This window comes from Oryctolagus cuniculus, chromosome 3, assembly GCF_964237555.1.
Source record: "Oryctolagus cuniculus chromosome 3, mOryCun1.1, whole genome shotgun sequence".
Classification (NCBI taxonomy): Eukaryota; Metazoa; Chordata; class Mammalia; order Lagomorpha; family Leporidae; genus Oryctolagus; species Oryctolagus cuniculus.
In genome coordinates, this window is record NC_091434.1 from 130,920,308 (window position 1) to 131,064,486 (window position 144,179).

General features: G+C 41.8%; 1 long non-coding RNA gene and 2 pseudogenes across 1 annotated transcript; 2 read left to right on the forward strand and 1 right to left on the reverse strand.

Moving 5' to 3' along the window:
- Positions 1 to 13,879: 13,879 nt before the first annotated feature.
- Positions 13,880 to 85,384, reverse strand: LOC127491641 (low molecular weight phosphotyrosine protein phosphatase pseudogene; annotated as a pseudogene).
- A 108-nt stretch (positions 85,385 to 85,492) lies between these two features.
- On the forward strand, positions 85,493 to 105,330 carry LOC138849025 (uncharacterized). Its single transcript, XR_011387348.1, has 2 exons — positions 85,493 to 85,608; positions 104,276 to 105,330. It is a non-coding gene; the product is annotated as an uncharacterized lncRNA (long non-coding RNA).
- Positions 85,603 to 88,015, forward strand: LOC127491642 (low molecular weight phosphotyrosine protein phosphatase pseudogene; annotated as a pseudogene).
- Positions 105,331 to 144,179: the final 38,849 nt, after the last annotated feature.

Here is a 144,179-nt window from a genome sequence, read left to right on the forward strand (position 1 = left end):
GTTTCAATTTCTGTCTCAGTTATGGGTCTGTTTAGGTTTTTGATGCCTTCCTTGTTCAATTTAGGTAGGTTGCATGTATCTAGGAATCTATCCATTTCTGATAGGTTTCCCTGTTTGCTAGCATACAAGTCCTTGTAGTAATTTCTAATGATTCTTTTTATTTCTGTGGTGTCTGTTGTTAATTTCCTTTTTCATCTCTGATTTTATTGATTTGGGTCTTTTCTCTTCTTTTTTTAGTTAGTTGGGCCAATGGGGTGTCAATTTTGTTTATTTTTTCAAAAAACCAGCTCCTCGTTTGGCTGATTTTTTTGTAATGTTTTTCTTGATTCAATCCTGTTGATTTCTTCTCTGGTTTTAATTATTTCTCTTCTGCTACTAGATTTGGGTCTGGTTTGCTGTAGGTTTTCTAGATCCTTGAGGTGAATTGAAAGCTCATCTATTTGGTGCCTTTCCAATTTCTTGATGTAGGCACCTATTGATATAAACTTTCCTCTTAACACTGCTTTTGCTGCATCCCATAAGTTTTGGTATGTTGTGCTGTTATCCTCATTTACTTCCAGAAAGTTTTTGATTTCTCTTTTGATTTCTTTTATGACCCATTGTTCTTTCAGGAGCATGTTGTTCAATCTCCATGTGTTTGCGTATGCTCTAGGGATTCCTGAGTTGCTAATTTCCAACTTCATTCCTTTATGGTCTGAGAAGCTGCATGGTATGATTCTAATTCTTTTGAATTTGCTGAGACTTGCTTTATGGCCTAGTATGTGGTCAATCCTAGAGAAGGTTCCATGTACTGCTGAGAAGAATGTAAAATCTTTAGCTGTAGGATTGAAAGTTCTGTAGATATCTGTTAGATCCATTTGGGCTATAGTGTCGTTTAAATCTACTGTATCCTTGTTAATCTTCTGTCCTATTGATCTGTCTATTTCTGAGAGTGGAGTATTGAAGTTCCCCAGTACTATTGTATTGGGGTCTAAGTCTCCCTTTAAGTGCGTTAACAAATCTTTTAGATAAACTGGTGCCCTGTAGTTAGGTGCATATACATTGATAATTGTTATATCTTCTTGTTGTATTGATCCCTTAATCATTATATAGTGCCCCTCTTTGTCTCTCTTAACAGTTTTTGTGGTAAAGTTTATGTTGCCGATATTAAGATGGCTACGCTTGCTCTTTTTTCATTTCTGTTGGCATGGTATATCTTTTTCCAGCCTTTCACTTTCAGTCTGTGTGGATCTTTGTTGGAAAGATATGTTTCTTGTAAGCAGCAAATAGATGGGTTTTGTTCCTTAACCCAATCAGCCAATCTGTGTCTTTTAACTGGAGAGTTCAGGCCATTCACGTTCAATGTGACTAATGATAAGTGGTAACTTTGCCCTGCCATTTGCCAAAGATAAGTTCTAATATATGCTTTGAATTTCCTGTGATCTTTTGCTGTGAGGTTTCCTTCCTTGGTTTCCTTCCTTTACCTTCTTTCATATTGATGACCGTGTTTCTGTGTTTCTGTGTGTAACACATCTTTAAGCATCTTTTGCAGGGCTGGACGAGTGGCAACAAATTCTTTCAATTTCTGTTTGTTATGAAAAGTCTTTATTTCACCTTCATTCACAAATGATAGCTTTGCAGGATATAATATTCTGGGCTGGCAGTTTTTCTCTCTTAGTACCTGGGCTATATCTCGCCATTCCCTCCTAGCCTGTAGAGTTTCTGATGAGAAGTCAGCTGTGAGTCTGATTGGAGATCCTCTGAGAGTAATATGACGTTTCTCTCTTGCACATTTTAGGATCTTTTCTTTATGTTTCACTGTGGAGAGTTTAATTACAACGTGTCGTGGTGAGGATCTCTTTTGGTCATGTTTATTAGGGGTTCTGTGAGCTTCCTGTACTAGGATTTCTCTGTCCTTCTCCAAACCTGGGAAATTTTCTGCTAATATCTCACTAAAAAGGCCTTCTAATCCTTTCTCCCTCTCCATGCCTTCAGGAACTCCTAGAACCCGAATGTTGGGTTTTTTAATAGTATCCTGAAGATTCCCGACAATATGTTTTAGATTTCTAATTTCCTCTTCTTTTCTTTGGTCTGACTGTATCCTTTCCTGTTCTCTATCTTCTAAGTCCGATATTCTCTCTTCTGCTTCACCCATTCTGTTTGTAAGGCTCTCTATTGTGTTTTTCATTTGATCTATTGAATTCTTCACTTCAGTCACTATCCCAGTTTCCTGTTGTACTAGTTGTTTCATTTCATTTTGATTCCTCCTTAATATTTCATTTTCACGAGAGAGATTTTCTATCTTGTCCATTAAGGATTTCTGTAGTTCAAGAATTTGTTTTTGAGAACTTCTTAATGTTCTTATCAATTTTTTTGAGATCTGCTTCTTGCATTTCTTCTATGTCATTATCTTCATAATCTTGAATTGGGGTGTCTTTTCCATTTGAGGGCGTCATGGTGACTTCCTTGTTTTTATTACCTCGGTTTTTGCGTTTGTTATTTGGCATATTGGAGATATTTGGTTTCTTCACTGTGGTGCTTTTTCTTGTTATACTATGACTCTAGATTAAGTGGACTATCTGTTTTTGATGGAGCCTTAGGGCTTGAGATGGGTGTGGCCTGAGAGCTCTGTTTGGTGTGCCAAAGGTGACACTCCCAGGTTAGACATGGTAAATCTCTCTCTCTCTCTCTCTCTCTCTTTCTTTTTTTGATTCTAAAGGGAAGTAATTCCACACAGCTGAATGCAGTTGGAGGTAGTTAGCAGGCAAATGATATACCCACAGGAGCCAGAGATCGGAAGCTCTTTCCCAAGGACCACACAGGGAATCTGTTCGGCCCTCAGAGTGGGCTCATATTCTCCTTCAGTCTCCCACTGGGTTGCCAAAGTTACGGAATTGTAGCGTCTCTGGAGAGTGCTCACGTGAATTCCGTGACTTCTCTCCCCCACCGTCTCTTTTTTCACAGTCTCAGTTCAGTAGCATCACAAATTTACTAGGTCCTAATCTCCTGTTAATTCGCCCCGCCCAGAGTCAGGTTTTTCTGCTAGGCTCAGGGCCGGTGCAGACCTGAGGTCGCTCTGCTTATGACGTATGTCCAAGATGGCGCCTGCTCTTTGTCTTGCTCGTCCATGAGAGTGAGCGGAGAGAGAGAAACCCGTGTCCGTACCAGTCACCTTTTTTTTCTCTCTCTCTCTCTCTTCCAGTTAGCCTGGTGAACTTCCCCCCCTGGGGGTCATTCCCTCTAGTCTCCTCTCTCCGCTTGCCTGCCAGTGTCTCGGGCTATTGAGGTTCGGCTCACCTCGTGTTCCAGCGCTGGTGTGTTGAGTCTGCCGCTGGTGTCCCGAACTGTGGGCTCCCATGCTCTCCATGCAGGTCCGCTGTGAATCACGCATTCCGGAAGAGTTTCTTCTGCTGTTTCCTCCCCTACTCTTCCTTGAACCTGCAGTATCTCCACTTTTATTAAACTATCTCTCCCTGGACTATCAGTGTGCTCCCTTCCTATTCCGCCATCTTGCCTCCGACCATTAGTATCTGTTTTTGTGACTTTCTTATGCATTAAAAGGTATTTAGTATTGTATGAACAAATTTCCAACAAAATTTTATTTATTTAGAAAAAATTAAATAAAATTTTGATTTTTCTGGATCAATAGAAAGAAACTGTCTTATCACACACACACAAACAGATGGCCAGCGCAGATCTCCAAGATCCATCTAGTTTTATAGTTGTATGATTCTATGGAAAGTAAATCATCTGCTAACAAAAGATATTTTTTCAGTTGTATTTTTCTAACTCCCAAGTTTATTTTGAAAATGATTTTTTTGAAGATGGTGGAATAGTGAGGGCGCACACCGATAGTCCGGGAAAATTTAGTTTAATAAAAGTGGAGTTATGGTAGCCTCAGAAAAAGGATTAGGAAAGAATTGCAGAGTAAACTTTTCCGGATCTAGTGGCTGTGACTTGGAGTACCTACTGGGAGAGCAAGGTCGCCCACTGCACGGAAGCCGAGCCGCGGAGCCTCAGGGTCTGTGTGCCAGTGTGGGAAGGGGAGTGGATGTGACACAGACACCAGTAGGGAGAGCAGGGACACCCAGGGCTCCGAGTGCACACATCAGTGCTGGAAGGGGAGGTGAGCTCAGTAACCAGAAACATTCGCGGGGAAACAGTGGACAGACTCTAGAGGGAAGTGGGCTTTGAGGTGGGAAACTTCACCAGACTGACTACAGGAGAGAAGAAAAAAAAAGGGTGGGGGGTACTGGTACAGACAAGTTTCTCTCTCCACCAACCTTGCAAAGGCGAGCAAGAGACAAAGAGGAGACCCCCACTCGGGATATACATAACAAAAGGGGAGAACTAAGGCAATAATTCAGTAGCCTAGGCAACCCAGTGGGAGTCTGCAGCAGTAAATGAGCCCGCACAGACTTTTGGGTAGAAGCCAGAGATCAGAAGCTAAATACCATCAATTCTGCTCAGCCATGCGGTGCAGTATTACTTACCTCCTGAATAATAAATAAATAAATAAATAAATAGAGATTTACCAAGCATAACCTGAGGGTGTTACCTTTGCACAACTGTAACCCGGAAGAACCAAGCAGAGCTCTCAGGCCACACCCATCTCAAGACTCCAAGGCTCCTCCAAGAGCAGGCAGTCCACTTAACACAGACATAGTATTAAAAAAAAACTCACAGTGAGGGAAGAAGAATTAAAAATGCTGCCAAGCAACAAACACAAAAATTGAGGGAACAAGATCAACGATGACACTATGATGCCTCCAAATAAACAAAACACCCCAAGCCAAGATTATGAAGATGATGAGATAGAAGAAATGCAAGATATGGATTTCAAAAAATTTATGATAAGAACATTTAGAAGTTTTCAAAAGCAAATCCTTGAACTACAGAAATCCTTAATGGACAAGATTGAAAATCTCTCTCGTGAAAATGAAATTTGAAGGAAGAATCAAAATGAAACGCAGAAACTAGTAGAACAGGAAAGTGTGATAGTGAAGAGAAATAAAAATGAAATGAAGAGCTCAATAGATCAAATGACAAACACATTAGAAAGTCTAAGAAGCAGAGTCAGTGAAACCGAAGAGAGAATATCAGACTTAGAAGACAGAGCACAGGAAAACATACAGTCAAACCAAAGAAAAGAAGAGGAAATTAGAATTCTAAAAAATATTGTTGGGAATCTACAGGATACTATTAAAAAAAACATTCGAGTTCTAGGAGTTCCTGAAGGCATGGAGAGAGAGAAAGGATTAGAAGGTCATTTTAGTGAGATACTTGCAGAGAACTTTCCAGGTTTGGAGAAGGACAGAGACATCCTGGTACAGGAAGCTCATAGAACCCCCAATAAACATGACCAAAAGAGATCCTCACCACGACACGTTGTAATTAAACTCACCACAGTGAAACATAAAGAAAAGATCCTAAAATGTGCAAGAGAGAAACGTCAGATTACTCTCAGAGGATCTCCAATTAGACTCACTGCTGACTTCTCATCAGAAACACTACAGGCTAGGAGGGAATGGCGAGACATAGCACAGGTGCTAAGAGAGAACAACTGCCAGCCCAGAATATTATATCCTGCTAAGCTCTCAATTTTGAATGAAGGTGAAATAAAGACCTTTCATAGCAAACAGAAATTGAAAGATTTTGCCGCCACTCGTCCGGCCCTGCAAAATATACTTAAAGATGTGCTACACTCAGAAACACAGAAACACGGCCATCAATATGAAAGAAGGTAAAGGAAGGAAACCTACCAGTAAAAGAGCATGGGAAGCTCAAAGCATATACTAGAAAATATCTCTGGGAAAATGGCAGGGCAAAGTCACTATGTATCAATAGTCACATTAAACATTAATGGACTTAACTCTTCAGTTAAAAGACACTGATTGGCTGATTGGCTCAAGGAACAAACCCAACTATTTGTTGCTTACAAGAAACACATCTCTCTAACAAAGATGCATGCAGACTGAAAGTGAAAGGTTGGAAAAAGATATTCCATGCCAACAGAAACCAAAAAAAAGCAGGTGTAGCATTTAATATCAGACAAAATAAACTTTAATACAAAATCTGTTAAGAGAGACAAAGAGAGGCACTATATAATGATTAAGGGTTCAATTCAACAGGAAGATGTAACTATTATAAATGTATATGCACCTAATTACAGAGCGCTGGTCTATTTAAAAGATGTGTTAAGGGACTTAAAGGAAGGTTTAGATTCCAATACAATAGTACTGGGGGACTTCAATACTCCACTCTCAGAAATAGATCAAAAGAACAGAAGAACAAGAAGGAGGCAGTAAATTTAAATGACACTATAGCCCAAATGGATCTAACAGATATCTACAGAATGTTCAATCCTACAGCTACAGACTTCACATTCTTCTCAGCAGTGCATGGAACCTTCTCTAGGACTGATCACATACTAGGACATAAAGCAAGTCTCAGCAAATTCAAAAGAATTAGAATCATACCATGCAGCTTCTCAGACAATAAAGGAATAAAGTTGGAAATTAGCAACTCAGGAATCCCTAGAGCATACGCAAACACATGGAGATTGAACAACATGCTCCTGAATGAACAATGGGTCATTCAAGAAATCAAAAGAGAAATCAAAAACTTTCTGGAAGTAAATGAGGATAACAGCACAACATACCAAAACTTATGGGATACAGCAAAAGCAGTATTGAGAGGCAAATTTATAGCAATAGGTGCCTATATCAAGAAATTGGAAAGGTGCCAAATAAATGAGGTTTCAGCGCATCTCAAGGACCTAGAAAAACTGCAGCAAACCAGACCCAAATCTAGTAGGAGAAGAGAAATAATTAAAACCAGAGAAGAAATTAACAGGATTGAATCCAAAAAAAATTACAAAAATCAGTCAAACGAGGAGCTGGTTTTTTGAAAAAATAAACAAAATTGACACCCCATTGGCCCAACTAACTAAAAAGGAAGAGAAAAGACCCAAATCAATAAAATCAGAGATGAAAAAGGAAACATAACAACAGACACCACAGAAATAAAGAATCATCAGAAATTACTACAAGGACTTGTATGCCAGCAAACAGGACAATCTATCAGAAATGGATAGATTCCTGGACACATGCAATCTACCAAAATTGAACCATGAAGACATAGAAAACCTAAATAGACCCATAACTGAGACAGAAATTGAAAGAGTAATAAAGGCCCTCCCAACAAAGAAAAGCCCAGGACCAGATGGATTCACTGCTGAATTCTTTTTTTTAACTTTTATTTAATGAATATAAATTTCCAAAGTACGGCTTATGGATTACAATAGCTTCCCCCCCATAACGTCCCTGCCACCCAACCCTCCCCTTTCCCACTCGCTCTCCCCTTCCATTCACATCAAGATTCATTTTCAATTATCTTTATATGCAGATCACTTTAGCATACATTAAGTAAAGATTTCAACAGTTTGCTCCCACACAGAAACATAAAGTGAAAAATAATAGATGATTTTTTTAAATGATGATGAAATCAGATCAGACCTATTCTCATGGTTAATCCCAGTGAGAGTCAAGTTGGGAATTGATAATTTCTTCTTCTTTTTTTTTTAACAGAAGATCAGTTTGTATACATTAAGTAAAGATTTCAACAGTTTGCACCCCCATAGAAACACAAAGTGAAATATACTGCTTGAGTACTCATTATAGCATTAAGTCTCAATGTATAGCACATTAGGACAGAGATGCTACATGAGGAGTAAGTGCACAGTGACTCCTGTTGTTGACTTTACAAATTGACACTCCTGTTTATGGCATCAGTAATCTCCCCATGCTCCAGTCATGAGTTTCCAAGGCTATGGAAGCCCCTTGTGTTCTCTGACTCTTATCTTGTTTAGACAAGGTCATAGTCAAATTGGAAGTTCTTTCCTCCCTTCAGAGAAAGGTACCTCCTTCTTTGAAGACCTGTTCTTTCCATTGGGATCTCACTCACAGAGATCTTTCATTTAGGGTTTTTTTTTTTTTTTGCCAGAGTGTCTTGGCTTTCCATGCCTGAAATAATCTCATGGGTTTTTTCAGCCAGATTGGAATGCCTTTAGGGCTGATTCTGAGGCCAGAGTGCTGTTTAGGACATCCACCATTCTATGAGTCTGCTGAGTATCTCGCTTCCCATGTTGGATCACTCTCCCCTTTATTTATTCTATCGGTTAGTATTAGCAGGTACTAGACTTGTTTATGTGCTCCCTTTGATTCTTAGTCCTTTCATTATGATCAATTGTGAACTGAAATTGATCACTTGGACTAGCGAGATGGCATTGGTACATGCTACCTTGATGGGATTGAATTGGAGTCTCCTGGTATGTTTCTAACTCTACCATTTGGGGCAAGTCAGCTTGAGCATGTCCCAAATTGTACATCTCTTCCCTCTCTTATTCCCACACTTATGTTTAACAGGGATCACATTTCAGTTAAATTTCAACACTTAAGGATAACTGTGTATTAATTACAGAATTAAACCAGTCATATTAAGTAGAACAGACAAAAAAACTACTAAGAGGGATAATGTATTAAGTTGTTCATTAACAGGGCTATGCTGATCAAGTCACCATTTCACATAGTGTCCATTTCACTTCAACAGGTTTCCTTTTTTGGTGTTCAGTCAGTTGTCACATCAGGGAGAACATATGATATTTGTCCCTTTGGGACTGGCTTATTTCACTCAGCATGATGTGTTCCAGATTCCTCCATTTTGTTGCAAATGACTGGATTTCGTTGTTTCTTACTGCGGTATAGTATTCTAAAGAGTACATATCCCATAATTTCTTTATCCAGTCTACCATTGATGGGCATTTAGGTTGGTTCCAGGTCTTGGCTATTGTGAATTGTGCTGCGATAAACATTAGGGTGCAGACCGCTTTTTTGTTTGCCAATTTAAATTCCTTTGGGTAAATTCCAAGGAGTGGGATGGCTGGGTCGAACGGTAGGGTTATCTTCAGGTTTCTGAGGAATCTCCAGACTGATTTCCATAGTGGCTTGACCAGTTTGCATTCCCACCAACAGTGGGTTAGTGTCCCTTTTTCCCCACATCCTCGCCAGCATCTGTTGTTGGTAGATTTCTGCATGTGAGCCATTCTAACCGGGGTGAGGTGAAACCTCATTGTGGTTTTGATTTGCATTTCCCTGATTGCTAATGACCTTGAACATTTTTTCATGTGCCTGTTGGCCATTTGGATTTCCTCTTTTGAAAAATGTCTATTGAGGTCCTTGGCCCATCTCTTAAGTGGGTTGTTGGTTTTGTTTTTGTGGAGTTTCTTGATCTCTTTGTAGATTCTGGTTATTAACCCTTTATCTGTTGCATAGTTTGCAAATATTTTTTCCCATTCTGTCGGTTGTCTCTTCACTCTCCTGACTGTTTCTTTTGCAGTACAGAAACTTCTCAATTTGATGCAATCCCAATAGTTGATTTTGGCTTTGACTGCCTGTGCCTCCCGAGTTTTTCAAGAAATTCTTTGCCTGTGCTGTAGATGTTTGGGTTGATTTCTGGTGTTTCAATTCTGTTCCATTGGTCTATCCATCTGTTTCTGTACCAGTACCATGCTGTTTTGATTACAGCTGCCCTGTAGTATGTCCTGAAATCTGGTATTGTGATGCCTCCCACTTTATTTTTGTTGTACAACATTGCTTTAGCTATTCGAGGTCTCTTGTGCCTCCATATAAATTTCAGCACCATTTTTTCCAGATCTATGAAGAAGGTCTTTGGTATCTTGATTGGTATTGCATTGATTCTATAAATTGCTTTTGGGAGAATGGACATTTTGATGATATGGATTCTTCCAATCCATGAGCATGGAAGATTTTTCCATTTCTTGGTATCCTCTTCTATTTCTTTTTTTAAGGTTTTGTAATTTTCATTGTAGAGATCTTTAACGTCCTTCATTAAGTTTAATCCAAGGTATTTGATTTTTTTTGGTAGCTATTGTGAATGGGATTGATCTTAGCAGTTCTTTCTCATTCGTGGCATTGCTTGTGTATACAAAGGCTGTTGATTTTTGTGCATTGATTTTATATCCTGCTACTTTGCCAAAATCTTCTATGAGATCCAATAGTCTTAGTAGAGTTCTTTGGGTCCCCTAAATATGAATCATATCATCTGCAAAGAGGGATAGTTTGAGTTCTCCCTTCCCAATTCATATCCAGACATTTAAAGAATTCTACCAGACATTTAAAGAAGAACTAATTCCATTTCTTCTTAAACTATTCAGAACAATTGAAAAAGAGGGAATCCTCCCAAAATCTTTCTATGAAGCCAGCATCACCTTAATCCCTAAGCCAGAGAAAGATGCAACATTGGAAGAAAATTATAGACCAATATCCCTGATGAACATAGACACAAAAATCCTCAATAAAATTCTCGCCAATAGAATACAACAACATATCAGAAAAATGATCAACCCAGACCAAGGGGGATTTATCCCTGGTATGAAGGGATGGTTCAACATTCGCAAATCAATCAATGTTATTCTCCACATTAACAGACTGCAGAAGAAAAACCATATGATTATCTCAATAGATGCAGAGAAAACATTCGATAAAATTCAACACCCTTTCATGATGAAAACTCTAAGAAAATTGGGTATAGAAGGAACATTCCTCAATATAATCAAAGCAATTTGTAAAAAACCCAATGGCAGCATCCTATTGAATGGGGAAAATTTGGAAGCATTTCCACTGAGATCTGGCACCAGACAGGGATGCCCACTCTCACCACTGCTATTTAACATAGTTCTGGAAGTTTTAGCCAGAGCCATCAGACAAGAAAAAGAAATCAAAGGAATACAAATCGAGAAGGAAGAAGTGAAACTATCCCTCTTTGCAGACGATATGATTCTTTACTTAGAGGATCCAAAGAACTCTAGTAAGAGACTATTGGAACTCATAGAAGAGTTTGGCAAAGTGGCAGGATATAAAATCAATGCACAAAAATCAACAGCCTTTGTATACACAAGCAATGCCACAAATGAGAAAGAACTGCTAAGATCAATCCCATTCACAATAGCTACAAAAACAATCAAATACCTTGGAATAAACTTAACGAAGGATGTTAAAGATCTCTACGATGAAAATTACAAAACCTTAAAGAAAGAAATAGAAGAGGATACCAAAAAATGAAAAACTCTTCCATGCTCATGGATTGGAAGAATCAACATCATCAAAATGTGCATTCTCCCAAAAGCAATTTATAGATTCAATGCAATTGCAATCAAGGCATCAAAGACATTCTTCTCAGATCTAGAAAAATTGATGCTGAAATTTATATGGAGCCACAAGAGACCTCGAATAGCTAAAGCAATCTTGTACAACAAAAACAAAGCCGGAGGCATCACAATACCAGATTTCAGGACATACTACAGGGCAGTTGTAATCAAAACAGCATGGTACTGGTACAGAAACAGATGGATAGAACAATGGAACAGAATTGAAACACCAGAAATCAACCCAAACATCTACAGCCATCTTATATTTGACCAAGGATCTAAAACCAATTCCTGGAGCAAGGACAGTCTATTCAATAAATGGTGCTGGGAAAACTGGATTTCCACGTGCAGAAGCATGAAGCAAGACCCCTACCTTACACCTTACACAAAAATCCACTCAACGTGGATTAAAGACCTAAATCTACGACCTGACACCATCAAGATACTAGAGAACATTGGAGAAACCCTTCAAGATAATGGCACAGGCAAAGAATTTCTGGAAAAGACCCGGGAGGCACAGGCAGTCAAAGCCAAAATCAACTATTGGGATTGCATCAAATTGAGAAGTTTCTGTACTGCAAAAGAAACAGTCAGGAGAGTGAAGAGACAACCGACAGAATGGGAAAAAATATTTGCAAACTATGCAACAGATAAAGGGTTAATAACCAGAATCTACAAAGAGATCAAGAAACTCCACAAAAACAAAACCAACAACCCAATTAAGAGATGGGCCAAGGACCTCAATAGACATTTTTCAAAAGAGGAAATCCAAATGGCCAACAGGCACATGAAAAAATGTTCAAGGTCATTAGCAATCAGGGAAATGCAAATCAAAACCACAATGAGGTTTCACCTCACCCCGGTTAGAATGGCTCACATGCAGAAATCTACCAACAACAGATGCTGGCGAGGATGTGGGGAAAAAGGGACACTAACCCACTGTTGGTGGGAATGCAAACTGGTCAAGCCACTATGGAAGTCAGTCTGGAGATTCCTCAGAAACCTGAAGATAACCCTACCGTTCGACCCAGCCATCCCACTCCTTGGAATTTACCCAAAGGAATTTAAATTGGCAAACAAAAAAGCGGTCTGCACCCTAATGTTTATCACAGCACAATTCACAATAGCCAAGACCTGGAACCAACCTAAATGCCCATCAACGGTAGACTGGATAAAGAAATTATGGGATATGTACTCTTTAGAATACTATAAGAAACAACGAAATCCAGTCATTTGCAACAAAATGGAGGAATCTGGAACACATCATGCTGAGTGAAATAAGCCAGTCCCAAAGGGACAAATATCATATGTTCTCCCTGATGTGACAACTGACTGAACACCAAAAAGGAAACCTGTTGAAGTGAAATGGACACTATGTGAAATGGTGACTTGATCAGCATATCCCTGACTGTTAATGAACAATTTAATACATTATCCCTCTTAGTAGTTTTTTTGTCTGTTCTACTTAATATGACTGGTTTAATTCTGTAATTAATACACAGTTATCCTTAAGTGTTGAAATTTAACTGAAATGTGATCCCTGTTAAACATAAGAGTAAGTAAGTAAGTAAGTGAGGGAAGAGATGTACAATTTGGGACATGCTCAAGCTGACTTGCCCAAATGGTAGAGTTAGAAACATACCAGGGGACTCCAATTCAATCCCATCAAGGTGGCATGTACCAATGCATCTCACTAGTCCAAGTGATCATAGAATGGTGGATGTCCTAAACAGCACTCTGGCCTCAGAATCAGCCCTAAAGGCATTCGGATCCAGCTGAAAAGCCCATGAGAGTATTTCAGGCATGGAAAGCCAAGACACTCTGGCAAAAAAAATGACTTAAATGAAAGATCTCTGTGAGTGAGATCCCAGTGGAAAGTACAGGTCTTCAAAGAAGGAGGTCCTTTTCTCTGAAGGGAGGAGAGAACCTCCACTTTGACTATTACCTTGTCTAAACAAGGTAAGATTCGGAGAACTGAAAAGGCTTCCATAGCCTTGGAAACTCATGAATGGTGCATAGGGAGATTACTGATGCCATAAACAGGAGTGTCAATTTGTAAAGTCAACAGCAGAAGTCACTGTGCACTTACTCCTCATGTAGGATTTCTGTCCTTAATGTGCTATACATTGAGACTTAATGCTATAATGAGTACTCAAACAGTATTTTTCACTTTGTGTTTCTATGGGGGTGCAAACTGTTGAAATCTTTACTTAATGTATACTAAACTGATCTTCCGTATATATAGAAAATGGAAAATGAATCTTGAATGAATGGAATGGGAGAGAGAGCGGGAAAGGGGAGGGTTGCAGGTGGGAGGGAAGTCATCGGGGGGGGGAAGCCAATGTAGTCCATAAGCTAATTTGGAAATCTATATTCATTAAATAAAAGTTAAAAAAAGATTAAATGAGCAAATAGAATAGAAATGGGAGATAAATATAAAATATTATGAGATAAACCTTGTGCTTAATAAGAAAAAAAAAACGCATTTTTTTCTGGCATACAACCATGTAAGTTTACAATTAGTTATATGAAGAACAGAAATGATCTATATTTGTTATAAACTTACTAAAAGCTAACAAAGAAATACTAACATGCCAAGACTGAATCTCAGCAACATAATTGAACTGTTTTTTCATTTTTTGAAAACTTTTATTTAATGAATATAAAGTCCAAAGTACAGCTTATGGATTACAATGGCTTCCCAACCCATAACTTCCCTCCCACCGGCAACCATCCTCTTTCCCGATCCCTCTGCCTTCCATTCTCATCAAGATTCATTTTCAATCTCTTTATATACAGAAGATCAGGTTAGCATATATTAAATAAAGATTTCAACAGTTTGCACCCACATAGAAACACAAAGTAAAAAATACTGTTTGAGTACTAGGTATAGCATTAAATCTCAATGTACAGCACATTAAGGACAGAGATCCTAAATGAGAAGCAAGTGCACAGTGACTCCTGTTGTTGGCTTAACAAATTGACACTCTTGTTTATAGCATCAGTAATCACCCTAGGCTCTTGTCATGAGCTGCCAAGGCTATGGAAGCGTTTTGAGTTCACTGACTCTGATCATATTTAGATAAGGTTGTAGTCAGAGTGGAAGTTCTCTCCTCCCTTCAGAAAAAGGTACCTCCTTTTTGATGACCTGTTCTTTCCACTGGGATCTCACTCGCAGAGATCTTTCATTTAGGTCATTTTTTTCCAGAGTGTCTTGGGTTTCCATGCCTGAAATAATTTCATGGGCTTTTCAGCCAGATCTGCATGCCTTAAGAGCTGATTCTGAACCAGAGTGCTGTTTAGGACATCTGCCATTTTATGAGTCTGCTGTGTATCTTGCTTCCCATGTTGGATCGCATAATTGAACTTTTTAGATCATTTTCCCACCTAAACCAATTTGCGTTTGGCATTTGGGTGACATGGGTATAAGCACAGACATATTCAACAAAGGGAGACAGCATTCAAGCATCCTTCTTCTGTATATAATTACATCTCAGAAATAAAGTGGCTCAAGTGGGAGGAAATAAGCTGAGGGCCTCAAGAAATAAACAAAAATCAGCAAGTGTGAAAGGTGCTGATTCCATAAACTTTTGTCTTTCGTGTCTCCCACTATACAAGAGTGCACTCTGGGTATGTGAAGTAAAACTTCTCATAGGGCAGCTCCACCAAGGGGTGTGGGATGAGAGCAGTGCAGCAGGAGGATAGAGTGCACCTCCTGCACACCGTGCCTCAGAGGCCACTGCCTCCATGAAACACTGCCTTGGATGCTGACTCCAGGCTCCGAGTCCGATTTTGCTGCTGCATTTGTTCTGCCCTGTTCTGTGGTGTTTGTCCCCCTGTTTTTGTAATTGGGGCAAAGTGGAAGGCTCAACTAGTCTAAGAAGGCTTAAGATCTTTATTTATTATACTGCATGTACAACTGATTTCTATCAACAATTATTTTTTTAAGATAAGCAGTCAATGGAAGACATGTGAGGCCTGGGGTACATCCTGGCATCTGAGCACACGGCTGCTGGTGGGGACCCCTCAGGCCTAGTGGGCTTTTTCCAGGAGGGCCCTGTAGCACCATACACACTGGTGCTATACATCCTCAAAGTCCACCTCATTCCCATAATAGGGATCTTCAATAATGAGTTGTTTTCATGGATCATAGCTCCCAAATAGTTCAATTTTAGCTTTGCAGTTTTTAACTTGATTACTTTTTCTATTGAAATCTCTCAGGTTACTTTCATCCATACACAGTATGCAGTCCGAGGTGGAAAAGTCTTCCTTGGTGACCTGCAGGGCCACATGGCTCATGGGTACACCCTGCCTCCACTTGAACTCTTGCCCACAGTATTCTGGGAGGTTCCCTATCTCACAGGTGGACGTGGCTGTGCTATCTTCCAATTGTCTGAAACATTCTGATCAGTCATGAGTTTTCTGAAAACCGCTTCTGCAATGGGTGACTGGCAAATGTTACCCAGACACACAAACAGCACCAACTTGAATGCCATCTGGGCCATCTTCCGGCACATGCAGACAAAAAGATTTTTGAAATAGCTTTCATTCTAATAGTGTGTAGGATGCATGCAAAGAAGTGAACCTAGAAAATGGTTTTTGTTGTTTTTAGCTTTATTCCAAGACTATGGTCTCTGTGATCAGAACAATAAATTAAGTCTGGTTCCACCAATAAATAGATATGTGCCCTAGAACAAGTCACTTAACCTCTCTGAGTTTATCCCATCACTTATACATAGGATTAATAATATTTTAAACAATAAGTTAATTCAAGTAGAAATGAATAAATGTATACACTAATATCACATGACTTCTTCCTGCTTTGATTACTAATGAATGACCAAGCTTGTTGCTGTAAATAAATGGTCACTAGGATGTTTTTCAAACATATGTGTGGCTCAAGGTTAGACTGCTTCCACTTTGTGGTCTCACCTGTCAACCACAGCAATTATTTTTGACCATAGGCTTTTCAGTGACATGTAACTCTGCACAAAAGAGTCATCATCCTTACTGAGATGTAGAGACATATGACATACTTGACACAATAATGTGCTTCTCTTTTTTTGGTTGTTTTCTTTTCCTAATCTCTTTAGCATGCATCTCTGCTTTGGCAGATGACTTGGGCCACCCTCCACTGCTTTCCCAGATGCATTAGCAGGGAGCTGGATTGGAAGTGGAGCAGCTGGGACTCTAAACAGCACTCATATGGGATGCCTGCATTTCAGGCCAGGGCTTTAACCTGCTGTGCCACAGTGCTGGCTCAATAGGTGACCTTTTATTCTCAATAATCTCCTCTTGGTATTAGCAGCAGTTTGTAATTTTTTGTTTGTCTTCTTCTGTAATCTATACTTTTAAAAAATTAAAAAAAGTTCCAGCACCCTGAGAACCCTTACCACTAGGGCATACAATCAGATGTTTGTCCAGCAAATGGTGGTGTAGATGCAACATGGAAAATGCAAGGTGAGTTGATCCATCTTTCTCAGGCTGTGGTTTCCCTGGGCACCTTTTACAACCCACTGACTTATCTGTTCCTCTTCCACAGAGTGGAAAACATGTTGGGCTATCCTATTTAGCCAAAAGCCAGCAGCAGCACTTAAATATATCATCAGCCCAGGGCCAGCACTGTGGCACAGAGGGGTAAGTTGGCAACTGCAACAGCAGCATACCTTATGGGCACTGCTTTGAGACCCACCTGCTTCACTTCTCATCCAACTCCTTGCTTGCAATAGCAGCAAAGATTGCCCAAGTGTTTGGATTCCTGCACCCACATGGGAGACCCAGACAGAGTTCCAAACTCCTGGCCTTGCCCTGGCTCAGCTTCAGCTATTGTGGCCATCTTGAAGTGAACCAGCAGATGAAAGATAGAGATTCTCTCTTCTCTGCCTTTTACCTAAACATACATTAAATAAATAAATGAAAAGGCATCAATATGGCAACTTTTTGAGGAAAAGCCTTCTGACAGTCGCAGGTATTGTCTCAATGCTTAAAAATATTCAGACACAGACTGGCGCCATGGCTCAATAGGCTAATCCTCCGCCTTGTGGCACAAGCACACCGGGTTCTAGTCCCAGTCGGGGCACCGGATTCTGTCCCGGTTGCCCCTCTTCCAGGCCAGCTCTCTGCTTTGGCCCAGGAGTGCAGTGGAGGATGGCCCAAGTCCTTGGGCCCTGCACCCGCATGGGAGACCAGGAGAAGCACCTGGCTCCTGGCTTTGGATTAGCATGATGCGCCGGCCACAGCGCGCCGGCCGTGGTGGCCATTGGAGGGTGAACCAGTGGCAAAGGAAGATCTTTCTCTCTGTCTGTCTCTCTCTCTCACTGTCCACTCTGCCTGTCAAAAAAAATGAAAATATTCAGACACAAAAATTATAAACTGACATATTTATATTTCTCAACCAGATATTTTTCAGAAAAAACTGTCTGCCACTCATCATCAGTTATCAGTCTGAAAGCATTCATGAAAGAAATCAAATAATTTTACTAAACACAAAATCCTCTAGTATTGCCCACATTTAAACCAGTTGCTTCCATGGATATACACAGATTGACTTTTGTTAATTTACGGGGATCATTGCACTTCCATGGCATGGAGCTGTCTGAAGAGTTTAAACGCTGATGGGTGTGGCATTATTTCCCATATTTGCTTATTTTGCAGAGTGCATTTATTAAATATCTATCTTGAACTTCATATTCCATACATCTGTTTCAAGTATGTTGATATTTAATGGTACTTACACACTTATAAACTGAGCTAATCCTCTTAACTTCTCTCTGGAATAGCTATGCCTTTGACATTGCCTTTTTCACGCATGTGTAAATGCATAATAAGCTTCTGTATGGTACTTCAGAATTTATAAAAGGCTTTTCACATAAGATTTACATAATATCATGTGAAAGTGGCCAAATGTCACGGTCTCCTCATTACAGAGGGGAGAGGTTTTAGTGACTCTCCCAACAGTTACTCAGATTCTAATGGTCAGGTTAAGAATCCAAGTAGGTCTCAGATACACATCTAGATTTTTCTCCCTACTGTCTCATTGTCAGAATTCGCAGCCTATGAGTGAACTTCAGTCTGAGTGAATGCTAATATTCAAGGTTCTAAGTGAAAAAATTACCGAGGTTTGTATTGGTGAGTAAAGCATGTGTCTAAATGTTACTTGTATTTAATAATAAGTATTGAATCCCATGAAACTGAATATAAGATTATACAAATTTTTAAGATGAAGAGCATATATCTAAAAACACATTCTTACATTTTTCAAACATGCTGAAACACCTTACTGGAGGATGTGTTTCGCATAGTGGTAAAGCCTTCCACATCCCAATCAGAATGCCCGCGGCTCAAGTCGTAGCCCTGCTTCTGCTTCTAGCTTCCTGCTAACAGAACCCTGGGAGGCAGCAGCTGATGGTTCAAGTACTGGAGTCCCTGCCAGTTATGTGGGAGACCCACATTGAATTTCTGGCTTCAGCCTGACCCAGCCCTGGTTATTGAAGAGATTTGAGGAATGAGCAGTAAATGGAAGGGCTCTCTCTGCCTTTCAAATAAACAAAAATAAATATACAGACCTTTTCTTAAGGTTTCTTGCTCACATCTAAATGATTTTCCTTCTCACAGTAAAATACCTAACTGTTCTCTTTAGTAACAATGCAGGTTTTGCTCTTCACATACACTCTTGAGCTCCAAGTACTGGCAGCTCACCCTAGCATGCTGACTGGTTCCAATGTTCAAGCACACATCTCCCATTCTCTTTTGGTGGGTCTACTGGAAAGAAAGGAGAGTATCTAGAGTGTTTAATCTTATTGCTGCTCTTGCTGTCCATCTGCAGGCCTGAAGGAAGAGCACTTGAATACACACTGTGGAGTTCTGGATGTAGTTTCCAAAATTCAGTCACTTCACAGCTCAGGGACTCTGTCCTCATCAATCACCTTAAAACCTGCAGGAGTAGGGAGAAGCTGTGTTTGAAGAATTCACAAATAATGTGCATTGAAGCCAACCACTACCACATCCACCACACCCCTAATTCAGGGTTCTGGCAAATCCCAAGCAGACCAGGATTGACTCAGGAGGTGACCTCGACTCCTTGCTCTGAAAGGCTCCAAAGAGCCTGGTGCTTACTGCGGGGAGCTCAGGGGCACCAGGAGGCCAGTGGCAGCTCAGCAGGTCCAGGCACACACAGACGCACATCCAGAACTGACCCAAAAAGCAGGCCCAGCTAGGGTACTGCCTCCCGACAAAGTCTCCTACTCTCTCCCAGAAGACTGCAGGCCAGCACCTGGAATTGCAGAGTTTGGGGTTCGCCTGCCCTCCCGCGAAGGAAGTCGCCCCTGTGGGAACCCCACTCCACTTGCGGGCAGGGCTGGGGAAGAAGGACCAAGCCAGCCTCTGCCCCAGGACTGCAGCCTGGGAAAGTCCATGGCTGGGCGTGGCATCTCTCTGAGTGCGCTCTGAGCCAGGCCTCAGCCATCAGCAGCTCCTTTGCTTCCAGAATCTGCTGCAGGCCAGCTCAGGCTCAGCCTGGCCAGAGGCCTCGGTCCAATCCTGGCTGCCCTGGGGCAGGACTGGTGCTGCCAGACCCGCCTCACAATGGACTGGCTATAAAGGCAGTGGTCATTGGCGGGAGCTGGTAGTTGCAATGTGTCTGGGTGATGTGGGTGGTGTTAGGTTCTTGGCCCTTGAGCTCGATTTCAGACCTTGGGACAAGAACACAGGTAGTGGCCCCTAGAGCCAGGAGGGGCGTGAGAAGACAAGACACACCCAGTGAGTGTGACCACCTGCCTCTTCCACCAGCCCTGCTGGCTGAGGCTTGCAGCACATGTGGCACTTGGGGAAGCAATGAAGGCTGAGTCTCAGTAGGAAAACCAAGTGCATGGTGCTGATTTGCTCACTGATGCTGCATCTGTGTGGTCTGCAAGGGCAGACGCCCAGGAAGGGCTTGGTAGGAGGGCACTGGAGGCACACAGGGTCCTCATGCAGCCATCTGCTGTAGGCATCCAGGGCAGAGGAGTCCTATGGGGTCCCTGGAGATCCTGACTGTGCTGCGCCTTGGGTCATCCACCCTTCTGCACTGCTGCTGGGGGCAGTGCTTCTGCGGTTGGATATCTCCTTTGAGTCCATGGCCATTTTCTGATGATGGGCTGATCTCACACAGTGACAACCATGGAACAAATCACTGTTTTGTGGCATCTGCCTCCCAGGAGCATTGTGGGTGGATGGGGGGAATGGGTGACCGGTGGCACCTCCTGTGCATGGTCTCTGGCCCTTCCAGGACCGAAGGTGAAAGGGAAGCAGAGAAGCTGGCTCAAGGCAGTCCCACTGTGGGTGCCATCAGGTGTGAAATATCTCCTGATTGTGGTTAACCTTGCAGAGAAACTGTCCCCTTTTGTGGGCCAGAGACAGCATCTGCTTTATTAGCTGTGCAGTGTATTGAAAATTAAAATTTGGGCAGTCTTATCTTTAGTTCTCGCAGCAGTAGTTACATTCTGAGGAACTGATTAAACTGCTCAGTAGTTCAGGGCTCAGTTTAAATATTAGGTGGGTAAGCCTGTTATTGGCTTTTGGTTTATCTCATTTGGTTTGTTTGTAGCTACTGGGCAACTTTATTTGGTAAAAATGCATTCAGGCTCAGTAGTGTATTCAAGGATGGTCATTTAGTGAAATGTCTTTTTTTTAAGATTGAAGACAGGATTAAGCTACTCATTGCAAAATTCCACCACTCCTGGGAATGCCAAAATCAGCAAGAAAAGCAGATAGCACATTTTCATCAAGTAAGTTGAGATTCCTGTGTTTGTAATCTGAACAGCTCACAGCTAAGCTGGTGAGGGACCTGCTCTGTGCACCAGTAATTGTGGAACTGCTCTTGCAGACCTTCCCTGATGGAAGCACTACTGTGGTCAGAAGCATTCCAGAAGCTGCTGTCCAGCAAATGTGAATTAGTCTTTAATTTAATTCACCAGAGTGTAGAAAGGCTGTGTCCTCAAATGAGCAGCTCACCAAGGACAATTCTACTTGACCTAGAAGGTCTGCTTATCTCCCTTTATTTCTCAGCATATTCACCCCAGGTGGGGAAGATAAATCACCCTTCAGCACTGCAATGGCAGTGCTCTTGGTTGAGGCTGAGGATGCTTTTCATTGCATGCAATGTTTGCAAGAGACTTAGTTCCCTGAGGATTTGTGCCTCTCCTAAAAATACATTTTTGGCATTAAAAACTGAAGTATTTATGTTTTAGTAGTATGGCACCAACTTAAGTATTTTACCTACTGGCATCTTTGTCTTTAAAGAGCTAAATCCTCAGGATTACAGGTTTGAGTAAAAACTAGAAAATAACTAATCCTAGTACTAGAAAAGCACAAGGGATTATTTGATCATTCAGTTCCTCATATTTCACCTGCTTCTTATTTTTCTACCTTTTCTTCCCTCCCTACAGATGGTCTGGCTGTATTTAAGTCTTTTTTAAAAACTGAATTCTGTAAAGAAAATATAGGCTTCTGGTTGGCTTGTGAAAACTTCCAGAAAATCCACCCACCCCAGAAGCTATCCTTAAAACCAAGGTAAATATATACAGTCTTAGAAAAAGCCCCAAAATATGTATTCTTTAGAGTACTATACCGCAGTAAGAAACAACGAAATCCAGTCATTTGCAACAAAATGGAGGAATCTGGAACACATCATGCTGAGTGAAGTAAGCCAGTCCCAAAGGGACAAATACCATATGTTCTCCCTGATCGGTGACAACTGACTCAACACCAAAAAGGAAACCTCCTGAAGTGAAATGGACACTATGAGAAATGGTGACTTGATCAGCATAGCTCTGACTGCTAATGGACAACTTAATACATTATCCCTCATAGTATTTTTTTTTGTCTGTTCTACTTAATATGACTGGTTTAATTCTGTAATTATCACACAGTTATTCTTAAGGGTTGAAAATTAACTAAATTTGTGATCCCTGTTAAACATAAGAGTGGGAATAAGAGAGGGAAGAGATGTATAATTTGGGACATGCTCGGGCTGACTTGCCCCAATTGGTAGAGTTGGAAACATACCAGGGGATTCCAATTCAATCCCATCAAGGTGGCATGTGCCAATGCCATCTCACTACTCCAAGTGATCAATTTCAGTTCACAATTGATCATAATGAAAGGACTAAGAGTCAAAGGGAGCACATAAACAAGTCTAGTATCTGCTAACACCAACCGATAGAATAAATAAAGGGGAGAGTGATCCAACATGGGAAGTGAGATACTCAGCAGACTCATAGAATGGCGGATGTCCTAAATAGCACTCTGGCCTCAGAATCAGCCCTAAAGGCACTCAGATCTGGCTGAAAAGCCCATGAGAGTATTTCAGGCATGGAAAGCCAAGACACTCTGGCAAAAAGATCTCTGTGAGTGAGATCCCAGTGGAAAGAACAGGTCTTCAAAGAGGGAGGTGCCTTTCTCTGAAGGGAGGAGAGAACCTCCACTTTGACTATGACCGTGTCTAAACAAGATAAGAGTCGGAGAACTCAAGGGGCTTCCATAGCCTTGGAAACTCATAACTGGTGCATAGGGAGATTACTGATGCCATAAACAGGAGTGTCAATTGGTAAAGTCAACAACAGGAGTCACTGTGCACTTACTCCTCATGTAGGATCTCGGTCCTTAACGTGCTGTACACTGAGGCTTAATGCTATAACGAGTACTCAAACAGTATATTTCACTTTGTGTTTCTATGGGGGTGCAAACGACTGAAATCTTTACTTAATGTACACTAAACTGATCTTCTGTAAAAAAAAAAAAAAAAAAAAAGAAAGAAAGAAAAAAAAAATCATCTATTATTTTTCACTTTATGTTTCTGTGTGGGAGCAAACTGTTGAAATCTTTACTTAATGTATGCTAAACTGATCTTCTGTATATAAAGAGAATCGAAAATGAATCCTCATGTGAATGGAAGGGGAAAGGGAATGGGAAAGGGGAGGGTTGCGGGTGGGAAGGACGTTATGGGGGGGAAGCCATTGTAATCCATAAGCCGTACTTTGGAAATTTATATTCATTAAATAAAAGTTAAAAAAAAAAAAAAAAAAAGAAAAAGCCCCAAAGACAAAGTTCCTCATTTCAGCATAAAGTGTACACCCTTGGCACCGAGAAGCAATAAAAGAAGTAAAAATGTAAGATTAAAGCAAGGGCCAGGGAATCTGAAAAGCTTTCCTGGTGTCCTAGCTTTCAACTAAGTATCCCCAGACCTGGCAGGTGGAGCTCATCACATGTTACAGCTTCTGATTTTCACTTTCAAAGAGCAGAGCTCCCTTCTCTAACAAAGGATAACGAATGATCTTCTTTGTTTCAGATGAACATGCTTTCAAACCAAAACTCTTGTTATCCAAAATATACAAGAAGCTACAACTCCTTGCTGTACAACTGCCTGAAAATGGTGTACAGCATGATGTTTTACTTATTTGAAAGGCAGAGTTACAGAGAAAAAGAGGGAGAGACAGAGAGAGGTCTTCATCTGCTAGTTCACTCCCTAAATGGCCACAATAGCCAGGGCTGGGCCAGACTGAAGCCAGGAGCTTCCTCCAGGTCTCTCATGTAGGGACAGTGGACCAAGCGCTTTACCCATCAAGGAGCTGGGTAAGAAGTGGAGCAGCTGGGACTCAAACCAGCATCCATATGGGATGCTAGTGCTGCAGGCAGCAGTGTAACTTGCTATGCCACAGCACCAGCCCCAGGAAGAACTCTAATCCCTGTTTTTTGGAGTCAGAGTTCTAGTACAACTTGTGTGAAAAACCACAGACCACCACAAAGCCCCATGGTTGGTTGATGAGAAAAAGGGAGCCCCAGAGTAGAGGACATATTCTGTTTCCTAAAACAGAAGTCTGTGACTGTCAAAGAGACTGACATTCAATTCAGTTCCCTCAGAACTATTGATTCCAAGCTAGGTAGTGAATCAGGAAGCTGGTCACTGTCCAAGAGAAGCTTGTATCAGAACAGCTTCCACCACTGTACAGACTCAGGCAGTAAATACATAGTCTGAGTGGGCTGGGTCTCACTGGAAAAGCAGGACTGTGAGACGGAAGATAATGCAGTGGAATGCTGTTGATCTAAACTCATGTAAAATCAATAGGTCTGGGATTATGTGGCCTTAGCTACCTAGCTGTACATCTGTCCTTAAATCAGTTCATGTTACCATATAGTGGTTTTAGTTTTAGGTTTTGAGTCCCAACTAACATAACATGTTTACTGTGTAGAAGAGTACTAAAATTCTGGTGACTCCATTTCATCCATGCTATTCTTGTGTATTGCTGAACCTGATGTTTGAATTGTTAAATGGTATATAAAATAGTGAGTGCTCATGTGTATAAAACCACAGTGTCTATTATAAGTGCCAAAAGCTCTTGAAGGCCATTAAGTTTTGAAGTGGTCTTTAAATATTTTAATACATTTATTTCAATAAATAATGTCATTGAACACTTAGAGTCCAGGTGTGAGTTGATTTGATTTTTGTAACTGGAATTTTGACCAAAATAAAGGGAAGATCTTTGTAGTAGAGAAGAAGTGTGCATTACTGTGTCTGTGCAGGGAGAACTGACAGCCCCAGAGCTGAGATGAGGGTGGCAAAGAAGATGCTCTTTTCTAAACCTAAGTCATAGCACATCATTAGAATCACTTGGGGTTAAAATTACTAACAGAATCTTTTATTAAACATCAGGGTCATTGATGAGAATAGAACATTGACCTAAATCCCTTCTTTAGGATTAAGAACCAGTTACATAGAAGTGAACTGTATGGAGACAAACACCAATGTTACATTACTCAATTCTCCACTGCTCCAATGAAGGGAGAAGACAAATGGGGAATATGGGCCTCCCTTTTTCGTCATCTTTTCTTTGGTTCCAACTCACATGGGCTTCCAGAAGACATACATGGAAACTGTTCTCTTCTGTGGTCAACACATGATCTCAGAATTTCCCTTATTCATTTGCCTTCACTTGCTTAACAAATTTTGATTATGTTACTCTAGGTAATGAGGAAGGCAACAGAAGTGCACTTTCCCCCCTCATTTTAAAAACTGATTTATTTGAAAGGCAGAATTACAGAGAGGGGGTAGAGACAGACCTTTCATCTACTGGTTCACTCCCCAAATGATCACAATGGCCTGAGCTGAGCCACTCCAAAGTCAGGAGCCAGGAGCTTCTTCCAGGTCTCCCACAGCAATGCAGGGGCTCAAGCACTTGGGCAGTCTTCTGATGCTTTCCCAGACACATTAGCAGGGGGCTCGATTGGAAGTGGATCAGCCGGGACTTGAACCAGCACCCATATGGGATGCTGGCACAGAAGGCAGTGGCTTTACCCACTGTGCTACATTGCAGGGCCCATATATGTATATACTTCAAAGATTTATTTATTTGAATGGCAGAGTTAGAGAAGGAGAGACAGAAGAAGAGAGATCTTTCAACCTCTGGTTCAGTCCCCAAATGTCCACAACAGCAGAGGCTGGGCCAGGCCAAAGCCAGGAGGCTGAACAGTGGATAATCTCTTTAGTTGTTAATTTAAAATGAAAAGGCTAGAGCTGGTGCCATGGCATATCAGGTAAAGTCGCCACCTGCAGTGCTGGCATCCCATATGGGCACTGGTTCATGTTCTAGCTGCTCTGCTTCTAATCTAGTTCCCTGCTAATGTGCCTTGGAAAGCAGCAGATGGCCCAAATTCTTGGGACCCTGAATCCATGTGGGAGACCTGGAAGAAGCTCCTGGCTTTGGATCAGCCCAGCTCTAGCTTTATGCAGCCACTTGGGGAGTAAACCAGCAAATGGAACATCTCTCTATGTGTCTCTCTCTGTAACTCCTTCAAATAAATAAACCTTTAAAAAAATAAGGTTTATTGACATGTGCTATGAGCCAATCCAGGAAAAGTAAGAGAAGCAATAACTATTGCTACCTGTATTTTTATCTAATCTAAGTATCGTGTAAACTAAAATATACAAAACTAGGAGTATACTATCAGTAATTACACTACTGGTGCGGTGGCACACTGTTTAATCCTCCGCCTGCAGCACTGACATCCCATATGGATGCTGGTTCTAGTCCTGGTTGCTCCTCTTCCAGTCCAGCTCTCTGCTATGGCCTGGGAAGGCAGTGGATATTGACCCAAGTGCTTGGGCCCCTGTACCCACATGGGAGACTGTGAAGAAGCACCTGGCTTCTGGCTTTAGATCAGTGTAGCTCTGGCTGTTCTGGCTATTTGGGGAGTGAACCAACAGAAGGAAGACCTTTCTCTCTGTTTCTAACTCTATCTGCCTAATAAATAAATAAAATCTTTTTTTTTGCTCATCAGAGAACACTGAGAATTTATTAGTCTTTTGAGAAAATTCTAAGACATATTTAATAATCTTTTTTTGTTTCTTTTTTTTTTGCTTTCAAACTTTTATTTAATGAATATAAATTTCCAAAGTACAGCTTATGGATTACAATGGCTTCCCCCCCATAACGTCCCTCCAACCCGCAACCCTCCCCTTTCCCACACCCTCTCCCCTTCCATTCACATCAAGATTCATTTTCAATTCTCTTTATATACAGAAGATCGGTTTAGCATACATTAAGTAAAGATTTCAACAGTTTGCTCCCACACAGAAACATAAAGTGAAAAATACTGTTTGAGTACTAGTTATAGCATTAAATCTCAATGCACAGCACACCAAGGACAAAGATCCTACATGAGGAGTAAGTGCACAGTGACTCCTGTTGTTGACTTAACAAATTGACACTCTTGTTTATGGCCTCAGTAATCACCCTAGGCTCTTGTCATGAGCTGCCAAGGCTATGGAAGCCCCCTGAGTTCACTGACTCTGATCATATTTAGACAAGGCCATGGCCAAAGTAGAAGTTCTCTCCTCCCTTCAGAGAAAGGTACCTCCTTCTTTGATGACCCATTCTTTCCACTGGGATCTCACTCGCAGAGATCTTTCATTTAGGAATTTGGAAAACATTATGCTGAGTGAAATAAGCCAATCCCAAAGGGACAAATACCACTTGTTCTCCTTGATAGGTGACAACTAACTGAGCACCAAAAAGGAAACCTGTTAAAGTGAAATGAACACTATGAGAAACAGTGACTTGATCAGCCTTCACCCTGACTGTTGATGAGCAACTTGATATGTTATCCCTAGTGGTTTTTTTTGTTTGTTCTACTTAATACTTTTGGTTGAATACTGTAATCAATACACAATTCTTCTTAAGTGCTGAAACTTAACAGAAAAATGATTGCTGTTAAATGTAAGAGTGGGTATAAGAGAGGGAAGAGATGTGCAATTCGGGACATGCTCAAGCTGACTTACCTCGAACGGTATAGTTAGAAACATACCAGGGATTCCAATTCAATCCCATCAAGGTTGCATGTTCCAATGCCATCTCACTAGTCCCAGTGATCAATTTCTGTTCACAATTGATCATAATGATAGGACTAAGAACCAAAGGAATCACATAAACAAAAATAGTGTCTGCAAATACTAGTTAATAGAATAAAAAAAGGAGAGAATGATCCAACATGGGAAGTGAGATACACAGCAGACCCATAGAATGGCAGATGTCCTAAATAGCACTCTGGCCTCAGAATCAGCCCTTAAGGCATGCAGATCCAGCTGAAAAGCCCATGAGAGTATTTCAGGCATGGAAAGCCAAGACACTCTGGGGAATAAAATCTTTAAAAAAAGTAATTACATTACCAATACTCAGTGATTATAATTAAGATTCTAGTAACTATACTGATTATGAACAATAATTAAGTGTTTCTGTTTAACTTTAAAAATTCCCATGAACTCAAATGTTTTTGCGTAGGTCCTAATAGAACTACAAGCCCTAGCAGTTCTTTTCTTTTCTTTTCTTTTCTTTTCTTTTCTTTTCTTTTCTTATTTATTTGTAAGTCTGAGTTACAGAGAGAGGAGAGGCAGAGAGAGAGAGAGGTTTGCCATCTGGTGGTTCACTTGACAATTGGCCTCAAGGGCCAGAGCTGTGCTGATGTGAAGCCAGGTGTTTTTTCCGGGTCACCCATGTGGGTGCAGGAGCCCAAGGACTTTGACCATCTTCTAATGCTTTCCGAGGCCATAGCAGAGAGCTGGATCAGAAGTGGAGCAGCCAGGTCTTGAACTGGCACCCATATGGGATGCTGGTGCTTCAGGCCAGGGCGTTAACCCACTGTGCCACAGCACGGGCCCAAGTCCTAGCAGTTCTATGTTTAGAATTTTGTCTTCAGTTCCAACTGCTAATAATACAGTAGAATTATAGAAGACCTGACAGTCACGCAAACCTTACCATAAGATAGCCCTGTGTAGAATAAATCCTTTAAATATAAAGACAATCTTCTTATTTCACAAGGGAGGAAGAACCAGAGGGGTAAAATAACTTGCAAATGTCACTTAGCTCTTTTGGCTTAGAAACAAGGAAGGCTCTCAGCTTTATGCCACTTGCCTCAACTAGATGAGCCTATAATTTTAAAGACTCAATTTGGGCTCCATGAGTTTAAATGAATTTTTCACAGTTATAAGACAAAGAAGCACCAAAGCCAGAAGTAAAAATTATTGATCTTATCTTTCTCTTATCTTTCTCTTCCTTATCCACTATGGAAATCTGATTTACAGTTATGCATTATTCAAATATCATTTACAACCAAGAAGCATTCTTTTTTGCTAACTTTAACAATGAAACTACTTTTAGCCATTGAGGAAGTTATTTTAATGGAAGATATAGACATACTTTTTTTGTTTTGTTTTTTAATTTGAGATGCAAAGAGACAAACAAGTAGACAAAGAAGTGGAATTCACCCTCTAGTTCACTGCTGAAATGTCCACAGTGGCCAGGGCTGGCCCAGGAGCAGGGAATCCAATCATCTGAGTCATCACTTGCTAGCTCCCAGGGTCTGCATTATCAGGAAGTTGGAGTCAAGGCTGGAACTGGGAATCAAACCCAGAAACTCCAATGTGGGACAGAGGCATCTGAATCACAAGGCTATACCCTGGCTTCCAGACTGTTTTTTTTTACCAGTCATCTGAAAATTAAAGTTAGTTCTGCCTGAAATTCAAGACTCTAGAGTCCTGAGGTGTCTGTGTGTCTATGCATGAGAGTTAGTTGGGTTGTCCAAACAGAGTCTGCAGTTTAGAGAGAACAGAAGAGTGAAACATACGTCAGAAGATGTCAGCATTAGAGAGGTGGCTGTGCTGTAGTCAGAAGCTGAGGAGGAGAAGTCAACAGAGAGCAGCAGCACAAGGGAGGATCGTGTACTAGAAGGTAGGTAGAAAAAATATTGAAAAATAAATATTTTTAAAATATTTATTTATTTGGAAGACAGAGTTATAAAGAAGGAGAGACAGGGAGGGGGGAGGGAGAGATCTCCCATCTGCAGGTCCACCCACCAAATGGTCACAATGGCTGGGACTGGGTCAGGTCGAAGCCAGGATCTGGAACTCCATCCAAGTCTCCCTCATGGTGGCAGGGACTCAAGAACTTGGGTTGTCTGCTGCTTCTCAGATGCACTGGCAGAGAGCTAGATGGAAAGTAGAGCAGCTGAGATGCAAACCAGTGCCCACATGGGATGCCAGCATCACTGGCAACAGATTATTCTAATGCATCACACACTGGCTCCAACAAATGAATTTAGGTAAAACAATTCAAAATGCCATGGAAATGTCGAATAAAATGTCAGGGATGAGCATTGTGGTGCAGCAGGTTAAACCACTACTTAGGAGGCATACCTCATTTGTAAGTATGAGGATGTCTTTTTTGCTTTTTGTTTAACCACTTTGGTACAAGAGAGTAACAAGATAAACTGTTCTCCAAGGAGTCTGATCTGATCACCTCACACAGGATAGACTGAGATGAGAAGAAAGTGCAGGCCAGCACCACAGCTCAATAGGTTAATCCTCCACCTTGGGGCACCGGCACACCAGGTTCTAGTCCCAGTTGGGGTGCTAGATTCTGTCCCCATAGCCCCTCTTCCAGGCCAGCCCTCTGCTGTGACCCGAGAGTGCAATGGAGGATGGTCCAAGTCCTTGGGCCCTGCACCCACATGGGAGACCAGGAGAAGCACCTGGCTCCTGGCTTCAGATCAGTACAATGCACCGGCTGCAGCACGCCGGCCACAGTGTCCATTGGAGGGTGAACCAACTGCAAAATGAAGACCTTTCTCTCTCACTGTCCACTCTGCCTGTCAAAAAAAAAGTGCAAGACAGATTACACGTGCAGAAAAGAAGAAACTACAACTGGAATGACAGCATGAGGAAGGAAACGCAATGTTTTGCAAGAACTAAAAGCAAATATATGTGCTGTTTGCAGAAAAATAGCATTAAAAGCGCTTATGAGGCCAGGCCAGCACCGTGGCTCACTAGGCTAATCCTCCACCTGCAGCACGGCACCCTGGGTTCTAGTCCCAGTTGGGGTGCCGGTTCTGTCTTGGTTGCTCCTTTTCCAGTCCACCTCTCTGCTGTGGTCCGGGAAGGCAGTAAAGGATGGACCAAATGCTTGGACCCTGCACCCACACGGGAGACCCGAAGGAAGCACCTGGCTCCTGGTTTCAGATCGGCACAGCATGCCAGCTGTAGCAGCCATTTGGGGGGGGGTGAACTAATGGAAAAGGAAGACATTTCTGTCTCTCTCTCTCTCTAACTCTGTCAAAAACAAAAAAACCAAAAAGCACATACGAGATTTTCAAAAAGTTTGTGGAAACTGGAATTAAAAGATAAGCTTATTTTGTGCAACAAATTTTGAAATCTATGCATGTGAACAGTTTTCAAAAAGTTCATGGAAAATGCCCATTATACAAAAATGGTGCATGGATTTCAAAATAATTTTTTAAAGAAAATTAGTTATTTATTCTGTTTTTTTTTTTTTTGATAGAGTGGACAGTGAGAGAGAGAGAAAGACAGAGAGAAAGGTCTTCCTTTTCCATTGGTTCACCCCCCCCAATGGTCACTGCAGCTGGCGTGCTGTGGCTGGTGCACCACACTGATCCAAAGCCAGGAGCCAGGTGCTTCTCCTGGTCTCCCATGTGGGTGCAGGGCCCAAGCACTTGAGACATCCCCCACTGCACTGCCGGGCCACAGCAGAGAGCTGGGCTGGAAGAGGAGTGACCAGGACAGAATCCAGCACATCAACCGGGACTAGAACCCAGTGTGCTGGCACAGCAGGCTGAGTATTAGCCTATTGAGTGTGGTGCTGGCCTATTTATTTATTTATTTATTTATATGAAAGGCAGTTAAGGGGAGTGGGAAGGGGAGATACAGACTTCCATTTTCTGGCTCACTCCCAAAATGATCATAAGAGCCAGTTTGGGCCCAGGCTGAAGATGGAAATCAGAAGTCCATCCGAGTCTCCCACAGGGGTGTTAGGGGCTCTAGTAGTTGACCAACTCCTTCTGCCAGGTGTATTAGCAGGAAGCAGAACAGCATGTGGCAGCTTAACTTGCTGTGTCACAAAGATGGTCATTGAAAATAAACTCTTGGGCCGGCGCCGCGGCTCACTAGGCTAATCCTCCGCCTAGCGGCGCCGGCACACCGGGTTCTAGTCCCGGTCGGGGCGCCGGATTCTGTCCCGGTTGCCCCTCTTCCAGGCCAGCCCTCTGCTGTGGCCAGGGAGTGCAGTGGAGGATGGCCCAGGTGCTTGGGCCCTGCACCCCATGGGAGACCAGGAAAAGCACCTGGCTCCTGGCTCCTGCCATCGGATCAGCGCGGCGCGCCGGCCGCGGCGCGCCGGCCGCAGCGCGCCGGCCACGGCGGCCATTGGAGGGAGAACCAACGGAAAAGGAAGACCTTTCTCTCTGTCTCTCTCTCACTGTCCACTCTGCCTGTCAAAAAAAAAAAGAAAAAAAAAGAAAAAAAGAAAATAAACTCTTAGAGCCAGCACTGTGGCACAGTGGGTTAAGCTACTATTTGCAGTGCCAGCATCCTATAGGGGAACAGTTTGAGTCCTGGCTCCACTTCTGTTCCAGCTCCCTGTTAATATGCCTGGGAAAGCAGTGGAAGATGGCCCAGGTGCTTGGGCCCCTATACCATGTGGGAAACTCAGAAGAAGCTCCTGGCTTCAACCTGGTCATTTCGGTACTGAATCAGCAAATAGAAATTTCTCTGTAACTATCACTTTCAAATTAATAAATCTTTAAAAAATTCTATGCACTTAAAAGAACTGTTGCAATCCAAGTGTACAGTTACTTGCTCAGCAGAAATGCTAATTCAGAAGCAAGAAGTGCTGGTATCAGGGATGCCTTGGTAAAGAAGTAGTGGTTTGTAGAGGGCATGTAAGGGGCTTTTATGCAGAAGCCAGACAGCAGTGTTTTAGAGTTTAAGAGATAGTGTTGGTTTACAAACTGCATATTGTGACTGGTGTTGTGACATAGAGGGTAGGTAAGGCCACTGCCTGCAGGTCCAGCATCCCATGTGGGTGCTGGTTCGAGTCCTGGCTGCTCTACTTCTGATCCAGATCACTGCTGAGGCCTGGGAAGGCAGTAGAAGATGGTCTAAGACTATGGGCCCCTGTACGCAAGAGGGAGACCTGGAAAAAGTTTCTAGCTCCTAGCTTTAGATCAGCTCAGCTCCAAACATTGCAGCCATTTAGGGAATAAGCTAGTGGATAAAAGACCATTCCTTCCATGTCTTGAACTCCATATTCCAGCCTCAAAATCAAAGCTCACACCAGAAAATTCATTACAAACCATGATAAATAAGACAAATATGAAAAAGGCAAGGAAATGCAAGAGTTCTTTGTGTTATTGGGCTTGATTTCGTCACAAGGAAACTGGTTGTTTCTGGATTCATCCACCCCTACCAGCTGACTGGCTTTGGAAAACTAATTGAATTCACCTGAAAATCGCCGTCAAACTTCATTTGGGGGGAATTAATTATCAGTCCCCCCTGCAAAAGGGTTCCATTTCTTATTCCAAAACACAACATCTCATCTTGGTGGTGCTGCCTGTAGATTTCTAAGCATGACACGCCAATTGGTTGTGTTTTTTATTTCATAATGGATCCTCTGTCTAAACTCTTGTTTGTTTTGCATCAGAATACAAAATTTGGGAAGGTGGAAGACAAAACCAACTCAGACCCAGAAATCATTTACGAAATTACCGCTCAAGAAACCAAGTCGGCTGAGGCACCCAAAACAATGACAGAAAGCCAGAGTAGGAGCAAGCCAACAGCTGTGCCCTGATTTAAAAAGATCATTCCTTCCATGTCTTGAACTCCATATTCCAGCCTCAAAGTCAAAGCTCACATCAGAAAATTCATTACAAACCATGATAAATAAGAAAAATGAGAAAAAAGACAAAGAAAGCAAGAGTCCTTTGTGATGTTCGTCTTGATTTAGTCACAAGGAATCCGGCAGTTTCCACATTCATCCACCCCTCCCAGCTGACTGGCTTTGGAAAACTAATTGAATTCACCTGAAAATCTCTGTCAAACTTGATTTGGGGGGAATGAATTATCGGTCCCTTCTGCAAAAGGGTTCCATTTCCTTTTCCAAAACACAAAAACTCATCTTGGTCATGCTGCCTGGAGATTTCTAACCATGACACACCAATTGGTTGTGTTTTTTATTTCATAATTGACCCTTTGTCTAAACTCTTGTTTGTTTTACGACAGAATACAAAATTTGGGAGGGAAGAAGGCAAAACCAACTCAGACCCAGAAACCATTTACGAAATTGCCACTCAAGAAACCAAAAGTCGGCTGAGGCACCCAAAACAATGACAGAAAGCCAGAAGTGGAGCAAGCCAACAGCTGTGCCCTGATTGAAAAAGACCATTCCTTCCGTGTCTTGAACTCCATATTCCAGCCTCAAAGTCAAAGCTCACATCAGAAAATTCATTACAAAGCATGATCAATAAGAAAAATGTGAAAAAAGCCAAAGAAATGCAAGAGTCCTTTGTGATCTTGGGCTTGATTTAGTCACAAGGAATCCAGCTGTTTCCAGATTCATCCACCCCTCCCAGCTGACTGGCTTTGGAAACTACTTGAATTCACCTGAAAATCTCCATCAAACTTGATTTTGGGGGACTTAATTATTGGTCCCCTCTGCAAAAGGGTTCCATTTCTTTTTCCAAAACACAAAAACTCATCTTGGTCGTGCTGCCTGTAGATTTCTGAGCATGACATGCAAACTGGTTGTGTTTTTTATTTCATAATGAATCCTCTGTCTAAACTCTTGTTTGTTTTTACGACAGAATACAAAATTTGGGAAGGATGAAGGCAAAACCAACTCAGACCCAGGAATCATTTAGGAAATGCCGCTCAAGAAACCAAAAGTTGGCTGAGGACACCAGAACAATGACAGAAAGCCAGAATTGGAGCAAGCCAACAGCTGTGTCCTGATTGAAAAAGACCATTCCTTCCGTGTCTTGAACTCCATATTCCAGCCTCAAAGTCAAAGCTCACATCAGAAAATTCATTGCAAAGCATGATCAATAAGAAAAATGTGAAAAAAGCCAAAGAAATGCAAGAATCCTTTGTGATATTTGGCTTCATTTACTCACAAGGAATCTGGCTGTTTCCAGATTCATCCACCCCTCCCAGCTGACTGCCTTTGGAAAACTAATGGAATTCTCCTGAAAATTGTCCTCAAATTCATTTCGGGGGAATTAATTATCGGTCCCCTCTGCAAAAGTGTTCCATTTCTTTTTCCAAAACACAAAAACTCATCTTGGTCATGCTGCCTGGAGATTTCTAACCATGACACGCCAATTGGCTGTATGTTTTATTTCATAATGGATCCTCTGTCTAAATTCTTGCTTGTATTGCCTCAAAATACAAAATTTGGGAAGGACGAAGGCAATACCAACTCAGACCAGAAGTCATTTAGGAAATTGCTGCTAAAGAAACCAAAAGTCGGCTGAGGCTCCCAGAACAATGATAGAAAGCCAGAATTGGAGTAAGCCAACAGCTGAATCCTGATTGAAAAAGACCAATCCTTCCATGTCTTGAACTCCATATTCCAGCCTCAAAGTCAAAGCTCACATCAGAAAATTCATTACAAACCATGATAAATAAGAAAAATGTGAAAAAAGACAAAGAAATGCAAGAGTCCTTTGTAATATTGGGCTTGATTTAGTCACAAGGAAACCGGCTGTTTCCAGATTCATCCACTCTTCCCAGCTGACTGGCTTTGGAAAACTAATTGAATTCACCTGAATATCTATGTCCAACTTCATTTGAGGGGAATTAATTATCGGTCCCCTCTGCAAAAGGGTTCCATTGCTTTTTCCAAAACACAAAAACTCATCTTGGTCGTGGTGCCTGGAGTTTTCTAAGCATGACACGCCAATTGGTTGTGTTTTTTATTTCGTAAGGGATCCTCTGTCTAAACTGTTGTTTGTTTTGTATCAGAATACAAAATTTGGGAGGGAAGAAGGCAAAACCAACTCAGACCCAGGAACCATTTAGGAAATTGCCGCTCAAGAAACCAACAGTCGGCTGAAGCACCCAAAACAATGACAGAAAGCCAGAATTGGAGCAAGCCAACAGCTGTGCCCTGATTGAAAAAGACCATTCCTTCCGTGTCTTGAACTCCATATTCCAGCCTCAAAATCAAAGCTCACAACAGAAAATTCATTACAAACCATGACAGGTAAGAAAAATGTGAAAAAAGCCAAAGAAATGCAAGAGTCCTTTGTGATCTTGGGCTTGATTTAGTCACAAGTAATCCAGCTGTTTCCAGATTCGTCCACCCATCCCAGTTGACTGGCTGTGGATTTCTGATTGAATTCCCCTGAAAATCTCCATCAAACTTGATTGGGGGGAATGAATTATCATTCCACTCTGGAAAAGGGTTCCATTAATTTTTGCAAAACACAAAAACTCTTCTCGGTCATGCTGCATGTAGAATTCTAAGCATGACACGCCAAATGGTTGAGTTTTTATTTCATAATGGATTGTCTGTCTAAACTCTTGTTTGTATTGCGTCAGAATACAAAATTTCGGAGAGAAGGAAAAACCAACTCAGATCGAGAAATCATTGAGGAAATTACCACTCAAGAAACCAAAAGTTGGCTGAGGCACCCAAAACCATGACAGAAAGCCAGAATGGGAGCAAGCTACAGCTGTGCCTTGATCGAAAAAGACCATTCCTTCCGTGTCTTGAACTCCATATTCCAGCCTCAAAATCTGATTGAATTCCCTTGAAAATCTCCGTCAAACTTGATTGGGGTGGAATTAATTATCGGTCCCCTCTGCAAAAGGGTTCCATTTCTTTTTCCAAAACACAAAAACTCATCTTGGTCGTGCTGCCTGTAGATTTCTGAGCATGACATGCAAACTGGTTGTGTTTTTTATTTCATAATGAATCCTCTGTCTAAACTCTTGTTTGTTTTTACGACAGAATACAAAATTTGGGAAGGATGAAGGCAAAACCAACTCAGACCCAGGAATCATTTAGGAAATGCCGCTCAAGAAACCAAAAGTTGGCTGAGGACACCAGAACAATGACAGAAAGCCAGAATTGGAGCAAGCCAACAGCTGTGTCCTGATTGAAAAAGACCATTCCTTCCGTGTCTTGAACTCCATATTCCAGCCTCAAAGTCAAAGCTCACATCAGAAAATTCATTGCAAAGCATGATCAATAAGAAAAATGTGAAAAAAGCCAAAGAAATGCAAGAATCCTTTGTGATATTTGGCTTCATTTACTCACAAGGAATCTGGCTGTTTCCAGATTCATCCACCCCTCCCAGCTGACTGCCTTTGGAAAACTAATGGAATTCTCCTGAAAATTGTCCTCAAATTCATTTCGGGGGAATTAATTATCGGTCCCCTCTGCAAAAGTGTTCCATTTCTTTTTCCAAAACACAAAAACTCATCTTGGTCATGCTGCCTGGAGATTTCTAACCATGACACGCCAATTGGCTGTATGTTTTATTTCATAATGGATCCTCTGTCTAAATTCTTGCTTGTATTGCCTCAAAATACAAAATTTGGGAAGGACGAAGGCAATACCAACTCAGACCAGAAGTCATTTAGGAAATTGCTGCTAAAGAAACCAAAAGTCGGCTGAGGCTCCCAGAACAATGATAGAAAGCCAGAATTGGAGTAAGCCAACAGCTGAATCCTGATTGAAAAAGACCAATCCTTCCATGTCTTGAACTCCATATTCCAGCCTCAAAGTCAAAGCTCACATCAGAAAATTCATTACAAACCATGATAAATAAGAAAAATGTGAAAAAAGACAAAGAAATGCAAGAGTCCTTTGTAATATTGGGCTTGATTTAGTCACAAGGAAACCGGCTGTTTCCAGATTCATCCACTCTTCCCAGCTGACTGGCTTTGGAAAACTAATTGAATTCACCTGAATATCTATGTCCAACTTCATTTGAGGGGAATTAATTATCGGTCCCCTCTGCAAAAGGGTTCCATTGCTTTTTCCAAAACACAAAAACTCATCTTGGTCGTGGTGCCTGGAGTTTTCTAAGCATGACACGCCAATTGGTTGTGTTTTTTATTTCGTAAGGGATCCTCTGTCTAAACTGTTGTTTGTTTTGTATCAGAATACAAAATTTGGGAGGGAAGAAGGCAAAACCAACTCAGACCCAGGAACCATTTAGGAAATTGCCGCTCAAGAAACCAACAGTCGGCTGAAGCACCCAAAACAATGACAGAAAGCCAGAATTGGAGCAAGCCAACAGCTGTGCCCTGATTGAAAAAGACCATTCCTTCCGTGTCTTGAACTCCATATTCCAGCCTCAAAATCAAAGCTCACAACAGAAAATTCATTACAAACCATGACAGGTAAGAAAAATGTGAAAAAAGCCAAAGAAATGCAAGAGTCCTTTGTGATCTTGGGCTTGATTTAGTCACAAGTAATCCAGCTGTTTCCAGATTCGTCCACCCATCCCAGTTGACTGGCTGTGGATTTCTGATTGAATTCCCCTGAAAATCTCCATCAAACTTGATTGGGGGGAATGAATTATCATTCCACTCTGGAAAAGGGTTCCATTAATTTTTGCAAAACACAAAAACTCTTCTCGGTCATGCTGCATGTAGAATTCTAAGCATGACACGCCAAATGGTTGAGTTTTTATTTCATAATGGATTGTCTGTCTAAACTCTTGTTTGTATTGCGTCAGAATACAAAATTTCGGAGAGAAGGAAAAACCAACTCAGATCGAGAAATCATTGAGGAAATTACCACTCAAGAAACCAAAAGTTGGCTGAGGCACCCAAAACCATGACAGAAAGCCAGAATGGGAGCAAGCTACAGCTGTGCCTTGATCGAAAAAGACCATTCCTTCCGTGTCTTGAACTCCATATTCCAGCCTCAAAATCTGATTGAATTCCCTTGAAAATCTCCGTCAAACTTGATTGGGGTGGAATTAATTATCGGTCCCCTCTGCAAAAGGGTTCCATTTCTTTTTCCAAAACACAAAAACTCATCTTGGTCGAGCTGCCTGGAGATTTCTAAGCATGACAAGCCAATTGGTTCTGTGTTTTATTTCATAATGGATCCTCGGTCTAAACTCTTGTTTGTTATGCGTCAGAATACAAAATTTGGGAAGGTGGAAGACAAAACCAACTCAGACCCAGAAATCATTTAGGAAATTGCCGCTCAAGAAACCAAAAGTCGGCTGAAGCACCCAAAACAATGATAGAAAGCCAGATTTGGAGCAAGCCAACAGCTGAATCCTGATTGAAAAAGATCATTCCTTCCGAGTATTGAACTCCATATTCCAGCCTCAAAGTCAAAGCTCACATCAGAAAATTCATTAAAAACATGATAAATAACAAAAATGTGAAAAAAGCCAAAGAAATGCAAGAGTCCTTTGTGCTACTGGGCTTGATTTAGTCACAAGGAAACTGGCTGTTTCCGGATTCATCCACCACTCCCACCTGACTGGCTTTGGAAATGAATTGAATTTACCTGAAAATCTCCGTCGAACTTGATTGGAGGGGAATTCATTATCGGTCCTCTGTGCAAAAGGGTTCCATTTCTTTTTCCAAAACACAAAACTCATCTTGGTCGTGCTGCCTGGAGATTGCTAAGCATGACATGCCAATTGGTTGTGTTTTTTATTTCATAATGGATCCTCTGAACTCTTGTTTGTATTCCGTCAGTATACAAAATTTGGGAGGGAAGAAGGCAAAACCAACTCAGACCCAGGAACCATTAGCAAATTGCCGCTCAAGAAACCAAAAGTCGGCTGAAGCACCCAAAACAATGACAGAAATCCAGAATGGGAACAAGCCAACAGCTGTGCCCTGATGGAAAAGGACCATTCCTTCCGTGTCTTGAACTCCATATTCCAGCCTCAAAGTCAAAGCTCACATCAGAAAATTCATTACAAACCATGATAAATCAGAAACATGTGAAAAAAGCCAAAGAAATGCAAGAGTCCTTTGTGATATTGGGCTTGAGTAAGGGACTAGGAAACCGGCGGTTTCTGAATTCGTCCACCCTTCCCAGCTTACTGCCTTTGGAAAGTAATTGAATTCACCTGGAAATCCCCGTCAAACTTCTTCGGAGGGGAATTATTTATCGGGCCCCTCAAAAAAGGGTTCCATTTCCTTTTCCAAAACACAAAAACTCATCTGGGTCGTGCTGCCTGGAGATTTCTAAGAATGACACGCCAAGTGGTTGTGTGATTTATTTCATAATGGATCCTCTGTCTAAACTCTTGTTTGTATTGCGTCAGAATACAAAATTTGGGAAGGAAGAAGGCAAAACAACTCAGACCCAGAAACCATTTAGGAAATTGCCGCTCAAGAAACCAAAAGTCGCCTGAAGCACCCAAAGCAATGACGGAAAGCCAGAATGGGAGCAAGCCAACAGCTGTGCCCTGATTGAAAAGGACCATTCCTTCTGTGTCTTGAACTCCATATTCCAGCCTCAAAGTCAAAGCTCACATCAGAAAATTCATTACAAACCATGATAAATAAGAAAAATGTGAACAAAAAAAAAAGAAATGCAAGAGTCCTTTGTGATATTGGGCTTGATTTAGTCACAAGGAAACCGGCTGTTTCTGGATTCATCCACCCCTCCCAGCTGACTGGCTTTGGAAACTACTTGAATTCACCTGGAAATCCCCGTCAAACTTCTTTGGAGGGGAATTCATTATCGGTCCCCTCTGCAAAAGGGTTCCATTTCTTTTTCCAAAACACAAAAGCACATCTTGGTCGTGCTGCCTGGAGAATTCTAAGCATGACACGCTAATTGGTTGTGTTTTTTGTTTCATAATGGATCCTCTGTCTAAACTCTTGTTTGTATTGCGTCAGAATAAAAAATTTGGGAGGGAAGAAGGCAAAACCAACTCAGAACCAGAAACGGTTTAGCAAATTGCCACTCAAGAAACCAAACATCGGCTGAAGCACCCAAAACAATGACAGAAAGCCAGAATTGGAGCAAGCCAACAGCTGTGCCCTGATTGAAAAGGACCATTCCTTCCGTGTCTTGAACTCCATATTCCAGCCTCAAAGTCAAAGCTCACATCAGAAAATTCATTACAAACCATGATAAATAAGACAAATGGGAAAAAAGCCAAAGACATGCAAGAGTCCTTTGTGATATTGGGCTTGATTTAGTCACAAGGAAACCGGCTGTTTCCAGATTCATCCACCCCTCCCTGCTGACTGGCTTTGGAAACGAATGTAATTCACCTGAAAATCTCCGTCAAACTTGATTGGAGGGGAATGAATTATCGGTCCCCTCTGCAAAAGGGTTCCATTTCTTTTTCCAACACACAAAAGCTCATCTTGGCCGTGCTGCCTGGAGATTTCTAAGCATGACACACCAATTGGTTGTGTTTTTTATTTCATAATGGATCCTCTGTCTAAACTCTTGTTTGTATTGCCTCAGAATACAAAATTTGGGAGGGAAGAAGGCAAAACCAACTCAGACCCAGAAACCATTTAGGAAATTACCGCTCAAGAAACCAAAAGTCGCCTGAAGCCCCCAAAACAATGACAGAAAGCCAGAATGAGAGCAAGCCAACAGCTGAGCCCTGTTGGAAAAGGACAATTCCTTCCGAGTCTTGAACTCCATATTCCAGCTTCAAAGTCAAAGCTCACATCAGAAAATTCATTACAAACCATGATAATTCAGAAATTGTGAAAAAAGCCAAAGAAATGCAAGAGTCCTTTGTGATCTTGGGCTTGATTTAGTCACAAGGAAACCGGCTATTTCCGGATTCATCCACCACTCCCAGCTGACTGGCTTTGGAAACGAATTGAATTCACCTAAAATCTCCGTCAAACTTGATTGGAGGGGAATGAATTATCATTCCACTCTGCAAAAGGGTTCCATTTCCTTTTCCAAAACACAAAAGCTCATCTTGGTCGTGCTGCCTGGAGATTTCTAAGCATGACATGCCAATTGGTTGTTCTTTTTATTTCATAATGGATCCTCTGTCTAGACTCTTGTTTGTATTCTGTCAGAATACAAAATTTGGGAGGGAAGAAGGCAAAACCAACTCAGACCCAGGAACCATTTAGGAATTGCCGCTCAAGAAACCAAAAGTCACCTGAAGCACCCAAAGCAATGACAGAAAGCCAGAATGGGAGCAAGCCAACAGCTCTGCCCTGTTGGAAAAGGACCATTCCTTCCGTGTCTTGAACTCCATATTCCAGCCTCAAAGTCAAAGCTCACATCAGAAAATTCATTACAAACCATGATAAATAAGAAAAATGTGAACAAAAAAAAGAAATCCAAGAGCCCTTTGTGATATTGGGCTTGATTTAGTCACAAGGAAACTGGCTGTTTCCAGATTCATCCACCCCTCCCAGCTGACTGGCTTTGGAAACTAATGGAATTTACCTGAAAATTCGGTCCAACTTCATTTGATGCAATTAATTATCGGTCCCCTCTACAAAGGGTTTCCATTTCTTTTTCCAAAACACAAAAGCTCATCTTGGTCGTGCTGCATGGAGATTTCTCAGCACGACATGCCAATTGGTTGTGTTTTCTTTTCATAATGGATCCTCTGTCTAAACTCTTGTTTGTATTGCATCAGAATACAAAATGTGGGAAGGAAGAAGGCAAAACCAACTCAGACCCAGAAACCATTAAAGAAATTGTGCTCAAGAAACCAAACATCGGCTGAAGCACCCAAAACAATGACAGAAAGCCAGAATTGGAGCAAGCCAACAGCTGTGGCCTGATGGAAAAGGACCATTCCTTCCGTGTCTTGAACTCCATATTCCAGCCTCAAAATCAAAGATCACATCAGAAAATTCATTACAAACCATGATCAATAAGAAAAATGGGAAAAAAGCCAAAGAAATGCAAGAGTCCTTTGTGATATTGGGCTTGATTTAGTCACAAGGAAACCGGCTGTTTCCAGATTCATCCACCCCTCCCAGCTGACTGCCTTTGGAAACGAATTGATTTCACCTGAAAATCTCCGTCCAACTTCATTTGAGGGGAATTAATTATCGGTCCCCTCTGCAAAAGGGTTCCATTTTTGTTTCAAAACACAAAAACTCATTTGGTCGTGCGGCCTGGAGATTTCTAAGCATGACACGCCAATTGGTTGTGTTTTTTATTTCATAAAGGATCCTCTGTCTAAACTCTTGTTTGTACTGCGTCAGAATACAAAATTTGGGAGGGAAGAAGGCAAAACCAACTCTGACCCAGGAACCATTTAGGAAATTGCCGCTCAAGAAACCAAAAGTCGGCTGAAGCACCCAAAACAATGATAGAAAGCCAGAATTGGAGCATGCAAACAGCTGTGTCCTCGTGGAAAAGGACCATTCCTTCCGTGTCTTGAACTCCATATTCCAGCCTCAAAGTCAAAGCTCACATCCGAAAATTCATCACAAACCATGATAAATAAGACAAATGGGAAAAAGCCAAAGAAATGCAAGAGTCCTTGGTGATATTGGGCTTGATTTAGTCACAAGGAAACCGGCTGTTTCTAGATTCATCCACCCCTCCCAGCTCACTGGCTTTGCAAACTAAATGAGTTCACCTGAAATCTCCATCAAACTTGATTGGAGGGGAAATAACTATTGGTCCCCTCTGCAAAGGTTTTCATTTTCTTGTTCCAAAACACAAATGCTTATCTTGGCCGTGCTGCCTGGAGATTTCTAAGCTTGACACAACAATTGGTTGTGTTTTTTATTTCATAATGGATCCTCTGTCTAAACTCTTGTTTGTATTGCGTCAGAATACAAAATTTGGGAGGGAAGAAGGCAAAACCAACTCAGACCCAGGAACCATTTAGGATATTGCCGCTCAAGAAACTAAAAGTTGGCTGAAGCGCCCATAACAATGACAGAAAGCCAGAAGTGGAGCAAGCCAACAGCTGTGCCCTGTTTGAAAAGGACCATTCCTTCCGTTTCTTGAACTCCATATTCCAGCCTCAAAGTCAAAGCTCACATCCGAAAATTCATTACAAACCATGAGAAATAAGAAAAATGGGAAAAAGCCAAAGAAATGCAAGAGTCCTTTGTGATATTGGGCTTGATTTCGTCACAAGGAAACCGGCTGTTTCTGGATTCATCCACCACTCCCAGCTGACTGGAATTCACCTGAAAATCTCTGTCAAACTTTGTTGAGGGGAATTAATTCTCGGTCCCCTCTCCAAAAGGTTCCATTTCTTTTTCCAAAACACAAAAGCTCATCTTGGCCATGCTGCCTGGAGATTTCTAAGCATGACACGCCAATTGGTTGTGTGTTTTATTTCATAATGGATCCTCTGTCTAAACTCTTGTTTGTATTGCGTCAGAATACAATATTTGGGAGGGAAGAAGGCAAAACCAACTCAGACCCAGAAACCATTTAGGAAATTGCCGCTCAAGAAACCAAAAGTCGGCTGAAGCACCCAAAACAATGACGGAAAGCCAGAATTGGAGCAAGCCAACAGCTGTGCCCTGATGGAAAAGGACAATTCCTTCCGTGTCTTGAACTCCATATTCCAGCCTCAAAATCAAAGCTCACATCAGAAAATTCATTACAAACCATGATAAATAAGTAAAATCTGAAAAAAGCCAAGAAATGCACGAGTCCTTTGTGATATTGGGCTTGATTTAGTCACAAGGAAACCGGCTGTTTCCGGATTCATCCACCCCTCCCAGCTGACTGGCTTTGGAAACTAATGGAATTCACCTGAAAATCTCCATCAAACTTGATTGGAGGGGAAATTACTATCGGTCCTCTCTGCAAAAGGGTTCCATTTCTTTTTCCAAAACACAAAAACTCATCTTGTTCATGCTGCATGGAGATTTCTAAGCATGACACGCCAATTGGTTGTGTGTTTTATTTCATAATGGATTCTCAGTCTAAACTCTTGTTTGTATTGTGTCAGAATACAAAATTTGGGAGGGAAGAAGGCAAAACCAACTCTGACCCAGGAACCATTTAGGAAATTGCCGCTCTAGAAACCAAAAGTCGGCTGAAGCAAGCAAAACAATGATAGAAAGCCAGAATTGGAGCAAGCCAACAGCTGTGGCCTGATGGAAAAGGACAATTCCTTCCGTGTCTTGAACTCCATATTCCAGCCTCAAAGTCAAAGCTCACATCAGAAAATTCAATAAAAACCATGATAAATAAGAAGAATGTGAAAAAAGCCAAAGAAATGCAAGAGTCCTTTGTGATATTGGACTAGATTTAGTCACAAGGAAACTGGCTGTTTCCGGATTCATCCACCCCTCCAAGCTGACTGGCTTTGGAAACGAATTGAATTCACCTGAAAATCTCCATCAAATTTGATTGAGGGGAATGAATTATCAGTCCCCTCTCCAAAAGGGTTCCATTTTTTTTTCCAAAACACAAAAGCTCATCTTGGTCCTGCGGCCTGGAGATTTCTAAGCATGACACGCCAAGTGGTTGTGTGTTTTATTTCATAATGGATCCTCTGTGTAAACGCTTGTTTGTATTGCGTCAGAATACAAAATTTGGGAGGGAAGAAGGCAAAACCAACTCAGACCCAGAAACCACTTAGGAAATTGCCGCTCAAGAAACCAAAAGTCGGCTGAAGCACCCAAAACAATGACGGAAAGCCAGAATTGGAGCAAGCCAACAGCTGTGTCCTGATGGAAAAGGACCATTCCTTCCGTGTCTTGAACTCCATATTCCAACCTCAGAGTCAAAGCTTACATCCGAAAAATCATAACAAACAATGATAAATAAGAAAAATATGAAAAAAGCCAAAGAAATGCAAGAGTCCTTTGTGATATTGGGCTTGATTTAGTCACAAGGAAACCGGCTGTTTCCGGATTCATCCACCCCTCCCAGCTGACTGGCTTTGGAAACTAATGGAATTCACCTGAAAATCTCCATCAAACTTGATTGGAGGGGAAATTACTATCGGTCCTCTCTGCAAAAGGGTTCCATTTCTTTTTCCAAAACACAAAAACTCATCTTGTTCATGCTGCATGGAGATTTCTAAGCATGACACGCCAATTGGTTGTGTGTTTTATTTCATAATGGATTCTCTGTCTAAACTCTTGTTTGTATTGTGTCAGAATACAAAATTTGGGAGGGAAGAAGGCAAAACCAACTCTGACCCAGGAACCATTTAGGAAATTGCCGCTCAAGAAACCAAAAGTCGGCTGAAGCACCCAAAACAATGATAGAAAGCCAGAATTGGAGCAAGCCAACAGCTGTGGCCTGATGGAAAAGGACAATTCCTTCCGTGTCTTGAACTCCATATTCCAGCCTCAAAGTCAAAGCTCACATCAGAAAATTCATTACAAACCATGATAAATCAGAAAAATGTGAAAAAAGCCAAAGAAATGCAAGAGTCCTTTATGATATTGGGCTTGATTTAGTCACAAGGAAACCGGCTGTTTCCGGATTCATCCACCCCTCCCAGCTGACAGGCTTTGGAAACTCATTGAATTCACCTGAAAATCTCCGTCAAACTTTATTGAGGGGAATGAATTATCGTTCCCCTCTCCAAAAGGGTTCCATTTCTTTTTCCAAAACACAAAAGCTCATCTTGGCCATGCTGCCTGGATATTTCTAAGCATGACACGCCAATTGGTTGTGTGTTTTATTTCATAATGGATCCTCTGTCTAAACTCTTGCTTGTATTGCGTCAGAATACAAAATTTGGTGTTGGCTCACTGGTCTCACAGCTGCTGGGGGCCTCGCTTGGGGAAGCACAGAAAATACTAATCAAAATCAACATGATTTAGGGAGGAGGCAAGATGGCGGAATAGGAAGGGAGCACACTGATAGTCCGGGGAGAGATAGTTAATAAAAGTGGAGATACTGCAGGTTCAAGGAAGAGTAGGGGAGGAAACAGCAGAAGAAACTCTTCTGGAACGCGTGATTCAAAGGGGACCTGCGTGGAGAGCGTGGGAGCCCACAGTTCGGGACACCAGTGGCAGACTCAACACACCAGCGCTGGAAGGCGAGGTGAGCCAAACCTTAATAACCCGAGATACCGGCAGGCAAGCGGAGAGAGGAGACTAGAGGGAATGAACCCCGGAGGGGGAGAAAGTTCACCAGGCTAACTGGAAGACAGAGAGAGAGAAAAAAAAAAGGTGACTGGTACGGACACGGGTTTCTCTCTCTCCGCTCACCTCTCAAGGGCGAGCAAGACAAAGAGCAGGCGCCATCTTGGACATACGTCATAAGCAGAGCGACCTCAGGTCTGCACCAGCCCTGAGCCTAGCAGAAAAACCTGACTCTGGGTGGGGCGAATTAACAGGAGATTAGGACCTAGTAAATTTGTGGTGCTACTGAACTGAGACTGTGAAAAAAGAGACGGTGGGGGAGAGAAGTCACGGAATTCACGTGAGCACTTTCCAGAGACGCTACAATTCTGTAACTTTGGCAACCCAGTGGGAGACTGAAGGAGAATTTGAGCCCACTCTGAGGGCCAAACAGATTCCCTGTGTGGTCTTTGGGAAAGAGCTTCCAATCTCTGGCTCCTGTGGGTATATCATTTGCCTGCTAACTACCTCCAACTTCGTTCAGCTGTGCAGAATAACTTCGCTTTTGAATCAAAAAGAGAGAGAGAGAGAGGTTTACCACGCCTAAACTGGGAGTGTCACCTTTGGCACACCAAACAGAGCTCCCAGGCCACACCCATCTCAAGCCCTAAGGCTCCATCAAAAACAGATAGTCCACTTAATCTAGAGTCATAGTATAACAAGAAAAAGCACCACAGTGAAGAAACCAAATATCTCCAATATGCCAAATAACAAACGCAAAAACCGAGGTAATAAAAACAAAGAAGTCACCATGAAGCCCTCAAATGAAAAAGACACCCCAGTTCAAGATTATGAAGATAATGACATAGAAGAAATGCAAGAAGCAGATCTCAAAAAATTTGATAAGAACATTAAGAAGTTCTCAAAAACAAATTCTTGAACTACAGAAATCCTTAATGGACAAGATAGAAAATCTCTCTCGTAAAAATGAAATATTCAGGAGGGATCAAAATGAAATGAAACAACTGGTACAACAGGAAACTGGGATAGTGACTGAAGTGAAGAATTCAATAGATCAAATGAAAAACACAATAGAGAGCCTTACAAACAGAATGGGTGAAGCGGAAGAGAGAATATCGGACTTAGAAGACAGAGAACAGGAAAGGATACAGTCAGACCAAAGAAAAGAAGAGGAAATTAGAAATCTAAAACATATTGTCGGGAATCTTCAGGATACTATTAAAAAACCCAACATTCGGGTTCTAGGAGTTCCTGAAGGCATGGAGAGGGAGAAAGGATTAGAAGGCCTTTTTAGTGAGATATTAGCAGAAAATTTCCCAGGTTTGGAGAAGGACAGAGACATCCTAGTACAGGAAGCTCACAGAACCCCTAATAAACACGACCAAAAGAGATCCTCACCACGACACGTTGTAATTAAACTCTCCACAGTGAAACATAAAGAAAAGATCCTAAAATGTGCAAGAGAGAAACGTCAGATTACTCTCAGAGGATCTCCAATCAGACTCACAGCTGACTTCTCATCAGAAACTCTACAAGCTAGGAGGGAATGGCGAGATATAGCCCAGGTACTAAGAGAGAACAACTGCCAGCCCAGAATATTATATCCTGCAAAGTTATCATTTGTGAATGAAGGTGAAATAAAGACTTTTCATAACAAACAGAAATTGAAAGAATTTGTTGCCACTCGTCCAGCCCTGCAAAAGATGCTTACAGATGTGTTACACACAGAAACAAAGAAACACGGTCATCAATATGAAAGAAGGTAAAGGAAGGAAACCAAGGAAGGAAACCTCACAGCAAAAGATCACAGGGAATTCAAAGCATATATTAGAACTTATCTTTGGCAAATGGCAGGGAACATGAATGGCCTGAACTGTCCAGTTAAAAGACACCGATTGGCTGATTGGGTTAAGGAACAAAACCCATCTATTTGCTGCTTACAAGAAACACATCTTTCCAACAAAGATCCATACAGACTGAAAGTGAAAGGCTGGAAAAAGATATACCATGCCAACAGAAATGAAAAAAGAGCGGGCGTAGCCATCTTAATTTCAGACACCATAAACTTTACCACAAAAACCGTTAAGAGAGACAAAGAGAGACACTACATAATGATTAAGGGATCAATTCAACAGGAAGATATAACAATTATCAATGTATATGCAGCTAACTACAGGGCACCGGTTTATCTAAAAGATTTGTTAACGGACTTAAAGGGAGACTTAGACCCCAATACAATAGTACTGGGGGACTTCAATACTCCACTCTCAGAAATAGACAGATCAATAGGACAGAAGATCAACAAGGATACAGTAGATTTAAACGACACTATAGCCCAAATGGATCTAACAGATATCTACAGAATGTTCAATCCTACAGCTAAAGATTTTACACTCTTCTCAGCAGTACATGGAACCTTCTCTAGGATTGACCACATACTAGGCCATAAAGCAAGTCTCAGCAAATTCAAAAGAATTAGAATCATACCATGCAGCTTCTCAGACCATAAAGGAATGAAGTTGGAAATTAGCAACTCAGGAATCCCTAGAGCATACGCAAACACATGGAGATTGAACAACATGCTCCTGAAAGAACAATGGGTCATAAAAGAAATCAAAAGAGAAATCAAAAACTTTCTGGAAGTAAATGAGGATAACAGCACAACATACCAAAACTTATGGGATGCAGCAAAAGCAGTGTTAAGAGGAAAGTTTATATCAATAGGTGCCTACATCAAGAAATTGGAAAGGCACCAAATAGATGGGCTTTCAATTCACCTCAAGGATCTAGAAAACCTACAGCAAACCAGACCCAAATCTAGTAGGAGAAGAGAAATAATTAAAACCAGAGAAGAAATCAACAGGATTGAATCAAGAAAAACATTACAAAAAAATCAGCCAAACGAGGAGCTGGTTTTTTGAAAAAATAAACAAAATTGACACCCCATTGGCCCAACTAACTAAAAAAAGAAGAGAAAAGACCCAAATCAATAAAATCAGAGATGAAAAAGGAAATTAACAACAGACACCACAGAAATAAAAAGAATCATTAGAAATTACTACAAGGACTTGTATGCTAGCAAACAGGGAAACCTATCAGAAATGGATAGATTCCTAGATACATGCAACCTACCTAAATTGAACAAGGAAGGCATCAAAAACCTAAACAGACCCATAACTGAGACAGAAATTGAAACAGTAATAAAGGCCCTCCCAACAAAGAAAAGCCCAGGACCAGATGGATTCACTGCTGAATTCTACCAGACATTTAAAGAAGAACGAACTCCAATTCTTCTCAAACTATTCAGAACAATCGAAGAAGAGGGAATCCTCCCAAATTCTTTCTATGAAGCCAGCATCACCTTAATTCCTAAGTCGGAAAAAGATGCAGCACTGAAAGAGAATTACAGACCAATATCCCTGATGAACATAGATGCAAAAATCCTCAATAAAATTCTCGCCAATAGAATGCAACAACACATCAGAAAGATCATCCACCCAGACCAAGTGGGATTTATCCCTGGTATGCAGGAATGGTTTAATGTGCGCAAGACAATCAATGTGATACACCACAGTAACAGACTGCAGAAGAAATCCATATGATTATCTCAATAGAGGCCGAGAAAGCATTTGATAAAATACAACACCCATTCATGATGAAAACTCTAAGCAAACTGGGTTTGGAAGGAACATTCCTCAATACAATCAAAGCAATCTATGAAAAACCCACAGCCAACATCCTATTGAATGGGGAAAAGTTGGAAGCATTTCCACTGAGGTCTGGTACCAGACAGGGATGTCCACTCTCACCACTGCTATTCAATATAGTTCTGGAGGTTCTAGCCAGAGCTATTAGGCAAGAAAAAGAAATTAAAGGGATACAAATTGGGAAGGAAGAACTCAAACTATCCCTCTTTGCAGATGACATGATTCTTTATTTAGGGGACAAAAGAACTCTACTAAGAGACTATTGGAACTCATAGAAGAGTTTGGCAAAGTAGCAGGGTATAAAATCAATGCACAAAAATCAACAGCCTTTGTATACACAGACAATGCCATGGCTGAGGAAGAACTTCTAAGATCAATCCCATTCACAATAGCTACAAAAACAATCAAATACCTTGGAATAAACTTAACCAAGGACGTTAAAGATCTCTACGATGAAAATTACAAAACCTTAAAAAAAGAAATCGAAGAGGATACCAAGAAATGGAAAAATCTCCCATGCTCATGGAGTGGAAGAATCAATATCATCAAAATGTCCATTCTCCCAAAAGCAATTTATAGATTCAATGCAATACCAATCAAGATACCGAAGACCTTCTTCTCGGACCTGGAAAAAATGGTACTGAAATTCATATGGAGGCACAGGAGACCTCAAATAGCTAAAGCAATCTTGTACAACAAAAACAAAGCCGAAGGCATCACAATACCAGATTTCAGGACATACTACAGGGCAGTTGTAATCAAAACAGCATGGTACTGGTACAGAAACAGATGGATAGACCAATGGAACAGAATTGAAATACCAGAAATCAACCCAAACATCTACAGCCAACTTATATTTGATCAAGGATCTAAAACTAATTCCTGGAGCAAGGACAGTCTATTCAATAAATGGTGCTGGGAAAATTGGATTTCCACGTGCAGAAGCATGAAGCAAGACCCCTACCTTACACCTTACACCAAAATCCACTCAACATGGATTAAAGACGTAAATCTATGACCTGACACCATCAAGTTACTAGAGAACATTGGAGAAACCCTTCAAGATATTGGCACAGGCAAAGAATTTCTGGAAAAGGCCCGGGAAGCACAGGCAGTCAAAGCCAAAATCAACTATTGGGATTGCATCAAATTGAGAAGTTTCTGTACTGCAAAAGAAACAGTCAGGAGAGTGAAGAGACAACCGACAGAATGGGAAAAAATATTTGCAAACTATGCAACAGATAAAGGGTTAATAACCAGAATCTACAAAGAGATCAAGAAACTCCACAAAAACAAAACCAACAACCCACTTAAGAGATGGGCCAAGGACCTCAATAGACATTGTTCAAAAGAGGAAATCCAAATGGCCAACAGGCACATGAAAAAATGTTCAAGGTCATTAGCAATCAGGGAAATGCAAATCAAAACCACAATGAGGTTTCACCTCACCCCGGTTAGAATGGCTCACATGCAGAAATCTACCAACAACGGATGCTGGCGAGGATGTGGGGAAAAAGGGACACTAACCCACTGTTGGTGGGAATGCAAACTGGTCAAGCCACTATGGAAGTCAGTCTGGAGATTCCTCAGAAACCTGAAGATAACCCTACCGTTCGACCCAGCCATCCCACTCCTTGGAATTTACCCAAAGGAATTTAAATTGGCAAACAAAAAAGCGGTCTGCACCCTAATGTTTATTGCAGCTCAATTCACAATAGCTAAGACCTGGAACCAACCCACATGCCCATCAACGGTAGACTGGATAAAGAAATTATGGGATATGTACTCTTTAGAATACTATACCGCAGTAAGAAACAACGAAATCCAGTCATTTGCAACAAAATGGAGGAATCTGGAACACATCATGCTGAGTGAAAGAAGCCAGTCCCAAAGGGACAAATACCATATGTTCTCCCTGATCGGTGACAACTGACTGAACACCAAAAAGGAAACCTCCTGAAGTGAAATGGACACTATGGGAAACGGTGACTTGATCAGCATAGCCCTGACTGTTAATGAACAACTTAATACATTATCTCTCTTAGTAGTTTTTTTGTCTGTTCTACTTAATATGACTGGTTTAATTCTGTAATTAATACACAGTTATACTTAAGTGTTGAAAATGAACTGAAATGTGATCCCTGTTAAACATAAGAGTGGGAATAAGAGAGGGAAGAGATGTATAATTTGGGACATGCTCAAGCTGACTTGCCCCAAATGGTAGAGTTAGAAACATACCAGGGGACTCCAATTCAATCCCATCAAGGTGGCATATACCAATGCCATCTCACTAGTCCAAGTGATCAATTTCAGTTCACAATTGATCATAATGAAAGGACTAAGAGTCAAAGGGAGCACATAAACAAGTCTAGTACCTGCTAACACTAACCGATAGAATAAATAAAGGGGAGAGTGATCCAACATGGAAGTGAGATACTCAGCAGACTCATAGAATGGCAGATGTCCTAAATAGCACTCTGGCCTCAGAATCAGCCCTAAAGGCATTCCGATCTGGCTGAAAAGCCCATGAGAGTATTTCAGGCATGGAAAGCCAAGACACTCTGGCAAAAAGATCTCTGTGAGTGAGATCCCAGTGGAAAGAACAGGTCTTCAAAGAAGGAGGTACCTTTCTCTGAAGGGAGGAGAGAACCTCCACTTTGACTATGACCGTGTCTAAACAAGTTAAGAATCGGAGAACTCAAGGGGCTTCCATAGCCTTGGATACTCATGACTGGAGCATAGGGAGATTGCTGATGCCATAGACAGGAGTGTCAATTGGTAAAGTCAATAACAGGAGTCACTGTGCACTTACTCCTCATGTAGGATCTCCGTCCTTAATGTGCTGTGCATTGAGATTTAATGCTATAATGAGTACTCAAACAATATATTTCACTTTTTGTTTCTATGGGGGTGCAAACTGTTGAAATCTTTACTTAATGTATACTAAACTGATCCTCTGTAAAAAAAAAAAAAAGAAATTATCAACTCCCAACTTGACTCTCACTGGGATTAAAAATGACAATAGGTCTGATCTGATTTCATCATCATTTGAAAAACATCATCTATTATTTTTCACTTTATGTTTCTGTGTGGGAGCAAACTGTTGAAATCCTTACTTAATGTATACTAAGCTGATCTTCTGTATATTAAGATAATCGAAAATAAATCTTGAAGTGAATGGAAGGGGAGAGGGAGTGGGTTAGGGGAGGGTTGTGGGTGGGAGGAAAGGTATGGGGGGAAGCCATTGTAATCCATAAATCGTACTTTGGAAATCTATATTCATAAAACAAAAGTTAAAAAAAGGAAATTCCCACTCAAGAAACCAAAAGTCGAAAGAAGCACCCAAAACAATGACAAAAAGGCAGAAGTGGAGCAACCCAACAGCTGTGCCCTGATTGGATAGGACCATTCCTTCCGTGTCTTGAACTCCATATTCCAGCCTCAAAGTCAAAGCTCACATCAGAAAATTCATTACAAACCATGATCAATCAGAAAAATGTGAACAAAGCCAAAGAAATGCAAGAGTCCTTTGTGATCTTGGGCTTGATTTAGTCACAAGGAAACTGGCTGTTTCCGGATTCATCCACCCCTCCCAGCTGACTGGCTTTGGAAACGAATTGAATTCACCTGAAAATCTCCATCAAACTTGATTGGAGGAGAATTAATTATCGGTCCCTCTGCAAAAGTGTTCCATTTCTTTTTCCAAAACAAAAAAGCTCATTTTGGTCATGCTGCCTGGAGAATTGTAAGCATGACAAACCAATTTGTTGTGTTTTTATTTCACAATGGATCCTCTGTCTAAACTCTTGCTTGTATTGCATCAGAATACAAAATTTGGGAGGGAAGAAGGCAAAACCAACTCAGACCCAGAAACCATTTAGGAAATTGCCGCTCAAGTAACCAAAATTTGGCTGAAGCACCCAAAACAATGACGGAAAGCCAGAATTGGAGCAAGCCAACAGCTGTGGCCTGATGGAAAAGAACCATTCCTTCCGTGTCTTGAACTCCATATCCCAGCCTCAAAGTCAAAGCTCACATCAGAAAGTTCATTACAAACCATGATAAATAAGAAAAATGTGAACAAAGCCAAAGAAATGCAAGAGTCCTTTGTGATATTGGGCTTGATTTAGTCACAAGGAAACCGGCTGTTTCCAGATTCATCCACCCCTCCAGCTGACTGGCTTTGGAAACTAACTGAATTCCCCTGAATATCTACGTCAATCTTCATTGGAGGAGAATTAATTATCGGTCCCCTCTGCAAAAGGGTTCCATTTCTTTTTCCAAAACACAAAAACTCATCTTGTTCATGCTGCCTGGAGATTTCTAAGCATGACACACAAATTGCTTGTGTATTTTATTTCATAATGGATCCTCTGTCTAAACTCTTGTTTGTATTGCGTCAGAATACAAAATGTGGGAGGGAAGAAGGCAAAACCAACTCAGACCCAGGAACCATTTAGGATATTGCCGCTCAAGAAACCAAAGTCGGCTAAAGAACCGAAAAAAGTGACAGAAAGCCAGAATTGGAGCAAACCAACAGCTGTGCCCTGTTGGAAAAGGACCATTCCTTCCATGTCTTTTACTCCATATTCCAGCCTCAAAGTCAAAGCTCACATCAGAAAATTCATTACAAACCATGATAAATAAGAAAAATGTGAACAAAAAAAAAGAAATGCAATAGTCCTTTGTGATATTGGGCTTGATTTAGTCACAAGGAAACTGGCTGTTTCTGGATTCATCCACCCCTCCCAGCTGACTGGCTTTGGAAATGAATGGAATTTACCTGAAAATCTCCGTCCAACTTCATTTGATGGAATTAATTATCGGTCCCCTCTACAAAGGGTTCCATTTCTTTTTCCAAAACACAAAAGCTCATCTTGGTCGTGCTGCCTGGAGATTTCTAAGCATGACACGCCAATTGGTTGTGTTTTTTATTTCATAATGGATCCTCTGTCTAAACTCTTGTTTGTATTGTGTCAGAATACAAAATGTGGGAAGGAAGAAGGCAAAACCAACTCTGCCCAGAAACCATTAAAGAAATTGCCACTCAAGAAACCAAAAGTCGGCTGAAGCACCCAAAGCAATGACAGAAAGCCAGAATTGGAGCAAGCCAACAGCTGTGTCCTGATGGAAAAGAACCATTCCTTCTGTGTCTTGAACTCCATATTCCAGCCTCAAAGTCAAAGCTCACATCAGAAAATTCATTACAAACCATGATCAATAAGAAAAATGGGAAAAAAGCCAAAGAAATGCAAGAGTCCTTTGTGATATTGGGCTTGATTTAGTCTCAAGGAAACCCGCTGTTTCCAGATTCGTCTACACCTCCCAGCTGACTGGCTTTGGAAACGAATTGATTTCACCTGAAAATCTCCGTCCAACTTCATTTGAGGGGAATTAATTATCGGTCCCCTCTGCAAAAGGGTTCCATTTCTTTTTCCAAAACACAAAAACTCATCTTGGTCGCGCGGCCTGCAGATTTCTCAGCATGACACGCCAATTGGTTGTGTTTTTTAATTCATAATGGATCCTCTGTCTAAACTCTTGTTTGTATTGCGTCAGAATACAAACTTTGGGAGAGAAGAAGGCAAAACCAACTCAGACCCAGAAACCATTAAAGAAATTGCCGCTCAAGAAACCAAAAGTCAGCTGAAGCACCCAAAACAATGACAGAAAGCCAGAATGGGAGCAAGCCAACAGCTGTGCCCTGTTGGAAAAGGACCATTCCTTCCGTTTCTTGAACTCCAAATTCCAGCCACAAAGTCAAAGCTCACATCAGAAAATTCATTACAAACCATGATAAATAAGAAAAATGTGAACAAAAAAAAAGAAATGCAATAGTCCTTTGTGATATTGGGCTTGATTTAGTCACAAGGAAACTGGCTGTTTCTGGATTCATCCAGCCCTCCCAGCTGACTGGCTTTGGAAATGAATGGAATTCACCTGAAAATCTCCTTAACTTCATTTGAGGGGAATTAATTATCGGTCCCCTCTGCAAAAGGGTTCCATTTCTTTTTCCAAAACACAAAAGCTCATCTTGGTCGTGCTGCCTGGAGATTTCTAAGCATGACACGCCAATTGGTTGTGTTTTTTATTTCATAATGGATCCTCTGTCTAAACTCTTGTTTGTATTGTGTCAGAATACGAAATTTGGGAGGGAAGAAGGCAAAACCAACTCTGCCCAGAAACCATTAAAGAAATTGCCACTCAAGAAACCAAAAGTCGGCTGAAGCACCCAAAACAATGACAGAAAGCCAGAAGTGGAGCAAGCCAACAGCTGTGCCCTGATTGAAAAGGACCATTCCTTCCGTGTCTTGAACTCCATATTCCAGCCTCAAAGTCAAAGCTCACATCAGAAAATTCATTACAAACCATGATAAATAAGAAAAATGGGAAAAAAGCCACAGAAATGCAAGAGTCCTTTGTGATATTGGGCTTGATTTAGTCACAAGGAAACCGGCTGTTTCCAGATTCATCTACCCCTCCCAGCTGACTGTATTTGGAAATGAATTGAATTCACCTGAAAATCTCCGTCAAACTTGATTGGAGGGGAATTCATTATCGGTCCCCTCTCCAAAAGGGTTCCATTTCTTTTTCCAAAACACAAAAGCTCATCTTGGTCGTGCTGCCTGGAGATTTCTCAGCATGACACACCAATTGGTTGTGTTTTTTATTTCATAATGGATCCTCTGTCTAAACTCTTGTTTGTATTGCGTCAGAATACAAAATTTGGGAGGGAAGAAGGCAAAACCAACTCAGACCCAGGAACCATTTAGGATATTGCCGCTCAAGAAACTAAAAGTTGGCTGAAGCGCCCATAACAATGACAGAAAGCCAGAAGTGGAGCAAGCCAACAGCTGTGCCCTGTTTGAAAAGGACCATTCCTTCCGTCTCATGAACCCCATATTCCAGCCTCAAAGTCAAAGCTCACATCAGAAAATTCATTACAAACCATGATAAATAAGAAAAATGTGAACAAAAAAAAGAAAATCCAAGAGTCCTTTGTGATATTGGGCTTGATTTAGTCACAAGGAAACTGGCTGTTTCCGGATTCAACCACCCCTCCCAGCTGACTGGCTTTGGAAACGAATTGAATTTACCTAAAAATCTCCGTCAAACTTTATTGAGGGGAATTAATTATCGGTCCCCTCTGCAAAAGGGTTCCATTTCTTTTTCCAAAACACAAAACTCATCTTGGTCGTGCTGCCTGGAGATTTCTAAGCATGACATGCCCATTGGTTGTGTTCTTTATTTCATAATAGATCCTCTGTCTAAACTCTTGTTTGTATTGCGTCAGAATACAAAATTTGGGAGGGAAGAAGGCAAAACCAACTCAGACCCAGAAACCATTTAGGAAATTGCCGCTCAAGAAACCAAAAGTCGGCTGAAGCACCCAAAACAATGACAGAAAGCCAGAATTCGAGCAAGCCAACAGTTGTGGCCTGATTGAAAAGGACAATTCCTTCCGAGTCTTGAACTCCATATTCCAGCCTCAAAATCAAAGCTCATATCAGAAAATTCATTACAAACCATGATCAATAAGAAAAATGGGAAAAAAGCCAAAGAAATGCACGAGTCCTTTGTGATATTGGGTTTCATTTAGTCACAAGGAAACCGGCTGTTTCCTGATTCATCCACCCCTCCCAGCTGACTGGCTTTGGAAATGAATGAATTCACCTGAAAATCTCCGTACAACTTCATTTGATGGAAATAATAATCGGTCCCCTCTACAAAGGGTTTCCATTACTTTTTCCAAAACACAAAAGCTCATCTTGGTCGTGCTGCCTGGAGATTTCTCAGCACGACATGCCAATTGGTTGTGTTTTCTTTTCATAATGGATCCGCTGTCTAAACTCTTGTTTGTATTGCATCAGAATACAAAATGTGGGAAGGAAGAAGGCAAAACCAACTCAGACCCAGAAACCATTTAGGAAATTGCCGCTCAAGAAACCAAAAGTCGGCTGAAGCACCCAAAACAATCACAGAAAGCCAGAAGTGGAGCAAGCCAACAGCTGTGCCCTGATTGAAAAGGACCATTCCTTCTGTGTCTTGAACTCCATATTCCAGCCTCAAAGTCAAAGCTCACATCAGAAAATTCATTACCAACCATGATAAATAAGAAAAATGTGAACAAAAAAAAAAAGAAATCCAAGAGTCCTTTGTGATATTGGGCTTGATTTAGTCACAAGGAAACTGGCTGTTTCCTGATTCATCCACCCCTCCAAGCTGACTGGCTTTGGAAACTAATGGAATTTACCTGAAAATCTCCTTAACTTCATTTGATGGAATTAATTATCAGTCCCCTCTACAAAGGGTTTCCATTTCTTTTTCCAAAACACAAAAGCTCATCTTGGTCGTGCTGCCTGGAGATTTCTCAACATGACATGCCAATTGGTTGTGTTTTTTATTTCATAATGGATCCTCTGTCTAAACTCTTGTTTGTATGGCGTCAGAATACAAAATTTGGGAGGGAAGAAGGCAAAACCAACTCAGAACCAGAAACCATTTAGGAAATTGCCGCTCAAGAAAGCAAAAGTCGGCTGAAGCACCCAAAGCAATCACAGAAAGCCAAAAGTGGAGCAAGCCAACAGCTGCGTCCTGATGGAAAAGAACCATTCCTTCTGTGTCTTGAACTCTATATTCCAGCCTCAAAGTCAAAGCTCACATCAGAAAATTCATTACAAACCATGATCAATAAGAAAAATGTGAACAAAAAAAAAAAAGAAATCCAAGAGTCCCTTGTGATATTGGGCTTGATTTAGTCAAAAGGAAACTGGCTGTTTCCGGATTCATCCACCCCTCCCAGCTGACTGGCTTTGGAAACGAATTGAATTTACCTAAAAATCTCCGTCAAACTTTATTGAGGGGAATTAATTATCGGTCCCCTCTGCAAAAGGGTTCCATTTCTTTTTCCAAAACACAAAACTCATCTTGGTCGTGCTGCCTGGAGATTTCTAAGCATGACATGCCCATTGGTTGTGTTCTTTATTTCATAATAGATCCTCTGTCTAAACTCTTGTTTGTATTGCGTCAGAATACAAAATTTGGGAGGGAAGAAGGCAAAACCAACTCAGACCCAGAAACCATTTAGGAAATTGCCGCTCAAGAAACCAAAAGTCGGCTGAAGCACCCAAAACAATGACAGAAAGCCAGAATTCGAGCAAGCCAACAGTTGTGGCCTGATTGAAAAGGACAATTCCTTCCGAGTCTTGAACTCCATATTCCAGCCTCAAAATCAAAGCTCATATCAGAAAATTCATTACAAACCATGATCAATAAGAAAAATGGGAAAAAAGCCAAAGAAATGCACGAGTCCTTTGTGATATTGGGCTTGATTTAGTCACAAGGAAACCCGCTGTTTCCAGATTCGTCTACACCTCCCAGCTGACGGGCTTTGGAAACGAATTGATTTCACCTGAAAATCTCCGTCCAACTTCATTTGAGGGGAATTAATTATCGGTCCCCTCTGCAAAAGGGTTCCATTTCTTTTTCCAAAACACAAAAACTCATCTTGGTCGTGCGGTCTGGAGATTTCTAAGCATGACACGCCAATTGGTTGTGTTTTTTATTTCATAATGGATCCTCTGTCTAAACTCTTGTTTGTATTGTGTCAGAATACAAAATTTGGGAGGGAAGAAGGCAAAACCAACTCAGACCCAGGAACCATTAAAGAAATTGCCGTTCAAGAAACCAAAAGTCGGCTGAAGCACCCAAAACAATCACAGAAAGCCAGAAGTGGAGCAAGCCAACAGCTGTGCCCTGTTTGAAAAGGACCATTCCTTCTGTGTCTTGAACTCCATATTCCAGCCTCAAAGTCAAAGCTCACATCAGAAAATTCATTACAAACCATGATCAATAAGAAAAATATGAACAAAAAAAAAGAAAATCCAAGAGTCCTTTGTGATATTGGGCTTGATTTAGTCACAAGGAAACTGGCTGTTTCCTGATTCATCCACCCCTCCCAGCTGACTGGCTTTGGAAACTAATGGAATTCACCTGAAAATCTCCGTCAAACTTCATTTGATGGAATTAATTATCGGTCCCCTCTACAAAGGGTTTCCATTTCTTTTTCCAAAACACAAAAGCTCATCTTGGTCGTGCTGCCTGGAGATTTCTCAGCATGACATGCCAATTGTTTGTGTTTTCTTTTCATAAAGTATCCTCTGTCTAAAATCTTGTTTGTATTGCATCAGAATACAAAATTTGGAAGGGAAGAAGGCAAAACCAACTCAGACACAGAAACCATTTAGGAATTGCCGCTCAAGAAACCAAAAGTCGGCTGAAGCACCCAAAACAATGACAGAAAGCCAGAATTGGAGCAAGCCAACAGCTGTGCCCTGTTTGAAAAGGACCATTCCTTCCGTGTCTTGAACTCCATATTCCAGCCTCAAAGTCAAAGTTCACATCAGAAAATTCATTACAAACCATGATAAATAAGAAAAATGTGAACAAAAAAAAAAGAAATCCAAGAGTCCTTTGTGATATTGGGCTTGATTTAGTCACAAGGAAACTGGCTGTTTCCGGATTCATCCACCCCTCCCAGCTGACTGGCTTTGGAAACGAATTGATTTCACCTGAAAATCTCCGTCCAACTTCATTTGAGGGGAATTAATTATCGGTCCCCTCTACAAAAGGGTTCCATTTTTGTTCCAAAACACAAAAACTCATCTGGGTCGTGCGGCCTGGAGATTTCTCAGCATGACACACCAATTGGTTGTGTTTTTTATTTCATAATGGATCCTCTGTCTAAACTCTTGTTTGTACTGCGTCAGAATACAAAATTTGGGAGGGAAGAAGGCAAAACCAACTCAGACCCAGAAACCATTAAAAAAATTGCCGCTCAAGAATCCAAAAGTCGGCAGAAGCACCCAAAACAATGACAGAAAGCCAGAAGTGGAGCAAGCCAACAGCTGTGCCCTGTTGGAAAAGGACCATTACTTCCGTGTCTTGAACTCCATATTCCAGCCTCAAAGTCAAAGCTCACATCAGAAAGTTCATTACAAACCATGATGGACAAGAAAAATGTGAACAAAAAAAAAAGAAATCCAAGAGTCCCTTGTGATATTGGGCTTGATTTAGTCACAAGGAAACCGGCTGTTTCCGGATTCATCCACCCCTCCCAGCTGACTGGCTTTGGAAACTAATGGAATTCACCTGAAAATCTCCGTCAAACTTGATTGGAGGGGAATGAATTATCGGTCCCCTCTGCAAAAGGGTTCCATTTCTTTTTACAAAACACAAAAGCTCATCTTGGTCGTGCTGCCTGGAGATTTCTCAGCATGACATGCCAATTGGTTGTGTTTTTTATTTCATAATGGATCCTCTGTCTAAACTCTTGTTTGTATTGCGTCAGAATACAAAATTTGGGAGGGAAGAAGGCAAAACCAACTCAGACCCAGGAACCATTTAGCAAATTGCCGCTCAAGAAACCAAAAGTCGGCTGAAGCACCCAAAACAATGACGGAAAGCCAGAATTGGAGCAAGCCAACAGCTGTGTCCTGATGGAAAAGGACCATTCCTTCCGTGTCTTGAACTCCATATTCCAGCCTCAAAGTCAAAGCTCACATCAGAAAATTCATTACAAACCATGATCAATAAGAAAAATGGGAAAAAAGCCAAAGAAATGCAAGAGTCCTTTGTGATATTGGGCTTGATTTAGTCACAAGGAAACCCGCTGTTTCCAGATTCGTCTACACCTCCCAGCTGACTGGCTTTGGAAACGAATTGATTTCACCTGAAAATCTCCGTCCAACTTCATTTGAGGGGAATTAATTATCGGTCCCCTCTGCAAAAGGGTTCCATTTCTTTTTCCAAAACACAAAAACTCATCTTGGTCGTGCGGTCTGGAGATTTCTAAGCATGACACGCCAATTGGTTGTGTGTTTTATTTCATAATGGATCCTCTGTCTAAACTCTTGTTTGTATTGTGTCAGAATACAAAATTTGGGAGGGAAGAAGGCAAAACCAACTCAGACCCAGGAACCATTAAAGAAATTGCCGTTCAAGAAACCAAAAGTCGGCTGAAGCACCCAAAACAATGACAGAAAGCCAGAAGTGGAGCAAGCCAACAGCTGTGCCCTGTTTGAAAAGGACCATTCCTTCTGTGTCTTGAACTCCATATTCCAGCCTCAAAGTCAAAGCTCACATCAGAAAATTCATTACAAACCATGATAAATAAGAAAAATATGAACAAAAAAAAAAAAGAAAATCCAAGAGTCCTTTGTGATATTGGGCTTGATTTAGTCACAAGGAAACTGGCTGTTTCCTGATTCATCCACCCCTCCAAGCTGACTGGCTTTGGAAACTAATGGAATTCACCTGGAAATCTCCGTCCAACTTCATTTGAGGGGAATTAATTATCGGTCCCCTCTACAAAGGGTTTCCATTTCTTTTTCCAAAACACAAAAGCTCATCTTGGTCGTGCTGCCTGGAGATTTCTCAGCATGACATGCCAATTGGTTGTGTTTTCTTTTCATAAAGTATCCTCTGTCTAAACTCTTGTTTGTATTGCGTCAGAATACAAAATTTGGGAGGGAAGAAGGCAAAACCAACTCAGACCCAGGAACCATTTAGGAATTGCCGCTCAAGAAACCAAAAGTCGGCTGAAGCACCCAAAACAATGACAGAAAGCCAGAAGTGGAGCAAGCCAACAGCTGTGCCCTGTTTGAAAAGGACCATTCCTTCCGTTTCTTGAACTCCATATTCCAGCCTCAAAGTCAAAGCTCACATCAGAAAATTCATTACAAACCATGATAAATAAGAAAAATGGGAAAAAAGCCACAGAAATGCAAGAGTCCTTTGTGATATTGGGCTTGATTTAGTCACAAGGAAACCGGCTGTTTCCAGATTCATCTACCCCTCCCAGCTGACTGTATTTGGAAATGAATGGAATTCACCTGAAAATCTCCGTCAAACTTGATTGGAGGGGAATGAATTATCGGTCCCCTCTGCAAAAGGGTTTCCATTTCTTTTTCCAAAACACAAAAGCTCATCTTGGTCGTGCTGCCTGGAGATTTCTAAGCATGACACGCCAATTGGTTGTGTTTTTTATTTCATAATGGATCCTCTGTCTAAACTCTTGTTTGTATTGTGTCAGAATACAAAATTTGGGAAGGAAGAAGGCAAAACCAACTCAGACCCAGAAACCATTTAGCAAATTGCCACTCAAGAAACCAAATGTCGCCAGAAGCACCCAAAACAATGACAGAAAGCCAGAATTGGAGAAGCCAACAGCTGTGCCCTGATTGAAAAGGACCATTCCTTCTGTGTCTTGAACTCCATATTCCAGCCTCAAAGTCAAAGCTCACATCAGAAAATTCATTACAAACCATGATAAATCAGAAAAATGGGAAAAAAGCCAAAGAAATGCAAGAGTCCTTTGTGATCTTGGGCTTGATTTAGTCACAAGGAAACCCGCTGTTTCCAGATTCATTCACCCCTCCCAGCTGACTGTATTTGGAAATGAATGGAATTCACCTGAAAATCTCTGTCCAACTTCATTTGAGGGGAATTAATTATCGGTCCCCTCTGCAAAAGGGTTCCATTTCCTTTTCCAAAACACAAAAGCTCATCTTGGTCGTGCTGCCTGGAGATTTCTAGGCATGACACGCCAATTGGTTGTGTTTTTTATTTCATAATGGATCCTCTTTCTAAACTCTTGTTTGTATTGTGTCAGCATACAAAATTTGGTAGGGAAGAAGGCAAAACCAATCAAGTTTGATGGAGCTTTTCAGGTGAATTCAATTAGTTTCCAAAGCCAGTCAGCTGAGAGGGGTGGATGAATCCGGAAACAGCCAGTTTCCTTGTGACTAAATCAAGCCCAATATCACAAAGGACTCTTGCATTTCTTTGGCTTTTTTCCCATTTTTCTTATTGATCATGGTTGGTAATGAATTTTCTGATGTGAGCTTTGACTTTGAGGCTGGAATATGGAGTTCAAGACACGGAAGGAATGGTCCTTTTCCATCAGGGCACAGCTGTTGGCTTGCTCCAATTCTGGCTTTCTGTCATTGTTTTGGGTGCTTCAGCCAACTTGCGGTTTCTTGAGCGGCAATTTCCTAAATGGTTCCTGGGTCTGAGTTGGTTTTGCCTTCTTCCTTCCCAAATTTTGTATTCTGACGCAATACAAACAACAGTTTAGACAGTGGATCCATTAAGAAATAAAAAACACAACCAATTGGCGTGTCATGCTTAGAAATCTCCAGGCACCACGACCAAGATGGGTTTTTTGTTTTGGAAAAAGAAATAGAACTCTTTTGCAGAGGGGACCGATAATTAATTCCCCTCCAATCAAGTTTGACAGAGGTTTTCAGGTGAATTCAATTCATTTCCAAAGCCAGTCAGCTGAGAGGGGTGGATGAATCCAGAAACAGTCGGTTTCCTTGTGACTAAAACAAGCCTGATATGCGTGTTTTCTATAACCTGAGTGGGGGAGATGTAGCCTTGGTGAAGGGATATGCAGTTTACTGGAGTTCTGTATCCTGGGTGTAGAGAGAAGCAGTTTACAGACTTCTGTATCCTGGGAGAATGCATTGGCAATATGTAGGAAACCTGTAATCTGAGTGTAGCAGACGTAGCTTACAGTATTTCTCTATCCCTGCTCTAGAGAGAAGTAGTTTACAAGAGTTCTGTAGCCTGGGTGTAGAGAGAAGCACTTACAGAGTTCTGTAGCGTGGGAGTAGCAATACGTAATATGTGGGTTTTATATAACCAGAGTGTGGGAGATGCACCTGACGATCATTCTATAACCTGGGTGAAGGGAAACGCAGTTTCCAGAAGTTGTGTATCCACTGTGTAGAGAGAAGCAGTTCTGTTGCCTGGGAGTAGACATTCGCAATATGTGGGATACCTGTAGCCTGAGTGTAGCAGAGGCAGTTTTCAGGATTTCTCTATCCTTGGTCTAGAGAGAAGCAGTTTACAAGAGTTCTGTAGCCTGGGTGTAGAATGAAGCAGTTTACAGAGTTCTGTAGCTTGGGAGTAGTAATATGCAATATGTGGGTTTTTTATAACCTGTGTATGAGAGATGCAGCTAACATGAGTTTTGAAAGCTGGGTGTGGAGAGATGCAGTTTACGGGAGTTCTGTATTCTATGTGTAGAGAGAAGCAGTTTACAAGAGTTCAGTAGCCTGGGAGTAGGCCTTCGCAATATGCAGGATTTCTGTAGCCTGAGATTAGGAGATGCAACTTACGTGCTTTTAGTAACGTGAGGTAGAGAGGTGCAGTTTAGCGGAGTTCGGTATCCTGAGAGTAGAGTGAAGCAGTTTTCAAGAGTTCTCTAGCCTTGGTGTAGAATGAAGCACTTTACAGAGTTCTGTATCCTGGGTTTAGACATTCGCAATATGCGGGATATCTGTAGCCTGAGCGTTGCAGACACAGCTTACAGGATTTCTCAATCCTGGGTCTAGAGAGAAGCAGTTTACAAGAGTTCTGTAGCCTGAGTGTAGAAATAAGCAGTATACAGAGTTCTGTAGCATGGGAGTAGCAATATGCAACACGTGGGATATCCAGAACCCGAGTGTGGGAGTCGCAGCTTACAGACGTTCTGTTACCTGGGTGAAGGGAAATGCATTTTCCGGGAGTTGTGTAATTTGTGTGTAGAGAGAAGCAGTTTACAAGAGTTCTGTAGCCTGGGAGTAGACATTCGCAATATACAGGATTTCAGTAACCAGGTTGTAGAGAGAAGCACTTCACAGAGTATCTGTATCCTGGGTGTTGAGAGAAGCAATTTACAGAGTTCTGTAGCATGGGAGTAGAAATGCGCAATTGCGGGTTGTCTGTATCTTCACTGTAGGACACGCAGTTTTCGGGAGTTCTGTAAGCTGGGTGTGGAGAAATGCAGTTTCCAGGAGCTGTGTATCCAGTGTGCAGAGAGAACCAGTTTCCAAGAGTTCTGTAGCCTGGGTGTAGAATGAAGCAGTTTACAGAGTTCTGTAGTGTGGGAGTAGCAATACGTAATATGCATGTTTTTTATAACCTGAGTGTGGGAGACGCAGCTTATTGGCATGTGTACAGAGAAGCAGTTTGCACGAGTTCTTTAGCCTGGGAGTGGACATTCACAATATGCGGGATTTCTTTAGCCTGAGTGCGGGAGATGTAGCTTATGTGACTTTTGTAACGTGGGGGTGTAGAGATGCAGTTTAGCGGAGTTCTGCATCCTGAGAGTAGGGGGAAGCAGTTTTCAAGAGGTCTGTATCCTGAGCATAAGCATATGCAATATATGTGATTTCTGTAGCCTGAGTGTAGAGGACACATTTTAACAGATTTCTGTAACGTAAATGTGAACACAGTTCACAAGAGTTCTGTAGGCATTCACAATATGCAGGATATCTGCAGTCTGAGCGTTGCAGACACAGCTTACGGGATTTCTCAATCCTGGGTCTAGAGAGAAGCAGTTTACAAGAGTTCTGTAGGCTGGGTGTAGAGCGAAGCACTTTAGAGATTTCTGTAGAGTGGGATTACAATATGCAATATGCAGGTTTTCTATAACCTGAGTGTGGGAGAAGCAGCTAACGGGCCTTCTGTAAGATGCATGAAGGGAAATGCAGTTTAGGGAAGTTCTATATTCTGTGTGCAGAGAGAAACACTTTACAAGAGTTGTGTAGCCTGGGAGTAGACAATCACAATATTCGGGATATCTGTAGCCTGAGTGTAGCAGACGCAGCTTACAGGATTTGTCTACCCTTGGTCTAGAGAGAAGCAGTTTACAAGAGTTCTGTAGCCTGAGTGTAGAAATAAGCAGTATACAGAGTTCTGTAGCATGGGAGTAGCAATATGCAACACGTGGGATATCCAGAACCCGAGTGTGGGAGTCGCAGCTTACAGACGTTCTGTTACCTGGGTGAAGGGAAATGCATAAGGACATTTTACTGATGAGAGAAGCTGTTTATTTTCAAGGTGTTATCTTGATATCCTTCTCTATAATGTATATTTCATGTCCAGTTTTTTTCTAAACAAAATGCAGTTTATCTTGGAGTCTATAGAAAACACATTGGCATACTATTTTAAAATCTACACAAGAAACTCCAGGGAAACTGAAGTTCAAATGACAATAAAATGCATGGATATAATCATTTGTAAAGCTTTCAAAATAAAAATGCAAAGTGGTAGCTACACACTTCAGAGCAATTAACTTAGAGGAAATTCCATTGCTGGACCCTCTTTAGCAACATGTAGTCATTGAATGCCAAATATTAATAGTGCAAAAATAATAGTTGTAGATATATTAAATAACTACATCCATGTTGATTGGAGTTACTAGAAACAGTAAAGAAGATAACTCTAGGGAAAGATAACAGTATCTAGAACAATAGAAACTGATTTTGTAACTATATCTCTTTACCATAACATTTATTTCTAGTGTAAATTCTTGAGACCAGTTGAGAAGAATCACATTGAATAGTTGGTGCTGTGGTGTAGCAGGTAAAACTGCCACCTGTGACATCAACATCCCTTATTGGTGTCAGGTAAAGTCCCCAGCTTCTCTACTTCCAATCCAGGTCCCTGCTACTGTGCCTGGGAAGGCAGAACAGGGCCCAAGTGCTTGGGCCCCAGCACCCTAGGAGACTCAGATGAAGCTCATGGCCTAATTCCAGGCATTAAGGCCATTTGGAGAGTGAACAAGCAGTCTCTTTTTATCCCTCTCTTTCTCTGTAACTCTGCCTTTCAAAACATAAATCTTAAAAAAAAAAAGTTGGTCTCAATTATAAACAGCAAAAAAAATTTTTTAAAAGTCCACGCAAACTCAATATCTATACTACCTATGTTGACCTCATCTGAAACCTTCAAAAATATTCAAAGGAACACAAGTTTTCTCATCTCTCTTATGTAATTACAAATGAAACCTGCCATTCTGTGACCTGACTGTGGCCAAAGCACTTGTCCAGCCCAGGATGGGCCTTCACTCCTGAGGCTTCTACTTCACATATGGGCAGGCAAATTGCTTCTCACCTGTGTGAGTTTGCCGTCATCTGGACAGTGCATCTGAAGAGGCAAACCACCTTTCACAACCTCTCCACCTACAGCTAAAAGGGTTTTTCCCTGTATGTGTTCTCCTGGAGACTATTGCATGAGAATTTTTAAAGATTTACTTATTTATTTGAAAGTGAGAATTACAAAAAGCAAGAGTGAGATAGAGATCTTCCATCCACTGGTTCATTCCCTAAATGGCCACAATGGTCAGGGCTGAGCCAGGCTGAAACCAGTAGCCAGGATCTTCATCTGGGTCTCCCATGTGGGTACAGGGGCCCAAGTATTGGGGCTATCTTCCACTGCTTTCCCAGGCACATTAGCAGGGAGACGGATTCAAAGTGGAGCAGCCAGGACTTGAACTGGTGCCCATAGGTGATGCAGGCTGTTGCAGACAGCACAGCTGTGGCCCCACAGGAGAAATTTTAAAGTAGGTCTTGTCACATGCTGGATAACTACAGATGGGACTTCTTATCCTGGAACAGTCAATCTAAGGAAAGACTTAAGCTGCTAAAGGGGAAAACACAGGAATGGGAGCAATGGGAGAGCCTGGTACCATCTGAGCTCACCATTGGCAGCTATGAACTTTGCTCAATGCACTGAGGTACAAGAGACTTGATATCCCTTTTGGGCACCTGAGAAACCATCATCAGCTTTCATTGTGAGGACATGGGTTGGCTGATATCTACACATGACTGTTTCTGAGGTAAGCACAGAAAAGTCATAAAGTGAGCACCCACTTTCTCTTCAACTTCTGCCACTGTTTCACTCACATCTCCATCTGTTTGGTGACCCAGCTGCACAAGGTATGTTTATGTTTTTCCTTGCAGAGTTACATTTAGGTGGATTCTTTGAAAGGGGTTGTCCTTAACACTTGGAGATGCTGGCTGCATTTACTGGCAGGATCGGCAACTACAAAGGTGGACATCAGCTGCAGGATGCAACACACTGATTGCATGAGCCTTGGGGAATCTGGAGGAGAGACACTGGGATCTTTTCTTCCTCTGAATGGTGCAGCAATGTGCAGCTTGAACATATTGGAAAATGACTTGAGGTATTCGGTAGATGGTGTTGGTGCAATCAAATTGATGCTTCGGGTTCAAAGTCTGAGGGGCTGCAAGGTGGAGTTAACAAAATGTGGAGATGAAAATAAGGTGTCCTCAGAGGCAGATTCTCTCCCTCTGACATATCAGATACATATTCAATGGGTCTGTTTTCAAGGTATTTCATAAAATCAGACAACCAGTTGTAAGTCATTGACATCAAGTACTTCAAAAGCACTTTCTCTTGCAGTTTTGCTCCAACAATTCAAAATCCCTTCTGACCTTTGAAATATTGTTTCCTCCATTGCTTATGGCTAGTGTACATGCCATCCACTCTCTCCTCATTCAGGTAATTGCTCCACTTGCTCTATGTTGTGGGTGCAGGCAGAGCCTGCAGCCAGCCAACCAGTGGAAAGGGTGTGTGAGGCACTGGCCACTGAGCTGGTGGGGTCATGCGTGGTCTGCTGATTCCCAACAATGAGAATCTGCATCAGTGGTGTGTGCTCCCAATCACCAGCAGCAGTGTGATCCACCAGCCTTGCCCAGAGGAATTCCACAGTCACCTGATTTAGTGATGCCCTGGTCCTTACCACCCCTCTCCACTCATACCCCAGCCTGGGCTAGGGGACTGTACTGCAAGTGGGGGTCTATCCAAGAGGACTGGGGTCAGTGGTGACCCAGAGTGTTGTAGACAACCAGCCCAGCCTGTGGGAGGGAGGCAACTAGTTCCTATACTTTGACTCACAGTCAAGCTTTATTTTTAATAAAGATAACATTGGGAAGGCATTTTGCTTAGCAGGTAAGATGCCTTTTTGGAGGATGGTGCTGCAGTTATTAGGTTAAGCTTCCTCCTGCTGCACTGGCAACCCATATGGGTGTCAGTTCATGATTTGACTGCTCCTCTTCTGATCCAGCTATCTGCTGAAGGCCTGGGAAAGCAGTGGAAGATGGCACAAGGGTTTGGGACCCTGCATCCATATGGGAGACCTGAAAGAAGCTCCTGTCTCCTGGCTTTGGATTGGTCTATCTCTGGCCACTGCAGCCATTTAGAAAGCAAACCAGCAGAAGACCAGAAGAAGACCTCTTTTTCTACCTCTCGAATAAAGGAATGAATCTTTAAAAAGAAAAAAAAGATGCCATTTGGGAATACAGTTGTCCTATGTTGGATTACTTGGGTTGACATCTTGGCTTTGGATGCTTATTCCACCCTCCTGCCAGCACAGACCACTCAGTTAGTAGGGTTCCCCACTCATGTGGGAGCCTTGCACTGAGTTCCAGCTCCTGGCTTTAGGCTGACCCAGATCTACGTTGGTGTTTGAGATGAGAACCAACAAATGGGATCTCTGCTGCCATCTCTCCCTCTCAAATAATTTTTTAAATGTTTGTCTCATTATAAAACAAGACAGCATTGAAAACAAGAAAGTCTCAAGAAAATCTATAATTCTATCACACAATTACCATTATAGGCATGGATTTCTACACAATCAGTGATTGTCAGTATACATTATTGCCCTACACTTTTTATAAACTCTATATTCAAAGCATATCCTCAAACTAATGCAATTAATTTCAAAAGGATTTATTAAATGCTAGACTACTTCAAATTTATGAATGAATTTATCAAGCAATCATCTAATACAAATGATTCCATATGTTTGCACTATTGGGAATCATTCTATTGTGAATATTTTGGCATCAATATAATTTTATCTAAAATGTCTTCATGAAAATATCTAAACTAGAAATCAACTGAATAGTATTTCATGGTTTTGTTACTTAATGTCAAATTGCCTTCACTGAAGTTTAAATTATTTATTCTTTCAACACTAATGTTATGTATTTATCAAACACAGTTATATTAAGATGCATTGGGGTCAGTGTTGTGGCATAGCAGGTAAAGCTGCAGCCTGGCAGTGCCAGCATCCCATATGGATGCCAGTTCTAGTCCCTGCTGCTCCACTTCCAGTCCAGCTCTCTGCTACGGCCTGGGAAAGCAGTGAAAGATGGTCCACGTTCCTGGGCCTGAGCACCCATGTGGGAGACCCAGAAGAAGCTCCTGGCTCCTGGATTTGGATTGGCGCAGCTCTGGCCCTTATAGCCAATTGGAGAGTGAACCAGCAGATGGAAGACTCTCTCTTTCTCTCTCTCTCTCTGCCTCTTCTTCTCTCTGTGTGTAACTCTCTCAAATAAATAAATAAATAAATATTTTTAAAAAGATACATTTGTTTGCAAACAATATGTGACATCAATACAAACACTTAAATTTTCTCAAACAAGTAGCTTAATTTTGGGGCCTGAATTATGGCTGATTGGTTCTGTAGTCTAATGAGATCTTTGAACTCAAGTCTTTTCCTCTTCTGTATGAATTTCAGTGTTGTATGTTACTAGAATTCTGAAAAAAATTCACAGGAACTTTTTAGGCATCATCTAAACATTATAAACTCCAAAGAGCAAAAGTTACTACAAACTATGATTTTCTAGAATTATTTCTTTAGATAATGCTACAATTTTATTGTATCTTTAAATTGATCGTGCACATACACACACACACACACACACACACACCAGACATACATTCACAAATACACATACACAATCAGCAAGTCTCCAATCCATTTACCAAAGTGCATCAACATACTAGTTTAAGATTGCTGCCAGAGAATAGTCCTTTTCTTTAAATTCCAATTTAATCTAGTGATTTATTTTTGATCAAAAATGATACAGTTTAGTTACTCTTTTGAAAAAGATGCAGGTACCATCAAAAAGCACAAACGAGTGACTAAGTTACACTATCTAGGGAATTAGACAAGAAATGTCTCACTCATCAAATTAAATGGAATTGAATCTAGTTTGAGTTACCATGTCTAGCAAAATATGAAGTTTTGAAAAATTGAATGTATGTAATTTCAAATAAATCTTGAGTTGTATCTAAATGTGTACACTACAACATTAAGCATAAAGGCACAGATATTTAAATACCTTGTTAGGAAAATGTGAATAGATAGTAATTGCTAACATTTATTTTATACCAGGTGATGTTTCCAGCATTTTATGTTTCCAGAAAAGTGGAGATAGCTCCTGTTATCTTAACTTTAAAGAAAATGGAACTGAGGCATGAAGAGGTAAGTAACTGGTTTGCCCAAGGATATATAATAATGAAATGGCAAAGCCTTTGACATGGCATGATCTGAATGAAAGCCATTTTTCCCCACAAATTCAATGTTTGATCTATTTCATTTACCCACTAAAAGCATTTACTATCAAATGATGCTTTCTGATAAAATCTATGGAAATTGCAGATGAATATTGCTCCAAACCAAATACTTGGGGCCGGCATTGTGGTGTAGCAGGTAAATCCATCATCTTTAAATTTAGCAAAGATATGCATTGTTAGATGAGTGTACTTTGGGTAATTCTTCTTGTCAGTGTATACACATTAGAAATTGTGGCACAGCAGGTTAAAGCAACAGCTTGTGGTGCCAGCACCCCATATGGGTGCTGGTTCAAGGCCCAGTTGCTCCACTTCTGATCTGGCTCCCTGCTAATGCACCTGGGAAAGCATCAGAGGATGGCTCACATCCTTGGGCCCCTGCACCCATGTGGGAGACTTGGAAGAAGCTCCTGCCTTCAGATCAGCTGTTGCAGCCAACTGGGAAGTGAACCAGTGGATGGAAGACCTTTCTCTCTGTCTCTACCTCTCTACGTAACTCTTTCAAATAAATAAAAATAAATCTCTAAAAAAAAAAAGAAATTGATTATGGCAGGCAACACATATGAACTTGTATTATAGAAAGCTTGTCCTTTAGAAAAATTTTAGACCTACCAAGCTAAAGAAAAAAAATGTGGTACAAATGTGAACTTTTGAATAAAAACCTATTTTTCATGAATGCAAGGTGTTATAAAACACAATAATACATCACTGAGAACCAAAAGTAAATTGGACTATGTCATTGTGATTTGAAATCTAGGGACAAAATATCCTTTACTTTTCTTGCAGAGAATGTAAATAGTGTTCTGATATCAAACTCATTCTAAGCTTAGATACCCCATGGGCAAGTTTGATCTAATGAAAACAAATCTGTTGGATCATTTACCCCATATATTCTACTACCTTTAAAATAATATATCTGTCAGAAAAGTGATCCCTGATTAATTTAAGAGTGGGAATAAGAGAGGGAGAATATGTACAGTTTGAGACATGCTCAATTGTACTTGCCCCAAATGGTAGAGTTAGAAATGTGCCAGGGGATTCCAATACAATCCCATCAAGGTGGCATGTACCAATGTCATCTCACTAGTCAAAGTGATCAGTTTCAGTTCACAATTGATCATAATGATAGGATTAAGAGTCAAAGGGATCACATAAACAAGACTAGTGTCTGCTAATACTAATTGATAGAATTAAAAAGGAGAGAACGATCCAACATGGGAAGTGAGATACACAGCAGACTCATAGAATGACAGATGTCCTAAACAGCACTCTGGGCCTCACAATCAGCCCCTAAGGCATTCGGATCTGGCTGAAGAGCCCATGAGAGTATTTTAGGCATGGAAAGTCAAGACACTCTGGTAAAAAAAAAAATCTTTACTTAATATATGCTAAATTGATCTTCAATGTAAAGATAATTGAAAATGAATCTTGATGTGAATGGAATGGGAGAGGGAGCAGGAGATGGGAAGGTTGCAGGTGGGAGGGAAGTTATGGGGGGGGAAGCCATTGTAACCCAAAAGCTGTACTTTGGAAATTTATATTTATTAAGTAAAAGTTTAAAAAAATATATCTGTCATAATATATCAAGAAGAAAACATATTTATGCCTAAAAATACAAATTCAACTATTACAAACTGTTTGGCAAAATTTAAAATTATATGTTTTTAATATTCTAAAATGGAACATTTTTCTTTGTTTCCCAATAAAAATGTGATACACTTTAACGTCTTGAGAATAAGAACTGATAATGTATAAAGTGAAATATATTTTAAGAAGAGAATTTAAAATGTTCATTTTTAAAGCAACAAACACATTTTTCACTTCTTGGTTTGCATTTTAAATTTGTACATATATATATGTATATATATATTTTAGCCATCCTTACTGGTTATTGCAAATTACCACATACCAGAATTAATTGCTTCCCAACCATTTACAATTTGTTTCTTCACTTCAAAGAAAAATGTTTGACTGTGTCTCTTGAGGAAACAAGCAAATATAATAATTTGGCATCATTTTACAAAACTGAAATCTGTAAGAACACAGAAAAACCACTGCAGAAATATTCTATAAGAATGTACTCATGCATATTGTTCTTACAATAGATTCACACCCATGTCATATGAGAGCAACTCTTCACTCAATATTCCAAATGCTCACATTCTTCTAAATATTCCTTTTAACATAGTGACTGCAGCTGGACACAAGAGTCTTTAAAATTAAAAGAAACAATTTGGGTACACTGAGGTTCCTAGTCTTCTTGTTTTTCTGGGACAGAGTATCTTTTTCAAATTTAGGCTGACAAGGATACAACCCCCTCCACAAAGTAAAATGCCTAAACATTAGAGCACTGCTCCTGATGCCCGATCACTTGTTCCTCTATATGGAATTTATGAATGATTTGCATGAATGGAGATATTGGAAAGAGGCAATGAGATACCACCCCCCTTTTTCTGTATTTAGGACTTTTCTAGGATGCCTACAAGAGAACATGAGTTCTTGTCTGCCCTCTTTTATACTGTAAATTTAGCAAAAACCTGTGCTCTGTAAGTGACTAGGTAAGGATGCAATGTAATATACTAGGGCAATGGAAGGGAATCTTTGTTGCTAAGCACCAAGACCAACAACTCTGTGGGCTAGAAAGCTTACATTTTTACTTCCTTCCATGTCCAGATTGAATGATTCAGAATACAGAGAAAGTAGGAATGTAAGTTATGAACATACTACACTGCCACAAGTTTTATGATACTCATCAGTTTGTAATCAGGAATGACTTAAAATTTAACCAAAAATACCATAGTAAACTATGGTAGATTCATCAACATCTACACTTATAATTAACATCCACATCTATAATTGTATCTATCTATGAATGATCTGACAGGAATTATTATCTGAGATGGATAATTAATAACTCCTTTTGCAATTTTCATAATGTACAAAAAATGAACTTTGAATCCTTTGGGAATTGGATAAGATAAATATATTTGTATTTGATGAGTCCAGGCTGAGAACTTGTAATCACAATACCAATCACAATACCTACTAAAAAATTAAATACCTTGGAATAAATTTAACTAAGAATGTGAAAGATCTCCACAATGAAAATTAAAAAACATTAAAGGGAGAAATAGAAGAACACACACAAAAAATGGAAAAATATTTCATGTTTGTGCATGGGAAAAGTTAATATCATCAAAATGTTCATAAATTTCAAAGTGATTTATAGATTCAATGAGATCCCAATCAAAACTCCAAGAACATTCTTCTCAGATCTAGAAAAAATAATGCTAAAACTTGTATAGAAACACAAGAGACCCCCAAATAACTAAAACAATGTTAAACAACAAAAAGTTGGAAGTATCAAAATATCAGATTTCAAGACATACTATAGGGCAGTTATAAACAAAACAGCCTGGGACTGGAACAAAAAAGACATGTATACCAATGAAACAAAATATAAACCAAAGAAATTAATCCATGCAGCTACAATCAACTAGTCTTTGGCAAACAAGCTAAAATCAATCCCTGGAGAAAGGACAGTCTCTTCAACAAATAGTGTTGGGAAAACTGGATCTCTGCATGCAGGCGTATGAAACAAAACCTGTACTTACACCCCATATAAAAATCCACTCACAATTGATCATGAATCTAAATCTATGACCTGATATCAACAAATTACTAGAGGAAAACATTGGGAAAACTCTGCAAGACATTGGCATAGGAAAGACTTCTTGGAAAAGACCCCAAAAGCACAGGCAATGAAAGCAGAAAGAGACAAAAGGGATTACATCAAGCTAAGAAGCTTTTGTGCTGCAAAAGAAACAGCAAAGTGAAGAATGGTAGAAAATATTTGCAAAGTATATAACTGATAAAAGGTTAATATCTGATGTTTACAAAGATCTCAAGAGACTCAAATGCAACAAAATAATGCAGTTAAGAAATGGGCAAAGGACATGAACAGAAATTTTTCGAAAGATGCAGTCAATACAAATGGCCTACAAACACATGAAAAGATGCTCAGCATCACTAACCATCAGAGAAATGCAAAGAAAACTATAAAGTTTCATCTCATCCCAGTTAGAATGTCTATCATGCAAAAATCAAAAAATAAAAAATGCTGGTATGGATGTGGGGCAAAAGGTACACTTATACACTGTTGGTGGGAATGTAAAGTATTACAACCATTATGGAAGACAGTAAGGATATTCCTCAGAAATCTGAAAATAGATCCACTATATGACCCAGCCATCCCACTCCTGGGAATTTACACAAACAAGATGAAATCAGGCTTTGAAAGAGTTATTTGTATCCCCCATGTTTACTGCAGCTCAACTGGCAATAATTAAGATAAGCAATCAAGCCAGATTCCCATTAAGTGATGTCTGGATAAAGAAAATGAGTAGTATGGAATACTGCTCAGTCATAAAAAAGAATGAAATCCTGTCCTTCTAATAAATGGATGCAACTGGAAACCATTATGCTTATTGAAAAGAGCCATTCAAGAAAGATGTCATTTCTTCCCTGATATGTTCTGATTAATATAGGATACAAAAATGTATAAAAATGAAATGGATTCATGATTTGATTATTGTAAACTCTAGTGAAACTGTGTATACTCTAGTGAAACTGTGGTTTTGGACTTTTTATTTGTTGAATATTATGGTTAGTGGTGCACTAAACTTGAGATGAAAAAAATTGTGAAATTATGTTTTTTTGAATTTATGTTTTTGCAAAACATAAAGAGAAAAAGGAAGGGTGAAGGGGGATTGATGGAGGGAGTGGGGGAACTATGGATATCTTCTTAGCACTGTATGTATGAAATGCATGAAATCTGTTCTCTTTATTTTAATAAAAAATTTAGAGAAACATCTCCAGCCAGCTGATCTTCAATAAAAGTGCTAAGAATATTCACTGTAGAAAGGGCAGTCTTTTCAATAAATGGTGCTTTGAATATTGAATATTCACATGCAGCTTTAAGCTTTATCTCTCATCATGTTCAAAGAAATGAACTCAAAGGTATTCACTTACCCTAGCCATTAAGATGTCAGTTAAGATGCTAAAATCTCATATGAAAGTACCTAGTAGATACCCAGCTCTGACTTCTGACTCCAGTTTCCTGCTAATGCAGATGCTGGGAGGGATTAGGGATAACTCAAGTACTGGGTTGCTTCTACCATGTGAGACAGCTGGATTGATTTCCACACTACTGGCTTCTGTAGGAATTTATGGAGTCAGTAAACATCAGAGCTCTCTGTGGCTCTTTTTGTCTATCTGCTCTCAAATAAATATGTTTTTTTTAGAGATTTTTATTTTTATTTATACTTGAGAGGTAGAGTTACAGACAGTGAGAGGGAGAGACTGAGAGGTCTTCCTTCCATTGGTTCACTCCCCAAATGGCCACAACAGCTGGAGCTGCACCGATCTGAATCCAGGAGCCAGGAGTTTCTTCCCAGTCTTTCATGTGGGTACAGGGGCCCAAGGAATTGGGCCATTTTCTACTGCTTCCCCAGGCCATAGCAGAGAGGTGTGTTGGAAGAGAAGCAGTCAGGACTTAAACTGGTGCCCATACTGGATGCTGGCGCCGCAGGCAGAGAATTAGCCTATTGCACCATGATGCCAGCACCCCTCAGATAAATAATTTTAAACTCAATTCAAAATGATTTAAAGACTTAAATGTAAGACATGTAACTACTAGGAGAAAATGCTTCAGGACCTTGGAATGGCAAAGCATTTGGAGCATAAGACACCAAAGCACTAGAAGAAAAAAGCAAAAATAGTCAAATGGAATTTTATCAAATTAAAAAACTTCTGCACAGCAATCAATCAACATAGCAAAGAGACAATCTGAAATTGGAGAAAATATTTACAAACTATACACCTAACAGAAACAGATGGATAGACCAATGGAACAGAATTGAAACACCAGAAATCAACCCAAACATCTACAGCCAACTTATATTTGATCAAGGATCTAAAACCAATTGCTGGAGCAAGGACAGTCTATTCAATAAATGGTGCTGGGAAAATTGGATTTCCACGTGCAGAATCATGAAGCAAGACCCCTACCTTACACCTTACACAAAAATCCACTCAACGTGGATTAAAGACCTAAATCTACGACCTGACACCATCAAGTTACTAGAGAACATTGGAGAAATCCTTCAAGATATTGGCACAGGCAAAGAATTTCTGGAAAAGACCCGGGAGGCACAGGCAGTCAAAGCCAAAATCAACTATTGGGATTGCATCAAATTGAGAAGTTTCTGTACTGCAAAAGAAACAGTCAGGAGAGTGAAGAGACAACCGACAGAATGGGAAAAAATATTTGCAAACTATGCAACAGATAAAGGGTTAATAACCAGAATCTACAAAGAGATCAAGAAACTCCACAAAAACAAAACCAACAACCCAATTAAGAGATGGGCCAAGGACTTCAATAGACATTTTTCAAAAGAGGAAATCCAAATGGCCAACAGGCACATGAAAAGATGTTCAAGGTCACTAGCAATCAGGGAAATGCAAATCAAAACCACAATGAGGTTTCACCTCACCCCGGTTAGAATGGCTCACATGCAGAAATCTACCAACAACAGATGTTGGCGAGGATGTGGGGAAAAAGGGACACTAACGCACTGTTGGTGGGAATGCAAACTGGTCAAGCCACTATGGAAGTCAGTCTGGAGATTCCTCAGAAACCTGAAGATAACCCTACCGTTCGACCCTGCCATCCCACTCCTTGGAATTTACCCAAAGGAATTTAAATTGGCAAACAAAAAAGCAGTCTGCACCCTAATGTTTATTGCAGCACAATTCACAATAGCCAAGACCTGGAACCAACCTAAATGCCCATCAACGGTAGACTGGATAAAGAAATTATGGGATATGTACTCTTTGGAATACTATACTGCAGTAAGAAACAATGAAATCCAGTCATTTGCAACAAAATGGAGGAATCTGGAACACATCATGCTGAGTGAAGTAAGCCAGTCCCAAAGGGACAAATACCATATGTTCTCCCTGATCGGTGACAACTGACTGAACACCAAAAAGGAAACCTGCTGAAGTGAAATGGACACTATGAGAAACGGTGACTTGATCAGCATAGCCCTGACTGTTAATGAACAACTTAATACATTATCCCTCTTAGTAGTTTTTTTGTCTGTTCTACTTAATATGACTGGTTTAATTCTGTAATTATCACACAGTTATTCTTAAGTGTTGAAATTTAACTGAAATGTGATCCCTGTTAAACATAAGTGTGGGAATAAGAGAGGGAAGAGATGTACAATTTGGGACATGCTCAAGCTGACTTGCCCCAAATGGTAGAGTTAGAAACATACCAGGGGACTCCAATTTAATCCCATCAAGGTGGCATGTACCAATGCCATCTCACTAGTCCAAGTGATCAATTTCAGTTCACAATTGATCATAATGAAAGGACTAAGAGTCAAAGGGAGCACATAAACAAGTCTAGTACCTGCTAATACTAACCGATAGAATAAACAAAGGGGAGAGTGATCCAACATGGGAAGCGAGATACTCAGCAGACTCATAGAATGGTGGATGTCCTAAACAGCACTCTGGCCTCAGAATCAGCCCTAAAGGCATTCCGATCTGGCTGAAAAGCCCATGAGAGTATTTCAGGCATGGAAAGCCAAGACACTCTGGCAAAAAAAAAAAAAAAAAAAAAAAAAAAAAAAAAAAAAAAAAAAAAACCTAAATGAAAGATTCTGTGAGTGAGATCCCAGTGGAAAGAACAGGTCTTCAAAGAGGGAGTTGCCTTTCTCTGAAGGGAGGAGAGAACCTCCACTTTGACTATGACCGTGTCTAAACAAGATAAGAGTCGGAGAACTCAAGGGGCTTCCATAGCCTTGGAAACTCATGACTGGTGCATAGGGAGATTACTGATGCCATAAACAGGAGTGTCAATTTGTAAAGTCAACAACAGGAGTCACTGTGCACTTACTCCTCATGTAGGATCTCTGTCCTTAATGTGCTGTACACTGAGGCTTAATGCTATAACGAGTACTCAAACAGTATATTTCACTTTGTGTTTCTATGGGGGTGCAAACTGTTGAAATCTTTACTTAATGTACACTAAACTGATCTTCTGTTAAAAAAAAAAAAAAAAGAAACTATCAATTCCCAACTTGACTCTCACTGGGATTAAACATGACAATAGGTCTGATCTGATTTCATCATCATTTAAAAAAAAATCATCTATTATTTTTCACTTTATGTTTCTGTGTGGGAACAAACTGTTGAAATCCTTACTTAAGGTATAATAAGCTGATCTTCTGTATACTAAGATAATCGAAAATGAATCTTGATGTGAATGGAAGGGGAGAGGGAGTGGGAAAGGGGAGGGTGGTGGGTGGGAGGGACGGTATGGGGGGGAAAGCCATTGTAACCCATGAGACGTACTTTGGAAATTTATATTCATTAAATAAAAGATAAAAAAAAAAAAAAGGAAAAAAAAAAAAAACAAAAAAAAAAAAAAAAAAAGAACAGGTCTTCAAAGAAGGAGGTATCTTTCTCTGAAGGGAGGAGAGAACCTATCACTTTGACTATGACCTTGTCTAAACAAGATAAGAGTCGGAGAACTCAAGGGGCTTCCATAGCCTTGGAAACTTACTACTGGAGCATGGGGAGATTACTGAGGCCATAAACAAGAGTGTCAATTTGTAAAGTCAACAACAGGAGTCACTGTGCACTTACTCCTCATGTAGGATCTCTGTCCTTAATGTGCTGTACATTGAGACTTAATGCTATAACGAGTACTCAAACAGTATATTTCTCTCTGTGTTTCTGTGGGGGTGCAAACTGTTGAAAGCTTTACTTAATGTATACTAAATTGATCTTCTGTAAAAAAAAAAAAGAAGAAATTATCAATTCCCAACTTGACTCTCACTGGGATTAAACATGATAATAGGTCTGATCTGATTTCATCATCATTTAAAAAATCATCTATTATTTTTCACTTTATGTTTCTGTGTGGGAGCAAACTGTTGAAATCTTTTCTTAATGTATGCTAAACTGATCTTCTGTATATAAAGAGAATCAAAAATGAATCTTGATGTGAATGGAAGGGGAGAGGGAGTGGGAGAGGGAAGGGTTGCGGGTGGGAGGGACGTTATGTGGGGGAAGCCATTATAATCCATAAGCTGTACTTTGGAAATTTATATTCATTAAATGAAAGTTAAAAAAAAAAAACTATACACCTAGTAAAGGATGAATAATTAGAATATGTTCATAAATTTAAGACATTTTAAAAACTCAATGAAAAATGAACATATTTGAAAACGGGCATTAGATCTAAATGCACATTTGTCAAAGAAAGGCATACAGATGGCCAACAAGTACAGGGAAATACAAATCAAAACCACAATTAGATACCAAGTTACTGCAGTCAGAATGCCTATTATCAAAGACAAAACAGTGGCTGGTATTGTCACACAGCGGCTTAAGCCATGCCCTGTGACACTGGCATCCCATATGAGCACCAGTTTAACTCCACATCCCATCTAGCTCCCTGCTAATGTGTCTGGGGAAGCAGCAGAAGGTGACCCATGTGCTTGGGCTCCTCTCATCCACATGGGAGACCCAGAAGGAGTTCCAGGCTTCTAGCTTCAGTCTGGCACAGAACCAGCCATTGTGGTCATATGTGGAGTGAACCATCAATGAAAGATCTGTCTCTCTGTCTCACTATGTCTTTCTCTCTTTCTAATATATAAATCAATCTAATAAAAAATACTGACAGAATATATAAATAGAGACACACATATAATATATCAAAATAAGCATTTAAAGCATTCTGAATATTAGGGAATTCATAGAAAATAAATGTACTGTACATAAAAGAAGAGTACATTTAGACAGCAAAAAGATGGATACACCATGTATAAGGATGATTAGACTTAAAAATACACATTACAAATGCTTTGCAAGGATGGGGTAGCAGAACATCACATTTGATACTGGTGAGAATGCATAGTGGGACAGATGTTTTATCAGACATCTTGAAATGCTATTAGAAATCCAACACCATGTCATACACCACACACATTCTAATATATTTACACAGCTGGCATGAAAAATGTATGCCTTGATAAAAGCTGACATGAAAATATTTATATTCACAATGGCTAAAACTCATATAAAACCAAGTTGTTCCTCAATAGTTAACCACATAACCAAACCTTCAAAGTGGGTGGAGACCCTGGGAAGAGAACAGGAGATGAAGACACATGGGATGCTTAGGGTGCAGGCATTTAGCATGGGGACTCAAGAGAAAAGCCTAGGCTGCAGTCATAGGGGTTCTGGAAGCCTAAGGAAGACAATGACTTCAAGCAAAGGGCAGGGAGGTATCTGAAGGCTGCCAAGAGCTGAAGGCACAGGCAATGAAGTCACTCCATGATAATAGGAAAATACTCTGCAGAAGGGAAGCAGATAATTGATGGGAGATCACGGCTTCATGCAGAGGGGCTGGAGGACATGACAATTGGCTCAGGATGCAGGCACAGATGGACACTCAAGAAAAGATGTGATGGAGAGGTTGGCATTGTGGTGCAGTGGGTTACACCACTGCCTATGATGCTGGCATCCCATATGGGTGCTGGTTTGTATGCTGGCTGCTCCCGTTCAGATCCAGCTCCCTGCTAATGACCTAGGAAAGCAGTGGAAGATGACCCTAGTGTTTTGCTCTCTGCCACCCACATGGGAGACCAGAAAAAGCTCTAAATTCCTGGCTCCTGGCTTCAGAACGGCCTGACCGTGGCCATTGCAGCCAACTGAGGAGTGAGCCAGTGGATGGAAGCTCTTTCTGTCTCTCTATGCCTCTGTCTCTCCCTCTATGTAATTTTCAAATAAATCCTTTTTAAAAAGAGGTGCTGGAGACGCAGGGGCTGGAGACACATGAAGGCACATGGAATAGGACTTTTGAGGGCTGACATGGAGTACAGAGATTTTACAAATGACAACATACAATAGTGAAGAGAGGTCACAGTTCAATGGAGAATGACACTGCAGAAAACACATGGGATTTAAGGCACAGGAAAGGAGATACATGCAGCCTGGTATGGTTGCAGGCACATGGGGATGGAGACACTGGGCAGACAAGGTCTACACTTACAGGGTTTTCAAATATATGAGAAAATTAAGGGGATACGGATACAGTGCTTGGAGAAAATGGAAATCCTTAAGTGAATATGTTAGGACACAGAAATCTCAGCTACCTTTTCAAGAATTAAAGAGGAAAAATGCTGAAACAATACCTAGATAAAGGCGGGACACAGATGCAATAGATATCAATGAAATGTTTCCAGTCACAAAAGTACTACAGAAACATGTAAGGAAAACTATATTTTTTTTGTTTTTTTTTTTAGGAAAACTATATTTTAAAAGTTAAGAAAATTAGGCTGGCACCGCAGCTCACTAGGCTAATCCTCTGTCTGCAGTGCCAGCACCCCGGGTACTAGTCCTGGTTGGGGTGCCAGATTCTGTCCTGGTTACTCCTCTTCCAGTCCAGCTCTCTGCTGTGGCCCAGAAGGGCAGTAGAGGATGGCCCAGGTCCTTGGGCCCTGTGCCTGCATGGGAGACCAGGATGAAGCACCTGGCTCCTGGCTTAGGATTGGTGCAGCGTGCTGGCCATGGCAGCCATTTGGGGGGTGAACCAACGAAAAAGGAAGACCTTTCTCTCTGTCTCTCCCTCTCCCTCTCTCTCACTGTGTAACTCTGCCTGTCAAAAAAAAGTAAAAATAAATAAAAATAAAAATAAGATAATTTATTAAGCCAATAACTAATTTCAGGAAATTAAAACAGGGCCATTCTTTATAGAACATACAGAACTTACCAAAATGTTAAGAGGATATTGTTAAATTCTTAGAAATAAAAATGACTCCAGAGTTCAAAATCTGTTACATTTTGAAAATCAGTCTCCCAAAACACATACACAGCATGAAACTGAAAAAAAATCTACATAATTTAATAAGTTGATTGATTGAATAAAATGGACCTATAGCAAGCTTCTTAAAACAGCGAAAGTTTTTCCCCTGGGAACAGACCCAGCCATGCCTGCCTTCTCCCCATCTCTCTTAACAGGGAAATCAAACAACAAAAACAAACAACAAGCATCAACCCTAAATAAACCAGGAACTCTGTCAATGTACCCAGATGACACCATTACATACAGACAATCCAGTGTCATCCCAAACTACATACAACTGACAAGGGAGGATATCCAGACTGGGCATCCCATATGGAGGCCGGTTTGAGTCCCGGCTGTTCCACTTCTGATCCAGCGCTCTGCTGTGGCCTGGGAAAGCAGTGGAGGATGGACCAAGTCCTTGGGCCCCTGCACCTGTGTGGGAGACCTGGGAGAAGCTCCTGGCTCCTGGCTTCGGATTTGTGCAAATCAGGCCATTGCGGCCATCTGGGGAGTGAACCAGCGGATGGAAGCCTTCTCTCTCCCTCTCCCTCTCTCGATCTCTCTCTCTAATTCTGCCTTTCAAGAAATCATTTTTTTTTAAATGTCATTACTAACAGCAAGCAACACATAGGAAATATTAAAAAGACAAAAGACAGACTAGAAAACACGTATCTACAAGAGAAATGAACCAAGAGGATTAACCACGCAATATCTTTAAACATTGTTCCAACGATCATTACAGAAACTTCCCAAAGGAGAAATCCTCCGGGATATGAAGAAACAAAGACCAGAATTCGATGAAGCGCAGTTAGTGGTGACTCACCTGGAGCGGCTTCTGCAGCTCACGGCGAGTTCTAGAGGTCCCGAGAGCCCCAAGGAACACGGAGGCCACAGCGACCCTGCCCGGAAATCAGGCACCACGGCGGCCTCAGACCCCAAACCCAGCCCGCACTCCCGTCGCCCGGCAACAACCGCCCCACGCCCACTGCATCAGCAATCATGTTGATTGGCTATACCTTTTGTGAGGCCCCTCACGCCCATTGGCTTTGCAGCTGTCCAATCAGGGGCCCTGGTGAGGGTGGCGTATTACATCGTCATCACGCAAGATACCTGGGTCATAGTCGCGTCCCGCCTACAGTGGGTGGAGCGTCCCCGCGGTGGCTCCACCTTCTCAGCTCTGAGAAGGGGAAGCCGGAGGCCTCGCAAGCGGGAAGCGGTGAGTGTGTGGGGCCAGGTTTCCCAGAAGGGGCCGTGGGGCAGGTGGATCCTGAAGAACCAGCTACAGAGGGACCTGAGTTGATCTGAATGTTTTCAAAATTGCCGAAGCACAGATGCATGTTAAAGAGATTAGGAAAAGGAAACAACCAAAATAAGAGAAGCACACTGCTTGTGTCAAGTATGTCACATGTCTCTACGTCTCAGTAAGGATGATGACTCTTTTGTGCAGAGTTAGATGTCACTGAAAAGCCTATGATCAAAAATAGTTGCTGTGGTTGACAGGTGAGGCCACAAAGTGGAGGAAGTCTAATCTTGAGCCACACATATGTTTGAGAAACATCCTAGTGACCATTTATTTACAGCAACAAGCTTGGTCATTCATTAGTAACCAAGGCAGGAAGAAGTCACCTGATGTTAGTCTATACATTTATTCATTTCTACCTGAATTAACATACTCTTGAAAGATTTAGTTGTTATATGTCTATGCTTGTTCAGAAAATGATAAGTAAATTTTATTTAGAAGATTATTAGTGAATAAATTTAGTATATGTTATACACACTTTTCATATTTTCTTGAGGAGGACAGGACATGTATTATTATTAATCCTAGGGGCTGGCACTGTGGCATAGTGGGTAAAGCCAGCTCCTGCAGTGCTAGCATCCCATATGGGTGCCAATTTGAGACTCAGCTGCTCCACTTCTGATCCAGCTCTCTGCTTTGACCTGGGAAAGCAGTAGATGATGGCCCAAGCCCCTGAGCCCCTGCACCTGCATAGGAGACCCAGAGGAAGCTCTTGGCTTCTGGCTTCAGGTCAGCACAGCTCCAGCCATTGTGGCCAATTAAGGAGTGAACCAGCAGATGGAAGACCTCTCTTTCTGCCTCTCCTTCTATCTCTGTATAACTCTGACTTTCAAATAATAAATAAATAAATCTTTAAAATATTATTAATCCTATGTATAAATGATGGAATAAACTCAGAGAGGTTAAGTGACTCGTTCTAGGGCACATATCTATTTGTTGGTCGAACCAGACTTAATTTATTGTTCTGATCACAGAGACCATAGTCTTGGAATAGAACTAAAAACAACAAAAAGCATTTTCTAGGTTCATTTCTTTGAATGCATCCTACACACTATTGGAATGAAAGCTATTTCAAAAATCTTTTGTCTGCGTGCACCAGAAGATGGCCCAGGCAGCATCCAAGTCAGTGCTGTTTGTGTGTCTGGGTAGCATTTGCTGGTCACCCATTGCAGAAGCAGTTCTCAGAAAACTCATGACTTATCAGAATGTGTCAGACAATTGGAAGGTAGACAGTGCGGCCATGTCCATCTATGATATAGGAAACCTCCCTGACGGCTGTGGGCAAGAGTACATGAGGAGGCAGGGTGTGCCCATGAGCCATGTGGCCCCGCAGGTCACCAAAGAAGACTTTGCCACCTTGGACTACATACTGTATATGGATGAAAGCAACCTGAGAGATTTGAATAGAAAAAGTAATCAAGTTAAAAATCGCAAAGCTGAAATTGAACTACTTGAGAGCTAAGATCCACAAAAACAACTCATTATCGATGATCCCTGTTATGGGAATGATGCGGACTTCGAGGCTGTATACCAGCAGTGTGCATGGTGCTGCAGGGCCCTCCTGGAGAAAGCCCACTAGGCCTGGGGGGGGGGGTCTCTGCCAGCAGCCGCCTACTCAAATGCCAGGCTGTTCCCCAGGCCTCACATGTGTCTTCTGTTGACTGTTTATCTTACAAAATAATTGTTGATGGAAATCAGTTGTACATGCAGAATAATAAATAAAAATATTAAGCCTTCTTAGAGTAGTTGAGCCTTCCACTTTGCCCCAATTACAAAAACGGGAACAAACACCACAGAACAGAGCAGAACAGTGCTGCGTGGAGCAGTGGCCTCTGAGGGAAGCACGGGTATGGGAGGTGCACTCTGCCCTCCTGGCTGCCCTCCCCTCATCCCACACCCCTTGGTGGAGCTGCCCTATGAGAAGTTTTACTTCACACACCCAGAGTGCACTCTTGTATATTGGGAGACTGGAAAGAGAAAAGTTTATGGAATCAGCACCTTTCACACTTGCTGATTTTTGTTTATTTCTTGAAGAGCTCAGCTTATTTCCTCCCACTTGAGCCACTTTGTTTCTGAAATGTCATTATATCCAGAAAAAGGTTGCTTGAATGCTGTCTCCATTTGTAGTCAGTTGAATACTTCTGTGTTTACACCCACATGTCACCCAAATGCCAAATGCAAATTGGTTTAGGTGGGAAAATGATCTAAAACATTCCATTGTATTGGTGTGCTTACATATTGGCATGTTAGTAAGTATTTATTTGTTGGCTTTTAATAAGTTTATAACAAATATAGATCATTTCTGTCCTTCAGATAACTAATTCTAAACTTACCTGGTTGTATGCCAGAAAAAAAATTATTTTCAAAATAAACTGGGGAGTTAGAAAAATACAACTGAAAAAAATATTTTATTAGCAGATGATTTACTACCCATAGAATCCTACAACTATAAAATTAGATAGATCTTGGAGATCTGGGCTGGCCATCTCTTTGTGTGTGTGTGTGTGTGTGTGTGTGAGAGAGAGAGAGAGAGAGAGAGAGAGAAACAGTTTCTTTCTATTAATCCAGCAAAATAAAAATTTTATTTAATTTTTATTGCTAAATAAACAAAATTTTTGTTGGAAATTTGGTCATACAATGCTAAATACCTTTTAATGCATAAGAAAGTCACAAAAATAGATACTAATGCAACCATTCTCTTGGGTGTGAATATAACCTAAAGTGGTTCATACAAAGCTTGTTTTCATTATAGATGATATTAGATATTAGACTATTCCCAATTTTTCTTTGCTGTTTAAGCTTTTATTTATTTTTTACATTATCACTCTAATCACATTTTTTCAACTTTGCTCATACACATTAAATTCTTTGTGTACTGTACATTTTTTAGAAAAACATCTTGGGGCCGGCTCTGTGGCACAACAGGTTAAAGGCCTGGTCTGAAGTGCTAGCATCCCATATGGGCACTGGTTCTAGCCCTAGCTGCTCCTCTTCTATCCAGCTCTCAGCTATGGCCTGGGATAGCAGAAGATGGCCCACATCCTTGGGCCCCTACACCCATGTGGGAGACCCAGAGGAGGATCATGGCTCCTGGCTTTGGATCAGCACAACTCTGGCTGTTGTGGCAATCTGGGGCATGAACCAGCAGATGTAATACCTCTCTCTGTGTCTCTACCTCTCTCTGTAACTCTTTCAAATAAATAAAATAAATCTTTAAAAAAAAAGAAAAACATCTTTTACAAGATCTATTTTCAGTTAAGTGGGGAACAGCAAGCAAAGCATATGAGAGTGGCATAAGGACTTCTGTGGAGCCGACAATGAGGAGTCTGGGTTTGTCTGTGTACAAGGTGAGCCAGACTGAGGAACTTCAAGGATGGAATTGATGGGCTCAGGTCCAGATCAGCTCTAGAACATGGATTCAAAGTCATGTGAGAAGTGGATATATTGGTCTGTGTGTGAAGGGGGATGTTTGACTGTCAGGAGAAAGTGTGTAATTCTAATTAAATACTCAAAAGAAGAGGAACATAAGTTGGAAAGAGGCTATCAACAGAGCTCAAAGCAGCAGCCAGCAGAAATCCAGGGGAAGAGAGGTGAGTAGAGATAAATTAGTCAAGGTCTAATATTAGTGCTAGGTTTACGGGGTTAATATAAAGTAAATTAATTCAGTGTGAGTACTAGCGACACTAACAAAATATGACTGTTACTCTGTTATAAGGTCAGAGTATCCATATAAGCAACAGACCCATAAACATACAAATAGGGCATGTTTTCCATAAAGGAATAAATTTTCCATAAAGGGATGGATGCTTATTCTCCTGATTTAAAAGAAGGATTACAAAAGCCTGAGGGAAGAAACAAACTTGTGAATGGGGATATTGGCACTTCAGAGATGTGAGGGAGATGGAGATTAAGAGACAAACATGGGGGCTGGAGTTGTGGCCTAGTGGGTAAAGTCACTGCCTTGGAGGCCTGCATCCTACGGGGGTACCAACTTGAGTCCCAGTTGCTCCATTTCCAACCCAGCTCCCTGCTAATGTGCCTGGAAGAGCATCAGAAGATGACCCAAGTGCTTGGGCCACTGCACCCATGCAGGAGACCTAGAAGAAGCTCCTGGCTCCTGGCTCCTGGCTCCTGGCTCCTGGCTCCTGGCTCCTGGCTCCAGGCTTCAGTCTGGCCCATCCCTGGCTATTGCAGCCATTTGAGGAGTGAACCAGTGGATGAAAGTTGTTTGTCTGTCTATCTATCTATCCATCTATCCATCTATCCATCTATCCATCCTTCCATCCATCCATCTATCCCCCTTTCTGTAACTGACATTCAAATAAATAAAATAAATCTTAAGAACATAAAACAAGAGCCACACATGTCATTTCTCATGATTGAACTTGAGACAATATGTATTGGGAAAAAATTGGGTATGAACACCTTATAAACCAGAAACAAATGCTCAGCTTTGCTGTGGTTGTATTCAGCAGGCCTTTTGCCAGAGAAACAGACACACCTGGGCAGTTCTTTAAGCAAACTTCTGTCTATGATGCACAAGACAGCTTGAAAAGGACAGAAACTGGACATAAATGGAGAAGATGAGAATATTCTGCAGCAAAATTAAGTGTGAGATCATGGGACACATCAGTTTCATGAGTCAAGCTGTTTCAGAGAAGTTGTGAGGATGGGAATTTCAATGCAAGGAGTTGAAAAGTGAGTGGGAAGTGAGTAAATGGAATTGGCAAAGACAAGTCTCATGTTTTCATTAGGATGTCTGGGTGAAAGGAGAACATACACAGAAAATAGAGAGGAACTCAAGGTCTGATTTTATTATTATTGTTATTATTATTATTATTATTATTAAGGGGGGGACACTTGGTCATTTCAATTTCCATATAGACTTTTAGGAGAAAAGCATTTTTCTGTTTTTAGGACCAAGGAGAATGGTGTGTGTGTTTCTGTGTGTGTGAAAGAGAGAGAGATAGGAAACACTTGTTTTTTTTTTTTCTTTTATTGGCTTACTATGAATGTTTTTTTTTTAACTTTTATTTAATGAATATAAATTTCCAAAGTACAGCTTATGGATTACAATGGCTTCCCCCCCATAATGTCCCTCCCAACCACAACCCTCCCCTTTCCCACTCCCTCTCCCCTTCCATTCACATCAAGATTCATTTTCGATTCTCTTTATATACAGAAGATCAGTTTAGCATACATTAAGTAAGGATTTCAACAGTTGGCTCCCACACAGAAACATAAAGTGAAAAATAATAGATGATTTTTTAAATGATGATGAAATCAGATCAGACCTATTGTCATGTTTAATCCCAGTGAGAGTCAAGTTGGGAATTGATAATTTCTTCTTTTTTTTTTTACAGAAGATCAGTTTAGTATACATTAAGTAAAGATTTCAACAGTTTGCACCCCCATAGAAACACAGAGAGAAATATACTGTTTGAGTACTCGTTATAGCATTAAGTCTCAATGTACAGCACATTAAGGACAGAGATCCTACATGAGGAGTAAGTGCACAGTGACTCCTGTTGTTGACTTTACAAATTGACACTCCTGTCTATGGCATCAGTAATCTCCCTATGCACCAGTCATGAGTTTCCAAGGCTATGGAAGCCCCTTGAGTTCTCCAACTCTTATCTTGTTTAGACAAGGTCATAGTCAAAGTGGAGGTTCTCTCCTCCCTTCAGAGAAAGGTACCTCCTTCTTTGAAGACCTGAAACACTTGGTTTTATGAAATTGACTACATGTTCCCATCACTATTTTTTTTTCTTCACTGTAAAAACTTTAAAGTTAACTCTGCTCTGACTACAGGAATTGTATAGCTCTTCCTCGGATGAATTTTAGTTCTCATTCTTGGTTCCATGTGATGGCCTTAATGTTTTTTTTTTCTCATTTGTACCTGTTTTTGTTTCCTTCCTTTTTATTCTCATCTTTTTCTTTTTTTTAAGATTTTATTTATTTACTTGAAAGTCAGAGTTACACAGAGAGAACAAGAAGCAGAGAGAGAAAGAGAGAGAGAGAGGTCTTCCATCTGCTGGTTCACTCCCCAGATGACCACAACAGCTGGAGATGCACCAATCCAAAGCCAGGTGCCAGGAGCTTCTTCTGGGTCTCCCACGTGGGTGTTGAGACCCAAGAACTTGGATCATCTTTTACTGCTTTCCCAGGCCACAGCAGAGAACTGGATCAGAAGTGGAGCCGCTGGGACTTGAACCGGCACCCATATGGGATGCTGGCACTGCAGGCGACATCCTCACGTACTATGCCACAGTGCCAGCCCCTTCTCATCGCTTTCTTCTTTACTTTCTGGCATGAAATGGAGATATAAGTAAATTAATTGTAGCCTCATATCAAACACATTGCCTGACACATGGTTATATCTCAATTAGTGTTTGTCAATTTAAAAAAATGAGCCTTGACTATGAAGATAGAGGAGTCTTACTGACACTGTAGGATGGCACAACAGGGGCTAGTAATAGATGAAGGCACTGAGGACAGGAAACAGTGAAGGAAAAATATTGGTCCTACTCTGGAATTCTTGTGGGGCTACCTGGAATGAGAGTGCGTATTTAAAAAGTAATATGTATTTATGGAAAACTACTTGAAAAAAACTTTTAACTGGCTTTCATATGTGAGAAGCTTCAACTTTAATAAATCTATCAGAGCTGGCGCTGTGGCTCACTAGGCTAATCCTCCGCCTTGTGGCGCCAGCACACCGGGTTCTAGTCCCGGTCGGGGTGCCAGATTCTGTCCCGGTTGCCCCTCTTCCAGGCCAGCTCTCTGCTGTGGCCAGGGAGTGCAGTGGAGGATGGCTCAAGTGCTTGGGCCCTGCACCCCATGGGAGACCAGGATAAGTACCTGGATCCTGCCATCGGATCAGCACAGTGCGCCCGCTGCAGTGCGCTGGCCGCAGTGGCCATTTGAGGGTGAACCAATGGCAAAGGAAGACCTTTCTCTCTGTCTCTCTCACTGTCCACTCTGTCTGTCAAAAAAAATCCATCAGATGATGCCTCTAGTGTCTCTTTGAATTTGTTTCAATGGGCAAGGGGCAACCTGAGTGGACCATGGACTCTTGTGGAGGAAGATAATGGTGACATCATGTGTCCTGGCATCACTGAGGTGGATAATGGGGGAGTCCTTTGCATAGGATTGTGATCACATACTTGCTGGACATACTTAGGGATTTTTTTCTCTAGAATTATTCAAATTTTAAAAATTTAGTTGTGTGTTACCAGCTGATCATTTCCTTCCATTCTACACCTTCCCAGGATGCTCAGGACACTTCCAGGGTAGACAGTGAGTGAAAGGGCAGGGGTGCCTCAAGAACAAGTTGAGAGAATCAGGAATCAGCGGTGTCTTCAGTAACATGGAATATGAATGGAAAAAGCAGAAAAAAAAAACAGATCTTATTAGCTTCAAGCAATGGGGAGCTCTTTCTTCAAATAAATTCACATGCAAATGAAGAGCACCTTAATGAACTACAGGAAAATATGTGACCTAGTAGGAAAGCAATGCAATCTCAGGCAGCCCTGTCTGAAAGGCAGTGAGATCAAGTGATAAGTGTCCTTGTATTCTACTGTTATCCTCTGCTGTGTCATATTTTTACTGCAATTTGAATCACTGAAGCACATTCTGGAAACTGTTTCACCCCTTGAAACAAATTCAAAAGTGACACAAGAGGCATGCAGGATTCTCAATTCTGGAGAAGAGAAGGCCTATTAAATGCTGTAAAATATGTAAAGGATGTCATGTGGAAAAAATAATTTAATTGTGAAAATCTCTAAGATATCCAAAGTGTTAGGCATTAAATCAAGAAGTAATTGTTAAGAATATATTGCTGAGGCCAGCGTTGTGGTGTATCAGGTAAAGCCCCTGACTTCAGTGCTGGCATCCCATATGGGCACCAGTTCGAGTCCTGGCTGCTCCACTTTTGATCCAGCTCTCTGCTATTGCCTGGGAAAGCAGTAGAAGATGGCCCAAGTCCTTGGGCCCCTGCACCCGCGTGGGACACCATGAAGAAGTTCCTGGCTCCTGGCTTCGGATCAGTGCAGCTTGAACCATTGTGGCCATCTGGGGAGTGAAGCAGCAGAAGGAAGACCTCTATCTCTCTACCTTTCCTTCTCTCTCTGTGAAACTCTGACTTTGAAATAAACAAATCTTTAAACAACAAAAAAAGAATCTATTGCTAAGTAGTATACTAGTTGCAGAACTATAGGGAGGAAGAGTGCATTGGAAGAGTGAGAGAGAGGGTGTAACTCTTTTTTTAAATATTTATTTTATTTATTTGAAAGATAGAGTTACAGAGAGAGGTAGAGACAGATAGAGAGGTCTTCCATCTGCTGGTTCACTCCCCAGATGGCTGCAATGCGTGGAGCTGCACCAATCCAAAGCCAGTTAGGGTTAGGCTCTTCTTGGTCTCCCAAGTGGGTACAGTGGCCCAAAGCTTTGGCCCATCTTCTGCTTTCCCAGGCCACAGCAGAGAGCTGGACCAGAAGAGGAGCATCCGGAACTAGAACTGGCATGCATATGGGATGCTGGCACTGCAGGCCAGGGCTTTAACCCTCTGTGCCACAGCACCAACTCCAAGAGAGAGAGGGTATAACTCCTAAAATGACTTGGATCAAATGCCAAGAGGGGAGCTACTTGTGATACCTTGGGTGCACACAGCAGTGGGGCCAATTGCTAGAAGTTGTGGGGAGTCAGATTTTTCACTGTTACCATAAATAAACCATGTGGACTTGCAAGTCCTAATCCTTACCCCCAGTAAGAAGTGCCTTATCCCTAGGTAGTTCTAGTAGCTGCCAGGTTGCTTTCTATGCAGGGTTTCACAGACAGAATATTTTCCTCACGTGTGAGATTGGAGAGAGAACCTATTAAGGTTCTTTTAATCATAAAGAATTTATGTGTAGGCACTGGCCCTGTGGCATAGTAGGTTAAACCTGCAGACTGTTCCACTTCCAATCCAGCTCTCTGCTAATGGCTTGGGAAAGCAGTGGAAGACAGTGCAAGTACTTGGGCCCTTGCAGCAATATGGGAGACTGGAAGATGCTCCTGGCTCCTGGCTTTGGATCAGCCCATCTCTGGCCATTGTGGCCATTTGGAGAGTGAACCAGTAGATGGAAGACTTCTCCCTGTCTCACCCTCTCACTGTCTGTAACTCTACCTCTCAAATAAATAAATAAAAATAAATAAATAAATAAAAATTTAAAAAGCACATACTGAAGTCATGAAGAAGGGAAGCTCCTCTGAGCTGGGCTGTTTGTTATGAATGATGTGACTGTGATAGCCCATCAAATAGCTAGAGAATCAGTCACACATTCAACATCACTTATCCTGGATGGGCAGGGAGACTCCTGCTAGTAAGATGGAAGATGGGGATTTAGCAGAGTGCAGTGCCAAGAAAACCCCAAATCTCTGTGGTCCCTGCAGCCAGACTGAATATCCTCAAATGCCACCCTCCCACTGGTAGTGGCATGGACTTGATACACTCCCAAACCTCCCTAAGCCTTGATTAACCCAGGAGGATGATGTTGAAAATAAAAGCATGTGCCTTAAAGAGTCCTGGGCAAAGGTTAAATGAGAAAGTACAGGCAAAGCACTTAGCACAAGGGCTGACATGGTGAATGACTGGCTGGTCCCACCCCTTAGGATTCCCATGGGCATCCCACACAGTGACCAGAATCCTGGGGACAGAAACCCACTCTGACAGAGCACCAGGGTGGAAAAGGCATTGTCTTTTTTATTTTTACAGATACAACCTAAGTAGTAACACTGCTTTTTCAAATGGCATTTGATCCTTTGAAAAACAAGTATCTAAAGTACAGAGATAAACTATGGGTAAAAGAGAGATGAGAATGTGTCTCCAGCCTGGTGGTTGCTCTCTCACTCTGCCACTAATAGCTTAGTGCCTATTGAAAGGGTTTTCTGTTCTAAACTTCTATAAAAGGAGACTTGCATGACTTCAGTACTTGTTTCAGGTCTAAGAGTCTATGATTCTTATGAGCCTACACTACCTATTCTTGATGCCTACATTTGTATTATTTCTTAGAAATTTTTCTTTTTATGTGTGACTGTCGCGTCCCTCGACCAGCAAGGAAGACACAACCCGAACTCTTCTTCAAGCAGTTTATTCAGGAACCTTGAACAAGCTTCTTCTTCCGCCTCCTTCCCTCTCCCATCCCTCTTATAACCATCAGCACACCAATCAAAAGCAGCCAAGTGGCAAGGATTGATAGGTACAGCAATGCGGAAGCCAGAAGGGAGCTCAGCCATCTCCTTATTAGGAGTTGTTTGTTTCTCGCCAGTCCTTCCGGGAGAAAGGAGCCGGCGCCATCTTTAGGGCGCGGTGCAATGGCTCCCCACAGTTCCCCCTTTTTGTTTTAGAACCAGGCATCTAAGGATTACAGGAGAAGGTAGGGGTCTGTCCCCCACTGCCAGGCATCCACCTGGAACAGCATCCTTTTCGCGGGGGTGGGATCTGGGATGCCAACCCACATGCAGACAGACTTGCCTTCCAGAGAATGTAATGGCTCGTTCTCTCTGCAGTGCTTTGCCTCGCACCCTGCACCCATGCCTAGCATTCAAGGAAGGCCAGCCATGCTTGTGGCGATTGTCCAGCCTCAAGGGCATAAAAGGCTTGAGCTATCATGGCCAATTCCCGCCGATGAGCTGTCCTCATCCTGCACAAACACCACAGGCAAAATAACACAAGTAACAGCAACCCCGTCAAAGCTCCAAGTCCCGCCCACTCCTTCAGGTTGGAGACGGCTGTGCAGATCCAGGATGACAATCCAGATGCAAAGGAGACATCCACACGTGTGGAGTTGATGGTGACCACGGCAAGGCGCAGTTGCTTCAAGGTGTAGTCAAATTCTGTGGACCAATTCTGCAAGAGCATCTGAGACAACTGTTTAGAGTAATTTGCTGCCTGAGTCATGTTATCGTACTGAATAGAGGTCACACACAACCCTGAAAATTTCCACTCACATCCTAGCTGAGCAAGCTGCCAGAGAGTATCCAGCTGCTCCTGTACCAAATCCACACGCTGATTAACAATCATCAAGCCTCCCTTTATTTGTGCATTTAAGGATGTCTGAGTATCCAAAGCAGCAGCCACGGAGGCCGTTAAATTATTCAGGGTATTAGCAGTTTGAACTGTCCCTGTGAGCGCTATAGCAGCTGTTGTAGCGCCCACAGCTGCAATGGAAATGGTGGTTATAATGGCTGCAGTAACGATCCCAATCAGCAATGTTATCATAATGAAGATCGAGGGGCTGCTTTGTGACATTGTCTGTTTGCCGCACCAGTCGCTCAGGTAACCATCGAGAATATAGAAACATGTCCACGTCCCCATATTAAAACAGGGTCAGGTCCATACCATTGAGCAGTTAGAGGGTCTTTCCACTTCACATAGACTTGTTGTCTTTTGGTTTCAGGATGCCAGTGACGATCAGCTGCAGTTTTCCCTTGATTATCCAGTATTAGAAAATTCAAAATGAAAAGAGCATGTGATAGCCATTTTTGTGGGGAATATGCCATGGTCCCGTATTCCCCCTTTTTTATTTTTTGTAAATAATTTTTTAATGTGGCATGTGCTCGTTCCACAATACCTTGTCCCTGGAGATTATAAGGAATCCCGGTGATGAGAGATGTGGAAGTTAGTACAGAAGTGCTTAAAAGAGTTGGAAGTATACGCTGGGCCATTATTAGTTTTTATCTGTATAGGGGTTCCTAGAACAGCAAAGGCCTGAAGGCAATGAGAGATGTTTGGCAGCCTCGCCGCATTGCGGGGTGGCAAAAACAAAACCTGAACATGTATCTAAAGAAACATGTATGTATTTTAGTTTACCAAATTCAGAAAAATGGGTAACATCCATCTGCCAAAGCTGATTAGGCATAAAACCTCTAAGATTTACACCATAATAAGGGACCGGGAGAAATGTGACACAGGAAGGGCAGGATTTTACAATTTGCCTTGCCTGTTCCCGGGTGATTCCGTATCTTAATCGTAAGGTTTGGACATTGAGGTGATGCAAATCATGACCATGGGATGCTTCTTAGACTTTGTCAGTCCCTCTTTAAAGGATCTGGCTTCTGAGCCCAGCACCCACCTGCGTGCCCTTTTGATACCCCGAGAGACAGGGCAGCCTGCTGGCCTGCCCTGTGGTGTGGGATGCCTGCGATGGCATGGAGAGGGCACCTGGCCAGTGCATCCCCCAAGACTCAGGCCTCCAGGCCTACTTCCCCTTGGCACCTATGCTGACCACCGCGTGGACACTGCCACTGCCACCACCAGCTAGCACCACCCCCGAGTCCAATGACGGCCACCCCATCCCGTGGCAGGTGCGTTCCTTCCACCGCCTTACCCCACAGACCTGTGCGCACCAGGTACAGCTTCAAGCACTTCCCACTGTGCTTCAGCTGCAGCCTCTCCAGGGCCATGCCCTCAGCCTGTGGTCCCTGGGCACACGTGCCCTACTGCACTTCCGGCTACAACTGTGGGTGCTGCTGCTGCTGGGTCTCCTGCAAGCCGACTGCCGTCTCAGGAAGGATTTGCTCCTCTACCGCACCCATGTGACCTTGCCGCTAGTCAGGGTGCTGGGCTGGTGTTTCATGGTCTTTGCGGGTGCTTCGCTGACAGGACCCATCTTCTCTGGATGGGGCAGGGCAGCCAAGGGCCGTCTCCTTTCGCTCCCTTCCACTGGCCAGGGCCGAAGTCCACAGCAGCAGTGCTGCCCCAGTTCCTGCACAGGAGAGAAAAGGCCTGAAATTATCCTGGAACAGAGACACTGTCCCCTGCTGGCTGTCTGCCGTCACCCTGCCTGTGTGCCTGTTCTGGTGCGGTGACCCCTGCCTGTGGTTGCTACTCACCCTGTTTCAGGGGCCCTGTGCTGTGCATGCCTGTCCAGTCAGAACTTCCAGAACCTCTGTGAGACCTCCCCCTCCACAATCCATGCCTGGAGACTCTTGGCAGTGGAGGGGTGTGTGGCCCAGGAGCCTCAGGGACACACCACACTGCCACACAGCTCACCCCACCCTACCTGCCTGAGCCTTACTTTAGCTTCCAGACCTCCTCTGTCAGCTTGAGACCCACTTGGGTCCCAAGTCCCAGCCAGGCTCCAGGGTCACCTCGGTTTGCTTAGATATGGTCCAGCTTGCAGCCACAGATGCCTGCAGCAGAGGCCAGCCTGCTGGAGCGTGGAAGCCCAGGGCACCTGCTGCAGGGCAGTCTGGAGAGGACTGAATAGGTGCTCAAAGTCCTCAGTGTGGGTTTTGGGGAGGCAACTCAATTCCTTTGTGGCTTGGTGGGGGTGTGAGTGGTTTTAGTCTTTGGTGTACACCCAGAGTTGACTCTTCCATGTTTTGAGCATTTTAAACAGACAGCAAAGGTCCCAGAAGTGCCCCTGGAGGACATGAACAGACCATTTAGAATGTCAGTGCATGCCAAGGTTGGGTCTCTGCAAGCCACAGGCTCTCTGCTCCTCTGTCCCTGCCCCAGTCACTATTAAACCGTTTAGGGAGTAAGAAGCAAAATTACAGGGCAGAGACATGGGCACTGAGGATACTCACAGAGAAGGGAACCCCAGACTCTTAGCTCCTGCCTCTCTGCCATGCAGATATGGTGGTCACTGTGGTGCTGTGACAGCTGGTTAGGGACAGGGTGGCCATGTGGGCCTTGGTGGGAAGTGAGACGACCACTGTGCCCAGGCATCCTGCAGAGATACAGGGCCCCGATTCTGAGGGTGGCAAGTAGGCCAACACTGCTTCACCTCACACTGTCACTCCCACACAGGGGTGGGGAGGAGCACTTGGCCCCTGTGAAACTGCCCTGCCAGGTAGATCAGTGGCCTGTGGAGCTGCGAGCATGCCACAGGGAGACACAACGGAGCCAAACTGGACAGAGAAAGTAGCACCTGCCATGCTGTGTGCTGAGCTCTTTGATTCATCGGTGGCTTCTGCTCCTGACCTCCCCATGGGACTGGCTGCCAGGCTTGGTAGAGGAAGTCTGTCTGAGAACCCCGTGGCTAGGCAAGGGCTTCCTTGACTGACCCTACTTGCTGCACAGAATTTTTGCACTAAATTACGCTGTTTCCTTAAAGTTATTTTACATTTATTGGTTTACTGTACTCAGAACCACACATTACTTGGGTGAAGGTGGAGAAGCAGGGTGGCGGGAAGTGTCTGGCTGTGCAGCCTGGAATGTGACCATGGAATTGAGGAGTGGCTGTAACTTGTGGTTCCTGTTACACGGTAACACAGCTGCTCAGTCTCAAGTGCCAGTTAAATTATGAGGTGAACTACTTGCGTTAAACCTACTTTTTAACATGAAAACATTATTAGTTTTTATATTCCAAATTTGAAACCATTAAAGTGTTAATTACTGGCTTTCTCTATCTGCTTATAGTATGTATTTGATAATGTTGATGAAAAGGAGGATTTCTGACAGTATTTTAAGAGCATAGAGAAAAAGTGTCATTGTGGGGATGGGAGTGAGAATAGAGCCAAGAGAACAGAGCTGAGTAGCTGTTTAAGATTGGTAATCAATCATGTTGGTCAAATGCAGTATATGAAATATGTCAAAAGCACTATGGATGAGTAAAGTATGTATCTGCTTAGAGTTAATACTGGTATAATATTTTCATTTTTCGATGTAGTCTAATTTATATTTTTATTTATTATTTTTAAAGATTTATTTATTTATTTGAAAGTCAGAGTTACACAGAGAGAGAAGGAGAGGCAGAGAGAGAGAGAGGGAGAGAGAGAGAGAGAGGGAGAGAGAGAGAGAGATCTTCCATCCATTGGTTCACTCCCCAACTGGCCACAACGGCCAGAGCTGCACTGATCCAAAGCCAGTAGCCAGAAGCTTCCTCCAGGTCTCCCATGTGGGTGCAGGGGCCCAAGGACTTGGGCCATTTTCTACTACTTTCCCAGGCCATAGCAGAGAGCTGGATCAGAAGTGGAGCAGTCCGGAATAGAACCGGTGCCCATATGGGTTACTGGCACTGAAGGCAGCAGCTTTACCAGCTGCACCACAGGGCCGGCTCCTAGTCAAATTTATATTAATCTTTCCTTCTGTCCAGTACATCCATATAGCTTCACCTAATTTTGTTTTATTTTAAATAGCTAAACACAATTTTATCTTTTTCTTTGAGGCAGCCTTTGGAAAGACATCCCTCACATTAATCTAATCAGGACTCTAGTTTTAGTGATTTTGATATTTTGATACTCCTGGATTCTACATTTCCTCTCTCTCCTACTGAATCTTCATCAAGAAAGACTCAGCAGGGCCCAGCACTGTGCCTCAGTGGGTTAGGCTATGCCCTGAGGTGCTGGCATCCCTTATGGGTGCTGGTTCATGTCCCAGCTGCTCCACTTCTGATCCTGCTCCCTGCCAATGCATCTGTGAAAGATGCTGAGGATGGCCCAAATGCTTGGATCCCTGTACCCATGTAGGAGACCAGAAAGAAGCTCCTGATTCTTGTTTTGGCCTGGCATGGCCTCGGGCATTGTGGCAGTTCAGGGAGTGAAGACATCTCTCTCTGTCTCTGTCTCTCTCTGTCTCTGACTCTCTCTCTCTTCCTCTCTTTGTAACTCTGCCTTTCAAATACATCTTTAAAAAATATAAATAAATGAAGACCCAGCATTTTCTGAAGTCCGAATTTCTAGTCAGTTCTTTATGCTCTCCACTCCCCTCTTTTTGAAATAGAATTTCTATAAGAGCTTGCCAATCATTTGCTGCCATTTTATGTGGGTGTGGTGGGAGCAGTAAATTTGATGTTGGTTTCAAAGATATAAAGATGGAGAGGGATGAAGGCAAGGAACTATACTCCTATCAGTTCATCAGAGAAACCTCCTTCAACCTATACACCCCCCCCCCGCCCCTGCCCCCAGAGGCTCACGTCTCTGCCATTTTCTTTTCTTTCTTTCTTTTTTTTTTTTTTTTTTTTTTTTGACAGGCAGAGTGGACAGTGAGAGAGAGAGATAGAGAGAGAGAAAGGTCTTCCTTTACCATTGGTTCACCCTCAAATGGCTGCCATGGCTGGTGCGCTGCGGCCGATGCATCGTGCTGATCTGAAGCCAGGAGCCAGGTGCTTCTCCTGGTCTCCCATGCAGGTGCAGGGCCCAAGCACTTGGGCCATCCTCCACTGCACTCCTGGGCCATAGCAGAGAGCTGGCCTAGAAGAGGGGCACCCGGGACAGAATCTGGTGCCCCAACTGGGACTAGAACCTGGTGTGCCGGTGCCACAGGTGGAGGATTAGCCTATTGAGCCGCAGCGCCGGCCATGTCTCTGCCATTTTCAAAATTAACTGTGTCTCTCAAAAGGTCCCCATGTGATTATAGCATCCATCCAAGAGTTCAGTCTTCAGTCCCTGTGGATACTATCAAAGGAATTAGATTGTAAAATTAAATGTTAATTCCTCATAATGTTTTTAAAAATCTGTAAGTCTTCAGAGAGGCATATGTTTTACAATGAATAGAAGGGTTTGGTTTACTATTATTTATCCCAACCTGTCTAGATTAGAGGATAAAATTGTTCTCTGACTCTTAATTTGAAAGATGTATATTGAAATGACTTGTTCTTTGTATTAGTGTCTTAATATACATGTTATATATACATATATGCTTTTGTTATCACATATATACATACATTACACACACATATATGTGAAGATACTTCAAAAATTATGAGAAAATAGAATTAAAAGAATTCTGGTGCAGGTCTTGTGGCACAGCAAGCTGGACACTACTAAAGACACCTGTATCCAATACTGGAGTGCTAGCTGAAGTCCTGGCTACTCTTTTTCTTTCTTTTTTAAAAAGATTTATTTATCATTTGAAAGGGAGAGCTACAGAGAGGCAGAGGCAGAGAGAGAGAGAGAGAGAGAGAGAGAGAGAGAGGTAGGTCTTCCATCCAATGGTTCACTCCCCAGATGACCGCAATAGCTGGAGCTGCGCCAATCTGAAGACAGGAGCCAGGAGTTTCTGTGTCTCCCACGTGGGTGCAGGGGCCCAAAGACATGGGCCATCTTCTACTGCTTTCCCAGGCCATAGCAGAGAGCTGGATCAGAAGTGGAGCAGCCAGGGCCGGCGCCGCGGCTCACTAGGCTAATCCTCCGCCTAGCGGCGCCGGCACACGGGGTTCTAGTCCCGGTTGGGGCACCAGATTCTGTCCCGGTTGCCCCTCTTCCAGGCCAGCCCTCTGCTGTGGCCAGGGAGTGCAGTGGAGGATGGCCCAGGTGCTTGGGCCCTGCACCCCATGGGAGACCAGGAAAAGCACCTGGCTCCTGGCTCCTGCCATCAGATCAGCGCGGTGTGCCGGCCGCGGCGGCCATTGGAGGGTGAACCAACGGCAAAGGAAGACCTTTCTCTCTGTCTCTCTCTCTCTCACTGTCCACTCTGCCTGTCAAAAAAAAAAAAGAAGAAGAAGAAGTGGAGCAGCCAGGACTTGAACTGGAGCACGTATGGGATGCCGGGACTGCAGGCAGTGGCTTTACCTGCTATGCCACAGCACCGGCCCCTATATTTAGAATTCTAAAAACCACTTCAAAATAAAGTTTATGTTTTTCTGCTCAAAGCTTATAAAAAGCAATGAAAGTTTTTGCTGCTTTATGAAAAAAGTTTAAAAATTAGGGCACTGCAGATTAATTAAAATGCTTCATTTAAATATTTTGAAAACTCTCAGGTAAGGTAGAACTTACCAATTACTTTGAGTGAAGAAGTAGGGAGCAGTCAACATAAGGGAAATAGCTTAATGGGGATTTAAAAATCCTTCCACACTAATGCTTAAAGGAAATCATGCAACTATTCTCCAGACTTTTGAAAGGAAGTTTCCTTGCAAAAAAAAAAAAAAAAGAAAGAAAGAAAGAAAAGAAAAGAAAATTTCTTGCAGATTTTTCTTACACTGCCACTCAAAAGACAAAAAAAAAGCAATCTAAAATATCTGAACCCAAGAGTAAAGTTGATGCACTCAATTCTCCACATTACCACACACAACCATCTTTGTTTTTTAAAAAAATATTTCTTTCTTTATTTATTTGAGTTACAGAGAGAGGGAGAGGGAGAGGGAGAGGGAGAGGGAGAGGGAGAGGGAGAGGGAGAGAGAGAGAGAGATAGGTCTTCCACCCACTGGTTCACTCCCCAAAGGGCTTCTATGGCCACAATTGGGCCAGGCTGAAGCCAAGTGCCAGGAGCTTCCTCCAGGTCTTCCATACTCTGCTTTCCCCAGGCCAATAACATGGAGCTAGATCAGAAGTGGGCCAGCTGGGAATCAAACCGGCATCCATTTGGTATGATGGCATCCCAGGTGGTGCTGTTACCTGCCATGCCACAACATCCACTGCTGTTTACGGTTTTGATTTGACTCCCTCATTCTTTCTTTTAAGATTTAATTCTTTGATTAGAAAGGCAGAGTGACACGGGATTTGGGGGAGACAGAGATCTTCCATCCTCTAGTTCACTCCCCAGATGGTCACAATGGCTGAGGTTGGGCCAGGCCAAGTCCAGGAGTCTTTTACTACATCCAGTCTCCCACTTGGGTGGCAAGGGCCCAAGTTCATAAGCCATCTTTGGTTGCTTTTCCAGGTACAACTGATTGGCTACACCTTTATGCCATCATAGGTGCACTCCAGCGCTGCCAACTGCAATCAAGTATGCGGGAGGCAGCACTACATCATCCCACGGGCTCTTCATGCTGCAGTCCCTTCCCAGCTCTGCTGTGAGGGGATAAAGGGGTTCAGGCTCTGCCCCCTGTGTAATGGAAGCCAGACGCCTCAGAAGCTGGAAAATAGTGCATGGAGCTTGTGTCCCAAGAAGGGGAGGTGGAGTTGGTGGACCTGCTTGAACTGACTGCAGGGGGACCTGCACTTCCCCGTGGTCAGCTCTGGAATCTGCAGACCTCAGTCCACTACTGGGACACTCTTCCCTGTGCCCCTTGCTGCCTGTGGGGTGTGGGCTGGGCCAGGAACTCCAGGCAACCTGTCCCATCTGTGCACACAGGGGCCGCCTCTCAGCCCCTACACACTCGGCAGCACTGTGGCCGCTGCCCGGCCTCTCCCTCTGCCTGAATCACTGCACAGAACCCCTGGTATGATATCAAATAAAAAAAACAGGGGTGGACCTCATTGCCTCATCTCTGATGTTAGGCGAAAGCATCCCCTGTGGTAAAGGCTCACCCCACCAAGTCTGATGTCCACTGCAGGGTGTTCATCTGTGCTCTGAATTCCAACACTGCTAATCCATGTTCAAGGTCAGAAATCTCATGTAGGCTGGCGACGCAGCTAACTAGGCTAATCCTCCACCTGTGGTGCTGGCACCCCAGGTTCTAGTCCCGGTCGGGGTGCCAGATTCTATCCTGGTTGCTCCTCTTCCAGTCCAGCTCTCTGCTGTGGCCTGAGAAGCCAGTGGAGGATGGCCCAAGTGCTTGGGCCCTGCACCTGCATGGGAGACCAAAAGGAAGCACCTGGCTTCGGATCAGCACAGTGCACAGGCTGTAGCAGCCATTTTGGGGGTGAAGCAATGGAAGGAAGACCTTTCTCTCTGTCTCTCTCTCTCTCTCTCTCACTGTCTAACTCTGCCTGTAAGAAAGAAAGAAAGAAAGAAAGAAAGAAAGAAAGAAAGAAAGAAAGAGGAAAGGAAAGGAGAGGAGAGGAGAGGAGAGGAGAGGAGAGGAGAGGAGAGGAGAGGAGAGGAGAGGAGAGGAGAGGAGAGGAAAGGAAAGGAAAGGAAAGGAAAGGAAAGGAAAGGAAAGGAAAGGAAAGGAAAGGAAAGGAAAGGAAAGGAAAGGAAAGGAAAGGAAAGGAAAGGAAAGGAAAGGAATCTCATCTAGATTTAATGGCATCTCCACAGGCAGGCATCATTTCCTCTTCAGTCTTAAATGAGGAGGTGGAAGCCTCAGAACCACCCTGCAGAGATCAACAAATCTTGCCTCAGGTGAGACAAGGTCTGGGTGGCCTTGGCCTTGGGCAAAGTACAGTGAGTGTTAAGCTTGATGGTCCTCCCCTTTACCTCCAGGCCAGGGAGGCCAGAGCACAGCCTACAGGGTAACAATGCTTAGGTGATGTTTCCAGGTCTCTTGCTGAAGTTTTCTATACTAAGGATGCATTTGTTTCTTGTCAACAAACATGGTGTGCTAAAATGAATCTTTTTTGGCCACTGCTGTGGTGTAGTAGCGTCAGCCACAGCCTGGGAGCCTGCATCCCTTTTTGGATGGCCAGTTTGAGGCCAGCTCCTCTGCTTCTTATTCAACTACCTGCCAGTGTCGACTTTTAGTATATCAATACAATTTATTTGAACTCCTTGTTTGTTTAAGTATTAAGACAGCCTTACGTTCCTATGATAAGTCATTCTCCTTAATTTACATAATTCTTTTTCTGTGTTATGTTTGCTTCCTGTGGCTGCCAGAGCAGGAATTTGGAGAGGGCTGCACCCACTCCAGAGGCACGAGTGGCTCAGCCATTCCCTGCTGCTTCCAGCTTCTGGTGGTGGCCGGTGTTACTGGACTTTTGGTCCCATCACTGCAACCTTCAAAGCCAAGACGGGCACACATCTCTGCTCTGGCTTCACAATGTCCTCTCCTTTCTTTCACTGAATCTCTTCCTGAGTTCCTTCTATAAGGAAATTGGTGGCATTTAGGGCCCAATTAATCACCGCAAGGAATGCAGAGTTTGGAATTTGAATCCAGCCAATTGACTGAAATGTGAAACAAAAATCATTTGAGAAGTATAACATAATCTCTAACATCATTTATAGTATCCAGGAAGAAATTCAGAATCAACACCCATGTGAAGAAAAAAATGTGGTTCATATTCAAAAGAAAAAAGAATCAGTCACTCGAAAGAAACATGTTAGTCCAGATTTTGAAAGTAGAATATAGGATGTTTAAGCTATTCTTAAATATCTTCCGGTGTATAAAGGTTGGCATAAAAATAATGCAGAGGATGAAATATCATGATTATCAGTAGAAAAAACAACTGCAGGAGTAGCAGCCGGCGTCTCGGAGTGGGCGCGGGCCAGGCCGGGCCTGGGGCACCGAGGCCTGGGACCGGGCAGGTGTTCGCGGGAGGGAGGGAGGGGCAGAAGCTGGCCCCGGAGGCCGCACGAGCATCCTTGGGACCTGGCCTGCGTGGGAAGCGCGCCCGGAGGCGTGCACGGAGGAGCCCCCGGGAGCACGGGAATGGCCCCTTCCCCAGAGATCACGAGTGCATCCCGGTAGGCGCTGGACTCGGATGCAACTCCTCCTCAGGGGTCCCAGGGCTCCAGCCTGGTGGTGAGCGCTCAGAGGCTCGGGGACGTTGACCTGAGTGCCCAAGGTCACGCAGGCCGGGTGCAGACCACCCAGCTCCGCGCCGCTGGCCTCTCTCTCTGGCCCCTGCCAGCGGTGGGGAAGGCGAGACCCCTGGGTTTCTGCAGCTGCCCCCTCAGACACGGGTTGACAGGTGAGGTTTGAGGGTCCGGGCACCCACCTGGTCATCCGCAGGATGTGGACTCTGGTGTGACCCCCGCGGGAGGGAGCTGGGACCAACACACCTGTGGCCGTGTTAGTGCGGCGTTTCTGGAACCCGGTGGATTCCCAGCCAAAGGGCAGACTTGTTCTGGGAAAGTCCAGCTTGTGACCTCTCTGCTGTGGGTGGAGCATGCTGAGTGTCCCCAGGGGAGCAGCCGAGGGATGTGGAGTAGCTAAAGAGTAAGTGCCTGTCCACCCCAAAACCCGTGCTTTTCCTCCAGAAGTGTGGAAAGAGCAGTTTGGTTTCCAACATTTAGTCTGGCACTCCTGGATGGATTCTGCAGAGCCTGCAAGGGGCACCGGCTCAGTCTTGTTCCACAGGGGAGACCTGGGGGCTCAGGCCAGAGGCTGTAGGGATTCCTGGGTGAGGGAGTGTCTGCCCTGGGTAGGGGCAGGGTGTGTAGGGGGCCTGGTCAACAGAGGCAGGGGGAGACTCGGGAGATCCCGGAAGGCCCCAGGCTGCTGACTTGGGAGGCGCTAGGCTGGTCCAGGAACCTGGGCTGTGTGCTTGCGCTGACGGCTCCCAGACAGGTAACTCAGGCCGGGACTGCCTTCTCTCAGCCAAAGTTGCCTGGTCTGTGACATGAGCGGCTCTTCGTAGCCACTGAGGAGACAGCTGTGCGGGTACACGGAGCACCTGGGCATCACCAGGGCACAGTGAATCCTTGGGGTTGTAAGGGAGTGACACAGGGTGCTGCCCGGGGCTGGCCTCTGGCCCCTGGCTCATCACTGCCCCTCTCTGACTGTGGCTTGGCCTAGCCTGGGTCTCCTCCCTTCTGGGTTCCTGGTCTAAAAGGCATCTCAGGGAGACTGATTTAGATGATGAGCGGGGATGGAGGTGGTTGAACGTAAGGGGAGCTTGTCCTGGGCAGGTCCCCAGGGGCATGGTGTGCTCTTATGGGGTGGGGGGGATCGTGGAGCTTCCTGAGGAACACCCAGGCCATGGGGACACTGCCAGGCTCCAAGGCGGGCGGGCTGACCCGTGTGTGCCTGGACTTCCTCAGTGATTCAGCAGGCATGAGAGCGAGGCGCCGGCAGTGCCCCTGTCAGAGTGGGCTCAAATTCTGTGCACTTCAGTCTGGCTGCTGGTGTGGGGGCTGAGGGGTGAGGAGCATACGCCCTCCTTGTCTCTTCCCACTTCTTCCTCTTCTCTGTCTCCCTGTCTTCTTCTTCTTTTTTTTTTTTCCAGGCAGAGTGGACAGTGAGAGAGAGAGACAGAGAGAAAGGTCTTCCTTTACTGTTGGTTCACCCTCCAATGGCCGCTGTGGCCATTGCTTATTCTTATGTACTCAAAAAGGAGAGAGAGAAAGAAAGTGAGAGAGTGGGAATGCAAGTGGAGCAGGCTGAACTTGAACCATTACTCATATGAGATGATGGTGTTGTAGGCAGCAGTTTATCCTACTGCACCACAAAGTCAGCCCCTCTTCTCTTAATTTCATTAAAATATGCATGATTATTTAAGCAAAACATATCATATTATGTCTGATACTCATATTTTGATTGCATATCTACATATAAGGACAAATTATATGGATCACTATTGTATAATGAAGAGATCATAATGAAGAGACCATCCATTTTATGTCCCCCAATACAGTACTACTCACACAATGCTGCAATAAATATATACATTGTAAGGGCAGCTGTGGCACAATGGATTAATTGCCACTTGGGAGATCTGCATCTCAGACTGGAGGGCCAGTTTGAGTCCTGGCACCTCTGTTTCTGATTCAGCTTGCTTCTAAGGACATCCTAGAAGGCAGCAGATGAAGGCTCAAGTTATTCGGCTTTTACAACTATGCAGGAGACCTAGATGAAGTTCCAAGCTTCCATCTTCAGAATGGGCCAGGCATACCTGATGTGGCATTCAGGGAAAGACCAAGCATTGCTGCTATGAATATAAAGTGATGGAACCAACACAGAAGGTAGTACTGAATTTCCTAGAAAAACAAAACAAATTATCATTTGATCTAGCACTTATCATAAATTTCAGTCCTGAGAATACATAAGGGAAGTAAAAGCAAGGACTAGAATATATTTGTATACACATGTTCATAGCAGCTTTATTCACAATGGGTAAAAGAGAGGAGCATCTCAAGCCTCCAGGAAATGCATGCATAAACGTTGTGGGGTATTGATATATTATTCTGTTTTCTGTTGCTAATAATAGCACATCACAGACTGGGCCAGTTATAAAGAGAAGAGGTTTATTCTTCTTACAGTTCTGGCTGATGGGTAGGGAGCTTTATCTGGTGATGGCCTCTTCCTTGCTTGCAAAGCCAGAGGCAGTGCTGGGCACCGCACTTCAAGACACAGGGAGCAGGAAAGTATCTCCTTGGTCTCTGTTTTTTTCTAGAGCCACCAGCACCCAATAATGGGGGATTCAAGCTTCTTTCTACTTTGTAATAGGAATTAAACCCTTTCAAACTATATTCTAACCATAGTAATGTACAGTGCAGTATTACTGAGCTTTAATGAGAAAATTTGGACAAATTCTATGACATGAACAAATTTATAGACATTTTACTACATTAAATAAACTATCAATAGGAGAACAAATACTGTATGATTACACTTATAGGAAGTTGCTAATATAGACAAATTCAGATACAGTAGGGTTAACCTCATTAGTATAAAGTAAAATTAAAATAGTTCTTTGAAAAAATTAAGAGTCAGAATAGCAGAGGGAGAAGGAAGGAGGGTTGGAGTGTGGGCAGGAGGGAGGATAGGGTAGGAAGTATTAATATGTTCCTAAATCTGTATAGATAAAATACATGAAATGTATTTACCTTAAATAAAATTAAGAAAGTCAATCAGTGATTGACAGGGCATGTGGTGGAGGGAAACAGGTAGGGAAGGTAAAAAAAATTCTTCAGGTAAATGATGTGATGTACTTGATGCCACTGAAGTGTATACTTTAAATGGTTGAAGTGTCACATTTTAGCCTATGTGTGTGTATGAATTAAAAACATTGTTTTTATCTGATGATTGACCACAGTTATAGGACATAATCATTAATGAGTGATTGACCACAGTTATAGGACATAATCATTAATGAGTGATAAATATATTTTCTCCTACTCATGTATAAGTGATTAGATGAATAACAGAATGCAATTGAACATCTGAACGCATGAAAAGTCATTTTTGTTGTGGAAAAAGAATTTAATATTAGTAAAATCTGTAGATTCCTTGTCCTTAGTCTTGTGGATCAGTTTCTTGACTCTATTCAGATGAAACCCATTAACTCCTAAGTGCTTTCTACCACTGACAATCAGAATTCTCACAGCACAGCTGATGAAGGATTCTGTCTCATCTCTGAGCTAATGCACCCATCAGCTTTCACTACAGTGAAGAGTGACGTTTCTGGTACAAAAAAAGGGAAAGTTCCTTGATTGACTTTTGAGCATCATTAGCCCCTCTTCCTTTATACAAATTGCTTATAGACATTAGAATAAAAAAAAGACATAGATCAATTTAACAGCAGATTGAATTCAATTTCACATAGAAGGAGGAGTCCAGGAAAAAATCCCATCTTTGTGGTTTGGGATAAGGCTAGTTGGTAACAATCCTATATAGGAGGATAATGGAAGAAATTAGCATGAGTTCCTCATTTTGCATTTGCTGGGCTTGAGGTGCCACTTGGAAAGCTACAAAGAAGCATTCAACAGGGAGTTGAACATAGGGTCTAGAGGCTAGGGAAGAGGCTCAAGCTATAGAGAAACAGGCATGTAAGAGAACAGAGGGCCAAAACTATCTTGGCAAATTGTAGAGTAAAACAAATGGGAGACCACATGGAACACCAGGATGGACCATATGAAGAACGTAGTAGAGGAGTTCATGGAAAGAAGAAAAATCAGTGAGGTCATGATAGAAACCAATAAAGAATTACCAGGAGATCATGGACAGTGGTTTCAAAAATGGCAGAAACAAACTTAAAAATGGAGGTGAGCATTTAACCTAACAGTTAAGATGTCAGTTCTGTGACCCTAGTTCCACATCATAGTGCTTTCAGTCTCTGTTCTGGCTCCTGTTCCAGCTTCCTGATAATGTACATCATTGCAGTCTGCCAAGGTGTTCCCTCATGTGGGAGACCTGGCTAACATTCCTGGCTCCTGGCTTCAGTCTTCAGTCTTCATCCAGCTCTGGCAGCATGAGCATTTGGGGAATGAAACAGTAGATGAGAGCTCTCTGTATGTCTATCTCTCTCACTTGGTCAACCTGTCTCACTACTTCTCAAATAAATATATAAAAATTTCAAAATGCACAGCAGAACATTCAAGTAGGCAAAGACTAGAAAACAGTCTTTAAATTTGACCAGAATTTAAGTTATTTTTAAAGTTTGGGGATATTAAGTTAAGACTATATTGAGTAGGCTAAAGTACAAAGAAGTGATATACATGTTCTCCTGAAAATATAGCCTTGGGTAGTCTGCAGTACACTCAGTATGTATAGACTGAGAAAATGTACAGAGAGCTATTTAAGAATCTGCAGTAGGGGTTGGCATTGTGGTACAGTGGGTTAAAGCCTCAGCCTGCAGTCCTGGCATCCCCTATGTGTGCCAGTTCGAATCCTGGCTGCTGCACCTCCAATCCAGCTTCCTGTTAATGTGCCTGGGAAAACAGTGGAAGATGACTCAAATCCCTGGGCCCCTACACCCATGTGGGAAAACCAGAAGAAGCTTGGCTCCTGGCTTCAGTTAGGCTCAGTTCTAGCCATGTGGCCATTTGGAAAGTGGACCAGAAGATGGAAGACCTCTCTCTCTCTCTCTCTCTCTCTTTTGCTTTTCCTCTGTCACTCTCTGTCTCTACCTCTCTCCATAACTCTGTCTTTCAAATAAAAAAAGAACAATCTGCAGTACAGTCTCTTCTCCACACATTCACAGTTCGTGAATCATGTATAGCCTCTCGAAAACTATTGAGGACCACACTATGGTAGCAACTCCAGAAAAACCTTTTAAATTATTGACATTTTAGCACTAAGTAATGGTTACCACAATATAATGTCAAGTATTAATTTCCAGCTTGGTATTAATACACCATTCACTATATCATCTATGTGAAAATAAAGATGCTTACAGACTTCATGTTTCCCAAGAACTTAACAGTTCTTCTCTAAGCTTCAATTTGAAACTTTGAAAATTGCAACAAATTTTTGTTTTGCTATGGCCTCAGAAAGAGCTGAGACCCATTTGCCCTCAGCTTATATGGCTTTAAGATATTACAATTACAGCCACTTGGGCCGGTGCTGCAGCACAGTGGGTTAAAACTCTGGCCTTCAGTGCCAGCATCCAATATGGGTGCCAATATATTACCTGGATGCTCCACTTCTGATTCAGCTCCCTGCTAATGTACATGAGAAAGCAGTGGAAGATGGCCCAAGTCCTTGGGCCCCTGCATAACTCAGGAGATCCAGGAGGTCCTGGCTCATGGCTTTGGATCAGAGCTCAGCTCTGGCCATTGAGGCCACTTGGGGAGTGAACCAGTGGATGGAAGACCTCTCCTCATCTCTACCTTTCTCTGTAACTCTGTCTTTCAAGTACATAAAATAAACTTTTAAAAAGAATGATGGCAATTTTATCTTATTTATGTATACCCTCTGATGCTGGATTTTATTTTTATTTTCCATTTTATTTAATGAACCTCACAAAGCTCCTAAAATATAATGTTAAAAAGATCTGAGGAATAAATGAATACATAACTTACTGTAGATGCATTCATTTTTTTTTTGACAGGCAGAGTGGACAGTGAGAGAGAGACAGGGAGAAAGGTCTTCCTTTGCCATTGGTTCATCCTCCAATGGCCGCCGCGGCCAGCGCGCTGCGGCCAGCGCACCGCACTGATCTGAAGCCAGAAGCCAGGTGCTTATCCTGGTCTCCCATGCAGGTGCAGGGCCTAAGCACTTGGGCCATCCTCCACTGCACTCCTGGGCCATATCAGAGAGCTGGCCTGGAAGAGGGGCAACCAGGACAGAATCTGGTGCCCCGACTGGGACTGGAACCCGGTGTGCTGGCGCTGCAAGGCAGAGGATTAGCCTATTGAGCCACGTCACCGGCCAGATGCATTCATTTTCTTTGGACTTGGAACATATAAAAAAACTCTAGAATTACATGTGGAACAGAAGGTAAATGAAAGTGCCAGTATTGTGGTATAGCAAATTAAGTCATAGCTTGCAAAACCCTGTTGGTTTCAATTTTAACTGCTCTGCTTCCAATCTAGAACGCTGCTAATGCACCTGAGAAAGCAACAGAAAAGGGTCCAAGTATGTGGGTCCTTGCCAACTTGTGGGAGACACAGATGAGTTCCTGGCTCCTGGCCTGAGTCTGACTCATCCCTGGTGATTGCAGCCATGTTGGAAGTGGAACAGCAGATGGAAGATAGTCTCTCTCTCTCTTTCTCCCTCTCTCCATATCTTCCTGATGTCTCATCTTTCAAATCAATCAAAAAGTAATGTATTCAATAAATCAAAACAAGATCATGATAGAAATGAATAGAGAATAATGGACACATTAGCTGGAAGAACAAAAACAATCAGCCTCCCTGTGGGAAAAGAGTCCTTTACACATGAGGAGGGGCAAGAAAGAGCTCCTTCAAAGACCACCCACTATTCTACTAATTGGCGCAGATTAAGCACATGTTATCAGGCTAATAAAAAACATTTATTTTCTATTGATCTAGCAAAAATTTAATTGCAAAAAATAATCTTAAGGATGGTTCTACAAAAAGTTTGTCAAAGTAAAATGTGCTGTCACTAAACTTTACACTATAGGAAAGTAATTGGTAGTATTAAATATTTTCCTGTTAATGTAGATGAACTACACAGAACTCCATATCTTTTCTACTACAATACCTCTGACTTAATATACACAAAATTTCATAGAAATAATGCATCTTGCAATCCAACATTGTTTCCATAGTTGTAAAAAATGTATATAATGTATACCTTGCAGTACTCTTTTTAGTAACAGTTCCAAATGACACTCCTCCTCATATCCATGCCTCTACGTAGCCCTCTATAATGATTTTCATTTCTCATTTCATTTGCTTTCATCATGGGAAACCAGGGAATGTAATACAAACATATTTTTGAAAAGTATAAGTCTAATATTTTTGTCTTATTAGACTTAGTCATGAAAAGCCTGGGCCAAGATCCAGGACAAACTACCAGACATATGAGTGATACCATCTTCAAGGCATCAGTCTCAGGCAAGATCTAATGGCTAAACCCTTATTTGTAATCCCAGGTGGCACAAGCATTAGAACTATTCAGCAGAACTAACCCTAAAATGCTGACTCAAAAGTATAAATCAAATGCTGGAAAACAGTGGAGGATGGTCCAAGTGCTTAGGGCCCCTATACTTATGTGGGAGACCCGGAAGAAGCTCCTGGCTTCTGTCTTCACATTAGCTCTGCTCTGGCTATTGTGGCCATTTGATGAGTGAAGCAGCAGATGGAAGACCTTTTTCTGTCTCTCCCTCCTTCTTTCTGTAACTCTACCTCTCAAATAAATAAATATTTTAAAAAAATAATTCAAAATGCACACTTAACATTTTTATTTAAGAACAGATTTAAATTTACAAAACAAAAGTCATGAAGCAGTGCAAAGAGTTCCTATATGCTCCACACCTAGCTTCCCATTTATTAACATCTTATATTAGTAATATATATTTGTCATAATCAGTAAATCTCAGCTTCCTATATTAACATTTCATGTGATATATTTGTTACAGTCAACCACACCTACCTTTTCCTATTTTTTATTCAAATTCACTCTGTTCTCACTCCACCCAATCTCTAGTAGTCTACATTTTGAATATATGTAAATATTCATAAATCATATAACTTCATTTAACAGCCTTAGGGTAATGAGTATATTCACTTACCATGTAATTCATTCATTAAATGTGTCCAAACCAATGGTTTTTAATAAGTATGACAATCACCACTGTCAACTGGAGAATATTTTATCACCTCAAAAAAGTTAATCAACAATAAGAATATAAACACCCCAATTAAAAATTTGAGAAATATGTGAAAAGTCACTTTTACATCAAACATATACAGATTAGAAATAAGCAGATACATGCAGCCAACTGGAGCAGCCTTGGAGCTCTGATCCCCAGCTTCCTTATAGATTGTCTTCCAAGCATCTCATGAACACAAATGAAATGGAGAGCCTTATTTATCTCTATTTTAAACAAGGTCCTACTCATACTTGCAGACCCTGAGAGGCGATGGAAATGTCTTCAGTCATTGTGGCATCCATATGGGAGACATGGATTACATCCCTGCCTCCTGGCTTCAGCCTGATGCAGTCCTGGAAATGGGCATTTCACAGCAGTCTTATAGTAGATGAGGTGGCCACTGAGAAATCCTGGCTAATAGAAAACCACATAGGATACTCCAAAAATCAGATTTGCTTCTGAAATCTTCAGCAAATGTGTCAGAAATGAATCCTTTGAGAATAATTTAGATCACATGCCATAAATCCATTTTAAAAGAAACCCCAAAGAAGCACATGGCAATCATAACAAATTTCAATCCAATCAAACAATATTTTTAAAAAAATAATCTCACTGTCATTTCAAACTACAGGATAGCTTTTTTCAAATTCCCATGTCATATGAAGTCAACCACTTTTTCCAAAGAAAGTTGAAGAAAAAATGTTTCCTTTTCAAGTTTGTCATTTTTTTCTTTGTTTTCTACATACAGATTTAGAAACACAGTGATACTTGCTACCCTTTCCCCCTTCACCATCATGCTCCCACACCTCTTCCTCCTCCCTCTTCTATTCCCATTATTCTTTACAAAGATCTATTTTCAGTTAATTTTATCCTCGTGATACTAACCCTACACTAAGTAAAGAGTTGAACAAATAGCATGAAGAAAAAAACACTGTTCCTCAACTGTCAAGATAAGGAATGTAAAAATCATGGAATCTTAAAGTGTCAACTTCACTATTATAGAATACATTTTAGATACTCTATTAGTTCCTATAGATCACGGAAAATATGGTATTTGGCTTTTTAGGACTGGCTTATTTCACTAATATAATGGTTTCCAGTTGCATCTATTTTGTTGCAAAAGACAGAATCTCTTTTTTCCCATTGTATAGTATTCCATAGTATATATATGTATATATGTGTATATATATACACATCATCATCATAATTTCTTTATCCAACCTTCAATTGATGGATATTTGTGTTGATTCCAGATCTTAGCTATCGTGAATTTGGCTGCCTTAAACCTGGGGGTACAGGGCACTCTTTCATATGCTAATTTCATTCTGTTGGGTAGATTCCCAGGAGTGGGATGGGTGAGTCATATGGTAGATGCATATTCATATTTCTGAGTTATCTCTGTACTGTCTTCCACAGTGCCTACACCAGTTTACATTCCCACAAACAGTGGATAAGGGTACCTTTTCCCACACCTGCTTGCCAGCATCTGTTGTTTTATGATTTATGAATGAGAGCCATTAAACTAAGATGAAGTAAACCACCCTTGTGGTTTTGATTTGCACTTTCCTGATGGCTAGTGATCCTAAGAATTTTTTCATGTGTCTGTTGGCCATTTGAATTTCCTCTTTAGAAAAATACCTGTTCAAGTTCTTTACTATTTGTTAATTGGATTGTTGCTTTTGTTGTTGTTGAGTTTCTTGAGCTCTTTACAGGTTCTGGAGGTTAATCCTTTATCAGAAGCATAGTTTGCAAATAATTTCCCCCATTCAGTTTGTTGATTCTTCATTTTGCTGAGTGTTTCCTTTGCAGTACAGACACTTCTTATGTTGATCTAATTCCATTTGTCTATTTTTGCTTTGATTGTCTGTGCTTCTGGGGTCTTTCCTGAGAAGTCTTTGCCTATGCCAATGTCTTGCAGAATTTCCCCAATGTTCTCTAGTAATTTGATGGTATCCAGTCATAGATTTACATCTTAGATCCATTTTGAATGGATTTTTGGGTAAGGTATAAGGTAGGGGTCTTGGTTTCATATTTGTGCACATGGAGATCCAGTTTTCCCAGCACCATTTGTTGAAGAGACTTTCCTTGCTCTAGCAAATAATTTTAGCTCCTTTGTCAAAGATAAGTTGGTTGTAGATATGTGGATTGATTTCTGGAATTTCTATTCTGTTCCATTCATCTATACATATATTTTTTGCCAATGCAAGGCAGGTTTGAGTATATCTTCTCTGTACTATGTCTTGAAATCAGGTATTGTGATGCCTCCAGCTTTGATTTTGTTGCATAGACTGCTATAACTATTCAGGGTCTCTGTGTTTCCATGTGAATGCTGGCATTGCTTTTTTCTGGATATGAGAAGATTGTCATTGATATTTTGATTTGAATCTCACTGACTCTGCAAATTGCCCCACTTTCATTAATGGATAGATCAACTAGACAGAATATCAACAAAGAAACAACAGAGCAAATTGACACTATGGTCCAAATGGGCCTAACTTATAGCTACAGAAATTTTCATCCTACACTTACGGAATACATATTTTTATCATCAGTTCCTGGACATTTCTCTTGGATAGACCATTTGCTAGACCATAAAGTAAGTCTCAGCAAATTCAAGAAAATCAAAATCATACCATGCATCTTCTCTGATCACAATGGAATGAAGCTGTTAATTTACAATTCAAGAATCTCTAGAAATACACAAACACATACAGGCTGAACAACAGGCTCCTGAACCAACAGTGTCATAGAAGAAATCAAAAGAGAAATAAAAATTTCTGGAAATGAATGATGATAATACAACATATCAAAACTAATGTAATATAGCAAAAGCAGGGTTAATAGGGAAATTTATTGCAATTGGTGCCTACATCGAGAAACTGGAAGAGTACCAAATAAATGAGCTATCAATGCATCTCAAGGACCAAGGGGGGCCAGCACTGTGGCACATCAGGAAAGGCCGCTGCTTGCAGTGCTGGCATCCCATATGGACGCTGGTTCAAGTCCCAGCTGCTCCACTTCCAATCCATCTCTCTGCTATGGCTTGGGGAAACAGTAAAAGATGGCCCAAATCCTTGGGTCCCTGCACTCATGTGGGAGACCTAGAAGAAGCTCCTGGCTCCTGGCCTCAGATAGGCACAGCTCCAACCATTGCAGCCAATTGGGGAGTGAACCAGCAGATGGAAGACCTCTCTCCCTTGCTCTGCCTCTCCTCTCTGTGTGTAACTCTGACTTTCAAATAAATAAATAAATCTTTTTTTTTTTAAAAAAAAAAGGACCTTGAAAAACAACAAACCAAATCCCACATTAGTTGGAGGAAAGAAATAATTAAAATTCAAAAAGAAATAAACAAAATTGAAACCAAAGAAACAATACAAAAGATCAGTGAAATGAAGAGCTGTTTTTTTTTTTTGAAAGACATAAACAAAACTGACATGCCATTGGCTCAGTTGACCAAAAAAAAAGAGGAAAAACCAAATCAATAAAGTCAGAGATGCAAAATCAAATATAACAACATATGCCACAGAAATTAAATAAAACATCAACAATTACTATAAAGAGCTGGATGGCAACCAATTGGGAAACCCAGAAGAAATGGATAGAAAAGCTCTCTGCTATGGCCTGGGAAATCAGTAGAAGATGGCCCAAATGCTTGTGCCCCTGTAACTGGGGAGGAAACACAGAAGCTCCTGGCACCTGGCTTCATTTTGGCTCAGCTCCAGCCTTTGTGGACATTTGGGTAGTGACCCAGTGGATAGAAGACCTTTCTCTCTTTATGTCTCTCCCTCTCTCTGTCTGAAACTTTACCTTACAAAATAAATAAAATCTTAAAAAAAAGTGGAAACATTTAAGCAAAATATTGTTATGTAAATTAAACCACATGAAAGTATAATAGATTAATAGCAATGAATATACTATAAGATATTATTAAAAAGTCAAGATAAAAGTCAATAACACTAAAATTCTGTAACTCATCTATGTGTCTGAAAAATACAAGAAACTCTATTGATCATTTAGACTAAATACTAAAAATTTGTTAGGAAAAGAGGCACAGAATAGAGAGGAGGCAGTGTATGAATTTACAGCCAGACAGAATTGATTCAGAGAAAATAAACTCACAGAGGTAGGTGACCAGCTGTCAGTGTGCACATGATGGAACACATGGCAGAAGGCCTTGAGCCCCAGGGGCTGGGCCTTCTGTGGGGAGCAAACCGGACTAGACTGAGTTACTGGAATTAAGACTTATTCTATGCATCTGCTCTCCCACAATATGGCGATGGGAGAGAAGTAAACAGCTTCCGCACAGCTGCCTCCAGTTCAACTAATAAACTGTAGGACTTGCTCCTGATTGGAGGAGAGCAGCGTACTCGGCGTGTGGGCAGTCAAGTTGGGATTGGCGGAGGAGGACTATAAAGGAGGAGAGAGACGGCATGCACCAGGGAACATCTATGGGGAACATCTAAGGGAACCTGTGCAGCCCCCGAGACGAGCCAGCCGGCGGTGTGCCGCTCCCCTGCGGAAGTGGGGAATGCGGCCAGGGGGAACTGCCCTTCCATGGAGGTGGAAGGGATAGTAGCCAACCCGGGAAGAACCAGCAGCAAACCCGGGGAGGGCCGAGCAGACGAAAGAACAGCGCAGGGTCCTGTGTCGTTCCTCCACGAAGAGGGGGAGCGACACCTTCTATATTTTAGGAGGGCTAGGGATGGGGGGGGCTAGGGGTAGCAGGTGGAGGTAATTCCTGGAACTGGTCTTTCAGGTGGCCTTGAGGGGTGGAGTATGAAGGTGATAGGGTGTGAGATCCAATTGAAATTCAAGAGCAAGGAATACATTCCAATGATTATCGATGTTTTGGGCAGTGAGCAAGAATAGCTGAGCCTTATGTCTTTGTTCTATCAAAAGTATTTAATAAAAGTCAGAATCTGGCCGGCGCCGCGGCTCACTAGGCTAATCCTCCGCCTAGCGGCGCTGGCACACCGGGTTCTAGTCCCGGTTGGGGCGCCGGATTCTGTCCGCACTCCTGAAGCCCTGTGGAGCTCCCGGGACTCCGTGGAAGCCGGAAATGGCGAGTGTGCAGGGGCCATTCCCGGTGGTCAGCGGGATGTGAATGTGGCCTACAGCTGGGACTCTGGCATTGTGTCCTGCTCCTCACGCTGGGACTTCGGCTCAGACCCAGAGCGCTCTCCGTGCTGCTCGGGTGCATAGCCCCACTTCTCAGATTGGTGAGGACGGAAGTGTCCAGGAAATACGGAATGCACATGCAGCGTTCGGGGTGGGGTGGGCTGTGGTCTCTGGGGTCCTGTGACCCTCTTCACAAGGGGCCCCGGTTCCCGAGCTGAGAATCAGGGTCTCAAGTCTGCAGTCTGGTCCTCAGCATAGCCCTCCTCTGGGACCCGTGTCTGTGTTCTGCTGTAATAACAGTATTACAGATTGCTGAAGTTCATCTTACGGTTTTGGTTTAAGTTTCAGGGTCAGCATCTGGTGATGGCCTTGTTGACCTGAGATGGCCCAGAGACCAAGTGGCCATGGAAGGGAGCACAGGCGAGGCCAACGCTAAAGGGCTTCTATAAGCAGACCCTTCTGTAGATAACGCATAAAGCCATTAAACATGAGCAGCTGTGCCCTCATCACCTCCTCTAACGTCCTACGTGGTACCACTTCTTTTTTTTTTTTAAGATTTATTTATTTGGGGCTGGCGCTGTGGCACAGTGGGTTATGCCCTGGCGTGAAGTGCCAGCATCCCATATGGGCTCCAGGTGTAGTCCTGGCTGCTCCTCTTCTAATCCAGCTCTCTGCTATGGCCTGGGAAAGCAGTGGAAGATGGCCCAAGTCCTTGGGCCCCTGCACCCACATGGGAGACCGGGAAGAAACTCCTGGCTCCTGGCTTCGGATCGGCGTAGCTCCGGCCGTTGGGGCCATCTGGGGAGTGAACCATCGGATGGAAGACCTCTGTCCCTCTGCCTCTCCTCTCTCTAAATCTGACTTTCAAATGAAAAAATAAATCTTTAAAAAATAAGATTTATTCAAAATATTTATTTCAAATAAATAAATAAATCTTTTTTTAAAGAGTTACACAGAGGAGAGGCAGAAAGAGAGAGGTCTTCCGTCCGATGGTTCACTCCCCAGATGGCCGCAATGGGCAGAGCTGCGTAGATCCAAAGCTGGGAGCCAGGAGCTTCTTCTGGCTCTCCCACGTGGGTGCAGGGGCCCAAGGACTTGGACCATCTTCTACTGCTTTCCCAGGCCTTAGCAAAGAGCTGGATTGGAAGTGGAGCAGCCGGGCCCATATGGCATGCCAGCGTTTCAGGCCAGGGCGTTAACCCATTGAGCCACAGCGCCAGCCCCATGTTACCACTTCTTAATATCTCCTAATTGGGTTTATTTTCCCATGGGTTTAAGATGGGATTAAATGGGTAAGCCTGATAATGAATCCCTAAATATTCTTATCTCTGCCACCTTGCCAAATGCCAGCTTCCCCACTGAAATTTACAACACTATAAAATATTTCCCCCTGCTACACTTAATTAAGCTTCTATATTTTAATTTTTTCCACAGAATAAATTATAACATTTTGAAAGGCTTATTTTCTATTTCTGAGTATTTCATAGGAGAGAAAGGCAGAGTATACCTACTAGATACTCCAGGGTTTTATATATAATATAATATAATATAATATAATATAATATAATATAATAGTGCTGGAGTGGATGTTTGGAGCAGAAGATATTGCCTGGGATGGCCACAGCCCAATTAGAGTGCCTGGGTTTGAGTCCTTCCTGTGCTTCAGATTCAGTTTCCTGCTGTTCTACTCCCTGGGAGACCATAGGTGATGATGGTTGTTGAGTCCTTGTTGCCAGCATGGGACATCCAGCTTTGGATTTGGTCTCCTGTCTTCAGCCTGCTCCAGTTGATGCCGTTTCAGGCATTTGCAGGAGTGAACCAATAAATGGAAGACCTCTGTTTGTCTCTGCATTTCAAAGAAAAAATAAATAATTTTAAAAATCTTTGCACATCTCCTGCATTCTTATCAGAATGTCATAGATTGGGGGCCGGTGCTGTGGTGTAGTGGGTAAGACCACAGCCTGCAGTGCCCACCTCCTTTATGGGCACTGATTCCAGTCCTGGCTGCTCCACTTCCATTATTTTTTTTTTTGACAGGCAGGGTGGACAGTGAGAGAGACAGAGAGAAAGGTCTTCCTTTGCCGTTGGTTCACCCTCCAATGGCCGCTGTGGCTGGCGCACCGCGCTGATCTGATGGCAGGAGCCAGGAGCCAGGTGCTTTTCCTGGTCTCCCATGGGGTACAGGGCCCAGGTACTTGGGCCATCCTCCACTGCACTCCCTGGCCACAGCAGAGAACTGGCCTGGAAGAGGGGCAACCAGGACAGAATCCGGCGCCCTGACCAGGACTAGAACCCAGTGTGCCAGTGCCGCAAGGTGGAGGATTAGCCTAGTGAGCCACGGCACTGGGCCCACTTCCATTATTTTTAAAAATAGTTATTTATTTGGAAGTCAGAGTTACACACAGAGAGGAGGAGAGACAGAAAGGTCTTCCATCCACTGGTTCACTCCCCCAGATGGCCACAATGGCCAGATCTGCACCAATTCAAAGCCAGGAGCTTCTTCCAGGTCTCCCATGGGTCTCTCTCTATCTGCCTCTGCATCTCTGTAACTCTTCCTTTCAGATAAATAAATAAGTCTTTTAAAAAAAAGTGTCATAGATTTGAGGTCTTGAAAGTTAGTGATGTCTTCTCTACAAAGCTGTTACTCTTTCCCATGTCCTTTTAAAACTACGTGTGGGTAATGACCCAAGATGATCCCAGTGGTCACAGTCCCTAGGAGTGTGAAGTGAATGACAGCCACTGTGTCTGCTTGGAGAGCAGCAGGAGGAAGGAGGGCTTGTCCAGGGAGTAGCCGGTGCCCTGAGGTTGAGGGTCTCTGCTGTATATCCTCCATCTATATTCCTAACACCTTGGGAAAGTAAAATGTTCTCCTCACTCTAGTTCTCATTCCTTGGAGATGAATTATCAGCTAAATTAGAGGCTGACATAGAAAGGACAAGACAGAAGGGATCCATGAACTCCGGAATTTCTTAGCCTTGTGAGGGGAGGAAAAACTTCAGGACAAAGAAAACCCTAGCTAAGTGACATTAGACCTAGAAAGCAAATGCATTTTGGGCACACAGCAGTTAAGTTTTACATCTTCAGAATTGGTTTTGTCATCATAGTTTGATCAATTGAGTGTGTTTGGGATGGTCAGATTCTGTTGAATGAGAAAGTTTATGAATTTAAAGAGTTCCTTAGGGTTCCTTGTATAATAAATACTTATTTGGATTTGCCCTCACTTTCTGGCACAGAGATCCTAAAACCCTTAGAATTTCCTGAGTGATACTTGTGGCTCTGATTCTGCATAACACAGCCTTCTCAGATAATAGCTAAGTTTATGCTAATGAAGTGACTGGGTGAGATCCCTAGATGTGAGGGCAGGTGACCAGAAAGAGCAAATGTCTTGAGTGCCTACTGTCACTCAGCTTGTCAGGGTTTAAGGGTGGCATGTCAGAGCACAGGGAAGAAGGAACACACAGACACAGACTGTCTTTCCAATGAAAGGTTTTTATTGCTCACACCAATTCACACTAGGGCTTCACTACTCTGCATACCAACCTATATAGTTATATTCATTAATCCACAGATCATTTTGTTAAAGATTTATTTTATTTATTTGAAAGACTGAGTCACAGAGAGAGGTAGATCCAGAGAGACAGAGGTCTTCCATCTGCTGGTTCACTCCCCAGATGGCCACAATGGCTGGAGCTGCACCGATCCAAAGCCAGGAGACAGGAGCTTCTTCAGGGTCTCCCACATGGGTGCAGGGGCCCAAGGACTTGGGCCATCTTCTACTGCATTCCCAGGCCATAGCAGAGACTAGATCAGAAGAGGAGCAGCCAGGACTAGAACTGGCACCCATATGGGATACCGGTGCTTCACCCAGGGCTTTAACCTGCTGTGCCCGCCCCAATCCACAGATCTTAACACACACCGAGCATCAAAGCAATCTCAAAGGCAATCCAACTATAGTAATATAAGTACAGCAAAGCATATGGCATTATTCTTAATCATAGGGTCGAGGCACATTCCTTAATATTACACATAGTGAATATCATTATAAATGCATTCTCAAGGATTGTGTCAGGGTCATGAAAAGTCAAGAGTCCAGGGTCTGAAGTCTCTTACCACTCAGAGAGATTGATCTCAGAACAGTTATAGGCAGGAAGTCTTGGGATGACTGTCACTGTGGGCAGTAGGCTGGAAGGGAGATGAGGAGTTGGAGAGGTCCCCTGCTGAGAGGTCTGGTCCAGCTCTGCAGTTGGGTCTGGCAGTAGGCTGATGACATCAGCTCTGATGGAGTTTGGTCTAGTAGTCGCCTTGTTCACATGTACTAGCCCATCATCCCCAAGGGGATGAGGAGCGGTGAAAAGAGCTCTCCTTTTATCCTTGCCACTCCAGGTAAAAAGGGCACCTGGTTAGGGTCCAGGTGTCAATCAGTCATGTTCTGGAACTTCCCAGGGTGCCACCAGTCTGCTGACTAGGACAGGGCATATCATCTGTGTCCAGTGCTGTCGGTCACCATGCTAATATTGAGGGGGACTTGAGGTTATCATCCTTAGCACACACGTTATCTGACTGCCGGAGGTGACTGTTCAGTCAGATGAGGAGATGCTTTTCTTGGCAGACACTAAACTTAGCATAAGTGGTGTCATCAGCTCCTAGCTTAGCATGATTAACTCCATTCTTATTTTAGCTTGTTTGTGGTTAGCAGGGCTCTCTCACTCATTTGGGACTACCATAAATTTCTCCATGGTCCACCTGCTATTAGTTGTTGGGTAAGCGGTGATCTGTGGCTCGTGTTTGGGACTCCTGTGGGATTCCCCACAGCAAACAGGTGCTTTCCACTGACACCTGTGTGGGACTGTGTGTTGGCACTGAGTCTTTAACCTTTGAGGCTCCTGCTAACTGGAGATGGTATTAACTGGAGATGAGTTGGTTGGTGTTCAGCAAACATTGTACATTTAGTGTTAAAAGTGATGTCAAACAAAGACACCTGGGTTAGAACATTAAACTGATTTTGGATGAAGTGTTGGGTTGCTGCTCTGAATCAAGCCCATTGATCATTCCACACTGCTGGGAAGGAAAAGTAGAAATGTCAGCTTTCTGAGTTAGATTTTATGGCTGCTTATGTATGTTTTCCTGATTCTCCAACTAGCATAAGCCTCCTATCTCCACATGGAGAGTGATTGCCAAGGCATGGAAACCTGTGTCAGCTTCTGAATGTGGGTTCCTTTGTGAACTGTAGGTTAAGCAGACTGCTTCCCAGAACTGGTTCTTTTGTGTGCTTTGTGGATGCTTGCTGCTTTTTTTGTTAGATTTTGCCCACTTATTTAGGAATTATGTTTCATAGTTTGAATTTAGATTTTTTAATTATCTTGCTTGGAACCTGAGTTATTCAATAAGGTGTGAAATGGGAAAGAAAATTCTTGACAGTCATAGGATAGTTACCCAGGTGAATAAATGGGCCTTGGTGAGTTCAGGTGCATTCCTGATCTTTTCTGCTTCTCTGCTCAGAGATGATGAAGTCCTGATTATTTTTGATGTTCTTTGTGGCTTATTGTCAATTTATCCCAAAGGAGAGGCTTGTTTGGTTTTGCCTTCATGAATTTTCCAAGAAGTTGATGTCACCTGTTGGTACTATATTATTTTTTTTTTTGCCTCAGGCTTTTCCACTTGCCACCTGCTGCCATCTGAGGCTGTAGGTTTACCCAGTTCCCTCACTGCTCCTGCTGTTTATGGAACTTGGATTGTTTCAAGATTATTTATTTATTCATTTATTTATCTTAGTGGTTTATTGATTTGAAAGGCAGAGTTCACTCCCAAGATGCTGCAGTGTCCTGGGTTGGGCCAGGCTGAAGCCAGAAGCTAGGAGCTTCATCTGGGTCTTGACATGGGTGATGGAGCCCAAGAACCTGGGCCATCTTCTGCTGCTTTCCCAGGCACATTATCAGGGAGATGGATCAGAAGTGGAGCAGCTGGAAATCAAACTGGCACCCATATGGGATGCCTGTGCTGTAGCTGGTAGCTTAACCAGCTGCTTAACCTGCTGTACCACGGCATCAGCCCCTCAAGTTTATTTTTGACATTGGTGATAATGTTATTTTTTGTTTTAATTCCACAAGAGGTAATGCATGATAACTTCTTTTTAACAAATTGGGAAAATTTTGTTGTAGATTGTGAATAATTGAAATTTTATAGGAAGTGTTGATAAAGTAGAAAGATTATATAACTTTTCATGGATGTATGTTTGTTTATTTTATAATATGCCAAAGCTTGGAGTGACCTTATTTATTGATTTTTCTTCTATCTAATGTTAACTGGCATCTCTCTGATTATACATTGATAAATAATAATAACCACTTATTTGTTATGTATACTGTTGTTTATACTGTTTAGCAATGGTGTATCCATATTTTTCTTTGCAATTCTATGAGTTTTCCTCTTATCCAGTGTGATTTTTTTTTTGATAGAGTGGACAGTGAGAGAGAGAGAGACAGAGAGAAAGGTCTTCCTTTGCCATTGGTTCACCCTCAAATGCCCGCCGCGGTCCCATGGGGTGCAGGGCCCAAGCACTTGGGCCATCCTCCACTGCACTCCCTGGCCACAGCAGAGAGCTGGCCTGGAAGAGGGGCAACCGGGACAGAATCTGGTGCCCGACCAGGACTAGAACCCTTGCCAGCGCCGCAAGGCGGAGGATTAGCCTAGTGAGCCGCAGCGCTGGCGTGATGTTCTATTATATGTATAGATACAAAGCATTATAATATCTTTTCAGATAACTACCTGCTGTATCATTATGTAACTCCAAATATATCTGACCTAAATCCTGATTTGTCTAAAATGAATATAACTATGCTAGATTTCTTTGGACTTGTGTGTTATAATAGTCTATATTTCTGTATATATTTAAATTTACATCTCTTTGCTTATCTTTTAAAATACCTATTGTATAAACAACTTAATTCATTATCCCTCTTAGTAGTTTTTTTGTCTGTTCTACTTAACATGACTGGTTTAATTCTGTAATTAATACACAGTTATTCTTAAGTGTTGAAATTTAACTGAAATGTGATCCCTGTTAAACATAAGAGTGGGAATAAGAGTGAGAAGAGATGTAAAATTTGGGACATGCTCAAGCTGACTTGCTCCAAATGGTAGAGTTAGAAACATACCAGGGGATTCCAATTCAATCCCATCAAGGTGGCATGCACTGATGCCATCTCACTAGTCCAAGTGATCAATTTCAGTTCACAATTGATCATAATGAAAGGACCAAGAGTCAAACAAGTCTAGTACCTGCTAATACTAACAGATAGAATAAATAAAGGGGAGACTGATCCAGCATGGGAAGCGAGATACTCAGCAGACTCATAGAATGGCGGATGTTCTAAACAGCACTCTGGCCTCAGAATCAGCCCTAAAGGCATTCCGATCTGGCTGAAAAGCCCATGAGAGTATTTCAGGCATGGAAAGCCAAGACACTCTGGCAAAAAAAAAAAAAAAAAAAAAAAAAAAAAAAAAAAAAAAAACCCTAAATGAAAGATCTCTAGATCTCTGTGAGTGAGATCCCAGTGGAAAGAAAGGTCTTCAAAGAAGGAGGTACCTTTCTCTGAAGGGAGGAGAGAACCTCCACTTTGACTACGACCTTGTCTAAACAAGATAAGAGTCGGAGAACTCAAGGGCCTTCCATAGCCTTGGAAACTTACGACTGGAGCATGGGGAGATTACTGAGGCCATAAACAAGAGTGTCAATTTGTAAAGTCAACAACAGGAGTCACTGTGCACTTACTCCTCATGTAGGATCTCTGTCCTTAATGTGCTGTACATTGAGACTTAATGCTATAATGAGTACTCAAACAGTATATTTCACTTTGTGTTTCTATGGGGGTGCAAACTGTTGAAATCTTTACTTAATGTATACTAAACTGATCTTCTGTAAAAAAAAAAAAAAAAAAAAAAGAAGAAGAAGAAGAAGAAGAAATTATCAATTCCCAACCTGACTCTCACTGGAGTTAAACATGACAATAGGTCTGATCTGATTTCATCATCATTTAAAAAATCATCTATTATTTTTCACTTTATGTTTCTGTGTGGGAGCCAACTGTTGAAATCTTTACTTAATGTATGCTAAACTGATCTTCTGTATATAAAGAGAATTGAAAATGAATCTTGATGTGATTGGAAGGGGAGAGGGAGTGGGAAAGGGGAGGGTTGCAGGTGGGAGGCACGTTATGGGGGGGAAGCCATTGTAATCCATAAGCCGTACTTTGGAAATTTATATTCATTAAATAAAAGTTAAAAAATAAAAATAAAAATAAATAAAAAATAAAATAAAATACCTATTGTATATCTTAAATTGACAGACATGCCTTTACCATATAAAATGAAATTTGGAACTACTTGTACACTGTAGAACAGATAAATTAAGCTAATTAATGGTATGCATTATATCACATACCTATTTTTAAAGATTTATTTAGTTATTTATTTGAAAGACAAAGATAAGGTTATAGAAAGAGGGGTGTGTGTGTGTATATATATATATATATATATATAGTGAGAGAGAGAGGGAGAGTGAGGGAGTGACACACAGACACATAGAGCGATAGAGATCTTTTCTATCTGATGGTTGAATCCCCAAATGACTCCTATGGTCAGAGCTGGGCTGATCCAAAGCCAGGAGCTTCTGGTCTCCCATGTGGGTGCAGGAACCAAGCATTTGGGACATCTTCTGCTGTTTTCCCAGGTGCCTTAGCAGGGAGCTGGATCAGAAGTAGAGTACCCAGGACTCAGTGCTCGTATAGGATACTGGCTCTGCAGGCAAAAACTTCACCCACTGTGCCACAGCACTGGCTCCTATATAATTTCTTTTAGCTGTTAGGCTGTAATGACCCAGTAAATTGTTGATATTATCATTTTGAAGAAAAGTATATTTATTAGATCTTGTTGAAATAAAGTAAATATTTTATTGTACTTTCATTTAGTTTTTTTAAAAGAAATAATTATTTATTTATTTGAAAGTCAGAGTTATGAGAGGGAGAGACAGAGCTCTTCAATCTGCTGGTTTACTTCCCAGATGGCTACAATGGCCAGAGCAGGGCCAGACCAAAGCCAGGAACCAGGAGCTTCATCTGAGTCTCCTACATGGATGCAGGGGCCCAAGGACTTGTGTCATCTTCTACTGGTTTCCTAGGCACATTATCAGAGTGCTGGATCTGAAGTGGAGCAGCTGGGACTCTAATGGGTGCCCGTATGGGATGCTGGCATTGCAGGCTGTGGCTTGGCTTTACCTGCTATGTCACAGCACCAGCCTCTCATTTAGTTCTTTAAAAACATTGCTTTATGTGATCTGACATCTAAAGTTATATGTCTCTTTTTATTAACTGAATTCATTTTTTGTTTATTAATTTGAGAGACTTAGAGACAGAGACCTCCTTTCCACTGATTTACTCCCCAAATGCTCACAGCTTCCATGTCAGGGACAAGACAGAAGCTGGGAGCTGGAAACTCAACCCAGGTTTTCCCTGTAGGTTTCATGAGCTGAGTCACTTGAGCTGTCACTGCTGCTTCCCAGGGTCTGCATTAAGAGGAAGCCGGAGTCATGAGCCATATCCATATCCAGGGATTGAACCCACGTACTCCAGTGAAGTACACAGACTTCTGTACTGTTAGGCTATGTCCCACCCCCATTCTGTGTTTTGACTGTGAGACACAGATACAAAATTGAACACCCTTCCTGTAATTCGACAGCAGTATTAACAATGAATAAAACCATGTAAGGATCCTTCCATGTGGCTTCAAGGTTAGTTTTACATTAGTGGCATTTGAGAATACCAGATTACCTAGTTGTCACCCAGGTAAGGACTGATCAAAAAATTCAAGGGGAGATCTGGCAGTCTGGCACTGCAGGTCAAACCACCACTTGCAATGCCAGTATCATACCACTTCAAGTCCTGGCTGTTCCACTTCTGAGCCAGATACTTGGTGATGTGCCTAGGAAAGATTCAGATGATGGTCCAAGTACTTGGGCCCCTGTACATATGTGAGAGACCCAGATGAGGCTCCTTGCTTTAGCCTGGCTCAGCACTTGCTGTTGCAGCTATTTGGGGAGTGAACCAGTTGATGGACTCTCTCTCTCTCTGATTCCCTCACCCCCTCTCTCTACCTCTGCCTTTCAAATAAATAAATCTTTTTAAAGAAACCAAAAAACACAACAGGGACCTGCATTGTGGTGCAGCAGCTTAAGCCACTGCTGAGACAATGGCGTCTGATATGTGCACCTGTATGAGTCCTGTCTGTTCCACCTCCATCCAATCTAGCTGCCTGCTAGTGCACCCAGGAAAGCAGCAGAAGATGGCCAATGTGCTTGGGTTCCTGCCATCCACATGGAAGGACCACACGAAGTTCCAGGTTCCTGGTTTTGGTCTGACACTGTCCTGGCCACCTTGACTTGTTGATAATAAGACTGTGTATTTGATTAATCCCCAACAGTACTGGAGGACACTGGCTCCAAACTTTTTTATACTATTATATCTGGGGGATTGTTTCCTAACTTCTTTTTCAGATAGTTCATTGTTAGTGTATAAAGATGCTTCTAATTTTTAAAGTTTTATTTCAACAGTTTTTGATTAACATGCACTACTTATGTTACTTGAATAGTATACAGTGCAATGTGTTTTTTAAATGTATTTTGTTTATTTGAAAGTCAGAGTGAGGGACAGAAAGAGAAATCTGCTATGCACTGCTTCACTCCCCAAATGGCCACAATGGCCAGGCTTAAACTAAAAGCTGAGTGCTCCATCTTGGTTTCACACATATGTAGCAGAGACCAAAGTACTTGACCATCTTCCGCAGTTTTCCCAGGCACATTAGCAGAGAGGTGGATCAGAAGTGAAGCAGCTTGGCTTCAAACTGGCACTCACATGGGATGCTGGTGTCATCTGCAGTGGCTTAACCCATTTTGCTGTAATGCCAGTGACAATGCAGTATTTGAACAAATACACAATATAAGCTGATAGAGTCTTTCCATTTTCTTTTCTTTGTGTTTTGAGCTTACCAGCTCCTCTCCTCCAGTTCTTTACATAGTACAAAATATGATGAACTGTAGTCACCACCCTGCATGAGGGAACAGTAGAATTTCTGCCTCATTGTATTTCGGTACCTGTTAGTTAACCCCTCCCATTCCCAGTCCCCAAACTTCCTAGCCTCTAGTAATCTAATGTGTATACTCAAATCAATTTTTTTCAATTCCATATATGACAAAAAACATGCGATATTTGTCTTTCTGTGTCTGGCTTTTTTCACATAATGGTCTCCAGTTCTATTTTGCAACATGTAACAATATTACATTCCTTTTTTTAAATGTCTCAATGATATTCTCTTATCAATTCTTTCACTAAGAGATACCCAGATTGATTCTGTGTCATGGCTGTGATGACCTGTATTACAGTGTGAGAAAGACTATGTCTTTGATATGCTGATTTCATTTTTCCTCTGAAATACATAGCTATTAGTAAGATAGCTGTGTCATATGGAGACAATTTTTATCTTTTTTTTCCTGAATGACCATTCTGTTCACTATACTACCTGTTAATTTGCATTTTCATCCACAGTGTATAAAGTTCTTCTTCATATCCTCCTTAGCATTTTTAAAATCTTTTTAGAGTAAGATGATAATATGTTTTGATTTGTGTTTACCTAATGGCTAGTGACATTGAGCATTTTCTCACATGTTCTGACATTCTATGTTTATTCTTAGAATTGTCTATTCAGATCCCTGCCCATTTCTTTACTGTATTGAAATGCTGGCCTCACTGAGTTTGGAAAGGTTCCCTGCCTTTCAACTTTTTGGAATAGTTTGAAAAGCATTGTGCTATTTTATTTTTAAAACATGGTAGAGATTGGTAGTAAAGCCATCTGGTGCTGACCTTTCATTTGTTTGCAGATTTTGATTCCTGTTTTCATTATTGAAAGCATTCCTGTTACTCATTCTTGACTTATTCGTGTGTTCTGTGTCTTTGTGGTTCAGTTTGGTAGGCTATACATATCCAGAAATTAGACATTTCTTCTCAGTTTTCAATTTGCTAGTATAGTCCTTAATAGTCTCTCGTGATCTGTTGTGCTTTGTGTGGTAGTATCTTCTTTTTTTCTTTGTTTTTTTTTTTTATTTGACTCTTTTCCATGTTTTCTTAGTGTAGCTAAGGAATTGTTTTGCTTTCCAAAGAACCAACTCTTGCTTTTATTGGCTTCAATATTACTTAACATTGTTTCTTACTTATTTCTGCTCAGATCTTTATTTGCTTTTTTCTGCCGCACTTGAATCTGGCTCATTATTCTTTTTCTAGGTACTTATGAAGGGTGGTTAGGTTGCTTATTTGATAATTTTCTTTCTTAGATGTTTGGCCACCTGAAGTCATAGTTTTTAGTTTCTTATTGCATTTCTTCAATTTTTATTCATTTTAAAGAAGAATAACTACTATTAATACCTCTGAGCACCTGCTTTGAGACTTTTTATAAGCTGTTAACCATTTTTCCAAAAATTGACCCTGTACAAATTTTTCTTACAACTTCTTTCTTTCTTATCATTTAATATATATTTTTATTTTATTTAAGGTATGCAAATTTCTTGTATTTCCTATATGCAGATTCAGGAACACAGTGATACTTCCTACCCCATCCTCCCTCTCCTGCCGGTGCTCTCACACTTCTCCTCCCCATTCCATTCACATTCTTTTTTTTCAGATTTATTTATTTATTTGAAAGGCAGAATTACAGAGAGGCAGAGACAGAGAGAGAGAATGTCTTCCATCCACTGGTTCACTCCCCAATTGGCTGCAATGGCCAGAGCTGAGCCGGTAAAGCCAGGAACCAGAAGCTTCTTCTAGGTCTCCCACGTGAGTTCAGGGGCCCAAGCACTTGGGCCATCTTCTACTGCATCCCCAGGCCATTGCAGGGAGCTGGATTGGAACAGGAACAGCCAGGACTCGAAGCAGCACCCATGTGGGATGCCAGCACTGAGGGCAGTGGCTTTACCTGCTATGCCACAGCATCAGCCTCAGTGTTTCCTCTTGAACTATGATGCTGTTTGGGGGAGATAGATAGATAGATAGATAGATAGATAGATAGATAGATCAGTACTGACTGATTTCTGTTCCTGCTTTTTCTATTTCTTCTTCAATTTTAAAATTTATTTATTTAAAAGAGTTAGGGAGAGTTAGAGACAGATGGGAGAGCATGCAAGTTTCCATCCATTGGTTCACTCCCCAGATGGCCACAATGGCAAGAGCTGGAAGAGGCTGAAGTCTAAAGTCCAAAGTCAAGAAGCTTCATTCAGGTCCTCCAAGTGGGTGGCGGGGGCCTAAACACTTGGGCCACTGTCCTCTACCTTTCTCAGACCATTAGTGGGGAGCTGGATCAGAATTGAAGTAGCTGTGACATGAACTGGCATGCATAGAGGTTGATGGCATGCTCTTTGTCTTGATGGGTGGGGCTACTTGTTGCTGTGGATTCATTTCTGAGAGGAAGAGCGTGGTGGGGGCAAGAGGTGCAGAGTCAGCACACAGACCCCGGGAGTTGGATGAAAGCAAGCCTGAGGCAAGCAGCCTGCAGACTGCTGCTTGGTTTATTTCAGTTGCTACAGCTGCTTATATAGCCAAGGCAGCCAATCCGGTCAAGGGGAGGTCTATGCCCTAACCAATCACAGCCTGTTGCCAGGCAGTTTCCAAAGCCATCCAATCACAGCATGTCAGTCAGGCTCTGTTGTTGGTGGCCATCTTGGCATGACCTTCTCACCTTCTCATTCCACTACATTCATGACTTTCTCATCTTCTCATTCCACCACAGCTACTGTTTCTGATTTTTTTTCCTTATTTGTCCATTTAGCTCTTACCATTTCCCTTCCAGGGTATGTTTTTTGTAAGATTTATATATTTGAAAGGCAGTAGCAGAGGGAAGGAGAGACAGAGACAAAGATAGCTTCCATCCATGCTGGTTCACTCCCCAACAACTAGGGCTGGGATAGGCTGCTGAAGCCAGGAGCTTCTTTTTGGTCTCCCACATAGATGCAAGAGCCCAAACCCTTGGACCATCTTCCACTGCCTTCTCAGCTGTATTAGCAGGGAGCTGGATTTGAAGTAGAGCAGCTGAGACTCAAGCTGGTACCCATGGGATACTGGCATTTCATGTGGAACCTTTACCAGTATGCCACAACTCTGGACCCCAGGGTATGATTTAAAATGTGAATCTGGTCCAGGAACTCACTGCTTTTTTTACCCCTTTCCCAAATATTTCCATCCTGTGTTTTAAGTAGTCAGCAATCACTTTCATCTGAACAGTAATAACTCTTTTGTTTGTTGAAATAAATAAGGGTATGCTTATGAACATATTTTGATTTATAAACAATTTTATAAGACAACTAGTACATACAAATGTTATTGTTACTATTAGAACAAATATACAACTAAAGAATCTCTTGATTATTAGCTCTTTGAGCTCCTGTGCTGCCTTTTATTGTTCTCACAGTCAAGGAACACCCAGAGGTGGTTCTCTTTGTAGTGTCTCTGTTATTTATGCTTTGCACTGCCTAACATATCTTGCATCATCTTCATAAACACATTATAACAGATCTTGCCATCTTTGGTGGTTTATTGAGCTGTAACCTGATAATACAGAAACTGTTTTTTGAAGGATTTATTTATTTGAAAGTCAGAGTTAGAGAGAGAAGGAGAGGCAGAGAGAGAGAGGTCTTCTATCCACTGGTTGACGCCCCCCACCATTGGCCACAATGGCTGAAGCTGTGCTGACCAAGCCAGGAGCCAGGAGCATCCTCTGGATCTCCCATGACTCTCAAGGACTTGGGCCATCTTCTGTTGCTTTCCCAAGTCATAGCAGAGAGCTGGATTGGAAGTGGAGTGGCTGGGACTTGAACTGGTACCCAAATAGGATGCTGGCACTGCAGGCAGCGGTTTTACCTGCTATGCCACAGTGCCAGCCCCACAAAAACTATTTTTTTAACTTTTATTTAATGAATATAAATTTCCAAAGTACGATTTATGGATTACAATGGCTTCCCCCCCATACCGTCCCTCCCACCCACTACCCTCCCCTTTCCCACTCCCTCTCCCCTTCCATTCACATCAAGATTCATTTTCGATTATCTTAATATACAGAAGATCAGCTTAGTATACCTTAAGTAAGGATTTCAACAGTTTGCTCTCACACAGAAACATAAAGTGAAAAATAATAGATGATTTTTTTTAAATGATGATGAAATCAGATCAGACCTATTGTCATGTTTAATCCCAGTGAGAGTCAAGTTGGGAGTTGATAATTTCTTTTTTTTTTTTTTACAGAGGATCAGTTTAGTATACATTAAGTAAAGATTTCAATCGTTTGCACCCCCATAGAAACACAACGTGAAATATACTGTTTGAGTACTCATTATAGCATTAAGTCTCAATGTACAGCACATTAAGGACAGAGATTCTACATGAGGAGTAAGTGCACAGTGACTCCTGTTGTTGACTTTACAAATTGACACTCCTGTCTATGGCATCAGTAGTCTCCCTATGCTCCAGTCATGAGTTTCCAAGGCTATGGAAGCCCCTTGAGTTCTCCGATTCTTATCTTGTTTAGACAAGGTCATAGTCAAAGTGGAGGTTCTCTCCTCCCTTCAGAGAAAGGTACCTCCTTCTTTGAAGACCTGTTCTTTCCACTGGGATCTCCCTCACAGAGATCTTTTGCCAGAGTGTCTTGGCTTTCCATGCCTGAAATACTCTCATGGGCTTTTCAGCCAGATCGGAATGCCTTTAGGGCTGATTCTGAGGCCAGAGTGCTATTTAGGACATCTGCCATTCTATGAGTCTGCTGAGTATCTCACTTCCCATGTTGGATCACTCTCCCCTTTATTTATTTTAAAGCAAGATCCGTTGTGGTTTTGCTTTCTGTGTTATACAGTATTCAAAGTAGGCTGCATCTTATGTAAGAGGCATATAAGACACATAGAGAATGCATTCCCAGTCCTCCTCTTTTGTAACCCAGAACTGATATGTTTACAAAACATGTGCTGTTATAGATGTTGGTGTCATTTGAAGACCTGGTTGTCAACCTCATGTAGTTGGAGTGGGAGGACCTGGACAATGCTCAGAGAACCCTGTACAGGGATGTGATGCTAGAGACCTACCACAGCCTGCTATCCTTGGGTGAGTGAAACTCTGTCACACACAGTTGGTCCAGTTTTGTCCCATCTGAGAAATACATAAATACATTATTTACAAAGTGCATTGCTACTTATGCATAGGGTTTGAATCCATGCAGAATGGGTGTCCACATCCTATAGCAAAGGATTCAAATAGGCTCTTTTCTTACATAGATCTTGACGTCAATTTGTTGTCTTTCAAGAATCCTGACTTAGTGATTTAACAAAGTCCTACATTAATTTCTGTTAACAGGATTGTGTGCTATCAAACCTGAGGTTATCTTCAAATTGGAGCAAAGAGCAGAGCCATGGATCCTAGAAGAAACTCTAATCCAGAGCCTTCCAGGTCAGTCAGCACCTACTGGGCTAGGGGACTGGGACTGGGAGAGCTCAACAGGTGTTCATGGTGTAGTGCTCTTCTCACTACTTTTCCCCAGGTCGGCAGCCCTAAGTACAGCTGGATTCATGCATCAGACATAGGCTTTCCACAGTCCCCAGGGACTTGTGTGTTCACACATCACCCTTGGTTTTTGTAGTTGCACATTTTCTTAGACTTACCAAATCCAATCCTTTTAGGTCTATACTAAGGCTATTTTCTAGTTTAGATACATACTGTAAATTCTAAGATATCCTGCTGTCCACTTTCATTTCCTATTTTCCTTTAGGAATTAATATGCTTAATAATTCTTTCATTATTTGCTAAATGGGCAGTGCATATTTACTGGTCTTTTTCTAGATGCCAAGATGAATTATTCTTGTTGGCTAGGTAGAAGCCTTTCCCATTGGGGGAGCAAACCAGCAGATGTAAGATTAATCTCTCTCTCTCTCTCTCTCTCTGTGTGTGTGTGTGTGTGTGTGTGTCACTCTGCCAGTTACCAATCTGCCTTTCAAATACCTCTCTTTTTATAAAATGAAAAAAAATACTTAAAAGTAGAAAAAAATGACTGAATGTTGAGAAATCTATTGAAGTAATTTATCATGTTAATTTATTAAGGAGAAAAAAGTAAAGTATAATTGGCATCAATGAATCCCTTTAAGTGATATGTTAAAATCTTAGGGCAAGCAGGATAGCAAGGATGTTTGTTGCCTTTAGAGAACATTCCAAAAGAAATAGTTAGATATGGTTCATAAATATTGTAATTTTTTTTCTCATTTCAGTTGCCAGGAAAATGGATGACCTGAGTAGGGCCAGCCACGAAAATCAAGACATAAATTTGAGGCAAGTAGTAATAATTACAACACATCATCTCATGAGAATTGAATAATGAAAAGGATGTAGTTTCAAGTGATGCTATATTTTACAGCTGATTATGAAGAAAGGAGATTATTCAAGAATGGAATCTGAGGCATGTAATGTGTCCTTATAGGAAGCCTGATGAGAGGCAAGCTAGAGTAAAAACAGATGCTTCCTAATGTACCTGGAAAATCCCTCTGGGGCTACCAGCGTTGGTGCATCATGGGATTCAGACAGTGCTGCAGCCTCTGAACACTGTGGACAGGGAGAAACCTTCAACGCAAGGACCATGTTCTTTTCAAGTAAGAGGGTTCTTAAAAGATTTCTCCTGTAAAGATATTGAATGTTGGCAACCCTCCATTGAGTCAGCTATCATTAACAAGACAACAACTGATAGGAAAGAAAATGCATAAAAATCTAGGCTCACTACATATCAAAACACATGGTAGAGAAACTATGAATCTTGAGACTGATAAAACTGTCTCTTATAAATCAGAACTTACAATAAAGCAGAGAACACATACAAGATAAAAACCCCATTCAAGTAACCTCTCAGGTCTCTCATCTGTAGATCATCCCTTATTGTTCATCACAGAATTCACACAAAGGAAATATCCTATGGGTACTAAAATGTAGAAAAACATTTATTAGCTTTCAGACCTCATTATGCACAGGGGAGAATGTATGAATGAATGAATGTAATAAATTTGACAAAAACTCAGCATGTATGAGGAAAGTCATAGGTGAGAAACCTATGACGTAATGATGTAATGAATGTGATGTAATAAAGGTGGAATAATCTATTGCCGGATCTCAGATCTCATTACCAAAGATTTCAACCCATGGGAGAAACCCATGGGTGAATGTGATGAATGTGGAAAATTCATATGGCAGGAAATCACACCTCAATCTACATCAGGTAATTCACTCTGGGAAGAAATCTTAAGAGTGTAAGAAGCAGGAAAATTTTTTGCTGGAAGTCAAGCCTCATTTTATGATAGGATCCATTGAAGGGATAAAGCTAATGAATGTGTTGAATGTGGAAAAATTTTGCCAGAAGTCAGGCCTCAACAGATATTAGAGAACTTAACCAGCAAAAGATGTTATGAATTTTAAAAATTTAGGAAAAATTTCCACCAGAAACCAGACCTTATGGTATACAAAAAAACTCACATACGGGAAATCCTCTATGAATTTGACAAAGTAAGAAAACTTTCTTCCCAGAAGCCAGTCCTCACCATTCATCAGCAAACTCACAGAAAGGAAAAGAATTGTTATTGTAATGACTGGAAAATCCTTTGGCTGGAAATCAGGTTTTTAGCTACATCTTAGAATTCACACAGATTGGGAAGTAAATGAATGTGGGGAATCTTTCTACCAGCTCTCACTGGCCTTCATAAAGCCCACATGGGAAAAACTCTGTGAATGTAATGGATTTGGGAACCTTTTACCCTTTCAAAACTTCATATACAAGAACACTATCTAGCAGAAGAGAGAGTCTAAGAGTTTAATGTGGGAAAACTTTTTAGCTGGATGTCACACTTCAACAGGTTCTAGGGACCTCACATGAGGGAGTAAAGATTCATTTTATTTATTTGAAAAAGTTACAGAGAGAGGTAGAGACATAGAGAGAGAGAGATCTTCCATCTGCTGCTTCACTCCCCAAATGGGCACAATGGCCTGAGCTGTGCCAATCCGAAGCCAGGAGCCAGGAGCTACTTCTGGGACTCCCATGTGGGTGCAGGGGCCCAAGGACTTGGTCCATCTTCTGCTCTCAGGCCATAGTAGAGAGCTGAATCAGAAGAGGAGCAGCCGGGAATAGAATCAGCACCTATAAGGGATGCCGGAACTTCAGGCCAAGGCTTTAACCTGCTGTGCCACAGCATTGGCCCCTGAGGGAGTAACCTTGTATGACAGACTGGCTCAGTGTCTTTAAAATCTATGTTCTTGGACATATAATCTGTGTTTTTGACTCTCCTTTTTGTGAGGGAGAATAAATTGTGAACTCGGCTCCCAATGATGATTTTTGTTAACGAGTAAATATTCAATCTTATAAGACTCAATACTTGAAATAACATCTTTATAATTTTCCAAAATCATTGACTTGGTTTAGATTTTATTGTCTTCCCCTCATTTCTTCTCCCACATTGTTCTAGCACAGCCCACATGTGTGACCATAAACATGCCACTTGCCTCATGTGTCAGTCATGACGTCCCCCCAGCCCTGCATGAGTGTTTTTCCAGGGTAGGGAGTGGCTCCCTGGTGACATCTATAGTCATGAGCATCATGCACTTAATTGTGTGTAGGTCTGGAACTGCCCCCACTGTCAGTGATCTGCTGACATGATAAAGAGTGACCTAAAATTCAGGCAGTCTTCTGGGGATTGAGTATCTGCCAGTGTTTTTGTTTGTTTATGCTTTTGGTTTCTTGAATTGTTTTGCTTGGGTTACTTCCATTTGTAATTGATCCAACTTGAGCAAATTCATCTGGAATGAATCTAAGCCTCCTTTTATTTCCCTGAACTGTTTGGAGACACTTGTACATACATACAATAACATCTGTTATTGTAGCTTTACGTAGATTTTAATACAGTCTTCTTGGTTTTATTCCCATTTGAGACAGCCCTCTGTTTTATTTAAAATCTGTGTGGACTGTCATTCTCCACAAAGTTCTTTCTGAGTTCTGATTGACTTGACATTCAGCTGAGATCTTGGTCTGCTACCCTTGCAGGATTCACTATTTTTCTAGTAATATATATGTGCCACACAGGATTTCACCTTAATGTATACATTAGACAACTCTTATTTGTTTCATATCTTTAAGTTCTCTAGAAAGTACACATATTGCAACTTCATATTTGTGGCCAAAATTATATTTAAAAATATGAATTATATGAAATACTTTCTTTTTTTTAACTTTTATTTAATTAATATAAATTTCCAAAGTACGGCTTATGGATTACAATGGCTTCCCCCACATAGCGTCCCTCCCACCCGCAACCCTCCCCTTTCCCACTCCCTCTCCCCTTCCATTCACATGAGGATTCATTTTCGATTCTCTTTATATACAGAAGATCAGTTTAGCATACATTAAGTAAAGATTTCAACAGTTTGCTCCCACACAGAAACATAAAGTGAAAAATAATAGATGATTTTTTAAATGATGATGAAATCAGATCAGACCTATTTATATGGTTAATCCCAGTGAGACTCAAGTTGGGAATTGATAATTTCTTCTTTTTTTTTACAGAAGATCAGTTTAGTATACATTAAGTAAAGATTTCAACAGTTTGCACCCCCATAGAAACACAAAGTGAAATATACTGTTTGAGTACTCGTTATAGCATTAAGTCTCAATGTACAGCACATTAAGGACAGAGATCCTACATGAGGAGTAAGTGCACAGTGACTCCTGTTGTTGACTTTACAAATTGACACTCTTGTTTATGGCCTCAGTAATCTCCCCATGCTCCAGTCATGAGTTTCCAAGGCTATGGAAGCCCCTTGAGTTCTCCGACTCTTATCTTGTTTAGACAAGGTCATAGTCAAAGTGGAGGTTCTCTCCTCCCTTCAGAGAAAGGTACCTCCTTCTTTGAAGACCTTTCATTCCACTGGGATCTCACTCACAGAGATCTTTCATTTAGGTTTTGTTGTTGTTGTTGTTGTTGTTTTGCCAGAGTGTCTTGGCTTTCCATGCCTGAAATACTCTCATGGGCTTTTCAGCCAGATCGGAATGCCTTTAGGGCTGATTCTGAGGCCAGAGTGCTGTTTAGAACATCCGCCATTCTATGAGTCTGCTGAGTATCTCGCTTCCCATGCTGGATCAGTCTCCCCTTTATTTATTCTATCTGTTAGTATTAGCAGGTACTAGACTTGTTTATGTGCTCCCTTTGACTCTTAGTCCTTTCATTATGATCAATTGTGAACTGAAATTGATCACTTGGAATAGTGAGATGGCATTGGTACATGCCACCTTGATAGGATTAAATTGGAGTCCCCTGGTATGTTTCTAACTCTACCATTTGGGGCAAGTCAGCCTGAGCATGTCCCAAATTGTACATCTCTTCCATCTCTTATTCCCACTCTTATGTTTAACAGGGATCACATTTCAGTTAAATTTCAACACTTAAGAATAACTGTGTATTAATTACAGAATTAAACCAGTCATATTAAGTAGAACAAAAAAGTAGACAAAAAAAAACTACTAAGAGGGATAATGTATTAAGTTGTTCATTAACAGTCAGGGCTATGCTGATCAAGTCACCATTTCTCATAGTGTCCATTTCACTTCAACAGGTTTCCTTTTTGGTGTTCAGTCAGTTGTCACCGATCAGGGAGAACATATGGTATTTGTCCCTTTGGGACTGGCTTATTTCACTCAGCATGATGTGTTCCAGATTCCCCCATTTTGTTGCAAATGACTGGATTTCATTGTTTCTTACTGTGGTATAGTATTCTAAAGAGTACATATCCCTGTATTCTTTAGAGTACTATACCGCAGTAAGAAACAACGAAATCCAGTCATTTGCAACAAAATGGAGGAATCTGGAACACATCATGCTGAGTGAAGTAAGCCAGTCCCAAAGGGACAAATACCATATGTTCTCCCTGATCGGTGACAACTGACTGAACACCAAAAAGGAAACCTCCCGAAGTGAAATGGACACTATGAGAAATGGTGACTTGATCAGCATAGCCCTGACTGCTAATGGACAACTTAATACATTATCCCTCATAGTATTTTTTTTTGTCTGTTCTACTTAATATGACTGGTTTAATTCTGTAATTATCACACAGTTATTCTTAAGTGTTGAAAATTAACTGAAATGTGATCCCTGTTAAACATAAGAGTGGGAATAAGAGAGGGAAGAGATGTATAATTTGGGACATGCTCAGGCTGACTTGCCCCAAATGGTAGAGTTAGAAACATACCAGGGGATTCCAATTAATCCCATCAAGGTGGCATGTGCCAATGCCATCTCAGTATTCCAAGTGATCAATTTCAGTTCACAATTGATCATAATGAAAGGACTAAGAGTCAAAGGGAGCACATAGACAAGTCTAGTATCTGCTAACACCAACCGATAGAATAAATAAAGGGGAGAGTGATCCAACATGGGAAGTGAGATACTCAGCAGACTCATAGAATGGCGGATGTCCTAAATAGCACTCTGGCCTCAGAATCAGCCCTAAAGACACTCGGATCTGGCTGAAAAGCCCATGAGAGTATTTCAGGCATGGAAAGCCAAGACACTCTGGCAAAAAGATCTCTGTGAGTGAGATCCCAGTGGAAAGAACAGGTCTTCAAAGAGGGAGGTGCCTTTCTCTGAAGGGAGGAGAGAACCTCCACTTTGACTATGACCTTGTCTAAACAAGATAAGAGTCGGAGAACTCAAGGGGCTTCCATAGCCTTGGAAACTCATAACTGGTGCATAGGGAGATTACTGATGCCATAAACAGGAGTGTCAATTTGTAAAGTCAACAACAGGAGTCACTGTGCACTTACTCCTCATGTAGCATCTCTGTCCTTAATGTGCTGTACACTGAGGCTTAATGCTATAACGAGTACTCAAACAGTATATTTCACTTTGTGTTTCTATGGGGGTGCAAACGATTGAAATCTTTACTTAATGTACACTAAACTGATCTTCTGTAAAAAAAAAAAAAAGAAAAGAAATTATCAATTCCCAACTTGACCCTCACTGGGATTAAACATGACAATAGGTCTGATCTGATTTCATCATCATTTAAAAAAAATCATCCATTATTTTTCACTTTATGTTTCTGTGTGGGAGCAAACTGTTGAAATACTTACTTAAGGTATACTAAGCTGATCTTCTGTATATAAAGAGAATCGAAAATGAATCCTCATGTGAATGGAAGGGGAGAGGGAGTGGGAAAGGGGATGGTTGTGGGTGGGAGGGACGGTATGGGGGGGGAAGCCATTGTAACCCATGAGTCGTACTTTGGAAATTTATATTCATTAAATAAAAGATAAAAAAAAGTACATATCCCATAATTTCTTTATCCAGTCTACCGTTGATGGGCATTTAGGTTGGTTCCAGGTCTTGGCTATTGTGAATTGTGCTGCAATAAACATTAGGGTGCAGACTGCTTTTTTGTTTGCCAATTTAAATTCCTTTGGGTAAATTCCAAGGAGTGGGATGGCTGGGTCGAATGGTAGGGCTATATTCAGGTTTCTGAGGAATCTCCAGACTGACTTCCATAGTGGCTTGACCAGTTTGCATTCCCACCAACAGTGCGTTAGTGTCCCTTTTTCCCCACATCCTCGCCAGCATCTGTTGTTGGTAGATTTCTGCATGTGAGCCATTCTAACCGGGGTGAGGTGAAACCTCATTGTGGTTTTGATTTGCATTTCCCTGATTGCTAATGACCTTGAACATTTTTTCATGTGCCTGTTGGCCATTTGGATTTCCTCTTTTGAAAAATGTCTATTGAGGTCCTTGGCCCATCTCTTAATTGGGTTGTTGG